Source organism: Coturnix japonica, chromosome 15 (genome assembly GCF_054131305.1).
Source record: "Coturnix japonica strain WE chromosome 15, WE-NBRP24, whole genome shotgun sequence".
NCBI classification, from domain to species: domain Eukaryota; kingdom Metazoa; phylum Chordata; class Aves; order Galliformes; family Phasianidae; genus Coturnix; species Coturnix japonica.
This window is the reverse complement of record NC_140677.1, coordinates 4,788,791-4,932,617: the sequence shown is the minus strand read 5'-3', so window position 1 is coordinate 4,932,617 and position 143,827 is coordinate 4,788,791. Positions and strand designations below refer to the sequence as shown.

The following is a 143,827-nucleotide window of genomic DNA, read 5'->3' as shown; positions in this document are numbered from 1 at the left end:
AGTCTGTGCTTTAAAAGACAGCACATCCAAAAGAGATGAACAAAAATAATCTAGTCTAATTCTTGCAAAGCGCTTCTTTTTCCTCCTAATTTCAAGGTAGATTCATATCTCTGAAATCTTAAATTAGGGTGACAAGCAGGCAAGCTGACATGGGGATATTGCTGAAACGCTCGTTTGATTACTTTTGTTTTGTTCATGGGCTACGTGAAAAGAACTAAGAAAAATGTATTTCTGAAACACCAGTTTAGCTTTTATAAATTATTCTTTCACTCTCTTAACATCATAAAACAAATGCATGATTCCTGTCATAACCTATTTGCATCCTAGATCATTTGCTTTGATGCTGACTGATCGCTGATGAAACACATGAAACCTGGTTATGCTTCCTCGAGAGGTGAGGGCTCACTTCTACTCCAGATGAATAGTCTAGCAGTTTATTTCACATCTTTGCCACTTCCAAACAAAAAGTTGAATAATTTTTATTCAATTTCCATATTACATTAATCTCTGTTAAACATAGCCCACTATAAAAGGTGAGAAGAAGACTGAGGGCATTTGCAGAGACATCTGGACAGGATCCTAGTGGTAAGCTAGCTGCATCTACTGAGATCGCATTCAGAACCAACAAGACCTGCTGGGAGGCCTGGCTACCACATTACACAGCTCTGTACTGTGCTGCTGTGAGCATGGATGCACTGACATAAGAACTTGCCTGCACTTGGACATGTGAACCTGCTTTCATATTTATAGTGTTACCTTGAAGATGTAAGTTCAGCTTCAGACACTGAAGACAACCTCTCTTTCTGCTGACCCTTCAGGTGCCTAGAATCCCTGGTGTCTCAGATATTGTGATAACTCCTCAAATCCAACCTCTTTCAGATTGGCTTGAGCACTGTTTCTTCTAAGACAGCAGAAAGTGCCCCAAACGCTGCAGGTTTTATTAACCAGTACAACTTACATTAACCTGCTTCTAACAATTTATTTCAAAAGGCATGCACTGACTGCCCAGAACTGCAACACAAGAATGGGTTCACACAGCATGCTGAACCACTATCACCAGATAGCTTCCTGGTCCATGAAATGTGAGCCATGTACAAAAGGCAGTGAATCAGCCCCATCACTTCCAGCAGTACCATCTTCCACTAAAATAAGCAGAGACATGAAAAGGAAACACTGTGGAGTCAATCTAACTCAAACAAGCTCTCCAATAACCTGCCTAGTTCACCTTCTCCTCATCTCTTGTTTAGACACTTTCAGATAAAATGACTCTTACCCTTCTCCTATTTGATTTCTATTCTGTGCAGACATCTTTCTTCTAAGTAATGGAAACACTCTGAAATACCTAATGCAGGTCTCATTCTATTAACTTTCAGCAAATCCCTTGTCCTTTGCTGTAGCACTGCACTAATTCTTATATCCATTTTATGTCCGGTCTCTTAGTAGATCTAATGTCCACTCTGCTGTCTATATATCGTAAATGGCTGTGCCTGTTTGTGTCAAACACGCTCCTGAGATTAGTCTATTAAAATTCTCCATCAGGCACTTAGGCTTATCTTCAGAGAGTTCTTTAACTACTGCTGTCCTTATAACCGTGTGACACTGCAGGACTCAGAAGTTTCCACTTTCCAGATTGAGGCACTCTTGGAGAGGTTTCAGCAGATGACTTTTCTAAGAAATGAGAGTAGCTATGTCACACTCATACACAACCACCCTAATGAAGGAAAAGGAGACTGCTTTAGCTTGACATTTGCCAGTCAATTTGCTGGTGGTTACCCTACCAGAAATAAATCTTCTGCTGACATTGCTCCCTAGATGATGCAACTCCATGGAAACAGTAGATTCATAGAGATTAAGGCCAAAAGGTGCCAATACATCATCTTGTCTTGCCTCATGCAATTCACTGTGTTGTGCCCTCAGTTGTGTTCGGTTACATTGTCTTCTAGGCCATTCTGGCACAGGTGAAGAAAGTAACTTCTCCCATTGACATTTTTCACAACAATTAAACAATCTCAGCATGAAACACACAGCTTTAGGGTAATATTTTTTTTTCTCTCCTTAAACCTCTTCTGCACTTTCTTCTCCTACTTCACAGTGCCTGTTAGTAATCATCATTTTCTCCCTGTGAAGGTATCGAACGTGCTGCAATCAAGTCACTTTTCAATCTTCTGCCTGATAAGCTGAGCTGATTCAACTTCTTCAGTTTCTCGATGCGATGCATTTGTCTTTATTAACACAGGTTTTTTTTTAAACAGGTTCAACTCCCAGCAACACAGGACTATGCCACGTGACTGCCTTGGGCTCATCATTAGTTACTCCTTTGATCCACCACCTGAAATCCATACATTATTTTTTGTCAGGAGAGTCTATATTTGCTTTCAGGTCACTGCTGAAGATGCTGCAGAGGGACAGATCTGTGGCACCATGAATTCCCAGTTGGTACGTGACATTTCACTGCTACCTCCTACTGATGACTGCATGGAGATGTGTGTTTCTGGGGTATGATATGCCACTGACACTAAGCAGTGCGCTTATGAAATAAAATGTTTTATGGTTTAAAGTTGAAGGGATTACAAAAAGTTTATTTAATGATTACTCTGTATTCTGCTTAAACAAATCCACGTTATCTGTGGTCATGACAAACACAGATGTCTTTCCTACCTCACCAGATTAAGCTTTCCCCATAAATTTTCAGCAGATTATTCATTCTATTGTATGTTTCCTTTTCTTCTTTGAATACTGACACAGCATTAGCATCCTTTTGAGTTATCAAGTATCCTGAAATACATCCAAACACAGTGGGAAGGGAATCTTCTCAGCCATTTGTACTTTTGCTTGCTACGCATTGATGGACTACTTTAAATGTAACTGTTGATCATAGACAGAGAATGAGTTGACCTTTGTCAAGCAAAATTTTCTATAGCTGCTACCAAGTAGTATAGCTACATCTCAAGGCAGGGTAGATAGGTTGTATGGTATGTTTTCTCTGTATATCTAATTACTTCCTGTCATACGTTCTGTTTTTTTTCCTGAGATTAGTGGCACAGTTCATTGACAGTAACATTTCCCAAAGCAGTAAGTTAGCCTGTGTCTGGAAGGTGGGAAAAAAAGAAGACAAAATATGTACAAATGAGGTGTGCCGGCATACAGAAGCAGTAGCCTTGCTTTTCTTGTTAGCCAATACTTGCCAATAGCTTTCAGAACTAAGTTCAAATACACAAATTAGAGCTTCTTGTTAGCTGCATCCAAAATACAATTATCTGAGAGTGAAGAAAGTTAATGAGTATGTCATTGTGGACAAGGGGTTACAGAAATATCCTGACCCAAAGACTTCTGGCTCTACACTCTTTTAGGCTACCACAAGCAATCTTACTATACTATTTAATATCCCAAACTATAACACTGACTTTAGCCTTCATATTCTTCTTTTTAGACAAGCTAATCTGACTTTTGCTGCTATCAGTGTTTAAAGTTTCTAGGATGAATGACACGGCCCCTCAATGCTGTAGGTATTACCACACCACACTGAAAAGGAATGGCTCATAGCACTCAAGGCACTTAAAAGTTTCACTTGATGTATTTATAAGATTTAAATATTTTTACATTTCTTCCTGTACAATTTTAATACATTTTCCTTGAAAATTATCCAGATATTTACATTTTTTCTATAACTCTATGTACTTCAGTCTCCTCCTTATATCATGAGAACAAAATATGTCACTTGTGTAGGTCTCTATGTCTGAATGTAATCATACAAACATCCAGACTGACTTCTGTCAAATAAAAGGCTTTCTCAGATTCTTATAGCTCTGAGTATTGATACACTATTCTCTATTTCTCTTAGCCTTAACTACAGTACTGCTTTAATAAAGTGCTGCTTTAATCTGACCTTGTGTAAAGTTCTTCATCATCTGTCAAGCTATTTCAAGATGTAAATATCCAGCTGGCCTATGACTGCATCCTAAAAACAATCATGACAGGCTTTATAAACCTATTTTACGGCCTGTTTATGCAAAAGGGCACAGTGCCCAATACCTATCAAAAAGGAGATGCATCTGATGAACTAGATTCTACCTACACCCAAATTAATCAAAAATCTGTCACTTAAATCCTGTGGGAGTTGGGCCTGAAAACCCATATGCTGAAAGAGTAAGGAAATCAAGGGGAAAGAAAAATAACATCTATAAAATACCAAAACCACAGATACAGATTTCAGATGAGGAAAGCTTATTTTAATTGTTACAGTTTTCTGGGGGGAAAATATATATATATATAAAAATATAGCTGAAGGCTACTCAAATGTGGTTTCATTTCAGAACAGAACAGTGAGTACAGTTTGTCTAGACAATGCTGAAGTCCCATATCTTTACTATCTTCCATATTCTGCGAGAATCTATTTGCTGCAGTAGTCTTAATTTCTCATGGATGAGCTACAATCAGTGATTTGCCAGCCTGGCTGAAATGAATGTTAGAGCCAGCTTACCATGCTTCCTGGATCATAAACACTAGAACAGAAACCAGACCTTCATTTAAGAAGAGCAAGAAGCAACAGACTTCTTTAAAATCATCACGTTGACATCAAAATAATTAATTGTAATTATGTAATAATTTGTTTGGTCAAGAAAGAAAAGTATTATTTCATTGCTATGGCTATATTTTAGGCTGCCACTCAGTGCTGAACATAAAACATGAGCTCATTTACCCTCTTCCAGTAATCTCTTCAATGCTGCTAACAGCTAAAATATACAAAACCTGGAGAGTTCAGTCAGTGTTGACATTTGGTTGATTTCACCCTGCTTATTTTGTTTGCCACCATGACTTTCTCAGTTATTTCCTTTCTGAACATACACTCTGGAGAGGCTAAAGTCCAAATAGAACATGTTTATAGTTATATACATGGATTTAGAAAACATTTTCTATAAACATTACTAAGCACTAGTTGTTTTTATAATCAAGATTTCAATCTGTAAAAGCATCTGTGTGTACGACCAAAAATCACATTGTCTGACACAACCAGTGGGTGGCACCTGATGGACTCACATTCAGAGAACATTACATGCCATACTTCCTCTTTTTATCTGAACACAATCTAACACATATGTAATGTGAGGAAGGAACTGCAGGCAGCAGCCACTATGTGCACACCATGCATGTTCTAAAGCACAGAGATAATTGCTACTCTAATGCAAATAATGATTATTGCTGGATAAGGTCTGAAGCTCTAAGAAAATACTTTGTAATACTACTATAAGACAGTTGCTCTATAAAATATTCTCTTTTGTTTAGAAAAGTTATAATTCAAGCATGTCCTTCCCTTTAAATTCAGAGCAAAATGTAGGCAAATCAGATATCCTTCTGTTTGGCAAAAAGATGTTAGAAAACAAAATGTCTGTATCAGTCTAAAATATGATAATTCAAGAGGTGGAGGTTTTATTCAGAAAAGATTTCTGGTTTCCACAGCATAGAAGCCAACTGAAGGCTGTGTACAGAGTGCGGAAAAACGTATTTAATCCTGAGGCTGAGTAAAAATAGTTATAGTTTCTGTGCTACAGCAACAGAAAGAACACTGAGTGTAGGCTCAGATTCTTGCAGGGAAAAGGAACCAAAAAGAGAAGCACTACCCAAAGAAACGAGGAGGAATCAAAGACTTCCACTTTAGAAACCAAAACCTCACATTCATAATATTCTGTCTTATTTAATTTCAACTGTACTTGAAGGTAAAAAAAACAGCCACTAAATTCTTTCAGCAAGTATTTGCACTGACAGACTGAATTAAGCTTCTACCATATCATACATTTATGTCTTTCTATCACAGAATGTAGTGTCACCTTTGCAATCCTTAGGCAAGTTTAGAACACTGACTGACTTTTATTATCCATCATACTGAAAAATATTTCTGATGCTTGCTGTATCACCTGAAAACAGGGCATTTCTCCCTTAAAGAGAAAAACACTTGAATTCTACAGTTAAAGCTTATTATGCTCCCAAATTACAAGAAAAGAAGAAGACATTCTGCATGTATCCAGTTTTGTTTCTAGAACTAAATAGCTCTGAAAGTTTAAGAAAAATGTTTTTGAAGCTTTTGTTTTGTATTTAATTCATAAAGGTTGTATTTCACACAGAAAAGCTTGCACTGCTCTGGTCTACCAACTCCAACTCATTTGGAGTTCTATGTACACAATTGAGTAGACATGGGACCCTAAGAGACTATTCAACACATAAAATGATGAATCACCCATCTGGAAAACAGCTTTCAAGATCAGATGTCCCAACACTATCTGCATGCTCGCTCTTAGGGCTGCATTTATTATCCAGTGACTTTCCAGTCAAGTTATTAGGTCTAAAGGTAACTGGAAGGGTTAATATCATTAATTTAAGTATTTGATTTCTGCTGTTTCCAGACCAGTCTTAAAGTAGAATTCTTATGTGAAGAAGAAAAAGAAGTTTTATTGGCACAGACATGAAATGGACGAGTACATATATTAAGAGGATTAATTACACCCGGATTTATGCACAGACTCATTATAATCAATGCACAGCGATGTTTTCAAAATTAACAAAAGGAAGGATTATGCTTTAGAGGCAGCGGGGAGTCAAACAATCAAGGAGAATAAACTTCTCAGACAATCCTTATGAGCTGTGGGTGAGCACGAGGGCTGCTTACCTTCCACGCATGAGGGCTGAGCCCGCGTTGTCCCAGCCACCTGCCCCGGGAAGCAGGAGCACTTGACTGTTTGCGATCGTTCCTCAATCCGGTTCTTATTGCAGCAACGATGCACTGCCACAACCTCGCATGTCCCTTGCTTGACTTGGTGCTGGCCTAATAATTGCAAGGATAAGTGGATGGAGAGCAAAATAAAACATCAATGCATAAAGAAAGAGCCAACGCTCTTCAAATAGATGGAAAGGATTGGCAATCATGTTTCCTCAGGACACTGGGCTCCTTATACTAGACTGCTTTCCCCCACCCACCCTTGCTCAGAAACCCCACTTCATAATACTCTTCTCTTTGCAAAACTCATTTCCATATCCTCCCTTTCCTGAACTGCCTTCAAGTGCTTCATCTTGCATTTGTCTGTCTTACAGAGCTACTCTCTGAGTGGCTCTTATCTATGTTTGCAAAGCACCTTGTCAGTAAACACTACTATGGAAAAGGGTGCCAGTTTTTGTTTGATTTTAACTTTAGTAAGCAAGTTAGACAGAGAGACAATGACAAAAATATTCACCACCTAACTATGAGAAGGGACTAAAGTACAGATATTTGTGTAGATGTATGCAGTATCGAAGCTAACGAGATGTAGCAAAACAAGTGAAAACATTACAGTGGCAAGCTTGTAGAACTGTCCAGCTTGCCCACTCAGTATCTGTAATTAATTAGAGAGTACCTTGCTCTGATTCAATACAGACAAGTTTACATGGTTACATCCTTATAGGAAAGATGTTACTGAAGTGGGAAACCTTCAACAAAGTTAGCAATAGAATTTAGGCCTCCAAACAGATCTTCCATGACAGCAAGCAAGAAGAGGATAGCAAACAAATATATACATAATTTTTAAGAGGTTGGCTTTGCTGCTTGTGTTTTTGTTCCACAAGTGCTTCAAACACAGCTGGAGAACTGCCTGACTTTTCTTGCCAAATTTGTATTCACAACCACCTCATTGGGCAGAAAACTATGTGTACAAAATCCTGGAAAGGAAATTTAGTCTTTATTTGAGCATTATAAATGTAAAAAGAAATTCTGTGTACAGAGGTGTTTGGATGCTTTTCTTTTTTCCTCGGGAAAAGCCACACTGTACTTCTAAGCAAAATATGCTAGAGCAGGAAAATGCATTATGCATTTAAGGAAAGTAGGAAAAATGTTGAAGACAGCATAAAAGTATCTCACACGGCTACTGTATTAAGTTTACTGGCAGACGGAATTTCCATGCAAGTACCCACCACCTGTTCCATAGTAAACATGAAAAAAAGGTGAAAACAGCTATGAGCTTGTAGGACAGCAGCTTCTCTGTAAGTCAGTAAGAAAACTAAAAGCACAAACAGACAAATTGAATTGGCTGTGCCACTTCATTCCAGAGTATGATTCTACAAACACCTCCAAACAGTGTTTGGAGATAATGAGTAGACGGACAGAGATTCTGACAGAAAAGATTTTGTAAATTGAGGCTGTTAGTCTGAGAGCATTTCTCTATTTATTTATTTATTGGATCAAAGTCGTGAGCCAAAGCACTTTGGAGTAAACAGGGGAAGTTTCCACTGGCTTAGAGTAGTGGTCCTGCACTCTCTGGAGTCAATGGCAAAATTCCTCTTGACTACAAGAAAGCAAGGTCACTGGGCCATCCCTTGAGAAGGACATTTTATAACAGAGTGAGGAAAGAAAAAAAAAATGGAACTGCTCAAGCCAAATAGTTGGGTTTACTATGTATCTCACCTGAAAGACCGAGTGGTCAGGTCTTGTTTAATTAAAGTCATTATTCACCTCGCATTAGATGCCAAGATAAGAGAAGAAGCCATTTTGTCAGAGACTACATCATAAGGATGGACTGGAGCCAGCTCCAGGGATCAATATGCAGCTGAAAGAATATCTCCTTTCAAACCCAAATCCTGCTTCCTTGAGGTGAATAGTCCTGAGAAGTCAATACCAAAATAAATCAAACAGGATTTGACCCTGAGCACACAGAAAACAAACAAACAAACAAAAAAACACACACAAAAAAAAAATATCCAAGGGCTTACTTTCAATTATATTATTTGAATTTTGAAGCACTGGCATTGCTCCTGTAAAGTGCCAGGAGTCAACAGGAGCACAGATACTTGTATAAGGCAAAACTACATTACATCGCAGATGTGTCCTGTGGCTCAATAGCTGTTTTGCTATACGTTCATTCATGCACAAGTAAGTAAAAGAAGGTGTTCCCTCTTTGCTGGCAGGGGTAGGATTTTAAGGTTCGAGAGTGCTGCTGTCATGCAAAGGAAGACAGAGCTCCTATCTTTTGTTCCTAGCATGCAGATCCTATGGAGTAAAACAGTGAAAGGTACTAAAAAGCCAAAGACATCTGCATGCATCATTTGCATTAATTGGATTGCCCTTGTAATAGTCTTTTCCCTCCTACATACTCACATCTGTATTTCCTCCTGCTTGTTCACGCACATCTTAACAACCCTTCATTCTGTTGAACACCCGTATGCATTTCCTCTTAATGTTCAGGCGCATTTGTGAACAGGTGCTGAACAATTGCTAAGCATTAACAAGCTAGCTCTGTGCACCATTCTTCTCAGCATTCAGCAATCTAGAGGACAAGCACTCAGTGTGCAGAGCGGCTTTCAGAGTTCACAAAACTCAACGAGTACTTAAAAAATAACCATCAACTCAAACAGGCTATTCGCTGCCTAAATCTCTTGAAACCTATCTTATCTACATTCAGGTGCCCAAAGGCAGAGAAAAGAAAGAACACAAGAATGGAATATTTTTCTGCACATTTTAACCTTAGTTTTGCACTAGATAAACCTTCAGCTCAGGTTTAGAGTACATTTAAGTTATGGCTGAGAGTAGAAGAATCAAAATACTCAAGAACATTCTTAAAACATTTTATAATGAATGGATTCTCAGGAAGACAATGTACTAGACAAGTGGGAACTAAGAATTTTTTTTAAGCGTGAAGATCACAGTAAGCAAATTCTATGCTAGACACTCCAGGAAAGCCATTCCAGGGAGAACTGCAATGAGAGACGGGTAGAAAACCAGAGTTGGGAGAGCAAAGCCCCTTTGGGCTCACTTAAAAAAAGCCTATAAATTCACAACTCTTCACCTGTAAACCTATTCAGATCTGCAACCTAAGGGCTGTCAATATTTGCAGTTGAAATTCAGTTACATCTTCACATTTAAATAAGAGAACTCTCCAAGGAGAGATGCGTTTTATCAGCAACAGTACTAGAGAGAGGTTCTTGTTGTTGAACACCTTCTGCATACTGAAAGAGGAGATGTCTGCCAGTCAAGCACTGTGGAGAACCAAGGACAAATCCTGAGAACTGTAGGACACTGGGCTGTCTCTGGTAGGAGTTTGGCACAGGTGATGTTCTACATATCCCTCATCTCTTAGCGTCCTCAGTATTACTAATGCTAACTAACGACACCCTCTATCTCCCTCCATATAGGACTCAGAATGTTACTAGCTAATCCTGTCCACATCCATTTCACCTCTGACTAATTCTAGCCATTCCCAAAGAGCACTCTTCCAATGCAACAAAAGCACACGGGCCGCATGCCTTTATCAGAAAGGCTTAATCCTGGATAACCTCGCCTTCTTCTAATTTCTTAGCTCAGAAACATATGGAAACAACACATAAAGAGAGTTTTTCTTTTTTGTAAGTTGTTCCTTTTGATGAGGTAAGCAACTAACTCTGAGAAGAATGTATCTGGGATAACACAACCTTATCTCAGCACATTCTTCACTGAGCCTCCAAACCAGCAAGCTTGGTCTGCACACAAAAACCTTGCATCATTTATTTAAAAGGTAAGGGGATGTCTGTCAATAAAAAGATGAGTGGCTATGGAAGCTAATATTACACCAACAGTATTAGAAACAATTAAGTTTAAAAGTCAGCAATGCAGTATGGAAGAGAAAAAGCACTCTAAGAATCTTGGTACCAGTTCATCTGTTCAGCCTTCATTTCATGTTAGTTTTTGCTTATGTAAGTGCTCACCGGGAGGTGAACATTCCTCCAGAAACAAATAAATAAGTAAAGGAAATAGAATTTGTTGTTTTTCTCATTTTGTTACCCAACATACATTTGAGAACATTGAGATCATTGCTGCACTGTTTGTGCGCGAGTGTGCGTGTGCTTGTGAGAAGAGGGAAGGGGAAATGGAGAGGGGGCATTTCTAAGGACAACAGATGTTTCTACAAGAAAAAGCTGCAAGCCGCTTGGAATATAGAACTAAGACACCCTCTTCTAAGATGAAATGAAAGCAGACGGCTTCTCTGCTAACATTCCACCCATCACTGAGTTTTTTCACAATCATTTCACGTTCACATCAAGGTCCTGACCCAGATGCTCTCTTTTAAGGATGCACAATACTTACACAAACACTTTCTCATAAATGGTCTCTGAATACACAGTTTGGTCCAATTTTGCTTGTAAAGCTGTATCTTTTCACTTTTGGGCAGTTAAGAGATGACTGTTCAGAGGCAGTCCAGATCTGCCACAAAAGGACTGCTTGCCAGATAAATAGACAAGAGATATCTTCCCATAATCACCTGACCATGAAAACAGGCAAAATAAGATGTAGCACAAAACCAAGAAGAGAGAAAAGGTATTCAGCTTGCTATCTGTCCATTACTTTCATGTTCCTCAAATACACAGCAGTATTGTGGTTACTGAAGCTAACATCTGTAACAATGCAAGTAAGAGGAGAAGCAGAATCTCCTACATTAAGAAATTGACACAAATGCTCACACAGTATTCATGTCTCCAACCAAAGAGTTCCCATAAGGTTGCATCCTGTCTTCCAGTCAAACATTTCTGCATCTGCTGTTGCAACAGCCAGAAGCATGGCATGTCCAAAATCCCAATCAGTATTTTAACAAGTGAACCAGCACCGAACACCTTTAACTTGTCTGGGGCAAGATGTGACAATGACTCTCCACAACCACAACCAATTTGAGAGGAACCACAGGAAAAACAGAACTAAGTACATATTCCAAAAGAAGATGAGTGACTTCAAACCCTGATAATGAAACTGAAAACAGCTGAAATCAAAAGCATAACCTTTCATATGTGCAGGTAAAGGAACATGCTGACACAGTTGGAGTGAATCATGTAACACAGTGAATTCTTTGTCAAGCAACAGAGGTCACATCCATATGGAGATTAAGGTCCTCTGGAATAACTAGTGTAAGTAACCTTAAATCAGACACAAACACTGAGACTTCTCCATGGAACAAAACATTAAATCTGAGCAGTCGATAAATCAAAACAGCTGAGACCAAAGTAAGTGCTGCACGTGAAGGAAGGAAGAGGGAAAAGTTGCTGCAGATGAAAAGAAAGGTGGAAGAAGAATGACCTGGAAACAAAAACAAAGCATGAAGCTCTCTACCTGCTGGAGTGATATGCTGAAGCTAATCAATAAGGATTGCCTTTCACTCAGCCAGTGATATTCATCCCAGTTCAAGCACACATACTGCTTGTACAAATTCAACCTAACAGTGTAAACTTCATTAAGTACCTTGGTGTAGAGTGGTGCTTATACTTCCTGCAGGAAACTTCCCAGCGTGTTCCCATTTTAGGTGAGGCATGAAAAAATATGTAAGAGAAAGATGTGTTTTCCATCACATCTTGTAGCAAAAGAGCAATGCTGTGTGCTGCAACATGAGCATATTTCCTGCATGTCCCATTAACATGCACTCATGCTATTACATGCGGACAACCCTCTTCCTTGTTTGTTTCTTCCTTCACAAGTTTATCATGGGAGAATGGGAAAAAGAATGGAAATACTTTTAATATTATCATAAACAAGAAAGAAAGAAATGAAAGAAAGAAAAAGTTTGTCTCGTGCTTGCAACAAAATAAATGTGGGGGATTAGGCCTTGTGCCCTTCAGAGCATTCCTTCACCATCTGAAATATCAAATGACTGCTTGTGGGCTTAGCTGCATAAAACAAATGTTTGTAATCTACTTAATACCAGAGGTATTTCTGACTCAGTTCAAGGTCATTCATCAGACAAGAATGATATTTGTTTAGAGAACACAAAAGAGTAATTCTCAGCTAAGACACGAGCCTCTGCAGATTAAGAAAATAGCAGTTGCCAGAAAACAGAGCAGATGTTGGAGAGAAAAGCATTTTTTTCATCTCAAGAAAAATTAAATTTTTATAGTCATGCCCAAGAATAACAAGTAAAATGGAAGAGAGCAAGTAAGGGAACCTGAACTCTTTTGCATTTCAGTGCAGTACAATTCAAATACACAATGTACGAAGAGCTCACCCTTTTTACCTTTTCTAAATGTAAAGCTGAGTCTCCCTTCTTTAATTACCTTTTCTGTGACTGCGAAGGAACAGGACTGTGCCTGAATTTGGCAGTCAAAGGTAAACAAATAAGTAATTACTCATTAGTGAACCCTCATTTGATAATCTGCTCAAGAAAGATCCAAGAAAAACTGGCCATTAAACACCACGGTTTATGAAAGTTTTTCTGGTGCCATTTCCTGGTCAACAGCCTTAATTTAAAAGTCTGAATTTGGCAGTGAAACCCTTCCATTAATTGCTCTGTGTTTATTACAACCACGTAGCAATATTTGCTGCTACTAGAAGAATCTTCTCTTTCAAAAACAAGGCCAGTGAATAACACAGAGAATTTGAGTGATACATTTCATTGCTGAAGTGGAATGAAATTTTCATGTGATAGGCAAACCAGTAAATGGAATTTCGAGGCACACTGAAAGCAATCAGATCGGTTAATGCACTGGGCACAGGGCCATCAGCTCCTCAGCTGGTCTTTAATCCCTGGAAAAGCCTCTATGCCTTGATCACCACTGATTAATTATTTTCAGAGTTTGCTTCATTTTAGATCAGGTTTTGTATAGCTGTAATGGTTACCTTGGGTTTATTCTGATGGAGTGGACAAGAAAAGCATTGCAGCAGTCCAACTGTAAGATCCAGCTGCCAGTTAAGCAATAACAGGTCATAAAACTAAATTGCACAAATGCATTTTTAATTCTGAGTGACGTGAGGACTTATAAATGGCTTCAGCAAGTGCAGACTATCCAACCTGGCTGGAACAGCTAATTGAACTTAAGCTGTTTTAACTATTATATCCATAAAGGCAACATTTAAGTGAGCTTTCCAGAATGCTGACAGACTTTTTCAGCCAATACTATAGAATATTTTTCCCCCTATGGAAAAACTGCACAGTACCCACCATTTAGTGCCAAATTGTAACAGGAAGAACAAAACAAAACAAAAATAACACATAAAATATAGTCACAGTCCTCCTTCACACTGTAACTCGTGATCCTCAATTATTTAGTATTATCCTGAATTAATGGTAAAAGAATAATTTAAAAGAAGGGCAGGATTCAGAAGTTGTAAAGGTCCATAGATTTCTTATGTCATGCTGGTGGCTCTATTTCCAAGTTTTAACCTGACAACATGGCCTTCATGGCCAAAAAGGCCAATGGCATACTGGGGTGCATTAAAAAGAGCATGGCCAGCAGGTTGAGGGAGGTGATCCTCCCCCTCTATTCTGCCCTGGTAATGCCTCATCTGGAATACTGTGTCCGGTTCTGGGATCCCCAGTACAAAAAAGACAGGAATCTCTTGCAAAGAGTCCAGTGGAAGGCCACAAAGATGGTGAAGGGCCTGGAGCATCTCCCCTATGAAGAAAGGCTAAGTGAACTGGGTCTGTTCAGCCTTGAGAAAAGAAGACTGAGAGGGGACCTGATCCAGGTCTATAAATATCTAAGATGTGGGGTTAACAGGAACATTTGTCATAACAGGGCAGGTTGCAGAAATAATGTAGTGAAATTATCTTTTCAGAGTATCCCAGGTAGTTTGTCAGAGTTGACAAACTTATATTCTAACTAGAAAACAACAGACTGCCTCACCTGGTGAATTTTCCCTCGACCTTAATGAGACTATCAGCAAATGCAGAGATGAATTAGATTAGTCATTAAGGAGGCAAAGCATAAAAAACAAGCCATGGGAAAGGTCAGAGCAATGAGGGTGAATGAAGAAGAGCACGTGCCCTGTCACAGCCACTGCAGATGTGAAGGAAATAACCAGGGGAGAGAAGCAGATGTTTCTGTTAAAACAGTGCAAATTTGACGGCTGCTTTCAAGGATAATGGAGCAAGCATAGGTGGCAGGAGAGAGCATGCCATTAACTCACACAGCGCTACATAGTCTCCCCCAAGAGCCATTGACTTTAGCAGAAATGTTGCACCATCTCCCCAGCCAGAAAAGGACTAAAGGTGACCTGGTACAGTTGTCATTAGTTCCACAATTCTTCCACAAGGGTGGTCCTCAGATCATTTTAATGAGGCTTCTCCTCTTGTAGCGTGCTCATTACAAAGGGGAAACTTCTCAAATGTTTATCCTGATCACAATCTCAATAGTAAAATCAGCTGTTAGATGCCTTATTTCTCTTAAATCTGTGTTGACTTTAACTCATTAGAAAACAAAAAAAAAAGTTACTGCTTATGTGATTGATTTTTCTTAATCTTAAAACACACAGTGCCTCACATGCAGAATAAATTAGCAGATTTGTAGCTATCTCCACAAATTCACAAACACAGACAACATACCTTCTGGTACTTCTTATAATTCAGCATCCCACAGGAGACAGAGTGGGAAGGACCAAGAGGCACCACTTGTGAAAGTTTTTCTACAGAGCAGTGGCAGCTCCATGAAAGCAGGTATTTCTGCAAGACCAGGGTTCTGGGAATCCACACAAAGGTCAGTTTAATCACTCGTGAATCACAACAGCAGCAGTCAGTGACAATTGCATTAGCACCACTGTCAATGATGATCTGTGATGCCCTCCACAGTCAACACAACTCACTTGCACAGTGGGTCATGGAAAAAGACCTCTCCTCCACTAACACCTTTTCATCTGTTATTTCCAGAGTTCCATAGGACAGTGAGTGTGGTTGCAGCATCCTGCTCTCACTGGTTTTCCACTACCCTTTAAACATGAACAACTTTACTACCTCTTCCTGCTAATGCATCCCCAGTGCCCATAGCAGAAGACTCATGTCTGACAGCATCATTGATGCCCAGCAGGTAGTTCTCAGCAGCAGTGAAACTGGCCAAAATCCATTATTTTTACCCAATCAGCTCAATACAAGAAAACTGCAGAAATTCTGTCCCCCATCCAGATAAGAAGGAAGGAGACAGTCAGAAAGAAAACCACAGTACAGCAATTTTTCTCAGGTAGACATGTACTTAGTAATAACACCATAATCTTCAACTAATTTCACACTAACCAGCTATCTGAAGGCACTACCAATCACTACCCAGCAGATCTGGATTAAAAACGATGACTTTGAGGTGAAAGGCTGTGTATCTCATTACTAATCCATTGAGGCCTCCTGTTCTCTTGTGATTGCATCTTGTAATTATTTACAAGTGCTTCTTTTGAGCACAGGAATTTACGAGTCTTTCTTTGTAGCCACTTTATGCCTTCGGAGTATGTAAAACTGGCCATTCGAGATCAAGCAATATAATTATCTTATTTGTTTCTTCTCTACCATTTCAGAGAAGAGAACCCTCAATTGTCAGCACACTGACAGGCCTGGCCAGACACGTTTAAATTCTACCTTGACAAGCAGAACATCCAAGGAAAATAATTCAGACACACAGACTGCCAAGCTGTAACTTCTTTAATGAAACAGTCTGGCTTTTTTTTTTTTTTTTTTTTTTTTACTATAAGAACACTTCCATTCCTCTGTTAATAAAAAAAAACCCTCAGTTTTTGCCTGAAAAAAAAAAGACCACAAAATTTTATTCTTAGGCAGAAAGCATGGCAACATTCAGCATAAAATTGCTGAGAAATAAATGGATTTTCAAGTCCTCTTGTCACTTTGTATATAATCTATTGCCTGCAAGTTTCTTGTTTGAATACTTCTAACAGTCATTCAGTTTATACTCATGCATTACCTAAGAAATAAGAAGAAATTTTAACTGAGTTCTCCAACTTGCTTCTGAGAATGTAAATGAGGCAGCACAGAATTTAAAGAACAAATTTCCTTTCTGGACAAAGGCTGAGCAAGAATCAAAAGAGGAAAAAGATTTAAGAGATTCTAGAATGACTACAAAATACTCATGGTTTTAAAACAATAAAATACAGCAAAAGATACACTTTGCTGGCTGTGATAAGGAAGGATGCATCTAGGATGAATATTTTTCTTCCTTGTGAAATTGGTGGCAGATCATCAGATGGCCTGAGGTTAACATAAATACGTACGCTTTGGAAGTCACCCTTAGCTGCAAAGGTATCTGTCTTCTACAATGTAACCAAAAATAGTTCACTTCCAAACATGGAAGCAGTTTTCCGGTATCAATGGTGTTCCAAGCAACCTGTGCTCCAAAAATCTAGAAAAATAACAATGCATCTTGAATCACAACAATATGTGAGGTGGCTAAATGACATTTCAGCTTCACCATTTCCCCAGGATCTTGTTTTCTTTCTAACACCTTCTAAAGACAAGATCTGAATGAGACAAACCTCACAGAGATGTAAGCAAAAGCAATACCTCCAAGTATTAAGAGCACAACAGTAAGGAAGATAATATCCACAAAGATGGACTCAGAGCCACGTGTTATGCACTACCCAGGGATGGGATGCTCAAAGCAAAGTGTCGAAGTGACTTCTCTGTTGCCTCTATGTAGAGCCCAGCTGGGCCACTGCAGTGTTTTGGTGATCTCAGTTAGAAGATGACTCCTGGCAAAAAAGCTTGGAAGAGATTTCACGTATTGCTTCCAAATTGATCACAACAGTCAGGCACCTGAAGGACTTTAATTTAGTGTAAACTTAAATCCCTTTCTGAGATTTAAGTACAAGAAACTCAAAGATGAACAGTAAAAATCTCAGACCCACAACTCCTCATGAGCTACGAAGCATAACTCTTCCTCCTCCCCTTGAAATCCATTCAGAGAGTGAGCTGGGGGGTACTTTTGTTTCCTAGGTGCCCCAGCTTCACATTTGCTCTTTAACATGAAGCATTCAGAGCACTGAATGGCTGCCTACAGGTAACTTTTACAATAAAATGAACAACAGGGTGTGTCAAGGAAGAACTCAGGTACCTCCCTACTGAGAACCATCCCATTTTTTCAGCTTATACTAATTAAATTTTGCTAACTATTGGACATGAAACAGAACACGTTATTTGGCAACAAACTTGACAGTTACTTTCAATGGACTAGAAAATACAGAATCATTTATCTCCTGCAGGAATGTGCTCTGTACACTACAATTAAAAGGTACAGTCTCTTGAAAATCGTAACTCAATTTTCCTTTCTTTTTTAACTTAAGAGTAGACACATTCTATCCAAAACTTTGGTAATACATATATATGAAAAACACTGAAGTTGGGTAAGAAAGATTTCTTTTTTTTTTTTTCAATGTTCCCATCAGCTTAAACATAAGGATATATATATATATATATTTTTTTTTTTTTCCATGTCCATCAAATTACAATACAAGTCCCAGTAGAGGAGAGGAAAATTCTTTATCAAGACCATCTAAGGATGAAAATGCTATGAAAAATGACATATTTGTGCACAAGACACACAGGCCATTGATGCAGGCCTACTGTTAGAAGTGGAAAACATCTTTGCAAGACCACGGAACACTGAAAGACTTGAATTATAAATGTTGAAGAAAAGTCTTTAGCACAGAATGATCAGTTTCTAGTAATAGGCAGACAGAAAAAGTACTCTAGATTCCCTCAGCAAGCAATCACAACTTGGGTGTAAAAGCAAATACAACATGGTTTACATCTTACCTTTACCGGTACTGAACCAAGACAGGCAATTAGGCAAAACAACACTGGACTCTGTGAGACCATTTGTTTTTTGTTTACTATACAGTACGATCTAATAGAGACTCTGCAGAAACTAAATCCCTTCCTGGAGGTCTTGGCTTTGCTCATAACTCATTACCCTAGAGACAAGAGATATCACTGATGTTATTTTAATCCACTAAGCTGCCTTTGCTCAGCTATATGGTAAGTCTTACAAAACTGTCGAGTAAAAAGAAAAAAAATCTCTCCCCTGGCAAGACGACCTTGAACTTGAAAGTTTGATTCTACAGCAAGTCAGTCTACTGCAAAATGATCAGTCACAATATACAGCACAATAATGCCTTATATTTTCAAATTCTAACTTTTGATGAACAGTGTTGCTGCACAGGCAATAATCCTTGTCACCAGTAATTACTGTTTCACAGCAGCTAACCAAAAATTCTCACCAATTAACTAATTTCATTTCAAGAATTTTGGAAACAAAAGAGAAATAGCGATGTCTCCAAAGCACAGCCAGTAGTTGACACATATCTTTGTTCTATCTGAAGGAGCTGCTGTCAAATGGATTGCTTAAAAGTGTATTTGAAGTGGTTCTATAGAATTCTTCAAGGGTGTACTGCAGAAACTTCTGCAAGTATTAATTCTTGGGGTACTGTTAAGATCTGTGCAGATGAGAAGTACTCCTCCACGGCCAGAAGTGCCAATCTGATGTAAGTGCTATTTCTAGGTGGCCAATATTTTAAGGGCTAAAAGAATGTTGAGAATTGCAATTGCAACTAAAAATAAAAATAAAATAAAGCAATTCTTGACTTTTTCAGCAATACACGCTAAATATTTAATAAGGGATCCTGGAGCTCAGAAAGGTTTAAGACAGTATCTTAGAATATTGAACTAATAAGCTCCTTCAGTAAGTCTCTAAATACGTATAGTTAAACACTACCTAGTTTATTTTAATTATTTAACACAGAGACTGAAGGAGGTTAATGTGACCCAGTGGACTTGTTTATGTTGAAAACTATTGCCTCTCCTTACTCAAAAATCTGCATGCTGAGCTGCATCATAGCACAGAGCTACAAGGGAGCAATACAGGATAGAGGTTTACAGCTGCTTGCTAATGTCCAAATGATAGCATTTATACCAAGGCAGTGACTGCATGAAGGCACAGGTAATAGGCAAGTCAGGCCCATTGACTTTGTTGACATCACTAGAAAAGATAACACGCGTACATTAAGTGAATACTTCAGAATAGCCTGGATGATGGAGGATTTTCTTGTTAAAATTTAGTTTTATATATCTATGAATCCCCACTTAACATGCAGCTTACAGATCATAATCACTGACTAGCTGACTCTCTTTAGACCATGGATGGTGCATCACTTTGATCTTCAACATTCCCTTCCAGTTAAGATAGTGGAGAAAGCAGCCTTCAGTGAGTCACTGAAAATCAGGAGGAAAGCAAAAAGAAAAGAATACTTGCATTCAAAAAGCCCAAAGGATAAACATTCAACAAAAGGAAAGCAGAAGCAAAAAAAAAGGCCTCACTAGAGACGAAATAAAGGCCAGTTCTAAGCACAACCAGCTAATGTCCAGTGTATTCACTGTAAAAAGCAAAAACATTAATAGCTTGAATAAGTGATGAAGGACTTGAGTTTCATTTTTAACTGGGCAACAAGTTTAATAAAAGAAACCTTGTTCAAGAGCATCCATTTCCACTTGTCCTCAGAAATGCAAACACATGTTTGTTATGTCCCTTCTCATACATGAACTGCAAAACTGTAAGCTTCATCCTCAGCACAATGTCTCAAGGAAAAATGTGGCTGTTTTAGAGTACAGAGTCATCATTTTTTATTCTTCAAACCAATACTTCTGCAGCAAACATTAAAGATAAAGGAATAAGCCATGGAAAGCAGAAGTCATGGGATTCTTAGAAAATCAGCTGGTAAAAGGAACAGTTTGAAGCTACCTGCAATAAGGGTGTTTAGATGCATTCAGAAGGGAATAAATAATGGACATTTTGCACTCAGTTTCACAGAAACACCCTGCTGTGCTAGTGCAATCCTGTTAGCAAATCAATGCTGAGCTGCAGCTTTGTGTCATTCTAGACTCCAAGATCAAGTGACTTAAACTGCCCAAACGCTGGGTAAGCACTGTCATTGCAGCACTGGGGTCTGCACCCTTTGCCCTCAGGCTCTCCCACCACCACTGTCACCATCACCTTCCCTATGGATCTAAGAAACGAGGGCAGAGACTCTGCTTTGTTTCCACCACAACACTGACTCCTTCAGTAAAAGGAGCAGCAACTTTAAAACCTTTCTCAGATTAAAGTGCCCAAATTCTAAAGCTGCTGCATTTCAAGCATTTAAACAAGCTGGTTTTGGTACCTTGGACAAAAATTACCACTCTCCCTGAAAACAAGATTTTTAAACACTAAGGTAAACTGATCCAAAAGCCTCCAGACAAAATCAGCACTATCTTTAATCACCTAAAATGTTAGTAATGGAGGAATCAGTGGGGCAGAAACAAAGAGAGACGCTTATCCATACAAGAAGAACACTTACAAGTGATTATCGATTCACATGTTTTATCTGAGAATAAACCCAGAGGTACCAGAGTCTTTTTGCTCCCAGTCCCGGATAAAAATAGCACACTTAAGTTTTAATTTTGTTGGCTTATTTTTCCTTTTCTGCAGGATTTTCATTACTGCTTTCCTTTAAAGCTCTCCCAAGACTCAGTTATGTGCCCGGAGAGCTTTTAAAGGAAAAGAGCTTACTTGCCTGGCATCTCTTTCCAGCCTATCTCAGCTCTAATTACAAGGTGAAGATTAAAAAGACAAATTAGTTTTATCATCGTATCCTTGGCTTTTTGGAAGGGAAAAAACAAAACAAAACAAAAATCAGTGGAGCTTTCCAAGCTCAGATGAACTGTTGAAGTCAGCAGCTTGTATGGGGGGAGGGGAAGGGGTGAAAGAAAAGATGAAATCTGATTTATTAAAAAAAAAAAAAAACCACCCAAAAAATAAAAACTCACTACAAAGCTTACATGCCTTGTGGCAGTCTTGCTGGAGTACAAAGCTGTACAGCATGCAGGTGACATAATTAGGTCACTGGGGGCAAGGTTTCTTAGAACTATCACATAAATAAATCTATAAAACTTCTCAAATTAGACTTCTTCCAGGTTTCAAAGGTAGATGTTTCCTTTTCGCTGCCATGGCTCAAAACAGTGACTCTGCAAGAAACTTGGTGTAAGTCCTCCCTGGCAGCACACAGCACTGCAGCTACACATTCTGGCTGGCTAAACAGTTGCTTTTCATCACTATTCCACTCTCTGCTTGAAATTACTTAGGGGACACTGCTAAATACATTTTAGAACTTCGGTACCGAACACAAAACAAGATTAAAGAGGTGCAATAGGCAAATTGCCATTGGTGTTTCCCTGTCGCTTCAGGATGAGGAGTGACATTGCTCATGTAATACAAGTGGATAATAAGGGTTAGACTTTGTAGGTAGGAATTTCAGAAGTGACCAAAGGGTGACTCATGAACACTGAAATCAATGACCTTTCCTGCTCCGCATTATAAAGAAAATAAGGGTGGTGCAAATTAGACACTAAACTCAAGTCTGGAAGGGACAGACCTCAGTGCTGAGATGATGGCCCACACTCACACAATAGCTACAGCTCACAACTGTAAGCAGTTGCCCATAAGCACCATTATTGACTATTATAAGCTAATGCAATACTTCTTCCCCCTCCTCTATCACCACAGGCTGGTTGGAATTGCCACAGAGACAGACGACCTTGTAGCTGGCACATCTCTCAGTAGCAGTGGCATAAAAAACAGTATCCAAATCATCACTGTCTTCTCGCATCAGAAGAAACCAAATTTTTGACATTAAGCAAATCAAATCCCATTTCAGAAGGGGCCACCTCTGAGTGGGTGCCATAACCTACCTCACTTCCAGAAACTCTACAACACTGAAGATCACTGTTTGGTTGGGAACTAGCCCAGCAGGTTCAAAAACGTATCAGGGATTCAGTGACATCTGGAGGCACTGTAAAATTACACTCCTTGCCCTTTTTAGGATCTTTTAGTCCTTCTGGGATAAGAGATGTTCAAAATGCAAGATGCGCACACAGTTCTCATTTTGGAAAGCACTGTAAATTGGCTCACTAAACACAGTCAGACTCAGACACCTCTTGTTCTCTTCAACAATCACAATTCCATTTGCTTCATAATTAATTCAAAACACACTGGACTACTGGATTGACAAGTATTGTAATACACAAGAGCAAACTGAAATGGAACAGGCTGAAGAGAAGGAAGAAAGAACTTGCTCAGGACAAAAAACAAAGAATTGTTCTTGTTGCTCATTGCTAATCCCTATACTTGGGAACAAGACACCAACATCAGGATCTATTTAATACCAGTCCTTAAACATAATTATTGTAACTACATTAATAACTTCATGACTGTATTATGTCATTTTCCAATGAATTTATGGGAAAGAATCCTAGTGTTTATCTGCATTGTACCCTTAAAGCTCTCAAATTCCCTTTTAACTGCCCAGCTTCAAAAGGATTATTTCATGGGTTTTCTATCTAGAGCTGCTCTTCTCCCTGCAGATCTTCCATCATCCTTCACCTTGGGCATACACAGCATTATGCCCAAAGGGCCAGTCACAGAGTTAGATTAATAATGCTTTACCAGTTACCTTCTCTTTGTGACACAATTAACCCTAATTAAAAGATCTCCTTATTTTTAAGAAAACATACAAACAAACAAACAAACTTCCTTCAATGAGACTTTTCCCTTGGGCTTTTAAGCTAACCAGATCCACTCAATTGCTCTTCCAAATCCACGCGTCGAATGGATCCAGTTTCCACACCACAACACCAGATAATACATTCAGCCATTGAACATTGCTTGTACTGATAAATTGAGGTTTGTGTCACTATGTTTGCAAGGAAATAGCCAAAATCTCGTTTCAGCCTCAGACTGAAGGCCAAACAAGGTCAAGCCTGTTTCTGCTTTAAGTTTGAGTTTTCTCCCATATTCCTTTCCTGTATTGTCTCCACATGCTTCCCTAGTACCATCACTGCAGAGGGAAATTTACCTATTCAAATCTCTTTTCTCTTACTGTACAGGCTGTGCCCACAAACAGCTAGAAAACAACGAGGTGAACTGCCCACACTTCCATCCCAATGACTGTTAGCGAGCTGGATCTCATTTAAATGCTGGCACAAACATTAAATATTGCAAGTCCAAGCATAAAATCACAGCATTTTCTTCAGAAATGTGTTATTTTACAAAGCGCTACACAAAGTGTTGTCACAAATTTTAAGTGACATAATTTAAATGTTAAATAGCCTCAAAAATTAAGAGACCGCTTCAAGTAGCATGAAAAAATGTGGGATTGCTCAAGGTCAAATCTAATTACAAAGCTTGCTAAGATGAAGACGGTTTTTTAAGTAGTGGGAAATTAAATTATTTGTCCAAACTATCTGGCAGTAAATACCTGCCTGTTTTAATTGCTGTTGATTCAGCCTAATAAATGTTGGAAGGGAAATGCTTATGCTCTGCATCAGTTTCCTTTCCATGTAAAGCTCTGCCCGATGTCCAGTGGGTTGGTGTGGTACCACATCAGGCACACCAGCACATCACTGGTTCACTGGCCAATTCAGTCCCACTAGGGCTAGTACAGAAGAATGCATTGTTAGGCACTGGGAGAAGACTGAAAACCAAGCTGTACCTGTGCTGGGTACAGAAAGGAAAACAACAGAAGATTAAGTAAGAAGAAAGTCACATGAAAGCTGGAGGAATGTTCCTACTTGGATGGTCCCAGGAACCAGTCAAAGAAAAATAAAATTAAAATAAAATATAAAATAAAATAATAATAAAATAAAACAAGAATGAATATATGGGAGCGTTCTGCTGCTGCCACCCGGTGGGAAGGTTGAGTATAAAGCACTTCAGTAGATCAGTGGGTAATGAGGGCTGTGCCTGAGTCACGGTCAGGCTGATATTTATACTGTACCTCTGCTGACAGTGCTTTCCAAGACAGATTTTTTCAGAGAAAGCAAACTAAAACTGAAGGAGAACCACTGCAACTGCCTGTACCTTCCATGCAAGCAAGTCACTCTGCTGCTTCGGCTCATTCCTGGTGTCTCCATGGACCTGATCCACTTCAATCCTACAGCTCTTTATCTCTGGTGTGAGCTGTTGATTTTTGGTGGTCCTCTGTGGAGCCAGGAGTTGAACTCAATGATCCTTGTGGCTCCTTTCTAACTCAGGATATTCCAAGACTCCCTAAGATGCTGGAGCTGACACAGAGTAGGCTGAACACAGCTTTGTCAAATGCAGGATCTCAGCTTACACTATTTCAACATTCAGCTCTTGAAATTTACAGGTTTTACATAGTTAAAATTGAAGTTCACCACATATCTTGTTACACACACCTGAAGAAGCCTACTCACTGCAAATCTGCAGCAATGGGGATCTAAATGCCTTAGTAAATTTGGTCTTAAAAGTCCATACCTGCCTCGTTTCACTACTTGGGAGCTGGCAATACAGATGTTCAGGGTAAAAACAAGAACTCAGATACTCTGTTATTCACTTATCATCTCCTCATAGATAACAGAGGGCCTCTGAACTGGTAAATGATAGCACAACATTTTCATTATCAACATTGTTACTTGTGGATGATAAAGCAGAAGCGATGATGACAATTTAAAGTCAACTCAAGTTGTCAGGGTACAGTCTACAGGGCAATTATTGAAGAAGATACATTTCTGATGTTTAAGGATTCTCCAGCAAAACAACAATAGGCAAGAATTCCTCCAACAAATCAAGCAGAATGGGAGGGAAGTGGGGGAAATGGACTACCTTGTGACAATGAGGGATGAAGAAGATAAGCCTCTCCTCAGCAGCTCAGCTGCACAAGCAACACTGTTTTGTGAAATGCTGCTCAGACTGACTCTCATTCCCCTCTATGTCTATTTTTTCATGTCTATAATATTCCCAATAGAATGACTACAAGCAAAATTATCAGTGAATCTACAGCATCAAACTGCAGTATGTAGAGCCCTGCCAAGCAGCAGTAGTGGCATGAGAGTTAAAGAATGGATGAAGCTTTCCACTTGGTGCCATGAGAGGCAGCAGGTAAAATGCATAACAACAAATACCATCCACCATTGCTGACATCCAAATACAGCATCAGCAGAATGGAAGAACCAAAGTTCACATTTCATCTGAGCAAGACACCAACCCTGGGATCCTCTCAGTGTTTCATTTCAGAGGCATTAATTTAAGACAGTCAAGTTTCACCAGCAAACAGGTGTCCTTGATTTGCCACTGTACCAAAACACAAGAAGCCCATTTACTTTTTTTTTTTTTTTATGAATTTTAATACTAAAGCCCCAGTAATATGCACACTCATACAAACATTACACAGAAAAATACTTGCATAGCATGTAAGATGAAGAATGACCTCTGCCTTTGCACACTGCTGTTAGGTGACTGCTCAACCATTTTAAACTCTAACAGTTGTTTGGATATGGGACAGCAGAATTAACCAAAGATGTCAATATATTATTTGATCTTTGATTCTAGACAAGAGGATGTAATCATTAGCAAAGACCTATTTATCTTCCTCTCATTTTATCATCTTGTAATTTAAATGATTTCTGGATTTCATTTGGCTTATCAAGTTCTCGACAACATCATGAGATCCTGTCTCCATAGAAAATGATTTCTGCCTTTCTTCTTCCTTGAAGACTGTCATGTCCTGCTCACTCCATCAATCAGCCTGACATTATCTTCCTTCCACAGTGCGGCAAGCTTAAGTTATCAGATTTATGCAAAAAATAACAAGTAGTTCTCATTGCCCCAGAGATCACTTTGCAATTGGATGTTGTTCTTTAAACAGAGTTACTCCTATTGAAGCACAGGGTTTATTCCTGTGCCTTTCATCCTCTCTTCTATTTATATTCATCTATTCATTGCTTAATTCTTTATTTACAGCGTATTACAACATCAATGACTGTTTTTAAGAAACTACTACTTACTGAGTTTTGATCAGATACAGAAAAATAGTTACAGAGGAAAAAAATAGGACGACAAGCATTAAAGAAATCCATTAACACAAAACAGAATCAAGATCTGCAACACACACTCACTGCGTGTAAGCTAGTAAAGCCCATCTATCAATACACAGGTTCTAAATACACCACATCACCCAGATAACTCCAAGGACCATCATCTTCCTTTCATGTTTCTCACCCTGTGCCATAAGCCTAATAAAGACAAAAAGCACCCTCTGTTATTGTTGTTTTCTTGTAAGCCTGTGAATTCATTCTCAACTACCAAGCAGCCTCTCTGCTGTTACAAGGCAAATTACGTCTCACCCAAAATAGTTAATTGTTTTGCAGGAAGCAGAATGTTATACATTCTCTCCCAGGACTTGTGCGACCCATTTGGTGTGCAGTGATGTTATGATCTCTTCACTTCAGAGGAAAGGACTCCACTTTTCTCACCCATACCCATGTGCAAGTAGCAAGCCAGTTCTTGGTGAACATGCTAATAAGAGCAGTAACAATTAGCAATATCTCATCACGACCATCTGTTGAGACTGCCACAAAAATGCCATCTTTCCACTGCGTGTCTCCTGACTGAATTCATCATTTCACAACATTCAGTTTTTCTTTGGTCAAGAAATGACCTTGCTATTACTATTTATTACTTAATGGATCTCGGTCTGAAAGCCCACATCATAGACTATAATAAAATATAGCAAGCAGAACTTCACCCACTTTAAAAGTAGAACATTTAGCATTCAAGGCAAAATGTTAATAATAATTCAAAAGTGCCATTTCTTTGCGTGAACTTTTGACCAGCTTAGCTAATGGATTCAGGACTAAGAAGTATTGAAAATAATTCTGGGAGAGAGCTTGCCAGACACTTTGTTGTCGAACGGCGGGAGAAAAGCAAACGACCACACCTGTCATTGACATATGATCAGCTATTCTCGTTTATTCCTTGGCTGCGTGTACCTTTATAATACGGATAATTAGCTCATACATATTGCAAAAGTGGAGCTCATCATTGGTTCCCAATTACATACCATCCCCGAGTATCTTTGCAGCTTGTTGTTATCATCCTGAAAGTTACTCCCTTGCCGAGTTCACAAAACCATGGTTAGTTTCTCACCATCCCAGGGCATCCTGTTGATCTCACTGTCCTTGCAGGTGGCATGGCTGCTTGATTAACTGCACCATGTTTACGACCCTTCTCAGCTAGCTGTAAAAAACACTCTCTACATTTCCCCCGTTTTCTTTTAGGATAAAAAAGGGTTTGATTTAACGACCGATTAATCATATTTAACAAGCAGTTCAGTTCATTTGTTCAGTCAGTTCTCATGTAGTTTTATCCTGCTTCATAGCTGCTGTTCTGTGAACTTCTCATCTGGATCCATGACTGACGCTCTGTAGAATTCTTCTTACAATACTGCCTATAGAATAGCAACACTACTTAAATTAATAACATAACTATTATAACTCAATCAAGGCCTCGATTGACAATACTCTAAAAATGAAAAAGAGACAAGTCAAATACAACATAACAACATAACTATTGAACCCACTAAAAAGAACAAACATGTTTGTACTGCAACCTAAGTTTCTGCAACCTAAAAATAAATCCGTGAGGGTCCCATTGTGCTAATCTGTAACTGATCAGGAAAAGTCTTCAATTTTCATATACTCTAATATACTGATTTTAATGACCACTAAAATTTGTGCAATAAATGCTTTTAGGATGCTCATAACCATGCTCTACCAACTGAGTTATCCGGGCTAATAATTGATTAATGATCGCACAATTTAATGGAATAACATGTCCAATAGAACCAATTTTAGAGGACAAATGTACTAGAGTATCACTAGGGGCATTAATACTTATTGACCCTTGAGAAACAGCAAGCCATGTTGGTGGTGGATGTGACAGGTAGTGCCAGCAGGGCGTCCCCTGCTTCAAGGTGCACGTTTCCTCTCTCACCCATCACAGATTCTCTCCTGCATTCAGGGTCTGAAGGATTTCTTCCAGTTGTACACCATATCCGCATGGCCAGTGCGTGATACAGAGCCCAAGTGGAACACCTGCTTGGAGAACAAAATAAACTATCAAATTTAGTTCTATTAGCGTGCACTTTTGTCTAAAATGATGCATGGTTATATTTTCAGATCCCAATTAGTTGGATGTAAAAGAGGTATCCGTTCTATGATACAGGGTCATCTCTTTACCTGGGATTCCTTTCCAGGTTTTGTCTTAGCAAATTAAGAAAAGCTAACTAATAAGCTAATAACATCATAACCAAACAGTACTAAAACATTAAAAGAGCTATTCCTGTAGATTCTAGCATTGATTAGATCAAATCCTGTTTAATACACATCTGATCTATTACTAAAATAGAAGAAGCACACAACATCCTAGCTAATGCTTTAAAATCTAAATCTTGAGACTGCATTGGTAAAACAGAAAATCACAGAATCACAGAATTATCAAGGTTGGAAAAGACCTAGAAGATCATCTAGTCCAACCATTAACAATACTTCCTGGCTAAATCATATTCCTCAGTGCCACATCCAAGCGTTTCTTGAACACTCCCATGGTCGGTGACTCCACTGCCTCCCTGGACAGTGCATTTCAATGCCTGACTACTCTTTCCGAAAAGTAATACTTCCTAATGTCCGGCCTGAATCTCCCCTGATGCAGCTTAAAACCATTCCCTCTAGTTCTATCACTATCACACACTATGTCAAACTATTACAAATATTATCTATAACACAGCAAGTTACAAAGCAATACCACTAAGTAAGAAACACACAATTACAATTACTATAAAGGCTGGATGCTATTTTCTGCCTTCAGATGAGACCGAAGATATCATGCTGGAACCCACATAGGGCCAGTCCCTGTGGAAATACGAGCATATTCACGACCCCAAATTGTCAGTGGTAGGGAACAGTCCCAAAGTCCTGTGGCCATATTCCAAACATTAACCATAGGCTGTTCCTTTTGCACTGGGGAAGCCTCAAAATTACGATCCACATAAGCTGTATCTGTATGAACACGATTCACAAACTTCAGCACAAGCAAAACAAGCAAAACCTTACATAATATTTTCAAAAAATTCAGCACAAGCAAAACAAGCAAAACCTTGCATAATATTTCTTGTAATGTGTCTCCCATATTCCCCCTTTTTTGTTTAATAATAAGAATGGATTTCAATGTTTGATAAATGTGATCAGTGATAGCTTGTTCAGTGGGAGAATGAGCAATGGCTGTAGTATGTTTAACACACCCTTCTTGGAGGAAAGTTCGAGTGGCCTTAGAGGTATACGCAGGCCCATTATCTGTTTTTGTAGTATGTGGGATTCCCATAGCAGCAGAAGCAGATAACCAGTGTTTACGGGTGTCATGACTGTGTTCACCTGTATGTGCTGTGGCAAATACATAAGAAGAATGAGTATCTATTGTTATATGTGCATATTTTAGACAGCCAAATTCAGGAACATGAGTGACATTTGTCTGACACAGTTGAAGAGGTGCTGTGCCACATGGATGTGTCCCAATTTGAGGCAAAGAGGTATCAGTCAAATTATGTAGCCGGTATTCAATCATAAACACAGCGTATTGCATAGCAGAGAGGATCATTCTTAACACAGTTTTCCAATCGTGAGGGGTCATAGTGCAACTGTCACTGTTTGCAACCAAAAGATTGTATGTAAAGGCTGACTGAACTCCGTATGTTCTCACTGACTCCCTTAGCTCCTTCACTGCCTCACAAGGCAGGGATTCCAAATGGGGGACCTGATTAGGAAAGGTTTGCAACGTGCCAGCATCACCCCTTAATATTGTTTCTTTTCTGCCTTGTTCTAAGACATCACAGTACGCTGTAGGGAAATTTGTCATTCCTGCTCCAAACAAAGTATCAAGAGAAAATGCGTCCGATTCGCTTTCTGGATCTACAGGACCGGGGTCACAACGATCCTCTGGTTTCGGTCCATCCGTGTCTTTAACCACGTTATACACGGGCTGCACAGACGCAGCCGCGCACGACGAGGGGGGGGCAGCATGGCGAGGCGCAGAGAACGACGTGGGCGAAGCAGAGGGCGGGGGGGCCGTAGAGACCGACAACGCGGCGAGAGACGTGTGCGGGGGGGCAGGCGGCCGCTGGCTGGGAACGGCTGCTTGTGTCGGAGCGCGGCCGCTGTTCTTTCTTGCGCTGGGCTGGAGGTTTCTTGACCGGCGACGGCAGGTGACGGTGTTGTGGTTGTCCGAGCAGCAGTTCTGGCACCACACACCGACAGCTTGGCAATTCCGTCGCAAATGTCCTTTAACGCCGCACCGGAAACATTTAAAAGAGGTGCTTGGGCCTGCACTGGTTACCGCAGACGCTTGTAAGGGTGCAAGAGCTGCTAACACCTGATTCTGGGAAGCCTCAGCCTGTGCCTTTAATCCTGCCCCTAGCTCTTTAATAGCCTCAACTATGAAAGCCTGAGCCCCCGTGGGCACACTCGATAGTCTGTCTAACGCCTCCTCTATTGTCCAGTTACTCCTCAAAGTACTTAGAATGCCACGAGCTGTAGCATTACAATTCTGAAGTGCACAATGTTTTAGCATTATTTCCCTCATGTACTCTGGTACTCCAGCCTTCTCTATGGCTCCAGCTACCTTATCTAGAAACGCTCCAAAATCCTCATTTCTTCCCTGCTGGATTCCCATATAAGACGGCAGCCCACCTGGCACCTTGATCTTATCCATAGCCTGCCTGGCCAGATACATTGACTCCCTACATTTAGCTGGTCCTAATAAAGCCTGGGCCTCCGTCCGGATGAAAGGACCCACCCCTAAAAGTTCATCAACAGTGACATTATACAAGGGATCTCCGGGCTGCCTAACTATCGCAACGCTCTGTTGGCACATCTCTTCCCAATAAGCATTAAATAGCAGTTGTTCGTGCTGCGAAAATATCAACCTAGCTATAGCCCGACAATCAGATGGCAACAAAACCTGAGTACTCCAGATATAATCCAGTATCTGTCTCGCTGACTCACTTTTTACTCCAAACTGACTGACCGTAGACCGCAATTGTGACAACAACCTCCAATCTAAAGCACTGATAGCAGCCTGTGTCCCGCCTGCAGCATTAGGCGAATACCCCCCCGGCAGCACCGCCTGTCGCACCGCTTCCAACGCCTCACCGTCTCCCGCCTCTAAACAAGCCCGCGCCAGCGCAGCCCAAGCCCCCCCCCGCTCCCGCGCGACGGCCTCCGCCAGGGCACTCTGTGCCCCAGGGAGCGGCTCATTGCAAAGGGGGGTCGAGGGGGCCGGCTGTAGCGCCATGGTCGATGCAGGCGGCTCGTCTGATACAGACGTACCGGGAGACGGAGACGGGGCACTCGGCTCCACAGCCACCGGCAACGCAGGCTCGGAGGCTGGCGGCAACTTTATGGTGGACAAAGCAGGGGGCACCGGGCAATCTGACCATTCATTATAATTCTTATTCCTCCCCTGCACAGCACTAGCTTGTTCTGCCGCTTCCTTTTCTGCCTGATGTAGCAACAAATCATTATAAACCATACGCCACCATTTCCCGCATTTTTTAGCTGTTTTATCCCCATCTAATATTCCCTGAAAAATTGCATCTCCAAATTTACGCCACTCAGCAAGATCATACACTAAATGCGGATTCTGAAATAACCCTTTAGCATACCCATACGCTAATAACTCAGGGAGTTCCTTTTGCAAGTCTGTCCCCTTAACCTGACACTTTCTTTTCAAAAAGCAAGAAAATACCTGACACCTTTTCTTAAAAAAGCAAGAAAATAATTCATAAACTGCTTGCCTTCCCATACCTATTTGTCAGCACGCTGTTGCAGCCTTAAAGGACGTCGTCGGCCCGTATCGGCTAGGCCCTTCTATAAGGTCACGTAGAGCACCTGCACCTTCTTTTCCTGGCGCATGCTATCCCTGCTGCTTAAGGATCCGAACACCTTCGCCGCTGCAATCCTTCCTGGTAGGCCATGTCGGGGTCACCAATTGTTGTCGAACGGCGGGAGAAAAGCAAACGACCACACCTGTCATTGACATATGATCAGCTATTCTCGTTTATTCCTTGGCTGCGTGTACCTTTATAATACGGATAATTAGCTCATACATATTGCAAAAGTGGAGCTCATCATTGGTTCCCAATTACATACCATCCCCGAGTATCTTTGCAGCTTGTTGTTATCATCCTGAAAGTTACTCCCTTGCCGAGTTCACAAAACCATGGTTAGTTTCTCACCATCCCAGGGCATCCTGTTGATCTCACTGTCCTTGCAGGTGGCATGGCTGCTTGATTAACTGCACCATGTTTACGACCCTTCTCAGCTAGCTGTAAAAAACACTCTCTACAACACTTGTCAGCTTTCAAATGTTTTTCACTGTAGCTGGCCAGAACAGTGCAATGATGTTATTTAAGTGCCATACTCTGTTGTTTGCATAAATAAAACTCTGTAAGTACTAGCCCAGCTGCCAAGTCCCAGGCAAGTCAATCTAAATACAACCCCTGGCACCATTTTGCGACTAAGTCAAATTTGTTCCTAAGACCTGGAAATATTAACCAAGCAAACGTGTGTTTCAGCACCCCATCTGTTAAATGAGAGTGATCACACTTTGCATTCAAAGCGACTCGCGTTCCTCTGACAAACACCTTGCTTCACTTTGATTGCAGTGAGCCGGGCTGAGGAACTCCAGCACACTGCTATTTATTTACACTGAAGAACTCAGGACAAAGACCTTTCTTTTTTTGTTGAAAGGCAATACAAAAGAATGATTGGAATGAATTTGGAAAGAAAAAGGAATATACATATATATATATATATATATATATATATATATATATATATATAACTGTATTCAGGTTACAGCATACTCAGGCCTTAATTCTGATCCAGGGTTCACTTAGCCCAAATCCCTTGATACTGAGGAAGGGCTGAAAAGTTAGGAAGATGCTTTCTGCACTCCCTGTTGGGTTAGATTTGTTCCCTGAAAGAGAACACGTTCACAGCAAGGCCTCTTTTCTCTCCAGCTTGGCAGAAACCACCTGCGATATAGCCTGGATGTTCCTTGACTTTAACATAGCACAATTATTTGCCAGTTGTAGACTAATTATTCCCATTCTGTGTCTGGGGACTGTGGGATCCCTTGTAGAAAATGGCATTTTGCTGAGGACAGCGATTTCACTTCATTTCTAAAAACTGGTGACACAAAGTTGTGGATCAGCACAATTTTAATTCTTTAACTCCAGCAGGATGCACCCAGACAATACTTTGAGGACCTTTTTAGTACATTCCAACTGTTTTAAATGAGAAATTTTATATGATTTCAGTTTGGGGTATTTGTTTGCAGTTGGAAGAACACCAACACCCGCTGAAAGGACTGAATAGACAGAAATCATTAGCATAAACACAGCTTGGGCCTGACACTCAAACTGCTGGCATGATTTATGCCAACAGACATAATTTGCACTCTGTTCAAATTATATCCTGACTTGATTTTCATACTTTCAGTAAATGTTTTTGGGATTTTTTTACAGATAATCTAGAAATACCTAAGAATACAGATATCTTTGGCTTTCAAACACCTCTCCACAACAGTAAGTCATGAGAGTGCAGTCACCATTCCTTCCTCTGGCTGACCAATTATTTATTGTCTCTCATTAAATAACAATAATAATAATAATGTGCCTGTGCAATTATTGCTTATTCATGAAACGAGATAATATGCTTCCTTAATTTTCAGAGTCTCAATACACGTTTTATTCTACCAGGAGCAGACTGTGCAAAGGACATCACTAGGACAAGAGCAGGGAATGTGTCAGAAAGCCTTGATATTCTCAAATTGTTTTGTGCAGGGGATGTTATTACATTTCTGTTTTCCCTGGACATGCATATTTTCATAATCTTTTTCAAGAGATATAATCTTTCATATGAATTTTGGATCAAGAAGAGCACTGGATCCAACCTGGAACTTTACAGTGGTCATAATTACAAATGAGGGGCTTGCATGCTGTTTTTCTTTTCCCTTTGCAGTGTTAGCTGCTGACCACCACTTGTGCTGGAGCCAAGCATGCAGTTGTCAGCCCAGGCCCACTGTACTCTCACCTTTATGATCCATCCAGTGACAAACCAGAGGCACTGTGAAGGAGAAAGGTCAGCATGGTCCTTATTCACATCTATTTCTTGCTACATAGAAAGAAATATCCCAAAGAAAAAGGGAAATAAAGAAAAAGGGATACAGAGAGCAGAAGAAATACTCTTTTCACCCAGCCAGAAAATAGGATGCAGGGGAAAGATGACCTCGATACATTTAAATTCCATTCATTTGCGCTAATAAGGCATCAACAGCCAACATGAAACCCAGTCAGTTACAGACAACACCTTACAAATACCTGTTAAGACAACATGATCTGTTACACACCAATCATGATGTTCCACCCCCGAGGTATAACACTGAGCTACTTTGCAACCATTTGTCACTGCACAAAAATAAATACATTAATTAATTTTTAAAGAGACAGTGAAAGAAAGCTGTTGGTTCTGAAATACACACTACATCTTTAGATGCTCCTTTAAGGAGACTCAGGTGCAAAACTAATGGGACGACTGTAATCAAAAAGATATAAGCAGTAAATAAAAGCTTACAGTAAAAGCCTGCCACGTGCTTATATGATTATCATCAATTAGAACACTCAGATAAGTAAAAAAAAGACAGTGACCATCACTGGACTGTAAGTTACATGGATGATGTCCATCAGAGAAACAAAAGTGGAAATAAAGAAAGGGGAAAAAAATAAAGGCAGGGCAAACAGTAAGAAATAGAAATGTTGATCCTTGAATTTTCTGCTCATAACTTCTGTTATTGTCAGAGTATCATTACCAATTGCCTCCCTGGTAGATAATGAATGCCAGGTGTAGCATCAGTTCGTGTGCTGACATGTAGCATGTTCAGTCTGATGAGGAGAGATCACCCTGCTGAATCCTACAAGGCATCTTTAACCACCTGATTTAGAAGCTGCAGTCCTCCACCAATGGTCATTCTCCTGAAAGAATACTGCCAAGCACTGAACAGACAACTGCAGCAAAGGAATAGAGGCAGCAATTTAATTATTAGGGTTCTTTTAAGAAAATACATTATCAGTTTCTCCCACAATTAAACATTTTTTTGTTTCCAAGATGAGATGTTTGCTCCAGCATGTCCTTGACACCAGACTCAGTCACACCACAAACTTCTAAGTGTAAACCAAGCAGCAGCTCTTTTGCAGGGGAAAATAACCACACCTGGCATGAGAACAGAGCTGAGATCTTTACATGGTCTTTGTGAACAAGGTGCAGGCAAGGCCAAACATGACAACTGATTTCCTGCTTTTAAGTACTTGACTTTTTAAAGCCTGTGCAGTCACTCACTTGGAATGGAACTCTCCAGTAGCACAAGGCCTTACAATTACATTAAAATTGGACTTGAAATCTCAGACAGGCTCTGTGCTGCTATTACAACTAATGTGATTGTAAGGCTGTGACAACACAACCCATGCAGTAAGCACAGGCATGTCGATCAATAGCTGAACAGACCCTAAAGCAATTTCCATCCCTCAAAATGGCAGTGATTTGCAAAACACTGAATGATGAATTCAGTAAGAATTTTATTAACGCTCAAGTGTTAATAAAATCATAAGTACAAAGTCTAACTTTTCTTTTGGGACCAAACACCATATGACGTATCTGGAGCAGGCTGGAAACTAAATCACAGAAGAAACACAAACTCCCCATTCAGTTTGGTCAGGACTTCCATCTTAAACCAGTCTTTCAATCAATTCAGAGAAAGAAATTCAATGCAAGCCCTTTACATTTCCATCTATTGCCTTCATCACTCAAACATCAACATTCCCAAGGACTCAGCATGTTGACCTCCATGTAAATCCATAGCACAGCTTCTGAGTAGAGCATGTCCTACTTTCCACTGCATCACTATACTCAAGTAAACAGTGAGGTCAAGGTGCCTTCCATCCTATTTGCAGATTTCTACTTCTTTCTCCCAACACTCGTACAAGCACACACATATCAAACATAGCACTTTTTCATAATGTAAGTTCTAAGTTTGGGGGAGGTAGGTGGAAAAAAAAAAAAAAAAAAAGAAGGAAGAAAAAGAGCAAACAAAACATGCTTGGTTGGAATGGTGGACAATAGAATGTAAAGATCACATTTTTACACATAGCAACTATATAAAAAGTAATGCTGATAGTATTTTCACAAGCTTTCCCCAGAAGTTATAGAATACAGTAGCCCTGACATTGCTGGAAACAGCTTCGTTTTGGCCTCCTGCTTCACATCGACACAATGGACTTACCATTGTTTGGTGAAGTGAGATTCACCTTCCAAAAAAAAAATCTCTCTTCTTTTTGCTATATATTACTGCCTCTTTCTGGTTTTGTAGCATGATGAAGTACAATACACATAAGTACACATTCTTCACCTCATCAGAAATTTTTCCCATAATTATCTGGGATAAATTTTTTCATATACGATCACATTCTGCTCAGCTAATGCAGACACTCTGGGTACGTTTTACCCTATAGAAGACTAAATTAACACTGAATTTCTCTTTGCTGGTAGCCTCTATGCACACACATGGATTCTGAAAAAGACTGTCATACATACAGCAAGTTCTCAATGTTATTTACAACCCCTTCTTCACCCCTCCCCCCAAAATAAAGGTTCAGTTCTTCCTCTTTTGTTTTCTCCCTCAAAAATACACCAGCAAACATCATGCAGAAAACTCCATCCCATTCTGTCTTAAAGGAATCCTATTGCTCAACTGAATTGCTTTCCCTACCCTATTACTTGAGATTACAGCCAGGGCTGTATATTGTAGCTTACACTATATTTAGAAACTGGATAATAAAACACATAAATAACACACTGAATAAAACATTAAGACATAAAAGGAGTTAAACAGCACAAAAGGCTAAAGCTTATTGTGCACTAACCACATCTGACCCGCTGAAATACAAAAGACACATAACTCTAATTAGTGAAATGCACCGTTGTGACTTAAATCACAAGACACCAAGCGTGCTGTCTGTCTGCAGCTGTGCAATGAAGCCCTTTCCACAGCCTTGCAGGGCCCTCTGGTGGAACTAGGAACCAAGCCCCTAGCAATCCAACAGCACTGTTAGAATGCACGATATCCCAGCCCAAAAATAAGAGGACAATCAGAAGGCTGCTTTTCCCTCTATTCCTTGAAAGCAGCATTATTTCTAACATAAAGTTGCATCTTCCAGATAGCCTTCAAATTAAAGTAGATTAAGCCATAGAACCAATGTAAAAGTTTTCCTATTTGAATCTATCGAGGACACAGTTCTACTCACAAAGTCCTTAAAGCTGTGAAAAGCTGCAACTGACCAAGTAACAAGCAGACTGTGACAAAAGAGTGACTCAGATGGTCCCACTGGTAGGTTAGATCAGAAAGCAATTAAAGACAGGCAGAAAATCAGAAACAGACACATTCTAAAGAGATTCTGCCTTCCCTAACCAACAGCAAGGGAAAAAAAGCAGCATCAGAGAGGAGAGCCTTTGTTTTCTGCATCAAGGCCGCAGCTACAAAACTCAGATGATGAACTGAGTCCCATGCATCAGCGTCACCCAGTTCAAGCATCAGTCAGAAGGGCACAAAGGAAAATGATCACAGAAGCCCAGAAGATTATCTCAGATCCCTGTGCAGACCCTGCACAGCACAATCAACAAATAAGCCCATCTTTTACACACAATGGAAACCCCTGGTCCCCTGAAAACCAGCCAAGACAGCAACCTGGTTGCAAGAGATCGCATCTAAGATGCCAAGCAGCAAATTAGATTTTCTGCTGCATTTCACTAAGCAAAGAGGCAGAGTTTTCAACACTTCAGGCTGCTGTTAATTCCCTTATGAATTCACTTCCCAATCTCCACGGTCTTGCACATTTGACTTGCCATTGCAATTTTCAACAAGACTTCCACTGAACCTCTGATAACCTTGTAAATTAATCCATCCACAGAGCAATGGGAAATAAACTCTGTGAAGTTATTACTCATTCTTCCAGTTGGCAAGAAGACCAAGCTGTCCCAGTGAACTCAAACAGAGTGATATATCCCCATGCTCTTCATCATCCTGTATCTGTGGGAAGCAAGCAGACTATTAGGGCAGAACTCTTCACTTGAAACAACAAAGAAAAAAGAAAGTGAACCAAGTAAGACTGTTCAGTGACAAGTTTGGCCCTACAGATGTGTACTAAGCAAATGGTTTTCAAGAGTATTAATAATGGCCTCTCCAAAAACTGGAACCTTCAGCAAGCATGAGGCTGAAAGTATTTCAGGTAGGAATCATCACATAAAAATAAAATGCAGCATCCTCAAAAAAAGCCAAACTGTACTGAATAAACGTGATAGGAATTGTTCAGCTGGTTATACCAATTAACAGTCTACAAGTCCAACCTCCAAGAGAGGTGACCTGAGGAAGTGTCTGTTCAATGTTTCATCATTTGTGGATCCTGACTTACAGCAGTGAGGAGGAAACAAATCTTCTCTGGTACTAAATGAACATTGCTTCATTCAGCACAGCATGGAATTGATAGTTAGACTGGTCTCAGTTAGGAACTCTGGGAGCTTGAAATACTGCCTCATTTTAAATAGCTGTAGTAAGGTTGGTGCTCAGCCATTGTCAGTGCAAAAGACAAGCTCTTCAAAAGGGCACTTCACAGCAATGAAGACAGATGAATTTTCTGCATTGTCTTTTCTCCACAGATGTAGAGGGAGCCTGCTGAAATAATCTGCATAAGCAGCATCTTCAGTGATCTAATGGTAATGAGAAGGAACAACTCTCCTCTACCTTTTGCCTAGTTAATTCTGTCAGCCAAAACAATTGCACCATTCAAATGAAAAAATAGGTTGAGGCCTTCAAGCTGGGTTCGAGATCCAAACTTCCTCAAAGCAATGGCAGAATTGGCTTGCTAGATTGAACAAGGCTTTTTCTCCACTAAGAATTATTTGATGGCAGCAAATATATTGCAGAACAAAAGAATAGGCCTGCCTTGTCCTACACTTTATTACAGTGATGAGGCCCTTTTTGTCAAAGGGACTGTTCAATGCCCTTGTCTTTCACTTTTCAGCAACAGGATGGTTTCTGGGTCCTTAAAGATATTGTCTCTGTTCCTGTCTGAATATTATGGAGACAGCTGTCAAATGTCATTCTTTCAAGTGCCATCTAAAACAACCAAAGTCAATATGTGTCTTTCCAGGATTAGACTCCTTAAAAACTGCAGTATTTTGAAAAGAAAAAGAAGTCAATCCCACTTTTCAGCTTAAATTCTATTGTCTTCCCTTGGCTAACAAACTTTCTTAGATGTCATGAGTAAGCACTTTTTCTAAAAGAAACCAAAAACACAGACTGAAACACGTGGCTTTTCAGGAGCAAATAACACATTCTTAAAAACAAGCTCCTTTTAAAGTATCACAAGCTACATACCTTGTGTCTCTCAAACAGCAGGTATTTCCCACCTTAATATATACCTACTGGCTTACAGCCGCTTGATCTAAGGAACACAGGACAAAAGCCTTGCCAAACCCAACACTTAAACTCATTCCTCTACCAAAATAACATGCTCCAGCACATTTTACTTTGAAAAACATTGAAGTTGTCTATTAACCAGAAAAAAAAAATAAAAAAATGCACCTCCTGTTAATTTATATTAACAAGATGAGGTTTACTATTTGCTTTCTATGAAATGAGCTGCACTAAAAGAAAATTATTTGCTTTCAGACACAAATCAGGAAGCTGCAAGACACTGTTTTGCTCACATATCTGATTACATCACAGATCTGATCATACCTCAACGCACTGTATTGAACAGCCAAAGAAAGATGATGCTGGGAAACACAGGCCCCATCATGAGGGCCTTCCAAATGCTCTGTGATGCCATGCACCAGATAAGAGAATCAAAAATGGGGTGACTTGCATCTGGAACATAGAATCAATTTGGGATCGGGGGTCACTTCAGTGTATGCATGAGAGAAGCTCATATCTGGGGAAGAATACACACCAAGAGTCTGAAAAGGTGAGAAAAAGCTCCAGCCTCAAGGCAGTCTGTTTGAAGAAGAAAGAGCTCTATAATCTGACCGTACTATTGTGCAGAACCTACCAGAGTAAGCACTGTAAGAAAATTTGCTGAACAGTTGAGAACCTCGATTGTGTTTTACAATCCTTCTTTGATAAAGGGAAAAAAATCTTTAGTGCCAGTTAAAAGAATGCAGTGAAGCATTCCAAAATGTTATGTTAAAAGATTGCCAAAATTTACATGACACATAATGAGCATTCATCATATGAGCCCACAACAGGGGATCACTGCTGCCTTATTACATGTATTTCCCTTAGGTACACATGCAAAGTGCATCTTAACAAGACAAAAAATAACATTTCTTTTTGCAAGACTTCCCTGAATGACAAAAGGAATTTCAATGGTTTAATCAGCTCCAAAATGTGCTGATAAGCAATAGTTCTTTATAGGAAGGGTCAAGATTGCCTAATTAAGTCAGCATTTTACGTAGACCCTTCTCTTCAGCGAAGTGATTTAGTCAGTTACCATAACAGCTACCTGTAAAATGGTAATCCTGTATCCACGGGAAAACCTTACAGGCTTTTGCTGAAACTTCTCTATTTCTCCATGACCCATGACCACATCATATAGCAAACACACAGTACCATGGAACCCAGAAGTTGGTGATGAGGCAAGGTATTCTGTGCAGTTCTTAGATATACACATTGCTAACATGCCGTGGGCACGTAAACAGACACAGCAGCTGTATGCGGGTCAAATTCAGAGGCGTGTGCCAGGATTTTCACATTTTTTGGCATGCACATGAGGGTCCTTCAGCTCTTACCTAGACAATCACCAGCAGCAGCCAGGAAAGAGATCGATAGGTTGTCTCATCTGGAAGATGAGCACTCTAACAAATGTATCCTCTCTTCCTAGCGCTGAGCTGAAGTGTATGTTAAAGTTGCACGCAGACCCAGGAGAACATGACTCAGAGTTATGAACGTTTCATATGGATTAATGGCAATACACCTGATTTAAGAAGGCGACTATATCACAAACAGGAAGCCTTGCAGAAATCCCCAGGCAAGAATGACTCTGACCACAGTTCTCAGTTCACTCTTCTCATCATGAGGGTGCAGCCAGGATTCTGAGCGAAAAGCAGAACTCACTGGTACTACTACATTAACTTTATGTTTCTTGCTTCTGGGATCAAAGGTGATACAGGGCATTGGCATCTATACGTCTTTCTGCAGTGAGGCTGGGGTCTCTGCACAGCCCCAGCACAAACACATTGCTTCCAAGATCCAGTCAAAGATCAATTCACAAAGCCAACCCAATTTGTTCTGAGCTGTTTCTACCATATGTAATGAGATACTTACACTGTTCTTGGTAGATGTATCTCGCTAGAATTTAAATGCATTCCTTTAAATGCAATTATTTTTGCTTTGCTCTGCAGGAAAAAAAATGTATCATGCCACAAGATGAACTAAATCACAGTCCATATCTGTGTTACTCTGTGAAAGAACTGGCTCACACAGTCTCAGAGCTTTGATCTATCACTCACCAAAGCCAAGGATAACACTATAAAGTCTCCTGGTAAGTACTGGATGAGGAGGGAGAAGATAAAGATACATTTCAGAGTTGTTAAACAAACAAACAAGTCCTGGCAGTCATGAAGCTCACCAGAAAATTTTTGGAGGGATTTCACTGCATGAAATTGCTAGAAACTCCATGAAATTTTACAGCAACACGTTTTGTTGCTGCTATATTTTTAACCCATTGCACTGATTGTAAGATGCTGTCAACAACCTCATCAGTTATCTGCAGCTAAGAAGTGGGCTCTAACATTCTGCAAGTGGTATTAATTGGTCTCGGACGCACATAATGAGTTCAAAAACTCCTACCTGTATGTCCCCGGGGATGGTGGCTAGAGGCGGACAGCAATTTACAGCAGACCATTAACACATAGACCAGAAAGAGCCAGTCAGATAGAAGCATTGATTTGGCACAGAATCTCATCCTGGAGGCAGAAAAAGAAGAAGATGAGTGAAAGAACAATGCAAGTAGGGAATAACATAAAAGCAGTGCTGAGAAGGAAACACTGCAGAGATACTAAAGAATAACAAATAAGGCAGCACTGGCAAAAATCATTTTCGCAGTTTGGCTGAAATCAATTCATTTTCTAAGTATGTTTTACCAGCTGAAGAAATGGCTACCACACATCAGGTTACCACATGTATAGTTATAATAACACCACACAACTGCAGTACATCTTGAGCGGTTTTGTTTTTTCATTAAGGTCCATCCACACAGCTTCAATATGTATTTTGATAAGGTGTGCCACTACTTTTAAACTGCACTTGCCTGGAAATCATAGAAACACCAGAGAACAGCGTCATCTGTATTTAATACCTCTTTGGGAGTATTTGTTAAAGGCACCAACACTCAGGTAGGCACGTGTATAAACTGGCTGGATCTCTGAAATACAGATTACCTGCTGGCTTTCCTGGACATCACTAAGGTTTGCTAAGGGTTAAACAGTCACAAAACCATCACCTCAGCCAAGTGTACCAGGACTCATCGTTATGCTGCTGGTGTTAGAAACTAGTTCAGAAAACAGTTGCTCAACAGAAGGCAGATGCTGTTAGTCTTATTTATGCGAGTGATAGAAATACGGCCACAAATCCCCAGTAATTTTGCTGCAAATATCTACAATTAAATCCTTCAATAGCTTATGTTATGCCATTCATCATATAGAAAGTTAATCTGATCATTTTCTTAAACCCAATTACGATGATTTATTACTCGTGCAATACATAAATGTGTGTTATGCACTTGAGCTCCTAGATGTAACATTCCCCACTTCCAGAAGATGCTGTAAGCAGGAATACATCAAATTAATTAAAGGCAAATCATAGATTTGCATAAACTGAACTAAATACTGCTTTCATAGCAGCGATGTTATTCTGCAGTTAATCGGCATGCTGGGATTTGGACAAGCCTATCACAAGCATTTATATTTGCACCAAAAAGTCCTTAGAGAACTTTTCCCTGCAGATTCTAGTTCTGATTCCTCATCGTGCTTTCTGAATACTTTTTTTTACATCTATCCATCCTTTTAATACCTGAAACTGCTCAACCAATCAGATCCTTCAAGTGCTGAACAGCCTGATAATTTCCAAATAAGCAAATACAATTAAAAGAATCCCATGCTTCAGCTCAGTCTATGGCAGGCAGGTGAAGGTCCTGTTTTAAACCCAGCAACCATCTGCCATTGAAACTAAAACAGATCTTATGTTTTCTCATTTGAAAGCGCTTGCCTGATTTTCCCTTTCGCTCACCACAAGACATCCCTATTCTCTCAACACATATGAATGAAAACATCAATAAGGCCCAAGCAATTCAGAATTGCACCTTTTCATATCAAAAGTTAAGGGGCCAGAAACCTGCTGTAAATATATTTTAGCAACAAACCCCATTTGCACCTGCTGGTTCCTTGTTTGTTTTTAATCAAGGAACTGTTCTCCCCCTTCAGCTGTCCTTGTAGGCTTCAGCCCACCATTATATGTGTTCTATTTAAAAAGCTTCACATTTATTGTGAAATAACACAGAATCTCAAAGAAAAAGTAAATAAAGAAGCCATATTTTAAGGATTGATTGGGGGAAAAATATGGATATTAAACTGTGTTAAGAAGATGCTCTGTTTTGAAATCAATATAAGAAGAAACAGATCCTTTATAAACAGCGAGTGAATCTCTTCTACAAGCATGAATCAGCCTCAAAAGAGTTCAGTGCTCCTTACCTTTCCTAGAAATATCCTCTTACAGAGCATCCTAGCTAATTCACAGCAGTTACTCTCCAGCTGATCACCATGGACCTAATTCACCTGCACCCAGATGAACCACATGAGGCCATTGCAGCTAATGGTGCTGAGTAACCATGAAAGGAGCACAAGTGTTGTTATTGCTGTTGATCTTCATCTAACTAAGCTGTGCTGCAGGTACTGAAATCAATCTACCATTTCAGAACTCAGTCCCTAGATTTTCCCCAGGTAACAACAACATCACTTTACTGAGGAGAGAGCTGAATTTAACCATCGTTTTCCTTCTCCTCTTATGACAACAGTAACACGTGGCTTGCGCCTCATACGCCACTACCTCTGAATAGGAAGCCATGATTTACTCATCTTGCTCATTAACTTTGCCACCCTAAAGTCAAACACAGAAATCTGATCCAGTTATCAGCAGACATCCCAGCTCTGGTGTCACTCTGTAGTAACATAAGGAAGATAGGGGCCTTCCTTCAGGTTTCCTGTGGTGTAACTGAAAGCAGGATTTAACCCTTGGAATTAAATACTACAGATAGAAAGAGCATGGCATTTCCAGTGTGACTTAACAGATGGGACAGATATTTGGCCCCAAATCATGCACTGGCTGCTCACCAGCTCCTATTTCAGAGTGTAAGTGAATCCAGGTATTCCCACCATCCCCATTAGAGGAGCAAGCCTGGGTTCAATGGAAATGTGTGCTGACATCATTTCAAAGCTTTCCCATATTATGAAAGCCTGACTGTGTTGAAACCAGGACCCTGATATTAGACAGGTAATGGAAAACAGAGTTTAATTAGTGTAACAGAGCAAGCTTAGTCCTGAGTAAGTACATTTGAGTTCAGAAATAAGTGTATCACTAAAAAACATCCATACAATTACATCCAAACTGAGAGGCTGCTAAAACCATTCAGTGTCATTACAACAATACGACACTTGCAGACTCCAGTCTGTCCTGCAGGTAGTAGACAGGATACAAGTCCTCAGCCCACTGATACAGAGAGATACAGGAGATACAGGGTGATCTTTAACAAGACAAGGGACGAATGAAGTTTGGCAGACAGAAGCAACAAGGGGTGCTGGGCCCTTCAGCGTCAGTAGGCTGCTACTCTCAGAAATGTCAAGCCTTAACTCCCTTGGATTCAAGTGGATAGTGTTGCTAACCACAATAGCAAATCTTCAGTGTCATTTGAAAGCTAAAAAGCGCTCTTACCTTGGGGACTTTGCAAGAATTTTGTTCCAGTCAAACACAATTATTTCAGTGTGTTTTTCATAGTTATTCCAGATTCCCATTTGCGGCTGCAGATAAGCCTTTCTGCATTTCAGAATGTTCTCTTCACTTTGGGGACCTACAAAGAAAGCCATATTACACTGCAATTAATGGCTAGAAAGATGCTGTGAAATAGATCTTTGTTATCAAAATCGTTGCTTCACAGTGCCATCTACAGTCCAACCCGATGCCAAAGGCAGCAGGCACGCTGCTCTTGTTTAAAAGAATACAGGGAGGCTGTGTTGAGACAGCTCTGAAATACCACTACATGAACAAAGGCAGAGTTTGCTCCCCTGGAAATTACACATACAAGGCACACTGCTTACTGTGGTCTATAACCAAGTGTCTTCTCTCTCCACACAAATGCCATGGAAGCTGTTACATTGTGGAAGGACACCACCATGGTGCAAACAGATCTCCACGTGATTGCTTGAAACCTCCAACAAATTGAACAAGAGGTTATTAAGTGTGGAGTGAAACCCTTCACTGTATTCATAAGGATTTGGCCAAGGCCCCTGGAGTCCAGCTACCTCAGGAGCAGAGAGGGTCCGTAGGGATGCATCCATAGGACCACATCTATGTGATCAATATTTTACTGCTCCCACTGATGCTTCTGGTTCTACTTGCATCATATTCAGGTCAAGCCCACCTGCAACCAGAAGCTACATTTCCAAGTCATTATATGAAGATGGTTTTCTAGCAGCAGTGACACACATTCCACAGAATAATGAGCTCAAACACCCCCATTTCATAGGCAGCCAAGTCTCTTTGCTTTTATTGTTAATATTTGTTCTCTCACTTCTATCCCTGGGCTCAACTTGACCTTCTGCTATTGGAAACACAACACGGTGTAATTTGTGAGAGCAATAATAATGTGGTCTTCCCTGATGAAGTGACCACAATAACCTTTTCTCGTGTTCTCCCACCACTCCTTCCATTTCAGTGTTCCTTTGATCAATCGGAAACCCACTTTTTAAGAAACACAAAATTACATTAACACATACTGGGGTCAGAAAAGATGGTAAGCAGACACCTTCTAGGAGCTTAGGACAGGAATGGCCCTGGCTCATCACACTCAGTCTCTTCCTGCTCAAAACACAAGGAGAAAATAGTAATCAATGGAATTAAAGCGGTACCAGGCCAACAATCCATAATTAATCATGTTTTACTCCACCTTCATCTTCAAGTGTGGAGTTTCAGAGTGAGCCAAAGTCACACAGAGCAGCAATTCAAATCAAAACATGGGCAAAAAGATGTCTGAAGGCAAGCATTATATATCCAGCCTTCCTTATTAGTAGTTCTTAAGCACATAAAATATTAATAATAATAAAAAATCAGCATGCTTCCAAAGGCTTACTGAGAAGAAAAGCAGGCAAACAGGCTTTCCAATACAGTACTGAATGACTGAAGTGGCCGCATGGTACATTTTTACCCATTTCATAATAGAACAGATGAATATATCTTCACAGTGCTCTCACAGGAATCAATATCTCAACACACCAAATTAGGTTTTGGCGTTTCTTTGCTCCTTTATTTTTATCAGAGAGAAGGAAGAAGAACTCGTGATGCACCTACAGGTAAATAGTAACTTCAGTGTCACCCATCTGCACAGACACGTTAAACACTGGGTAGAGACAGGGAAGCATTGATTATTCCAACCCATTCTAATTAAAGGAATACAGCAAAAGAGGCAGATAATACTGATATCATGGGGCTTTCTGATGCTTTGCAGGCACTGTGTATCTCTTCTGATAGAATAAGACGGCGTTCTAAAGTAACTACTCTTCCCACCAATATTTACATGTTGCAAAATGCCTCTTACAGCCGCTTTCTGCAAAGGATGAATTACCAAAGCATTTTAAGCCATCTCTTATAATAAGCTATTCAATAATTTAGACAACCTCCATCCATTAAATATTTAGAAAGCCTTAATTCCTCCATTCTCTCTAACTCCTCAGGGTGGGCGGAGAAGGCAGTCAGCTAAAGGGAGACTCTTAAACCGGAGGCTCCCGAAGGCTCCTTGAGGCTCCCGGTGGCCGCCGGCTCTGCCGTGTGGCTCTGCTTCCCCCTGGCGGCGACAAGTCGCCTCAGCCGGCCCCACGAGCTCTACTTCGTGCGGGAATGAGCTGTCCGTGCAAATTAAGTGTTGTCATTAATCATGCTAACACGCTGCTGTCACAGGAATCCTCCTTTCACTCCCCCCCTCTGGGAGCCAGGCGGCTGTGTGAGCAGACACCAGGCTGAGCGCTGCTCCAAACCCTCGAGATCCTCCGAGAGCCCCCAGAAACGGGCCAATAATGCTTCAAATCACAGCCACAGGTTTAAACTGAAGCCTTCAAATTGCAGTAAATTCAGCACGGCAAAGTCATTCCAGCAGTTCATTAACCTCCCTTTAAACACTGAGCCTTATTTCTAATCAGCGTTTGTCCAGCTCCGCTTCCAGGCATCCAATCTCATTAGGCTGTTTCTCCTTTTCCTCTGCTATCACATGCAGCAATTGTGGCCTGCAGTCGAGCCCTTGCTGAGCAACTTCACATACGTTCGTTCGATGGAGGAAGCCTCTCCTTGAGAGGTTTTGCAATATTAAATCCATCACGTTGCTCTTCTCTGTATTGCTGCTGATTTCTCAGCGTCGAGTTTTTTGAAGTGAACACCAAAAGGTAAAGGAACTAGAGATGATCTGTATTAATGCCACAACTAGAGGTAACAAACTTCCCAGGCTGTACTCAGTGTTCTCTCCTGATAGATCCTATGCATGTTCTGAGTGGGGTTATCACAGTTCTGCCCATCCTTATTCACATTAACACCTACATCTAGTAAGAAGGCTCTATGCAAGCTGAGAAAGAACACAAAACCGTGCACGGAGTAACATGAGACCATTCTCCCACTATAAGAAAGCAAAATGTTTACTGGGACCAGTTCCCATGTCCTTTACTCAGAGACCAAACATCAACTTTTCTGCCGCAGTTACCTCCCTGCAGGTAGTACTGAGAAATGCCAGATCACCAATTACTGAACTGCTGTTATATTCACAAAACATGAGGTACTGGCCCCAATAACAGACAGCCTATCCACACTGAGGCAGACGTCCTGTGTGCCATTTGTCTAGGGGCAGATGTGTCTGGGGTATATCTGTCTTTACTGTCCCTGTTAGATATGAGAACAAACTGTCCATACATTGTGGACCTGTTAATAAGATGAGCTGGGAGGGCTGTAGGGAGTGAAAATATGGATCCTATGTTAGAAAGCTGTCTTTAGTAGGACTAAAGGCCTCAAAGTTTAACCCGATGGAGCTCAGGTCACACAGAAGCATGTAGAATAGGAAAACAAATTCAAGGCGAGAACGAACTGAAGGTGAAAACTAGAGGAGTGCCACAAGCTCTCAAGCTCCCATAATGCAAGGACGAACTTGAAATCACAGCAATCAGTGCATCTGCTGAGGTAAAACAAGTCAGGTATCAACTCAATACCTGACACAATGTGAACTGCAGGGCCTAGCTTAGGTCCACTCCAGGCAGGAGAGCACTCACGTCTTCAAACACATTAACTCCAGCACCTGTGATTCCCAGAACTCTCAGTTTTAGAGAGCGTTTACATGGCTGGTAGAACTAGCAGCTGAGTTATGCTGGCACAAGTAACTGATCACTTGCAGTCCAGAAATACAAGAAAAAATATGAGAAGATCATCTAAAAGAAATAGGACATAATTTGGTACTTGAAATATTAGGAAAAGATGTTAGGGTTGTTCTCTCAACTCAAACTGAGCCAGCATCTTTCCTTCAGGAAAAGAATTCTACTAAGACCAACAGGATTACAGCCGTAATCCTGTAAATTATAGCTGTAAAGTGAAGACAGAATGTACCCTTTTCTCCATATAGCATTATTTATTATTCATAATCATCCTACAAAGAACCCTTCTGCCAACGTAAATGCACAGAGAGGTAAGTACTGCTATCAAGGTTTCATTTTGAAGGTTTCACAAACAGGCTTCTCGACTTGGACAGCAAACACAAGATATTTCCTCATTACAGCCTGGCACTTCAACTCTTTCAACTACATTTATCAGAGAGAATTTTACACTGTGATGATCCAGGTTCTTTCAGGCCCTCGCTGTAGCCTGTGAAACAGCTCAAAGTCTTCCCCACCTCCTGGTGTATGGCCTACTTAAGAAATGGGCAGAATTGCAGGCACTGTGTTCAAGGAAGCACAGGAACTGCCTCAGCTCTGCTCAAAGAGGAGGCAGTGTCCAGCTCCACTCCCAGCTGACCTCCCTGAAAGCAAAGCAGTGCTGTTGCAAAGCAGGCAGCGTGCCAAGAGATGTAGGGAAACACATATCTGAAATAAATCTCTTCAGCAGAGTGTTTCAGACAGGGCAAATACGCATTTCCCCTACTGTAAGCTTTTTCTACCAGGCATGCAAGAAGCAGATGATCCCCAACTGTAGGTCTTCATACCTCAGTACCCTGAGCACAGCCATCCAGCATACATCTCTTATAAGTGAGAGCAAATAGTGGCAGAAAGAAACTGGAAACACCTCCTAGGTGTAATGGAGTGGGTTTTTTTCTTCACAAAGATATGGTCAACTACTGGTACATCATGGCTATCATGATGCTTTTCTGCTGGTGCTAGGGGATTTATGCAGACAGATCTAGTTCTTTCCAATCCTACTGCATTAGAACACCACATTCCCTCATTCTCTAAAACATTTCACTCATGGTAAATAGTCACATCACATCTGTTCATTCTTCCCCCTCAGTCCCCATTAGGCCTTGACTCTGACAGGGTCTGTCCATTTCTGCATCATCAGTGTGATCCGATCTCTGCTTTCATTTCATTTAGTGAAACACTTCAAGAGGAAAGCACAGAATAGTTAGATTCACTTTTAGAACACAAATATGCTTTATGAGCAATGGATGCGCGTTGGCCAATGAAGAATCCCAACTGCCTGGGTATAAGGGATAATTGTCCCACTTGGGACTCATTAGCTAATTGTTAAAAGATTCTAATGAAAAGCATCTCATAAATATAGCACTAAATTTCCAAAAGTGTAATTACGGACTGAATGCACACTTTTAGCACCTGTGTTATCAACTACACAAGCCAACAGCAAAATACATTGTGCTGTGCTATTTCTGTTCTTGGTCCCAGTTACACTGTAGTGCATAGGATAAATACTAGCAAATTGAAAGTTTAATATTCCTATTTTTGTACCAAAAAAATAGCACAGTTAGCTTTTGCTTGGCCTCATACCCTGGAGAAGTATCCACTTTTTGGGAGCTAATTGGAACATGACCATCACTGTATAGACACAGCACAGGTAAGTTTAGTTCTCATTGAGTTTGAGAGACTTGAGTGAGGCTTTATATCCTTTATATCGTGCTCTGCAAGTACCAGGAGTCTCATAAGGTTTTCTACATTGTGACAGCATGCCCTGGTGCAAGAGAGTTTCAAAACTCCTATTATTTACATTCTGCTTCCTCCTCTCCAGAAGTGATTTCCTTTGTCCCTTCCTCTTACAGCTTCTTTACACCCCCTTCACTGTCCCTCCTCCTCCCTTTCTTGTTTATATGGCAGCTCTTCCTGCCTCCTCTGGGAATCCCACCTGCTCTGCAGCAGTGTGTGAAAGCATCAGGAGAACAGCTGGCAGACAGAAAGAAACCTCAACTGGAGGTCATGCATTGATCAGTGGTGAAAGGCGGCCTCCTTGCTTAGAGGAGGTTAATCAACTGCTGGCTGCTGTTTGCATCCTTTCACAGTCACAGGAAAGCCAGACAGACCCCTTACCTCTGCTGAGACAGGACAGCAACAGCAGCAAGCTGATACAGTTTGTCAGAAGCAGTAAGAGGTGTTAGTGTGATATTTACCTCTGGAGCACCTAAAGTGTCAGAGGGGAGATGGAAGCAGAGCCTCTTTCTGGCACCTGCCACAGCTAAAGGAGCAGCATGTGAATGTGTTTCCACACAGGGGGCTCAGCCTAGTTATGCTGACTGGAGTAAGAGCATGGCCAGACTTCAAACAAATGCAAAGTAAAACTTCCTTTTTTATTTGCTTAAGAAAAGGGGGGGAAAAAGGCACTTTCAGAAACCTTATGCTTTCTGTTCCCAATCTGCCTATAATAAGTTCTGGTTTTGTATGGCCCCTTTGCTCATACACAAGCCACTTCATGATCACATGAGTGATGGGAGGAGCTGGAAGAGACTAAGTGGCATAGTTTCCATTATGCTTTGAAATGCTCAGGGCTGGAAATGAAGTATGAGATCCGCTCACTTTCCCATGATTATGATTGCCTTAAAAAATGTGAGATCTCTTGAAAGTAATAAATTGTTGATCATTTGTTTGGTTTCCTGGTAGACAACAATCAGCTCCTAATCAGCTTTTCATCACCTCTGGAGAGCTATTAACTATCTTAAAAATAATTACAAAGCAGAAAAGACAAATTTCTTCTAATTATTTTCATCCAGGAACTCGAAACTTTATGAATAAAATCAAGATTCACGGGGAAAGAAAAAAAAAAAAAAAAAAAGGAAAAAGAAAACAAGCTGGACTTGGTGGCACATTTAGTTCACTTATTTAACATGAGTTGCTGTTTGCCAGAGTGCTGGGGGAGCAAACATGCACAGAATGTTAGTTATGTTTTTCACTATGCATGCTGCCCAAAGCTTTATCTCAGCCTGTGCTGAGCTCTGACTGACTCATATACCTCGTCACTGCCAGCAGTGCCCTGCCCTCCTCCTCTCAAATCTCTTTGAGGTTTTTCTCCACCTTTTGTCTCCCGGAGCTCTGTCCTTTTGCCACAGCCTCCAGATTTACTATCAGATTGGCAGCTGTTTCCCCTTGCTTCCCCCAGATACAATTTGTCTGAGGTCATGCTCACAATGGCAGAGCTAAAGAAAATAACCGCCTTTTCTGTTCCTGGATGTTGTGCTTTCTGAGCACGTTATGGGTACTCACATCTGAATAAGAACCAGTATTTCCAGCCACCTTGGATAGACAGTTAATTTGGTTGACAGTTTGGTTTGTTTTTTGGTTGTGATTAAAGAGATTGCAGGAACCTTTCGTTTCTCTGATCTCTGACAGAATCCCATTTTTCAGGTCCTCACAATACATATTTCTGCACTTTTTGGTAAATGAAATGCAAATATTGTCAACAATCTTCAACAAATCCTACAAAAAAGAGAACAGCCTCCAAATTTCCATCCTATCCTAATTAGCAGCAGATGGAAATGTCTCAGCACGTCACCTTTCTGTCACTTCAGATAGGTAATATGAACTAAACAGAGCACCTCCATCCCACACACAGCTTTTCAGTCATTGACCCCACCAATAATCCCATGAAAATAGGACAAGGGGGAATGGTTTTAAACTGAGACAGGAGAGGTTTGGGTTGGATATTAGGAGGAAGTTTTTCACCCAGAGGGTGGTGACGCACTGGAACAGGTTGCCCAAGGAGGCTGTGGATGCCCCATCCCTGAAGGCATTCAAGGCCAGGCTGGATGTGGCTCTGGGCAGCCTGGTCTGGTGGTTAGTAATGCTGCACATAGCAGGGGGGATTGAAACTACATAATCATTGTGGTCCTTTTCAACCCAGGCCATTCTATGACTCTGTGAAAATAAACCCTCAGCATACATCATTTACCTCCATCCTAATGCCAGCTATTGCTCAAATGCAGCTGTCCTTCCAGAAAACAAGATTATGAGAACTCCACTAGATCCTGAGTCAAGTTTTCAACAGATCTTTCCCTTCCAGAATGATGACAATGTCCTACATGTTCCTAAATTGCAGTTAAGCAGCAAGCATCCCTTTGTAGGAAGACTGTGAGACAGACATGTTTGATTGTTACATACCATGAAATGTGTCCCCAGACTCAAGAAAAGATGCCCTTCTTGGAGGTAGGCACGAATCAAATATATTCCTCAAACCCAGCCAGAGCTAACGGAACAAAAATGTAATGGACTGTGAAAAACAGATCAGACTGGATTATGGATTTTAAGGGACAACTAACTAGAGTGTGTGAGGGGCTGAGCTAATTAAATACTCCCCCATCAGGACCACAGCTGCATTTTATTTAATTTTTCAATTTCCCATTGGAGATGAATTGTGATTCACTTTAAAAAGAGATTCTTCTTGTAAATCGATCAGTGTTAGACCCATTTGACCTACCAGTGTCTCTTTAAAGATTGATGAACTGAAACACAAAAGTGAAATTCTCTCACTTTAACCATTCCCATCAGAATTTCCTTCACCGTGAGATACATTTTTAAAGAGTCCTATGGAGTGGTCACATCATTGATTCAAATCCAAGTTTCAGGTTAATGCACAAAGCACTTTCATAGCCTGGCAATAGGCAAAACAACCACACAGAATGAAAGACAGTCACAGGACTATTGCAGTTGGAATCTTGCAACAGCAAGAATTTCTCAGGCCTTTTAGTTTTAACAATGGTAAATAACACAATGGAAAACAGAAAAAGCTAATGGAATTGGAGAAAAAAAAAACCACAAGAAATCATACATAAAATATATAAAATCTTATACTAGATTTACATTTTCCACTCTCCAGGTGAAACTCCTTCCCTGCAAACAGCAACCTCCATGATGAGCAAAAGAGTCTGTAGGTAACCAAACCTCTGCTCACCAGAGGCTGCCACTGCATCCAAAATGAAAGGTGGAGTTTTGCACTGTTTGGGGCAAATCCTTCTCATTTTCCTGCAGTCATTTGCTGTCTTTCTGGTCTGACTGTTTTTAAACCATCTCTACCCTCACCTAAAGCTCACAAAGAATGATCAGAATTGCCTCCTCTGCTCACAGCTTCTGACTGATGAGTACCAAAAGGATGTTTTAGAAAGAGCCCCATGGAGAGAACTGTCCATGTGTAAGATGGAAATAAGCAACATTTCTGCTCCTGAAATATTCTTTTTATTTGTGTTACCACCCTCTTGGTCCTTTTCCCAGTTTTGATGGCTTTAAACAAATAGGAGAAGTACTCGGGTAGTTATCTACTCAGCTTCCTTCAAACTGTTTAATTCTGAGGAGGTATTTGTGAGTATGAGGTGTTTTATAGCATCTTTCTGGCAGAAAGGTACCATAACTTACTTGGTACACAGACAGTACTGCTTAAAACAGAATAAATGGCCAGTGGGGGTGTGGTTCATCATTTTAAATTATTTTTGTGCTCAAGCCAGAGACAGCTGATCATGTCTATTTAATTTGACTCAATTGAACAGGACTTCCTCATTATTTTTCTGCTTGCAGTACCACTATGCAACTTATTACCTGAGAATAGCAATATCACATGAATAAACTACTGCCTTTTGAACCTGAAGATCTCAACATCTGATCTTGGAGAGCATGAAAAATTTCTAACTTAATACAGGAATATTCCTATAATGGTCACTCTAACAGGAAAGCGATAGGTTCCGAAGCTCACTGTTTTCCATTCTGAAGTATTTAAGGTCAAAATACTTCCGCACAGCAGATGACAGTGCAGAGATGCATAAGCATGGAGTTCAAGAGCAGGCTGCCTATACCACTGAGAGCCAGGATCTATGTGCTGTTTGTCAGCATTCAGGCTACAAGTGTGAGTGTTGCACCAAGGAGATAGCAGACTAGCATCATTTGCTATTGCTCTGCTTGGGTCTGTGTTAAGTTAGCAGAGCAACAACCAGAGCAGGTCACTGGGGACCACCTGAAGCTCTCCCACACCCATTATTATTTGGGACACAAGTGTAGAGCCACAGCCACACCCTGCTTGTATGTTGTGCAGTGCTGAACAAAATGATTTCAGGATGAAAGAACTAATCCCACTATTGCTCCCCCGGCACTGAAAAGCCAGTAACAGTATCTTGTTGTGACTGGGTTTCTTTCAGCTGAATTCGCACAAGTAGAAGGATTTGTTTTTTCTTTTTCTAACATCTCTAAGTAAGATCTGCTGAGCACCATGTAATAACAATAAAGACAGACCAGACTTGACAGGTTTGCAATTAATTTTCCTTGGCTCTTATTTACATCTTTGGTCCTGGCAGCCTTCCTCTTCTGAATGAAAAACACTGGCTCCACTCATAGCTCCTAACGTAACAAAATCCATAATGTGGCAGGTGTTTGCTACTCATTTCATTGACACAAGTATTATCTTTAATCAAAAGCCAAAGCAAGACAAAATGAATAAAACAAGATAAACCCACACAAAGCCTGAAGCAGCAGTCTGTGCTCAGCTCTTCCCAGTTTGTCAGGGAGCTGCTAAGTAACAATCTCAGGGTGAAGTCTGTCAGTCTAGGACAAAAATCACACTCCATATTGTCAAATCATCCCATGTAAGCTCAATAAAGTCATCCTATCAGAGTTCTCATCTCCTATCCTATGTGCTGATACCACACCCAGGGAGTTCACAAAGACACTGCCCAATCTACTCCCAGTGGAAGCATGGCATACCCACACCATAGCCTCTCTCTTTTGCATCACCCAGCTGAGATTCCTCAAAGAGGGCAGCCACAATAGTAGGAGAAGGCAAAAGCTGAAGTCTTTGTAATCCAGCTCATGCTTTACCCTTGGAAGCTAACAGCTGTCACGAAACTATAGGAATAACCAAACTTCAGAACAACTAATTGTCTCGCTCCAATTTAGGAGTGAGGCAAAGGTTCTTTTAATAATGTTATGCCCGGCGTGAGATTAAGAAGAAGAAGCATTCAAATGTTGATCCGACCAGTTTATTGGAAATAATAGACAATTGAGGGGATGGGGAAGGGAGAGTGACGAATGCCAAAATTAGGGTGATGGGGAAGGGAAAGTAGGCGATAGAAAAAGGTGGAAAAGAGCAAGAATTACGTTAAAGCGGGGAATAGTCACCTCCTGGATGCAGCAGCGTCCCGTAGCACGTTGTTAACGTTGGTCCGGGGCAGGGGAGAGCAGCAACGGAGTAGCAGGCTGCAAGCAGCAGATCGGTGAATCGCAGAAAAGACGGTCAGAGTACCGTGGTCTCTAGAAGCAGAGTCTCGGGCAGCGAGGTCCCTCGGAGCAGAGTCTCGAGCGGCAATCCCAGAAGAGATAATAGGCAGCAGTAGGACAACAGTGGAGGAATATGAGATCGGATACCTAGATGCCCACAAAGGTTCTTCAGCATGCAGCCATCTTCTTCAGCATGCAGGCGCTCGCGTAGAGAGGCATCTGGTGTCAGAAAACCTCTCCCCAAAATTCGGGGTTTGTCCGTGCCCTTTTTATCCTTCTTTCCAGCCTTCGAGACATTTCGGGACGGCTCGGGTCAGAGTCTTGTGACTTCCTCAGAGCTGTCAATCTTCCTTGAGATGGGCCAACAGGAAAGACCACTTAAGGGCCATTGATCAGTATCTTATCTCCCTTTCGTAGCTCCCGGACTTGTCCATCTCCTGTGTGTCTCAGACAAAGGCAGTCCTGGAACCTTGGCCAGGACTTGCCTGAACTTGTCCATTTCAGCAAACTTTGAGACAGTAATGTAAAAAGCATGGCTTCTTACACTAATGGACAATGCAATTGCAAAAGAAAGTCAGTGACCCAAGGACCCAAAGCAGCAGCTCAGCCATGCTTGTCAAATGATATATTTGTAGCTGCACTGAGATTTGAGAAAATATATCCTGAAAAAAAATACAGGGTCTTCAAGCTTGAAAACCAGCATGACTCGGGAGTCACTTAGAATTTAAGCATAAGAATAGTGAAAGCTTTATTCCAGGCACAGTACTGTGCACATAAATATTCTGCTGGGGAATCCAACAGTGGAACTCGTGAGGAGAAAAAAATAAGAAGAAAAAAAGTTTGTAACGGGGCAGCCTTTCCAGTAGAAGGCGATTTATCTCCTCATTTAATGAGATCAGCTACCATGTCGTCACACAGCAGCTCCTTCTACCTCCTCCTCCCCTGGGAGCAACGGCCAGAAGAGCAGCCGACCAGCCTGGCACTCACACAGAGCTCTCCTCCTTCACAGCACAGCCAGGTGCCTGTTTGCAGTTAGCTGGGCTCTGCCCTGACAGGAGGTGCACGATATCAAAAGCTACATGGGCTGAAAGATGGAGGCTCTGAGATTTCCCTTTTCTATTATGTGCAATTTGTAAAGCCAGTCCAAACAACAACAACAACAACAAAAACCAGCAAGATTTGAGCCTGGGATTTTGCCAGCTACGATATTCATAGCACAAGTGATCAAAGAGAAGAACTTGCCAGTCACTGAAAAAAGCAACCTGGCCTCTACTACGTAAAGCCTGTAAATATTACTATTGATCAGAACAGGACTATTTTCATCTGGCTGCATTGCACTGGACATTAAGCATCTGCAGAATCAAGACCTCTGTAAGCTAAAGCTGGGACAGGCAGTCCCAGGCAATATCCAAAAGAACAGTACACCAAAAACACAATGAAACCACATTAAAAATTAAAGAAAGACATCAGAAGTTGATTTTATGTAACACTCCAGGTTATGTTGCAGTATATTGACATATACAACAAATTAGAACTGCTAATTCATCTCACCACCTTCCACTGATAATTTGTAATTAAGTCACTTATCTTTATCTGCATATTTAAGAATTCAGATCTTTCATTATTCATCTCTTAAAGAAAATCAATGTCGGCCTGATTTTGCCACAGCTCAAACAAGGGAGCAGTATTAGTTAAGATGAGACAGTCTAATAGGAAAATCATTCATTAACTTTATTAACAAACCCTAAGAAAATGTTGTGAGGCAAATTTTCCTACTTCTAAAAGTCTGAACTATGAACCAAAACTTAAAGGTGTTCGGTGTGATTAAAATACTCATAAAGGATCTTAAAAAAATAAAGTAAAACAAGACGTGAACAGAAAAGGCAGGTGAAAAAACCAATTGAGTTAGAGTTCAGTGAAACATTACAGACGCTTCATCCCTAATACTTAGACACGTTATGAAAACCTCTGTCAAAAAGCATAACAGTCTGAAACGAGTGGAGAGACTGGGAGTTAACGTGCAGCACTGGTGAGAAGTCAGTGCCTTCCTGCCTACCCACTGTGCAGTTCTAAATATTTGCACATCAAAACAGCCCCTGGTTTCACACTTGGGATCCTCACGCTTTGTAAAAGGCACCGTGCAATGAGTAAACTTTGAATCTGTGTTTCTTGAGGAAGCAGAGCTTTCTAGTCATCTTAAGTGTCCTTTTCTTCTCAGGGTGACCTTAACTTTCAGGTTTGTAAAATGGTTTGCTCTCGTACTCAATCCTACTGTGTAATAAATTCTAAAAATGACTATTTATCTTCTTTAATATATTAGTCATATGTAGCAGGAGAAACCTCTGTGGGATTTTTTTGCTATTGAGTTTGCTCCAGCTTAAGTCAATGCTGATTTAGAAAAAATAACTTATGCTTAGCGACAAACAATCATGAATATATTTATTGGAATAACATCTTTCCATTCCCCTCCAGCAGCGTGTTTGGTTTATCGTTTGCCACCCTATAGATCGGCATATATTTACAGTGACCAAGGCAATTTAAAAGCAATGCTTTTTATGTTGCCCATCTTATTACACTTCTGCAAACCCGGTCCACTGGCATTTGGAAAACAAATAGATCTGATCTGCTAAAGAAATGTAAACGAAATGCAAATTAACCAGGCAGGTATAAGTTTTATTTAGCTGAGAAAAGTGAGAATCGGTGCAATGTTGCAAAAGTTCCATTTAAGCAAGTCGAAATGTTTCTAGATGTTGCCTCACTAATCACGACCTCAGCTGCCTGCACCATGTAATGACAATAATGAATAAACATGCTGTGCTTATGAAGAACTAGAACCTAACAAGCTGATCAATTGTTAATTCTATAAAGTGACTAAAACGTGTCTCTACTATCAATAAGTAAATCAGCTTCTATTTGTGGGACTAATGCACCTTGCACATATCCTCCAGCTATTCTGCCCTTCTCTGCAATAATGTAATTATCAGTTTGGTCCTATTAAAATCCAACCTGAATTAGATTTATTTTATTTTATTTTTGTCTTGAGTGTGGAAAAATAGAAGGAGAAATTAGCAGGCTATTTAAAGAGAGACACTGCATTCATCTGGAGGTTACGGATCTTCCGTTCGCCTGCCAATTAGTAATGCACAATCATTCATTTGAAAACCAATTATTTTTAAACATTATTCTTAAATGTTATGGATTGTTATCAGATAGCCACTGCAGAGAAGGTGTCCCTTTCGTTATTAAAGCTCTCTTGTTCTAAGCCTCTATAATAAAGAGTTCAAACAAAAGACAACAATACTCATTAACTGTAATGGATTGTATTACTTCAGTGCAATATATATATATATATTTAAAACAAAATCAGTCTGGCTTTATTCAAGCTGTGGCTTTCATTTTAGATGAGGAAAAAAACAGAAGATAGATCATTTTTGTAGCCATGATACAATTACTTATATTCCAAATATACCTATTACAAATAACTACCACTCCCAACTACCCTTCCAAGCAAGACTTAACAGCAATCATTTACACATTACTGAAGCTTCTGCTCAAGAAGAACATGGAACATACACAAAAGAAAACCACAAGCTTTGCTTAAAATACCCCATATTCCTCTAATTTTTCGAGCCATCTGCAAAGACACTGGGTGCAGGCAGCTACCTTTGCATCCATGCAACAGCACGGCTTCGCTCAGCTGGGGAGTGACCAGGCAGTGTGTGGTTGGTGACTGATGCACACCAGCATAGTAAGTAATTGTGTTTTATGCTGCTGCACCTCACACAGAGCTATAACCAGTAATTAGTCTTAAAGGTTTAGAGCTTATATGTTTATTATGTTGTTAAATTTAAGGATAGGCCACCAAAATAAAACAAAAAAAAAACAACAACAACAAAAAAAAAAAACAAAAAAAAACCAACAAACCACATTGGGAACATCTACAGGAAGGAAATGTTCTGGAGGGAAATGGTATTAAGTGTGTGGATAAGCTCAATACCAATTAATTTCTAACAGTTAACAAACCGAATGAGCCAATTCATTTCTCAGGTGGAATGTTTCACTGATTCTGCCAGAAATTGCCCTGCTTCACCTCATATCCATCCCTCTGTGTCAATTTGGTGTAGAAACAGAGGGACAATCCTTCTTATCTGATGCACTCATAAATTAAAAGAATCAGCGCAGCTTCTTAAAGGTAAATTTCCTAACATAATTTTGGTCTCTTAATGGGCCCTAAACAGAAACCAATCTCTAATTAAACAGAAGCAGAACAGACCATTTTAGCAGCACACAAAAAAACATGGGGTAATTCAGTACTAAAGTGATTATTTTGCTTTTTCCCCCCCATTCAGCTCATTAAGCCTATAACAGGTAAATACTTCCATAGTCAAGCTGCTACTCCTGTAGCACATTTCAGCTAAACAAGCCAGCACCAAAAACGCTTTTGTGCTCTTACAGGTAATGGATATCAATGCAAGGGTTGCAAGTGCAACAGGAATACACACATATAACAAACATGCTATATTCCACAGAACTGCTCATCATTTTTCAGACTCAGTGGCCTATTTTATGTGCAGGTCCACTTGCTGCTGTGGACACATGCTTGGGGAAGTTTTTATAGCACTTGACTTCTAACCACCGTGCTTCACAGCCATTACATTACATTGGTAGTGCTCAGTACAAATAGTGATGCAGCCAACACGAGCCTACTGGAAAGTCAGTCTCTCACAGCTACCTGTATTCATGCTGGGGGCATCCCAGTAAAATCAATGAAAATCCCATGGAGTGAGACAAAGCTGCCTATGTGCAAAGAGGAAAAGTTTTGCTTCCTAACAGCAATGCCAGCTGATCAACATTAAGTTCACCAGCTCGCTGCATCCTAATGATTCTTGTAGAAGGAGCAGTGCTGAGCCCCACCACCAGGTTTCAGCAACCTCTTCTCTGCACAAATATGGCCAATGAGAGGGCCCTTCCCTGCATGCTTGGCAAGGCAGAACCCAGGGGCCATCTCTGAGTAACATGGAGGCTCAGCCAGTTCCCTCAGAGCTGATAAAGATGTTATGCAGGTGGCAGTGGGAGAGCATTCCCAGTCATCACCAAGATTCCCTTTGCACTCTATCACGTGTTCTAGGAACAGGGCATCTGGATGCCCCAAACACAACCCTGGAATTGACATGTCCCTGGCAACAGCCAGAAGAAGAGACAACAGTGAAGATGACTCCTCTTGCCTTCAGGCAACTGTATCTGCTGGGCATTTGTCAGGAAACTGGAAGGAAGCAAGGAGTCAAATGCTCACAGGCTGCTGAAATGGCCAGCATAGGGATCATCGCCATCGCTTTTGCATTCTTGGAATACTAATGAAGAAAGAGCCCCAAAGGTTAATTTAAGTGGAGCATACTAACCCTATGACTTGTGTCCAAAATCGTGCTTCTGTTAAAGATGCCATCCACATCTGTTTTATAGTTTAAACAGAACAATAATTTCCATTTAGGAATCTAACTTAAATGAATCTTACTGAGAAATTATAATATCAATGCATTATATTCATTTCGGAAGACATTCCTCTTCCTATCTCCAACATTATTAGCATGTTACAGTGGCTTAAATTAAAAAAGAAGAAACATCTTATCACTCTCTGATATCAGCTCACTGCAATATAACATTTTTGAAACAGGAAAATATCACAGCTTGGCATCATAAATTCAGTGCTGCAACGGGATAAATCCTTCCTATTAATGTAAACCGCTGTATTTCACAATATCTCTTTATCTGCAATGCAATTCTATTTGCTGATCAGACTATCATAAACACACATAATTCTCATTGAATAATGGAAGCAGCAAAGAAAACCAAGCATAACTGTGCTCTCTTAGCTAAAGCAGCCATAGCCTGGTCCTTCAAACAGATCCACTCACACAGGGATGCTTCTGCTCACCAGTGACAATATGAAATACCACAGCCTCCATAATTGGAATCTGGATGACACAGCAAATGACATCAAAGTACAGTCACTCCTTAATTACACATGCACAGAATGTACGCGGGAAGCTTTAATAACTCTCAGTATATATAAATCCCAGATGCACCTGTGTAAGGCTAGGGACCCTATCAACTAATCATTGCCAAATTTTTTAATTGAATATCTGAAATGACTCAGGAAAAAAAGGAAACTTGTTTAATTTTGTTGAGAAGAAGAATCACTGCCCATCCAGTGCTGCCTACAACAACTGAGTTTCCTCCTCTTCAGAAACTTAGACCAGCTGTGGATTTGGCACACAAGGAATTAAGGAATGCAAACACTTCGATGAGAAACCTGCATTATGCAGATGGTAACCTGAGATCTGCCCAAAGATTTTGTGTCAGCTGGTTTGCTTGCTCATGCCTGGGCGCTATTCAGATGGTTCTGGTTGAAGCAGCAGTATCTTGCTGACTAGACAAAAGCCTGGGAACATTTTAAGAGCTAAAACACCAGTGTCCTGCTTTCTCCTATTACATGGTTAGTCACTTCCAGACTCAAAGTCAGGCTGGTGCCAGCTATACTGCATCCCTCAGCTGACCAGGATGCAATGCACAGCCAGGTGCTACGAGTGGCAGGATGGAGAACAGAAAGGGGCAGGAGCTCTGCAATGGGGACTGAGGCCTTTAACCAGAATGTTGCTGTCATGTAACAGTGAGGCTGGAAGTAGTGCCACTTAATCCTTTATCCTCATGGCACTCGACTTGTTATTTTAAAGGAAGGAGGGGGGAAGCTTGTGCTGATGCTGCACAGAGGGAAATATCCTCCAAGGAGAAAGGCCTGACCCCACCAGAGTTTTTATTCCACAGATGTTCTCTGTTAAGTGTAATTGAAATTGAAACACAACAGAAGGGCAATAAAAACAACGGGTCACCTTCAGAGTCACAGAGATACCTGATACTACTTTCCTTCATTTAAGCTTTGCTCTGGCATAGTTCTACTGACTCGGAGGAAATCAGTCTTTCAGCTCACGGTCTTTCCAAAATAATCACTGAAGAAAAAAAAAAAAAAAAGAAAGAAAGAAAAAAAAGCAAACCTGGTGAAATCTACCATTCTTTGTTCCTCCGTATAGGACTCTTCAGAATAGCAAAGGAGCCTGACTTCTGTGACACAACCCAATAGAAATCCCCATAGCTTGCAAGTATTCCGGATGCTTTGCCACTGTGAAGCAGCTCACGTTGCACTGCCTAACCTCAGGTGAAAGTGTGCTGTGATCTTCTGATCTACAGGGTTGGCACTGGCTTCAAAACAACTGCCTGCATGATGGTTATCAAATTTTTAAAAGGGAAAAAGAGATGCTGAGAGAGTTATGCCGAGTAGACTTTGAGAGGGGGCAAGAAGTCCCAGGGCCATAAACTGTAAGAGTGAGTCAAGGAAAATCCAATATATTGGATGAAACACATACATAGAGGAGAGTTCTTTATTCTGAAAACTCTTCCAAAAACTAAGACAAAGCAATATCCTCCACACCTTCCTCAAGACACTGCAATGAAGCTTAGCACACAAAGGCATCATTGCTGCTCCTTATTCACGTTGTTAGTGAGTTAAAGATTTGTCTTAGAGTGTTATTAAATATTGATGTTCCAAACAAAACAATTACTTGCACTCACAAATTCAAGTTTCGCTCTAGATTAAGGAATTGATGTTTCATTGGCCAACAGAGCTATGCAGTATTGAAAGAGCATATCAATTTCAAGACTTCACAAGAAGTCCTATTCTAGATGAACCTGAGTATTTTAGTGTTTACCTCTTCAATATACATTTTTTTCTACCACTTAAGTAGTGCTGGCCAAATTCTGCCCTTTCCATTCAAAGCCCAGTCTGGTCATCTTGCCTGAGCAAGGGCAGCAGGTGTTGTCTCATGGGGAGACCAAGAGCTGCCCCTCACAAGTACCTCCAACTGGTTGCCAGTTCACAGTTAACCCAGACCTGTCATATCTGGGAGGTAATATCAGGGAATGCTTCCTTGGTCAGACATATGACCTGGAGAACTGCTGGATTTAATTCTTAGGAGCAGATATCAATCTGTTTCCATGCAATTTCAGCCATAACCCAGAATTACCAGAACTGGGACAGCCTTCTAGATAGTTGGTAGAAGTGCCACAAAATACACGGGCATGGACCAGACCATATCTACACCCTGGTGAGGCAGAAAAGCTGTTCAGGACTGGACTGAAATCTACCATTAAGCTTCTTGTATCATTCTGCATGTGTTTTTCTTATGCAATTAAGAGCATTTAGCTACTGGGATACATCAAACCTTTACCTTGTGCCAGCACTGAAGTCATTCCAAAAAATAATAGTAAGCATAGGTGTGAAATTAGGAGAAAGAAAAGAATTCTGCTACAGCATCATCTAAACATGAGATAGTAAGTAACAGCATTTAGAAAAATCTATTTCACACAGATGAAAATCATTACAGTTCTCTAGAGACCTTTTCTCTCTGCAGTAGCCCATGTTATTTCCTAGCTGGTAAAAATGTGCCACAGGATACCAAAAGGCACTAACATTCTTCTCATTTTAATACTCCCCTAATCCAGGTATGGCCTGTTTACTGCTTTCTGATTAAAAGGTAATTCATTAGATGTATCCTGTCACGTTTTATTGGCATCAGAGGTGTAAGAATCACGTGTACCTCTGAGAAACGTCTGCTTTATTGCTAATCTTCTGCGTGGTTCCCTCAATACAAATGGCTATCTATGCAAAGGCACAGATAAGAGAGTTTCTGTGTGCACACATAACTACATACAAAAAGAAATATTTTAAAACTTCTGGACCGAAATGTTATGTTTGAGAGTAAGAACTCTAGAAGAAAATAGTTAATAAACTGATAATCACATGATTTGTGTGCAAGTATCTGTGATACTGACACACGTCTCATGCAGCCAGTGCTGAAGACCCCCACTGACCTGCAGGGAACTTGAACGAATCTGCTGCAGAATGATGAAGGTTAACAGAAGCAGAAATGCCCATTCCAGGGGGCAGGCTGTGATTGGTAACATGTGCTGTGATTCTGCAAAAGCTACCCTAGACAGCTGAGCTTAAGCCACCACAAACAGCACAGCAGGATCAGAGGCTGAGAGCTTCACCCATGCTGGACCTTGGTGGCACATGGACATCCAGGTCTTGGGGTGAAGGCAAAAGCACAGCAGAACCTGCCAACATGGCATGGGGACACAGGCTGCCCTGCCCCCACAATCTCCAGCAGCACCCACCTGGCTGCATGGTTTCCCTCCTTACTCCTCCAGCGCTGTGTCTATGCCCACCTCCACATGAGCAGCTCTGCTCCAAGTGATAAGGTGCGATTTGTACAGGTACAGACTCTGTGCTCTCACACATTTACCCATGCAGTCTTCCTGCCACAAAGCCTGAGAACTCTTTGGTTGTTTGTATTCTGCCAACAAGCAGCTCATCCACATTGTATCTGTTAACATCAGGAAATTAATATTTCCAACTCTTCCCAAACCTTTGATCCATTCGACTAACCATACACGTGTGCCTGCTTAATGAACCGTGCCTATCTCAAAGAGCACAAGACAGAGCAGAACAATGAAACCTTGCCCAGGGTACATCCATACAATCCTGTATGTCTAAACTTGTGTTACACCATCAGGGCAGAGCAGGATCACCACATGAGTTTGGAAGGCAGTTTGGGTCAGTACCTGATCAAAACCATCCCCTCATTGGCTGTCAATGATGTCATGCCCATGCCCCAGTGACTGCAGGTTTAACATCACACATATCACCACATCATCTACCTAACGATGACAAACTCGAGTTTGAGAGAACATTACCGGATCAGAGAACAAAGCAACTTGTTGAAACAAGGAAAGTAGCATCCTCAAAATGATAATTTTCAGCTTTTCCTTTTTGTCAAACAGAAGTTGGTGGGGTCAGGAAATAACACACACCTCACTGAAAGGAGTGGGAGCTCTATTAGAGCTCCATTTTAAAGAAAGTAAATCTTCAAGCCCTCCCGCTTGTAAAGATAAAAGTACAGCGATGAGAAACCACCTGATCTGGGAAACGAAAGTATTTCAGAAGCTATAAAACTGGTAGTGAAATTAAAATTCCCTAAAAAGGGAAACAGAACACAACCCCAAAGTAAGAGTGATAACTGCAAAGCAAGCTGCCCGACAGCCAGTGCCATCCGAGTCACTGGATTCACCGGAGTAACTATGGCTGTAAATGAGTTTCACACACAGCAATACGCCTTTATATTTCAGTATAATAGGAATACTTTCAGCGTGATTCCCACAGCCGTTCTCTCGCTGCCAGAGCGTGCCCAGCCCGCAGCGACCCTTTCTAAAGCGCTAACATCCCATCCCAGCCTCTCCAAGCCGGGAGGCTGCCCGCTGCCTGGCACTGAGCCTGCGGGCCGGGGGAGCCCGATCCCAACAAGTCTCTGTGGGTGAAGCCGAGCTCTCCAGCGTTACCCCATTGCCTCCCGTGCGGGACGCGCTGTGCCGGTGCTCTAACCCCCCAGCTCCCTCCGCCGCCTACCTGGCTCCGAGCCTCCGGAGGGCAGCGGGCAGCGCACCGCCCTCCAGCTGCCGGCAGGATGATGCTCCGCACCGGATCAGCGGCGGCTCTGAGTGTTTTCGGAACAACCCTCCCACTCCTCTTCAGAGGCGGGCGGGGAGGAAGCGCGGTATCACGGCTCTCCTTTCTCTGCCTCCCTCCCTCCACTTCTCCCCCGGTGCCGGGGTTCCCCCCGCTCTCCAGGCGGCTCTCGCAGTGCGTCTCCGCGCAGGGCGGCCGGCACGCTGCCGGAAAGGTTGCGCTGCTCGGAGATGGAGCTGCCCGCCCCGCTGGGCTCGGGCGTGGAGCTGTAGCGCAGCCCGGACCTCAGCTGAGCCCCACCGCGGTCCAGCAGAGAGAGGAAGAGGAGAAAGGAGACGTTTCTTCAACCCGCAGCATCTTCCGGAGACAGCCGCAACTTGAGAAGGGAGAGGAGGGTCAGGGCCATCAACCTCCCTCTCCTCTTATCACGGATCTGGTCACTGCGGCTCCGGACACCACAGTCTTGCGAGTTATCAATAAATCATCACGCTCGGGAATTTAGTTCAAATGGAAAAAGTGAAAGAGCGATTGCGAAGCCAGGGTCAATGCTTTCCAGCACGCTGGGAAACGGAGCCTGCCCCCTGCTCTGCCACTGACTTTCTGTGCAGCCTTCACCAACTCACTTTGCAGCCTCCGCTCCTCCCGCAGCCCCGTTGCGTGCTTCGCCAGCGATATCCCAATACGCGCTACAGCGGGAGGCAGGTGCTTAAATATGAGGGAGGACACCGTCTCGCAATAAGTGGTTGTAGAGCTTAATGCGATGGCAGGGAACACAGCCAGGATCAGACTAAGTGCTGCTGTAATGCAAATCATCATCTAGAACAAACATTCTTTAAATAGGAAGAACCACTGAATATATGCTTTGTGGAACAGGGCAGGCTACTTTTATTATCAGAAATCACTCATCTGCTATAGATTTGGAATTGCATATTTGCCTTCCAAGTTGGCCACTTGCAACTTTTTTAAGCATGCTTTTGAAAACCTGTAAAAATCTCTGTAGCTTTTACACCACAGCTCATTATGAATCAATAACCCAGCAGCAGATTCTCATACCTTGGATACATTTATTCAGCCTGAAACAAAGGGTCCAAAAAACCCATTTTAGCTCTCCCTCATCCCATATTAGCACAACCCATTTTAGCTCTCCTAAGTCAACAGGGCTTACAAACGAGCCAAAATAACAGGGAAGAGCCCACAGCATCAGGTCAGTTCTCTCAGTCTCAGTCCTTACCCACAGAGCTACCATCCCTTTGCCTACTGCTCCTGACGCAGTTACTCCCAGCCTTTACCCCAGACCCCTTTGCCTCAAAAAGGAGGCAGAAATTGGTAGAGAAGGAACTTCAAGCTTGCACAAAGGATTGTGAGAAGTAGGTTGGTGGAGAGGTGGGGGGGGGGGGGGGAGGGAAGGAAGGAAGAGAGTATTGGCAGCAGAGAGAAGGATTTAGGGGGCAGGAGATACAAATCAGAAGAAAAAGGTCAGGTCTTGCTCCATGGGGAATAATTTGTTGAAAAGAGCCTGGCCAGGTCGTCAGGTGGGGATTACATGGGATCAACACCCCCAGCATGTGTGGATAGAGCAGGCTGCCGGCCACAGGTGCTTTTATAACTGAGCTGCTGAAGACAGGAGCTCACTGCTCCCCTGTCCTGGTGCCCCCAGCAATCAGCTCTCCTCCCCATCTGCCTCGGGCTGGTTGTGGACTCAGTTATCCCATCCAGACAATGGAGACGGCCACATTTCTTGTGCAGGGCTGCTGTCAAAATGAATTAAGTGATGTCCAAAGAGTACTTTGAAATGCAGATATTATGCTCGCTAGTTTTAATGCCTCCAAAGCGGTCTCCAGATATCTCTAAATCCTCAAGATATCCCTGATCAATTCCTGTTTTACAGATGAGGACGCTGAGCAGAGGGATGAGAGCTTTAGTCCATCTCTTTTATGTCAGGCTCTGCGGATCCCCCTGACCTTGCCATGGCTCAGGCTCCCTGCTCCAGCCCATAATGACTGAGCCATATTTTGCTGATGACATAGAAAAAGCATCACACACCCAGCGCATCCCCACTGGATTTCTACCCCACCGCCTTTCTCCCCATATTTTCCTTTGTAGGTACAGGATGCAGGAGCTCCCAGTCCCCAGGCCTGTGATCAAATTATCTCCCCCTCTGTCACACATCCTAATCATCGCAGCTGGCGGTCATGCCAACAATATTAACGCTGCTGAGTAGCTTTCAGTTTTGCAATTAGCAAGGTTTTCTGCTTCCTGCAAATATAAAATAGGCTTGTACTGCTTAACACTGCATAAATGATACAGATACATCCAGGCCCACGGTACCGTCTCATTGAAATGAACCGACGTGATAAGTGCTGTAGATATTTTAAGTCTTTTGAAGATTACAATAGTTACAAAGCTCATTATTCCTAAATGTGTTTATCCTTCCTCTCCTTTTTGTTTGCAAAATTAGGCAATCCGCAGTTTAAATAAACAGCTATTGTAGTATTAAACATTGATTAAAGAAAAGAGCTCCATTTAAATTATTAAGTGGTAAGATAAAAAGCATCCTTTCTCTTTCGTATGCTACTTTATTCAGAAGTCAAACTTCTGTAGTCTCACTGAATGCTAATGAACAGCATAATAATGCACAAGGGCAAGAGGGGGCTGAGTAATTAAAAACAGAGGCCAGAAATCAAAGGGCTTGAAATATACTTACCAAAATAATTCAATTATACATTAGAAACTTGGGATAATCAAGGCACGTCCCTCAGTTTCATTCATCATTACGCCCCAGTTTAATATCTCCACCAGTTTGCAGCACGCAGGGAGCAACAACTGGGAATGCCACGTGTGGTGCTCCAGCTGAACAAAGGCAATGCGTGCTCAGGTCCTGCTCTCCACATTCTGCAGGCTGGAAATGGCTTCACTTGGCTGGGTAGGATCTCAGTTACTCTCATTTGTGGGACTATTTTTAGGCACAAGACAATTCTATTTCGGTTGTATATTCCTTTTCTCCACAGCTTTGCAATTCATTAATAAAAATCTTCACACCCACCATTTTAGCTTCCCTACGAGTTCATTTCTTTCCTTAGCTTTGCTTCTTATAGCTTCAAGCCTTCCTGGTTAACTACAAAAGCCTCTGCCCTACAGTGCAGTGTGTAGGTTTATTCAGTAAACCGTGCATTTAGCCAGGATGGCACCTCAAGCCTCTGAGGTTTTCACACAACAAAAACTGGGTCAGAATATCCTGATGTAGTTTCACAACATCACCTCTTTCATGGGTCAAGGAGTCCCTGCGCCACTTCTGGTCAATGGCAAATGGGGACCGTGCATTTCAAGGAAGCTCCAGTGCCACATGATAAAACAGGGAATAAAGAGCCAGTCTGACCTTGCTCAGTGATTTTGGAGATCAGCACTGGGTTGGTGTTGTTTTGTGCAGTTTTGATGTAATAAGCAATGATGAAACATTGTCCCATTGGCTCTGGTGAGAGCGCTTCATGGAGTAGCTCCAGGTGGGGCATTATTGGGAAGCATGGAAAAAACAAAACCAGGAGAACAGAAGAAGTATTCAGCTGACAAAGGACAGTGCTCTTGTTCACCAAGCTGACAGATGAATGAGTTATCTCATCCCTTCTGGTATATAAGGCAAAACCAGGCAAAAATGGTTGGAAACAACCCATGGCAGGAATTTCAGCAAAACCAACACTCAGTGGTTTAGCAGCTTCCTAAGGAATCAGAGTCTGATTGTCTTATTAGGATTTTTAAAGGTTTAAGCACAGAGACTGCTAGTTGTCTCTAACGAGTGCAGAAGTCAAACAAAATACTGCTGTACTTCACAAGGCGCCAGGGGCCTGTAGGCCAGCACAGGTCGGAGAATTAGATGATGGAAAAGAGAAAGCAGAATCTCAGGTCAAGCTTTCCAAAACAAGAGGTCTTAATTAAAATGAAGGTTATGACTTCAGCAGATGGGTGCCATTTAGCAGAGTCCCAGCTATTACTCAGATTTGCTGCATCTTCAATTTAGAACAAAACAAAATACTGTATGGGGAGGAGTGAGAAGGGTTCAGACACTCAGTGACAGCAGCAAACATGGCTGCCTCCAGCTTTCTTCGGTCCTACCAGCTTCGTTTTCCTCAATTGGAGATAAAACTCCTTTTGAGGTGTGTCAGCTTCCCAAAAAGATGTCCATGCAGCTGATAAAAATGAGATCATTAAGACCAACCAGCTCATAATGTGAGCCAGTGTGTGCCAAAGGGAAAGAGGAAAATCTACAAGTTAAGATAGACACAGTTGCAACATACAGCAGAACAGAGAGCAAAGTACCTATTTTCCCTCTATTTTTCAAATGAAGATTTCATTTTCAGAAGAGAAAATGCCATTGTAAGCTTTGCATGATTTTGCAGGGGGATGGCCTGGAAGGGAAGACCACAGCAGAGCCTGGGCTATGCTGGAACCCAACTGCTCAATATTCAGTTCCCAAGTTCAGCAGTGAAATACTCTAATAGATATCTTAGTGACATCTTTTTCTTGAGAAACAGTCTGGGGCAGTAATTCTAACAGGACAAGTCAGCTGTAATGAATATCTTTCCTCAGCGCAGATGGGGCCTTGCCTTACTTGCATGCATAGCTCCTTCAACTTCCAAAGACGGCACAGAGACAAGAGCAAGGAGCTCTGGCCTCTTATGTTTACCTGCCTTAAACAATACAGTGGCAATCAATAAATGAACTTCATTTCTTTTAAATATGCAATTACATGGAATAGATTATAGAAGTGACAGAAACCAGAGCGACTCCACAAACACAGAGCCAGGCTCTGATTTCTATCAGTACAAGATCAAAGTAGCGTAGTTGCTCATTTACAGCTCAAAGCTGCATTATTTTTCCTAACTCAGGCTCTATTGCCAGCCAACTGAATGCTGTAATGCAGAAATACCAAGCCATCTTGATGTTCCTCCCACAGTAAATAACGATTTACAAAGGAGGGGGAAGATTTCCCTTCCCCTCCCTCTTTTAATTCATTAAGTTCAACTGTGATAACCAGTGAGGCATACAGGGACGGGTTAGGTATCTCTGCCTCTGAATATTTAATTCAGGTCTAAATGTAATGCACAGCATCTTTATACCCTGGGGAGTTCAGCAGCCAATATGCCAATGAATATATCCTGACAATAGTGATATTTTCTGCACTTTGGAGGCATGAGTGACATTTGCTCACCACATATGTTACATTGGATGCTGAGGTCTACACTAGTGAGAAATTAATCAGAATCCATCTGTTTCCTTCTCATCCTGGACAATTTCATTACAACTTAACCAAAGATTATAGGATTCTCATGACTGGGCCCCCAACCCCCAGCCCAGTCTTGGTGTTTCCATACCCGATGATTAAAGCTGCTTAGTTTAACTAAGGTCACAAACAATCTTCCTTCCCGCAGGAAAAGACATAATGCTTGTGAGCAGGGTCCAAAATCTGCTCTAAATTACATGTAAGCAAATCCAGCATATCCCCACTGAACCAAACAGGGTTTAGATTCATCGCAGAGCAGAACCTGGGCCTGGATCTTCCCATGCACATTTCTGGTGGTTGGTTTTGATTGGCATTAGGCTCGAGATGGCAAAAAGCCACTCACTCTGCAGTCCCCTGTTACATGTTCATTGACCTGACCAGGTGGTGCACAAAGGGATTGTTCAAAGCTAGCAGATATTATGCTGATGTTGAGAAGAGAAAGTGCTCTTTCTTAAGAAAAATGAAAGAAACAAAGAAAAACTGCCTCCCTACAAGGAAGCTTCACAAAAACTTTGCTTGTTCCTTATTTAATTACAGCTCCTTACTCACCAGTGCTGTTGACCAGCCTTGGTGAAGGCAAGCTTTGAGACACGAGGTTTCACACCAGCTTCGGCTCAGCCCTTCCAGCAGGGAGGTGGAAACCAGATGCAGAAGAGATCTGCAAAGCAAAACACCACTGGGGCAGTGTGAGATGGGGAATGGCACGAAAGCTCCCTGACCCCGCTCGGAGCCGTGCTGCCTTCTCCGCTTCTCACTGCTATTATTCCAGCTGACTTGCAGATACCCGATAGTTATTTTTGAAATGAAGGTGCATTCGGATCAGGCTGTCACTGCCTGTCTTTTCAATCATGAGTCACTTGATCAGATGCTTTTTTGCTGTAACGTAATCACGAGATAGCAGAGGTTTAGACAGGACCAGCATTCTAGCTCCAGAGCTGGTACTTCCTCGCCAGAAAGATATCGACACACTGGGAGATGGCTATAAAAGAAAAGAAAGATCTTGCATAAATTAACTTGTGCTATTTATAGACATGGAGAGCAGTCTATCCATGGGACCATCTGCTGATCTGTGTCCCATGGCAATTAGAGTCAACATTTCACCATATCTTCTCCATCAAGGGCTGAGATTATGCACTGTACTCTTTTTTTCTCCCCCGTACGAGACCGACCTTACATCTGTGCTGCTTCGTGTTTCTCTCCAACTTCTCATGACACTTCCTATATCTTCTCCCTGAGCACCTGCCACAAGAAGGAGAAAACTGGAACATTTTGTTTTATTATTGTGAGGCTAAAGGGCCAGCGGGCGACAAAAGCTTAGTTTAATTCACTGATTCTCAATAACTCCTCCATTTCATTAAGAATAGACATTATGCACATTATGAACATATAGATCAGGTGCAGAGCCAACTGTAGCCAGTTAAATTTCTTCCTTGCATCTTTGTTATAAACATCCCACGTCACACATTCATATTCAGAAGTGACTTGTAATTTTGGACGCTTTTTGAGCATCCAACCCCAGATGCTTTCCAAAATTACAACAAAACCCCAAACCATTAGCAGACCCTTTTCATCAAGGTACATGGGAAGCCTAAAAATTGAGGCATCCAAATATGTTACTTTGGAAAACACATGAAGACAAACAAAATGACTGTATTTGGGGCATAGCTTGTCTGTATCCTAAATACTAGAGAATGTTCTGAAGTAACTTAAAAGCTCCAGTCATGCTGCCTCGTTCTGTATCTTTTTATGCTCAATGCATTTTTATGATTCTATGTAATTTTAATAATTTACATTGGCACCATCGTTTCAGCAACTGTACTCACTACTTATAGCAACTGGAATTACTATAAAAGCAAGAAAATACAAGCAATTCAATTAGCAGGAAGACTTGCTAGAGAGTCAGCCTTACTGCAAGAACTAACCCTGATAGACTCCTGTTCACGCAGAGGACTCCAACTTATGTAAATAGGACTGAGAGATAGGAGAGGGGGAGGACACGGAAATGTTAAGCTGTGACACAACAAAACATCCACTTCAGCCTGAAACTTGTTGCAGTCTCAAGATACTTTGTAGCCACATGAGAGAAGAGGTCCCTACAACAGGTGCTGCCTGTACAGGAACCTTTGGCCCTCCTGCATGCAGCATTCCCAGGACTCCCCTATCTCCAATTTCCACTTCCAGGCACAGGATTCAAAAGCTCTGAATTACTGAGTGCCACAGCCTTGAGACCAAAGGTGCTGAGGATGAACATCTGCAACCATGACCAATGGTCTGAACTCTCGGCTCAATACCTAAAGGTTATTATGCAAAGTGCTGGAGGAGAAAAATTGTTTTAATACCCTCTCTCAGCATCCAAAAAGACATAACAGACCATTACTGCTGCGGATATAACGTACACAAAGTGTACTATGGCATAGACCTAAGTACGGCGGAAAGTTTTACAGCCATTGTTGTCCATTCTTGCACATTAAAAGCCACAAAGAGATTTATTTAGAGCACTAAATCATTTTGTTTCTCTCTGGCTAGAGATTTAACTATTAAAATATTCATCACACACTCAAAGAGTCTCCATGCCAAGTATTTATTTTATTGTATGGCTTTCTAAAGAAACAGCTTCTTCAAAATACCTACAGGTAGAGATATGACTCTTAAAAACACTGAAAATAACAGCCCATCTAGAGTCTCCAATGAGTAAGGGATGTGCCTGTATAGAGTTACTGTACCTGTTCTGTTTTCTCTCCCAGACACAGAGATTAATGCAGAAGGCAAGTAAGACTGCATATGTAGACACTGACTGCATCATTACCTAACACAGAACTTAACACCAAGCGTCTGGGTCATGTAAAAGGTGAAATGTATTGGTGAGAAAATGCATTTGGCTTATTTATGGACAACAGAGATTTGCAAGCTCACAAGTGAAGTGCCCCAGCCAAGGTAAAGCAAGAGAAGATGTCTTGCAGCTGGGGAGGAAGGCTGGTCTTCTTCAACACACTGCTTGTATATGGTGTATTGGATATCATTAATGGACTTCAGAATCTTTCCTGAAACATGACCCGCTGTTTCCACAAACAGGGCCCTTACCTTTACCACATTTACTTCCTCCAAACTCTTTGATTTTTCATTTCATGTTCATCTAAAGACCCAGGCACTCCACTCAGCTGCATTGACGTTGTCTTTTAATTAGCAGAGGTCACTTAATGCTTTTAGTACAATCAGCGGCTGCTTTCTTTCCATGATCAACTGCAAGAGCATCACCGTTAATGCCAACTGATTAAAACTTGAAAATCCTTTAGCACAGAAGTACGTAATCAAGCCTCTGCATGTAGATCATTTTCATTGACAGCTTTGATTGCCACTCCATTAGTGTGTGACCGATGGCCACCAAGCAGTATCATTTTACAGAATGCACCCATTTCTACAGCATTGACAGGTCACGGGAAGGATAGCTCAGGATTGCTGATATTTGCATCAGGGGTTTGTCCAAAATGAATGAGTTTTGGGGGATAGGAACCATGCCCAATTCAGAACAACAGCAAAGCTTTCCACGCCAGCGTCATTTCCTCTTTTAGGAGAGGGATTTTAAGAGCTAAAGGTAAGCAGGCTGGTCTTCTGCCTCTGATTACCAACAGTTTTGTTAATCCCTGCCCTTCTGACCCACACACAAAGACTATTATTCCAGGAAACCATTGGTAAGAACTCCTTCATAATCCCTGTATTATATTATATCTGCTGCCAAGTCCCCAAAATTAGTACAATGAGAGGAGCTCTTACTCAGCCTGCTACAAATTAACGAAGGCTTCTTAGTCTCGGTAGCTTTGTATTGCTAGACAAGGAGCATATGTCAGAAAACATATGGCAGCCGACAAAACCAGGATGAACCAGACTGAAAAAAAAAAAATACAAACAGAGCAAGCATTTCTGTTTAAAAAACAATTACATAAAGCTCCCTTGGAATGGCCACATACATCCACAAACCAGCCATTCTCATCTCCTGTGCTGCATTTAGGTTATGAAAGGATTTTGTTTCCCAGAAAAAGAATTTGAGACATAAGGAATGCAGGACAGTTTTAAATTAAACAGCATGGCTATGGTAACATCTGCAATAGATTGGTTGCCTGAAACACAATACAGGAGATAACAGTCGTCTTATCTATGGTTTGGTAAATAATTTCTCCTACCTCAAGAGTCATTACATCTTCAGCTCGTTCTGTCATTTGTGATTCAGCTGAGGGGCTGAGGAATAAAGTCTCTACAGGTGCTTCTGGTGGTGGTGAATGGCTCTAAATCACGGCTCTAAATCACAGCCCCGAGTTCAGCTGTGTAGGACAGGGAACCTCATTCCCGTCCCAACATCAACTCCACAGCATCTCCCTACACCAAATCGGGCAGGAAGTCAGCAACAGGAGCCATTAGGGAAAGCCTTTCTGCTACAACCCTAAGCTCCATAACGAGGAGCTTGTAAGGGGGAGAAAAATGAAAAATCCCACCCAAGGGCAGGTCTCCAAACTGGTGAATCAGCAGGAAACCCTTCCTCTGCAGTCTTCAGGTTTGAACTCATTGGGTGGGGATTAACAGCAGCCAAAACCTGATCTCCAGTGCTTGGGTAATGAATGCGCACTGCTCGTCAGGGGCAAGTGGAGGATGGGCAGCTGCTGCTGATTGCCTGGCGAGCAGTGCTGATGGCAAAACAACCCCACAGGCCTGCAGCTGCAGGCTCTCTCTGCCCTGGGAAAAAGATGCAAGAAGAGGGTCACCTTAGCTTAGGAGAGGGAAGGCTGGAAAACAGCAAGACTGAGTGCATTAAAACTAAAAGCTGCGGAGAAGGTGAGGAGCAGAGCTGAAGCGATGCATGTGGATGTCCTGGGTAAAGGTAAGGAGAGAAGCGACAGCTGGCCCGAAGAAACAGAACTGAGATCCACTGCCCTGCCAGGAAAGCCCAACAGCATGGACAATGAGGAAGTCCAATAAAAATGGGCAGACAGAAAAAGGGCACAAGGTACATAAATACATGTGGAATGAATAAAGCAAGAAATAGAAACTGAGCAAAAAAGGCTGATCAGTGATGGGAGACGTCCCGAGTTATTTGCCTTGCTGAAACATGGGAGCGTGGCAAACACAGCAGGGAAAGTGTGTTGTCTCAGTAGGAATTACTCAGCTACGGAGGGTGAGGTCATGGTGAGAGCATGAGACAGAGCCTCTGGAAGCCATCTACAAAGGAGGAACAGTCACACAGACAGCACCTGATGGATGTGGATGCATGAGGAGCATTGTGCTGCTGGCTTGGACTATAGAGAGGAAGGTATTAAATTTAATATATACTTTTTAAATCAACAAAGGGTTAATGATGAAGCAGTTGTGGCTTTAATTACCTGCATGCAGCTGATTACTGCCCTGCACAGTGACAAGCTGTCTCTTAGCAACTCGCAGCAGCTTTCGGCAGGGCTCAGCCCAGGGACAGAGGCTCCATTCCCAAGGGACCAAAGTTTAGCTGTGAACTCTGCCCAGTCCAATGGGTCCCAGGGGCTGAGCGCATGGCATAGGAAGGGAACATTGAATCATTAAGGTTAGAAATAACAACTATGATCACCAAGTCCAAACCCAGCCCATGCCCACCAACCATGTCCCTCAGTGCCACATCTCCACAGTTCCTGAACACCTCCAGGTATGGTCAGATCCAAGTGGAGATGAGTAACAGAACAGAGATGCACAGACACCTGTCCTGAGCAGGAGAAAGCCAAGTCCTGCTGCTGAGATCGAGCTTCTGCCACAGACAGGGTCTGCATTTCCAGCTATTGCTCCCAAAGTGATAGCAGCATCCTCAGTTGATGTCATTGCATGAAACTAATATTAAATGCTTTCAAATCTGATCAATAAAACAGTTTAACATTAAATGAGCTGAAAGCTGTCAATTATTTTTCTTAAATCCTCATCTTACTCACGAGGTCCCGACTCGAAAGGCAAACATTATGGTTATTAAGCAATGATTGATTTATTACATACCATACAAAGTGTTTTCTTTGAAGCATGCATTAAGAGATCTGATACTCCCAAATTTTCCTTTAGGTCGAACATTAAAAACACTGAACAGCTAATGTCTGGGAAAGCCTTGCAACCAAGGGCATTAGAAGGAGGTCTGTGTTCCTCTTAATTTAATTAACTTACTTTTTTTTTTCTTTTTAATGAAATGTTTTAATAGTCTTCACTGAACTAAACACACAGCTCTCCTTCACCAGGGAAGGCAGCGCTGAGAACAAACAGCAAATAGATTGCTTGTGAGAACTCAAACCCAAACACCGCTCAGCTTTCAAAGGCACAAATGTATTTTTCAGCTGCAGTTCTCCCTGTTGACAATTATCCAGCTTTGGAATTAATGACAACGTGGAGAATTCTTGGTGCTCCACACAAACCTCCACCAGGGCAGCCCTCTGCATTTCAGACGGAGGAACTGGGGGTGCTGGGAGGAAGTTTTGTAAAGGAGAACCCAGACTGCTTAAATTATGAATTAAGAGGCATCAGAGAGTGCACAGGTAGAAGGACAGAAGCAGGAGGACTGATAGTTTAGACCAAGTCAGACCACAATAAATAAATGATAAGAGATGCTGAATACTTTACTAGGTATAAGAGTGTCCAGCAAAAGAAAAGTCCCTATGCTTCTCATCTTCTGCTGGGTCCCCAAGGCAGAACTGAGGCCTCAGCTGCTCCATGAGGGCTTTTCCCCCTGCACGTGTTCCCATCCAAACTCAGCTGCCCTTATCTAATAGCACCCATGCTGTCTCTGAGGCTCACATCCTTTTACATGGGAGACAAGCTTGCTTATTTTTCTGACACTGTTAAAGTTCGTGCAGTCATAACACACTAAGAGCAGCCAGTCAGTTTGACAAAGATGAAGTGATAGGTAGGAGGCATATTTCATTACACTATCAAGGCTTTGGCGTGGTAATTGGTGAAGAAACAATTGGGAGCTGTCAGCTCAATGCACACGCCTGTTCACTGAGTGACGCACCGAGTCCTTGATGGGGTAATGAATGATGTCCGACCGCCATCACTGCTGCACTCGCACCCTCCTACCTGGCATACTACAAAGCCTGAGCTGCACATTGAGGGCAGGGCAGCTCTGGCACAAAGCCCTCACAGTAACTGTTATTTTAAATAAAATAAAAACTATTGGCAATTTATTACAGTCTTCTGAGCGTCAGCGGTCTGCATTTCCAATGGTGCCAGATGTGTGCATGCACACACACACACTCACTGGGCTCAGTGGGAGAAGTAATGAGGTGGCAGAAGATGCACAACGCATGGCATGAGTGGGTTGTGCCAATGCAAACATGAAACCCAAGGCTACATCAGAGCAGGGATTGTGTCCACTGCTAAAAAGCACTGTTTGGGGCACAAAGCCTACTTTAAAAGGAAAATGAGATATAATTATTCTTCCAACACCAAGTTGGCTTCTAGAAAATTTGAAGGAAAAATATTTGGCTACCAGAACATCTGAGCAATCCACTGCTAACACCTAAAATCTCCCTAGATTATTTTCTCCAGGCATTCCCATCCACAAACAGGAGGGAAAAACAAAATCATCACCTGCGGGAGCAATTGCTTCATTGTGTTCCTCTGCGAGCTGATTCTTTGCATCTGAAATTCCAATCCCTTCACAGAGCCAGGAGAACTTTGAAAGGGCTCTGGTGCCATCTACTGCTGAAGTATGTAGGAAACACCTGGAAATCACACCCACAGCCTAAAAACAAATATAAGAACCCAAACCATTAGACGCGCTCAGAGGAATGGAAGTGAGAGCATAACTTCACTGCAAACACTGGAAATGGAAACAGTTCTTCAGTATTGAAACCAAAGAAAAATTTCCCCTTGTGTTCTGCCATTTCATGTAGACAAAAAGCTCTCAAGAATGTTTCCTTTAATTTTCCTCTGTTTTTTTTAAGCAGGAGAGATCATAAACCCAGAGCAATCCCATTAATGGTAGAACCAGATATATTAACAGCAAGAATGAAACTGCATTTATAAATGCATTCCTAACAGCCCTGATTTACCACCTCCCCATTGTAAATCACCCTCACACTTACTCAACTTCTGCAGAACATAAGAAAAATAAATAAGCACATCTTAAAGACTTCTGAGGTAAGACAAAGACACCATGTGTGTCTCTAAGTTATTCTGTGCATCCAAACCAGCACCAGATTACACTGCAGTGCTGGAAGTATTCAGGATTGGCAGCATTCACTGAGTGCCAAATCTGAATTCAGCACGCCGATGCCAATGTGAAAGTTAAACACAATTTCAATTCTTCAGTAATCCTAAGACAAAAATCAAGAGTAGCAAAGAGCAAAATTCCTATAGTCTGTTAGGAATGTATAGCCAAAACTGCACCCTGCCTAAAGAACAAACAGCCCAGAAAGTCCCAAAGATTCCCACCAGTTCCAATTTCCTGGTAGGCCAGGATGGCCCAGACCCTCTTTTAGACCCTCAGTCCTCATAAATGAGGATTTATTGGCAAAATCCCATCAACTCACCAGAACTCCTTTCGACTGCCAAGATAATTTAGAGACTATTCATAAAGCTTTTAAACCAAATTACTGTTTTCATCCCTATAATACTAAGCCATAAAGACTGAAGAATATGTTGGTTAATGTCAATATCAACCACTGACACTGCGCTCGAATTTGCAGAAAGCAGTGAATGCTGGCAGGACATTTTACCCTTGGATGAAGTCCCCGCAGCCTCTCACCACGCATTCAGGCATATGGTTGACCGCTTGATTTAGTGAGTCCTAGCACAGCATGAAAGAGAAGCTCCTCATTAGCTGCTTCTGTAAGGATTCAAGAACATTTGCCTTCACACAATTAGTTCAGCAGCCAAAGAAACAAGTACCAGCTTGGATCTCCAGACATCAGTTTAGCATGGCGGGAGAAGACAAGAGATAACACTATGCATGACCCGTATCTACAAAACTGGCCTCCAACACCAGACAAACAATGACCAAAAATTAGTTTTAATTTTTTATTAAAAGTCTTTTTATAAAAAGTTATCAAATACATCTGTGCACAGCTCATAGTCAAATGTCTTTTTTATAGTTTCAGTTCTTCACACTCACATGTTTTACTGACTTAAGTTTTTATGCTTTACTTTAAAAATCCTACAAGGTTTAAAAACAAACAAAACCAAACCCAACCCAAAACACAAGTATGGGACATTGTATTCTCAGAGGTTCTTCTTTCTCCCCATATAAATAAGTGCAATTTTGCTTCCATGGTTCTTTAAAGTAAAACAGCTTTATGCATCAACGCAATACACCACATCAAAAATTGCACCAAATACCTTAATATAGCTCATGGATCAGCTTTTCCTATGCACTGCTTAAGGTCACAAGAGATCTATACGAAAATTATGCTTACCGTAAGTCATTTTTACCAGGATAGGCAGGTCAGTGAGTGTAGCTACTCTCTGTGAAATTACCTATGACTGTTGGTGAATGGAAGTCAATAATATCTACGATTATACCAGTGGAGTGTTTACATTTACTGTAACTGCCTTCCTTTCGCATACAAATGTATGCTTTGCTTCAAGCCACTGAAACTGTTTGATTATACTGCAAATGTATCGCGGGAATATATTATCAGAAAATCCATAGTGTAAAAGGGAACACCTTTTATTTTTCCCCTTTGAAATCTCACTGAACTCAGTTCTTCCACACCCCCTTCTGGATCCCCTTCAAGACAACACAACTACTCTCTGTTTCCTTCTTTCCCTCCTCCCCTCTTTAGCACCAACCTGTATCAGCCCATAAATTGTGGGGGGGGGGAGGGAGTTATAAACAACTCAATTTTGGCTTCAGTGAGAACAGCGAGTGATGCTATTGGCTTTGGGAAGACTTCCCTAAGTTTTTGAGATTGACTCTTCAACATTTCAAGAAAACAAAACCAGAAATAGACGAGGCTTTTAATGATTCTACAAAGTTCCTCATGATTTCATTTCCTTCCAGCTGCAGCTGAAAGATGCCCTTTATTCCTTATCATTTGTCTTAAAATTAACAACCCTGAACTCCAATCCCTTCAGCATCCTCAAAAAGATGAAGGTTTTTGCTTGTGCTTTTCTTCCAATTTGCATAGGTTTTCCATTGCAGAAGTGCAGTGTTAAGTGAAAAAGTAGGATGATCTGAAGTCTGTAAGTATTCATTCAGAAAAAGATTCACTTGCATTGAGAGGGAAGACTGACTAAACTTACTGAGCAGATATGTTACATTTTAGCACTAAAACTAGAGGGAGAAGAGTCAAAGTTAAATTTAAACGCAAAAACGTAAGGAACCTCTAATGTGAATGAAATGGATGGACATATCTTTTTACAAAGTATTTCAGAACATGGAATGCAGAAATATAGGTGGAAAGGGAGGAAAGAGTTCTATAAATATTTCTTATTTAAGAAAAGCACCCAGAATTACAGAGATGGATGACACAGATAAGGTGTGGTGCCCTGAAGTGCTCTGACAAGCTAATTAAGAGTTATTTCCCTCGTAGAGGTTTGCTTATTTCACACCAGCATTTGGCTTCACGTTGTTACAGTATTTTATGGAGCATTATTCAAAAATAATACATCAGTCAGAAGTCTGATTTAGAATTCATCGTGCTTTACCCTAAATGGCCACTTGGAATGCTGTGAGACATGATTTGCAGCCAAAAGCACCAAGTACATAAATTCTTCCACATCAAAAGAGTAGTTTGTAAATTTTGGATGCTCTCCCAGCGTTGGGTGGTGTCCCTAAAAAATGAAATAAAGCCTTTTAGACAGCAAAAGTTCCCATACATCTTCCATTCATAAGCAAGGGAAAAAAAATGAGCATGTGCTATTAATACATTATTTCTGATCCACTGATCTGCTCTGAGGCAAGAGATTCAGCAAAGCAACTGCAAAACAGCAATGCAATGGATGGCTTAATGGATTAATTTCTCTTCTTCCCTCATCTGTTCATACCAAATGATTTCTTAATCACAACATGGAATTTATTTGGTCTAAAGAATGAAAATCGTATTTCAGATCTCAGAACACAGACAAGTAAAACAAACTGGCCTTTAAATCCATTCAGTAGAGCATGAACGGAGCAAAAAAAAAACATCCCCACCCTTCCCCCAGTGTCCATCATTACCTGATCTTGAGGGAACACTTTATTTCTTTTTCGCCAAGTGATATAGTGAATGCCCCTCAGCCTTGCCAAATCCAGGTAACAACGTTCATCCTCGCAATTGTACCTAGGAAAAGGCAGAAGGACCTACTCACCTACAGAGTTTGTGCCAAGTTGATCAGGATAGAACGGGGAAAAAAGGGTCTAAGTCTACACCTTTGTTGGCCAATTGCATGGTAACAAAACCATGGACAAATTCTGCTGCACTGCAGAGAAGAACGAAGGCTGCCCATATGTTCTTAGCATGTGCTCAAGGAAACTGACTGAGACACATCTGCATGTCAGACACCTTACAGCCCGACTGCAACAGCTCTTGGGCATGTAAGAAAAACTAAGTTTCCTAATGTTCTCAAGCCAAGATTATAACACATCAGCAGCTCCCAGCCTTCCCTGCTGCAAGGAATTAGGTGGGATTTCCCAGTATAGGGAATTCAGTGCTCCTTGGACAAGCATGCTGCATTTTTCTTTAGTTCCACAGAACTGGAATGTCTATTAACAGCCAGCTTCATGACAAAACATATTTCAAATGGATCTGGAGAACTTTGGATAAGATAGAACAACACCCAGCTGAGCTTGGCTAGCAAGCGGGTGCTTGTGTCCCAGGTATGGAAAGGAAAGCAGCGATATCCTCCAGAGGAACCTGTAACAGGCTGGATGCGCACTGTTATATAATCAGACAGATCACCAAAATACCACTGTACCTCTGACCCACAGACAGAATCTGATCTGTGAGATTTGTTGTATAAAATGCTGCATTGTATTGATAACATGACATCTTAAGAAATCACTCACTAAGCCTTCATGATGGCTGCACCACCATCACTTGTTAATGAAGGCTTCCTCACTTTATGTTTCCAGGAAAGACTATCAGAAACGAAGTCCAGAAGACAACACAAGTGAAACGTTTGTAGTCAAATACTAGAAGGGGAAAGTGCTTCATTAACGGATATGAAGATTTTAGCAGTTGTATGTATAATAGAAAGGGAAAGAGGAGAGAAACACTTACAGTTCAAAAACAACAGCCCAGTCTGGTAGAAAGAGCAAATGGGTAAGTCCAGCTCCATGCATCCCAATGAATATATCAGAGTTATGTGTAATTCTCAATTGCTCTGAAAATTCAAGTTCCCTGCAGACAACACAACCAAAATAGTGATGTGGCATGCCTATCCATCTCAGTAAGAATTAGTTACAAGTAGAAAGCACTAAATTAACTTATGGGAATACTGAAAGAGAGAATTGATTTTTCAAGGAACAGTACTAAGAATCATAAATGCGGCAGCGAGCAATAACTCAGCATGGAATTAGAAGAAATTCAGACAGGTTTCAAAGCTCTACATTAATAAAAGCCTATTCCAAAAGCGTGATTTCATTGGTAAGTTTAAACTTGTCAAAGTTTGGAGGTTTTTTGCTTTCTTTTTTAAACTATCTCATCATCTTTTATAAGAATAATATAACAGACCTGAGTTGTTCATAAGGCATCAAGCATACATTCTTTGAATGTAACCTCCACATACAATATTTTAAATAACCACGTGTTCCCTGAGCACGCAAGTAAATAATGGGCTTATGAAGATAACAGAAAGAAGATGGCTTAAACTGCAACAGGAAAAAGTCAACTGCTTAAGCTACTGTAAGTGCAGACATCAGGGAAACCCTTAACTGTGAAGCTGCAGGATAGCTGCAGAAATCTCTAATGGTGAATTGTACTACAGTTTCAACAAGTACAGGAATTCTGGTAGCATCACTCAGTTACGCTTTCAAACACAGGGACTGGCTAGAAGCCTGTGCCCTCTTCTGTATTATTCACTCCCTCAAATGCTGTCATTGACAAAGGAAACAGAATCAAGTTTTGACTTCCTTGCTTTGCTTCTGCTTAGGTGAAAAACTCATCTGCTTTAGTTCCTCACTATTCCTGTGCGATCCATGACAGCACCATTCACCACAAAGGAGCTGCTGTCATTTGGTGCAGAAATACACCACTTGGGAACATCTTTTTCTTACTGGCGCAGTGCCCAGCATATCTGGGCACCACAAAATGACCTCAAGTGGAATCTTCAGGGCCCAACAGAGCAGCAAATAAGTCGAGTTATCATTCATTACTAAATTAGGAATCATATAAAATAAGACACCAGAATACTGCAGGATAGATCCATTCCTAGGCATTGCATCATAGGATGGGAATGCTTAACTAACTCACCCACCACTCCCTCAGTAACATTAATCTCTTCTGAACAGTTCCTGGATTTTGCAAAGCTTAGAAACTGGGACATGGATACTTTTGCATGACAACAGCTTGCACCAGCCACAGAAAGCAGGTAGCCATACTAGTATCCTCTAGCAACATACATACTTGTATTTGTAGTCTACCACTTTGACCTCCAGCGTTGATACTGTTTTCAAAGCATTCACCAGCTAAGGGAGGAGAGAAAAAAAACAAACAGTGATTTGGTGGTTCTGCTTGAATTAATTCCTCCCCTCCACTTCTCACCAGGGAATTACAATGAGGAAGACACAACATACTGTCACTACCATATAAAGGAGATGTTCTATTCTTCTTCATTCTCATTTAGGATACATATGTCATTCCTAGTAAATCAGCCATTGCAAAGGGGACTTGAATCTCAAAGACTGCTCCTGACTTTCACATAAATTAAAGGGCCAAGTGCCAAGCCAATCTAACTTCTATCAGTTTTGCTGAAGGTGGGAATTGAAGAAGATGTGACACTTTAGACTGGATTTTCAAAAGATATTCCAATACCTACAGAAGCAAACTGGTAACTAGAAGGGTTTTCACAAATATACGACCAGGCCAGATTCCTACTCATACAAGAAATAAAGCCAATAGAGCCCAGGCTTCTAACTTAAAAATGACTTTTTCCAAGTCTTCAATTAAAAACTAGCCGGACAGGGAGAGAGATAAAAGTACTTTTCTTAACAAAAGATCAGTAAAGATTAATTTCTCATTTTCCATTATATGCTCATTATACACAGCACAGGTGGTGTAAGCAGGCGCTGTGGTCAGTGCAGCAGACAGGTCTGGTAATCTGAGCCCTGCCTGCTCTGACAGCAAGCTATTGCATGAAATAAGACTCAGTTTCTCCCTTACATTGGGAATAATGACGCCCATCTATTTTTGTCAGGCACTAGTAGATAAGAATGAAGAGAACTATAAAAAAAAGCAATGCTATCATTTTATCACAAGAGAAGTTTCACCATAAAGCCACTAACTGCACGATTTGAAACAGCGATTCAATGGGAAAACTCAGAGTTTTAAATGCATACACTCACATACAACTACTTACATATTTTGATCTGCAACTGTAACAAAGCTTTTGTTAGAGTCCTTAACACTGGGAGCGTTAGAAACTAAAGAGAATTATCTGAAAGCAAAATAATGTCATCAGAAGCTCTGCAGCATCTGTTTGTTAAGAGGAAATACTTTCAGTATTACATCTGCAGTCTTCCACTGGAATTTTAAAAAGGGCAACAAGGTTCAGCATCTGGAGTACAGAAGCAGAGACAGGATAAGCAGCATATTAGAAGCAATTAATATTAGCACTAAATGCATTTGCCCAAGATTTGTCAGCAGACGTCTCGGCTGTGCCTGAAAAAAAAAATCAACCCAATGAGCAAAAAATATAAATTCCAATAAATTGGTTTTAAAAATAAAAAGGGCCACACCTCATTTTGGTTTAATATTTTCCGGTAGTCTGTGCTGCGTGCGAGGATCGTGACTCGGATTTTCCCATCCTAAAAATAAAGAAGAAGCAGAGTATCAGCACCGAGGCAGATCTCACAAACACAACCACAACTCCCATATTTAGTGTTGGCGATTATTTGAGCAATATGTTCCTTCCTTGTATAGTAGATGATGTAACCACCTTAAAATCCACACTGTATTTTCCAACAGATTCAAAGTGTCGAAAATGTTGTGAAAGTCTGACTATTAACAAGTAATAAAACATTTTCTGAGAGATTTAGTTTATTCCTTACAAAAGAGTCTTTTGTGCTACACATTATACAGCAGCTTTTGAAAGCAGCTTTCAGGATGGTTTGTGCACAAGATCCTTAAAAGAAAAAGAAGTGTTTTTCTTCTGTAATAGTTCTTCATTTTACCTCTTTAAATTAATTGGTCTCATGCAGGTGAATGTTCCAAGTGAAATAAAGAGATTTAACTGCGTGACTCCCATTAGCGTCAGCAGGAGAAGCATAACTAAATGTCTGTGCTGTGCTTTGATTGTGTGCCCCTCAATGATAATACATAGGCTACTCTCTAGCAAACACTTCAAGAAGCCCAGCACATACAACAGAGAAGCCCACAGCCAAACAGGTGGTTCTGGGCAGGAATAGAAGGACCAGACTTAGCCATCACCATCACTGATCTGAGCTCAGCAGTACCTATGAGGATGGATAAAGAGCATGCTTGCAGAGAACAAGCTGGCTGTGTTGCTTTGTAGGATCCTCTCTATTGGGCCCAAGGGCAGGCTCTTGTCAGCATGCTCCAGAAGAGTTCGTGTACCACATACTGCTTGGCTGGGGAGAACACAAAGACCTCAGGAACAGAGGAAGGGAGGAGACACTAGGGTTGAAAGGAAGATGTTCTAAAGGCCTGGCATATGGAAATAAGACAGGAGGGCAATTGTCCTTAAGTCTGCCTAAAGCCTTTACAGAACAAACTGACTTATTGGAAGAAAATGCTGAGCATCTCCAAAAAGTGCACTGTGTGCTCCTATTCCACACTGAAATTGCCCCACACCAGCTAGATGATGTTGTTTCTCTGCTAAGATATGTCAGCTCCATATTACAGTTTCAGTGTTCAGTTATCATACCTTGGGTCCTTCTTGTGTGATATTCAACCTGTGTAACACATGCTGAGAAAATGCTCTGAACAGCCCTGTACCGTGGCAGCCAGATATCTGAAAGTAGAAAAGCAATCGTTACTATGAAAGGTTATTCCATACAGAGAAAAAAAAATCTCTCTGGTATCAGTCCTGTGCCATTCTCATGGAACAAGAGCCACGTGGCACACACTGCAATAAGCACATCACTATTTGCTGCAATGCAAGCAGCACTTTCATTTAGAAGCAATATGGCTTTCTATAGAATTATAGCTTAAAGATAAGAGCTAATAACCCTAAAAAAGTTGGTCAGAGAAGAAGCACCCGTGCTCTGCCAAAAGTTCATGGTGTCTTCTCAGTAAGGAGGTACAGTGTATCTCAAGAACAGTGGGAAAGAGGATTGCATATAACCAATCACTGTCGACTAGCTGAAGTAACTTTAAAGTCATTTGGAGTTAAACAGAGCTTCAGTGCAGTACACTTCATGACAACTCAGCTGGATGACTGAGAAATCCATTAGCTCAGACCTCTCAGTGTCGTATAAATGCGTAGTTAACACGAGGATGGATAAGGAGGACTCACCAATGGTGTGTTATAAAACAAGCCATACCGCATTCGAGGCAGTAATGAGAAGACTGCTTCTTTAAAGCACACCTGCAAAAGATCACAAGAAGTTACACTGAGCTGTTACCTTCTGCTGCTTCAACCCATGCTCATTCACTGGGATCACTGCTTATAACGAGCCTGAAATTACACGCTCCTGTTAGAACATCCTCACTTCCTCGACTGTGAAAAAGAGTAGAACAAAGAGCATTCGGATCCCAAAGGAGATCTCAGCTCAAAAGCTACAGATCTACATATGAAAAAATATATAAAAACAAACAAATGGGAAAAAACACACCAAAAACCAGAACAAATCTGAATTAAATAGAAGAAAACCAGGTGAAGTGTACAGTTTAAGACTGAGTTTAAGGGCTTTAAGAGACTGATACGAGCTCTGAATGTGCTGCAGAAGTGAAATGAATACACAAATATCACTTCTCAAAGGCAGAGAAGTTCAGTCCATCTAGGTAAATGCAGACATGCCACAGAATTAGGTTACAACTATGACTCCTGTTTGCAACACACTCATATTACGCTAATTAAACATGCATGTAAAGCATCAGTGCTCCCCTCTGAAAAACATATACCTAGAAGCAGCTCCAGAAGCAGTCATTCTTACTACACAGTCGCTACAAATTAAGATAAAACATGAAATTCCATACCCTTTTAGAGTCAAAAGTTTTCAAGTGTATTATGTCATAGTCAGTAAATGCCTTCCATGTCTCGCTGAACAGGTCGCCATAGCCATAGGAACTCTGTGTCAGGAAGGAAGGACAGAAAGGCACAATGATGATACAAATGCATTAAAAAAATCCCTTTGTGACTTAAAAGTTCTAGACAACAAACTTAAACACATTTTTAACATGCACATCACCACCACAGGACTTAAGACATTCCAGCATAGGAAGCGCACATTACTGAACACCTAGAATTGCAGCTACGAAGGTAGTTGTATTACCTGGCAGGTAGTAAATTTTTTATTAAAACAGGTCTGTAACTTAGCAATCCAGACAAATTCTTCAGCAGAAGATTAGAATCTAAGTTAGGAGCAAGGTGTAAGGTGTTTCCTCAGAGACAAAGGAATACAAGAGGAACAGAAGCAACAGAAATTGAAGGAGAGAAGATAGAAATGCGGACTCCTGAGACTAAAAACCACCCAGGAACCCAAGTGCAGCAGTAGCATTTGAAGTAAAATGTCATAGCAAGTTTGTTCCATATTTGCTTCTGCTCTGGGATGCTCACTTGCAAACTGCACACGCATCTCAAACTGAAAGCAATGATCTGATTTGGTGGAAGGAGGAATTGGGAAACGTGCTGAAAGGACTTCTCTCTAACTGTATCTGCTCACCTTAAAAGGGCTTTAGTAACATTGCTTTCCTGCAGTTGCAAAGACAGTCTGCAGATCAACACCCAGTGGAATTCCTACTCATTTTCTGTTCTGTTTAACCTACATCAGAGGGCATTACTGTTTAATAAGAGTAGTGCACTAACTCTACAGTAGCTAGAAAGTATGCCCAGATCTAATTACATCAAGAAAAGAAAAAAAAGAAAAAAAAAAGAAAAAAAAAAAGAGAGAATGAATAATAAGATCAAGTCCAACATTTGATAGGTATGAATAGCTCATCAGCAGTTAGTTGGTGCCATCATCTGGCTGTACATGGCAATGAACTCAGCAGATCAAGCAGTTAAAGACTCATTTAAAATGATGGTGCTGTTACAGTACATACTTTGAACGGTACATTTGAAAGAGTTATTTGATTCAACAATACAAGAAATAGAGTGTCTTTTCAAAGTAGTTTACAGTTCTGACACAGATGAACTTTTCAGAAGGCCATTGGAGCTGGATTAACAACAGCTCTCTCTGTAAAGCCAGCTTGCTTATCTGGCAGGAACACTTATTTTAGCTTTCAAAATGTAAGAGAACTAAGGAAAGGAAAAAAGAGCCAAGAAAGAGACTTCTCATTAAACAGCAAACATGCAGTATTTGCAGTTCTTTACCAAATATTTGTCTTAGCAGTCAATTCAAAGGAAGAAAACACAGTATTATAGGAGAACAAGGCAACAGATGAGGGACAATGTTATATCATCAAAAGCTTTGTTCCTTCTGAACCTGACATACATGTTATCTGGCATATTACACGTTGTTTACTTGTAATACGCTCCCTTGCAACTTAAATACATGTCAGTGAAATGAATGTTACACTTAAAAGGTCATGGCTTCCATCCAGCAGTACAGCAGAAACAGTTCCACTTCAGAATATTTATTCTAAGGGGTGATGTATCTGTATTAAGATGACCCAAAAAACTTAGCAGTTCCATGTGATTCAGGTAACCATCCACAGGAAAGCTAAACTGTGGCTACTAAGAGTTTCAGAGTCTCTATGAGTCAGAAATATAAGGCATCACAAGTATATTAAAAGCACCATGGACTTACAGTGTCCCACATGACTATGTTGACATCAGTACTGAAGGAATTATTAATGTGCTGTGTAATATAAAGATTGACGAAGTCACAGAAGTGATGGTACATATTAACACCTGAGGGAAAGAAATACATGTTAGCAAATGTTTCACTACTCACTCCGTTTTTCAGTGGTTTATATGTTTTTCTCTACTAGCATCTCACATTTTATACCGGTTTTCTCCTAATTCTGACTGAATGCTTCTTATACAAACCCTACAGAAACAAACCTTCAAAGGGAAGGAATAGAGGCAAGAAATCTGAAGCAAAACACATGTTAAGAAAGGCTCAAATGAATCAGAACAGCAGCAAAAAGACGGCAAAAGAAAAAGATAAGTTCCACGTACTACTTCTCTCCCTGCAAATGCTTTCTGAAATACATGAAAGTAACTGCTCCTCTAATAAGAACTAGTTAGACATACAGGAAACATGAGAAAAAAGGCCTTTGGCACTACTCTTAGTTCCTCTTTATTAAGGTTAACTGAAGCTCTGTCTGGAAGCCTACAAGACAGAACTTGTACTTGCACAGGAGCCAAAGCCCAAGAAATTCCTCAGGTTCTTTCCCAGAGCATTCTTGTTCCATTTGGCTCCTTAAGCTAATACCTGAAGACCACAATGCATAAAAAGCTGCCATGAAACAAAGTGTTAACATAGTCCAGCCTGCTTGGTAGCCAAGACCAGACATCAGCTTTGAGACCATATACACACAGCTCTTGTTTCAAAGCTTCTGCCCAAGAAGAGCTGCTGTGGTAGGAACCAGCTCCTGGGCTTCCCACACTGCTCAAAAAGCAGTTCTCCTCTGTCCTCACTGAAACAGAGAAGCCAGACAGCATCACCTTTTTAACACATACAGACAACCCTGCTCAAAGGTAAAGGCTGACAGTGCTGCAGTTCTTCCAGTTACAGTTTAGAGGAATACAACGACTTTGTTTAAAAGATAAAATACTCATGTCCAGGGATTAGAGCCTCACCTGCATCCAATTTCATGAAGTATGTTGGCTTTTCAATAACAACATCACACTTGCCATCATCCAGGGGCCTGAAGTTTAATGAAGTAAACGTCTGGAGTTCTGCAAACCTACAAGATTCAATCACAGAGAACATGCTTTGTCATTAACATATTAGAACACGTCCATTTCATATACCTAAGGTTCAGTATCTGTGCCTTCAGTCCACTTGATTTAACAGGACAGCTGATATCTGATAGAGTCTGACAATTAAAATTATTTCAAATCCTAATGGAAGGTTCTTCAGGTTATGATCTCCAAGAGGTTAAACACTGCCTTTGATCTCGGGAGTGAACAGCATCTTTGATGTACAAATCAAGGCAGGAGAGATGTAACAAGGAGCCTCAGAGCAAACATCTGTGGGTCTATCCAACTTGATCTGCATTGCCAGAGACACTTCAGCATGATCTTCATGCTTTGCTCAGAATAATGAATTCAGATGCAATATTTATTACCCCTGGATCTAAAAAGGGTGAGCAGCTGAAATGGCAACAGCATGTACAGAAGAAAAGCCTTTTCTTCCTCTAGAGCTCTTCTTAACTGAAATTGACCACTGGTCTAAAACGTGGGGGAAAAAAAAATGACTGAAAACATGACAAAAAGAGCATAAAAACTCAATTCCTACAGGCATTTTAGTAGTACCCTTCCTTCATACTTCATCAGTTAACTGTCAGCTCAGCTTTGAAGTGCTAACATGTAACCCCATGATACTAAGCCACCTACTACCAAAGCATCCTTGCACTTCCTACTCAGCCCCTAGAGTGCTGCCCATTTCACATTCCAAATACAGACTCCCTGGGAACAGTAGATGAATTTATATCCAGACCAGGCCTGACATCACCAGGACTACATGAACTAAGGCACAAATGCCAACTTTAAAGTATTTCTCAACAAAATAACTGGCTCCTTCCATAGGCAGACTAAGCACAGAGCAAATATTGATAGAAAACACTTAAGCATTAGAAATCTGATTACAAAATGCTTCCACGCCCATTGCTGCTGTGAATTAGGCAGAAAAGGTACGACTGCAGAGTAACATAGCTCAGAGCAGCACTCTGCATAGACATAGCTACAGAAATATCCAATATGAACAAAACACCTCACACACAGCTGCTAATGCCAAGGGAAAAATAAACTGATAAGTGAACTTGGAATCAGCCCTGACAAGTGATTCTTACCAAGACTGCAGAGGGCTCTTGCGTTGACCTTCAGCTAAAAATGCTTTAACGTCAAGGGTGCAATGACCTCCAATTTCCCCCTTCTGGAAAAAGTCTTCTTTGAATCTAATGCAAATGAGTAAAAGTCTATCAGCCTTTGTGCAACACTGCCACAAGTGCTCTGCAGCCAAGATTATATACTCAAGGTGATGTTATTTAGCCTCAGGTCAGCAAATCACTTCATACTCTTTTAAAACCTGAGTACTTTCTTCTCAGTGCCTCATACAAAAACAACTCTACCTTGCACACCACCTGAACATGAAAGGATGTGTCTGAATAAGCAGAAAGAACGTCTCAAGATACAGAAACACTATCCTCTGCTCGGTCAGGAGGAGGAAGCATCTTAAACACCCATTATTACTCCAAAAAACCACAAGTTTCATAGTAATCCATTCTGCCAGCAGCAGCAGCAGCAGACAGCAGTTGAGCATTAGCAATATAGACCTCACGGCTTAAGCAATATGCCTCTGAACACAGGCTCTGCAAAGCTCAACAAGCACATCAGCTATACACACAGCTCCATTCAACAAACTCTTTGAGCCCTTCTCCCCGCCACCCCTTAAGTTTTAACTCCAGCAACACAGAATCAGACCTCTCGTGGTTTCTCTTTGCAGTTCTTAAATCGACGTACAAGTTCGTTGCTCTGCAATGCTGAAGGAACTGAGAACAGGTCAGAGATGAGTCTCCCTGTTAAGAAAAATAAATACATCTTATTGATAATCACAATTCTGTTTAAAACAAAAAAGTGAGAAGCAAAATATCTATTGAAAATACCTACTGTTGCTGTAGGCTTACAATGGGTTTTCATTTCATTCAGCCTCTCCCGAATGTAACCAAAGTCAGCTTGTTTCCAGAATATCTGCTGGGCCGTCTCGATGTCATTTGCCCTGATGAGAGGAAAATAAAATGCCATTGCTCAATTCTAGTAATGGCTTTAACAGATAACTTCTCTTTTTTAATCCTCAGTAAAAGGGAACAAAAAAGTCAGCCAGGTATTATATTGGCATTCAAGATGCAAAGCAGGAAGCAGCCAATCAGCTACACCTCAGTGAAAACATCAATGACAATTTAAAGCAATTCTGCTGTAAAAGGCTCTGATTCTTTTAAACATTTTTTCATCTGTTTTTAAAGCTAAGGAAAGGAACTGCGGAGTTATTTTAGGAATCCAAATGCAAAGCTAAATCAGGATCATGAAAACATTGTGGTAGGAAGGGTTTCAAATTGGATTTTCTTATTTAAAAAGCTGAAAGTCACATTGAGATACATATGTTATGTATACATACATGTGCATATGTGCGCCTGTACAAAGATGGACAGCCTTCCATCTAATGGCTCCAATGACCACGATAATGCTAACTTCACAGCTGATACAAAAGCGAGCACTATATTTTTTGGTTCTTTTTCCTTTATAAAGTATAAACTTAAAACGTTTAAGATGAAACTTACCATCCAGATTCGACGTAATCACACACCGGGTAACTGAACCTGTGATCCGACTTGCAAGATTTCTCATAGCCCCAGCAGGATTTTAATTTCTTCAAGTATTTCTGTCACACAAAACAACCAAATATAGCAAACAATCAAAGCTGTCAGCTTATACACCATCCCTCCATAACGGAGCTTGTATTTCAAATCCTGCATAAAGGACTTTGCCTGAAAACAGACCTCAGTTTCAGAAGGAACACTCCTGTTTACACACAGCAGAGGGCCCATAGAAGATACGTGCACAGCAGCGCTATTCCTGCCATTAACATCTCTTTTCAGGACAACCAATTTTCCTGAATCAGTGAGTAGGATCCCAAAGTTCTCATGATGCTGACAGCTATCAACAACAAAGCTGAGCTCATGTAAAGCACAGTTGCTCTGGGCTGAGAGTACCACCACGCTGGCGCTGCAGTGCTATGGAAAGGCAGAGAAGAAGGAGCACAGCTCCATCCAAGGAGATGCTGGAATTGCCCTGAGCCACACACAGCCCTGATCCCCAGGTCCACCCCTGCAGCTCCTATTCACAGCATCATAGACTGGCCTGGGTTGAAAAGGACCACAATGATGATCTAATTCCAACCCCCCTGCTATGTGCAGGGTTGCCAACCACCAGACCAGGCTGCCCAGAGCCACATCCAGCCCGGCCTTGAATGCCTGCAGGGATGGGGCATCCACATCCACATTAGGCAACCAGTTCCAATGCATCACCACCCTCTGTGTGAAAAATTCCCTCCTAGCATCTAACCTAAACCTCACCTGTCTCAGTTTAAAACCACTCCCCCTTGTCCTATCACTATTCCTAACGAAACCAACTCACCAGCAAGGAAACCAACTTTAAACCACCCAAATTCCACCAACAAACTGCTCCAAAACAACAAGAACAACATCAAATCAAACCTACTTTATACGGGCAACGAGGGTCCTGCTTGCAGATGTCAGCGACGTGCCTATTGTTGTGCAGGAAGTATGGAATATGCTCGTCTGGTAGGTTGATAGTCCTGTAGCTGTACATGGGCTCATCATTTTTGAGCTCAGTGAGATTTTCATCTCGGGAATTAGCCAGGATTTCTTGCAGCAGCAATGCAAACATCAGCAGGATGAACATGGCAACTTACAGCTTCTGCATGAGGGGAAAAAAAGACATGACTGCAACAGAGCACATTTCAAGCATTCCAGTTAACAGCGCCATATACTCCCAAGTGTTTTCATTTGCGTTGCTGGGACGGCCTTTTTGTCTGACAGAAAGTAAACTCTCACGGAGAGAGCAGACTGTGCAGCCTCGGGATTATCTGGGGATCATTAATCACCGGGTAATTACGCACTGCCGCAGTCGGACTAAAACGGGCGTGTTTACTTTAGCTGGAGCCCGAGGGATCCTCCGAGTGCGGCCGTGGGAGCCGAGCACAGAGCAGGCAGTATGGGGGGGAGGTGGGAGAGCAGCGCCAGAAAAGGAGGAATTATAGCACAGAATACAGCCTCTAGCTTGGAAGAAATGAAGCACAAGAGGAAGGGAAGCTACGCAGCCACCACCAAGCGGCCCAACTTCAATAGGGCTCATGAGCAGCAGCAGCTGCCGTCGTGTTAAGGAGGTGGGACCCACGGGCCACGCGGCTCTGCGCTCCGCTACATGTCACCTTCTGCTTCCACATCCCCATCCCACTCAGCTTCCTAAAGGGGGGGGAACACCACACCCGTATCTATAAACCCTTTTATGCGTTGTAATTCGCCAAAGCCCGGCAGCACGGCCAGCGTTACCTGCCGGCTTTGGGGAGAAGCGCTCCAGACGCCGCGGGCGCACGGACCTATCGGGGCGGCGGGGGAGCGGAGCGAGGCTGCACATCCCGAGACAGACACCGGTAGGGGAAAGGATAGAAGGGAAGGAGAGAGGAGGGAAGGGGTGAGGATGGAAGGGGAGAGGAGGGAAGGAGCGCCCACCCCGCACCGCCCTCCACCCGCCGCGTGCTCACCGCGCAGCGCCCCGCGGCCCATGAGAGCTGCCGCACGCTCCGAGCCGCTCCAGCCGCCGCAGCTCCGTCCTCATCCGCCGCAGCGCCGCCCCTCCTTCACACCCGAGGGCAGCACCGCGGCTTTAGCCCGCCCCACCTGGAGGCGGCGGGCGGGGAAGGAGGAGTGTGCGGATGGAGAGGGCCTTTTCCTGCCGCCGAGCAGCAGGAAGCGCGGCCTCTTAGCGCCGCATTGTTCCATTTCCTCCCCGGGGAGCTGCGGGGCACGGGAGGCGCTGCCCCTTCCTGCCGCCAATAGAGGAAATTCGTCCGTATTTCACATCATCCCTAATCCCATTATCGCCGTGCGGTTATAAATACACCAGGCCCTTGTGCCCAAATAGCCGTGACTCGTTTCACGTGTAGCTGAAGTGTATTTCCGAATGCACGGAGCCCCCGGGCAGCCCTACATTGACAGACAATCAGAGCCCACTCTTAGCATAAAGTTTTATTTCACCCCGACCCATGCTCTGTACAGTCTATACACATTGTACAATTAGAAACCAAAGGTTCCGTTTTCACCGTGGGGTAACCCATGTTGTTCCTTATTTCAGATCTTCATAGCCCTTAGTGAAACGTGCATTGTAACAAACACGTTAACGGCACAAAAACGGACAGAACCAACCCTTTTTCCAATGGATGGATACACATTAACGGCACAAAAATGGACAGAACTGACCCTTTTTCCAATGGTTGGATACACGTGGCTCTTAATGTTCGATTCTTTGCTCCTGGAGGAGGCAATACCAACTCAACGCCATGTCAGCTCCCCCTGTACTCACCCAAACCATGTCCCTTAGCAGAGGTCTTGCTCTGGCTTGCCAGAGGCATGAAATAAGACCACTCTGAACAGCACACTTTGCATGAGCCCTTAAACCCCCCTCCACACTTGCCTGTGTGGTGAGAATGAGTTGTAGATTAGTTGCTTCCAGGAGGGTTACTTAAAAAATAACAAATGTAAATGCAAGAGAATGGCAGATAACCTTCTGAAACACTGGCAGTACTAAGTCCAAAGAAAAGCCATAAGATGATCTATGAAGCACCTTTGAAGTGCTCCCATTTGACTTCCAAGACTGTAAATAGAGCAATCTACCGATTCTCTGCAAAGAATAACAGCTGTTTTTCAACATGAATCTTCATGAAACAAGGCGTACTGACTGTTTTGGGGTTTGACCGGTCCTTTGTTTTGCTCTTTAAGAAATGGATGAGCTGACAGTCGCACCATCATAATTCCAGCTGACTTAACATGCTGCAAATCAGTAAGTTCTAAGTGCTTTCATTTTGGGTTGGTTCTTTGTTGTGGGCTTTTACTTTTTAACTTAAAGCAATAGAGAACAATTCACTTTGTTGGCAAAGTGATACATTCTGAGAGGCTTTTCACCAAAAGCAGCTCTTCATTTGTACCCTTTGCCTCCTGTCTACTGAATACAGAAGCAGAAATGGTTCTCCAACACAAACACAAAAGAAACCCTTCACAGTGGAGGCAACTGTATGATAGGCCAAGAATTTTAACAGTGGAGTATTTCACATCAGTGTCTATCACAGCTCCGAGACAGAGAAATATTTGCTGGCTGGAATGTAAAGAAGAGGAGGGAAACTTCTTCCCTCGATTCTCAGCATTCCCAAGGGTCCGATTCCAAAGTTTCCTCTGCCATGACCCATAGCATGGCTAAGCATCAAGCCACGTGGATGCTGTCTGACCAATACCTCGCTCAAGGAATGGCATGAGAAATACTTTGCAGCCACTGGAGACTTGCTTGAAAACTATATTAAGCGGCAATCCAGTTCTGTAGAAGTCTAAACCTTGCTATTTATATACCAGGAATGGTTACATGAGAGCAGCAGCAATTCTTTTATTTCAAAAAATATGTTGTGTTTTTTTTTCCTGCATTCTTCTGAACCATTTTAGCTACCATTATAAAAGTCAGCATCCAATCCTAGAGCAAATATTGAATGTTCCATAGTTCTGGTCTTACAGGTTAAGCACACTAAGAACAAGCAGATCAGCTGCCTATAGACAGCTCACGAGACACAACATGAGCAATATAAGATGAAGCTGTAGTTCATACAGTTTCATCTGTGTCTCACACTCTGCTTTACAGGACTCAGATCAGGCTGACTATTCTACACAGATAACTGTTGTCCAACCGTGTCCTAACCTAAGATCTTCCTTTCATGAAAATACCCCATTACCCTTCAGACAGCCAACCACTGCTATTTCATTACTAAAAATGACCTGGTCTAATTTTAGCAAACCTCTTCTAAAGAACAATTTTAAAAGACTTCTGATTTGCCATGGGTATATGAGTATTTGAAGAGCCACTTGAGTGAATCTCATGCCTTCCAGTGCTGTCTCATGAGGTAACAACCATCTTTCCTGCTAGTGTTTTTGTTAGTAAAATGGTCCTTATTTAGTAAAAACAGAAATACAGAGATGACTTTTTTTTTCCTTAAAATATTGCACAAATAATTTAACTGCAAACATTAGGAGACATTTAAAGCATTGAATTTTGTCAACATATGAACTCTATTGTATAGACACACTTTCTATTATACATTTAATTCTTCTTTTAAACAAGACATTTTAATCCAGCATTTACATAAACAAATATCTATACAATCTGTTACCATATCCCACTCGGAGTTCCAACAGGAGTTAGTTTTGTCTTTGTTTTAAAAGTTCATCTATCTGAGTCTTATACATGTTCTTCACATCCTCGAGATCTAGCCGGAGTTCTTCAGCTTCCTCTGCTTTCTCCCCATACATCTGAAGAATGGTGTTGTACCTTTGATCCAAGTCCTGCAATAACACATAGTTTGCTATCAGACCGTCACTCAAAGATTTGCAGCTAGAACAGCGTTCTTACACTACTAGGGAAAACGAGCAGAGTGTCATTTTATCAAATTATATCAATATCAAACTATTCTACAGTGGTGCACAACGCAAACTCTTCATGCTTCAACTCTCTGAGTACAGCTGGATTCATCTAAATATGAGAAGGAGGAACTGCAAAGTTAAAAGTTCTTGAGTACAAAGAGTTGGTGCTGGTACAGAGGAATCACTGAAGCATCCTGAAGTTTAACTGCCACATGCATTAAAAAAAACCAGCAAATCACACCGCAATTTTACTATGGAAATGTTTTGATGTTCTGAATTAACAGAACAAGAGTAATTTCCAAAACTATTCCTAATATTAAAGTTCTGAGTTGTTTAGAGGACTACAATATTCATCCTATTAACTATACCACCGCCACACACAAATTCAGCCTCTAAATCAGTCTCATAAATCCATGCTGTTTATCAAAACATCTCCTCTACTACAAAGATCTGCCTTTATGAGGCAGAAATGACCTCTCATTAACTGAGCATGCAATGCTATGTAAAGCACAAGTCTTAACACAGACATTTTGAAAGTGGCTGTCAGTCATGAAGTAGGGATCATCGGATTTTCTAATAAGCAAAGAAATCATTTACGATTACAGGCATATTGAATTGAGGTATTAAAAAGAGCCCAGTACATCAGATTTACAACACAAATGCACTTACCTTTAACTGTGAACGCAGTTTTGGTATTTCCTTCACTTTTTCTTCAAGTTCATCATTTTGATTTGTTAATTTAACCAGTTCTTCTGCCATTATCGATCTAGTTTTTTCAAGGTTTCCAATTTCCACCTAAAGGAAATGTTTCACAATTAAGAGATAATTACCTTTTTCATAGTAAATGTTTTGAAACAGTAAAGATTTGTCATGAACTGGACAAAGAAATAGCATCTCCTGGAAGCACTCTTGCTTTCTTCTCAGATCTGATCAGTGCTTTTTGCTTCATTTTGTTTCAGACAGGCAAGCTCGGTTTTTATGATAAGTCATTGCCAAAACGTAAAAAGGAAGCAACAAATGTTTCTCTTGCTCACCCCTATCTACTTGGCCACTCATGCAGTGGCTTTCTGAATTAACAGAACTGACAGTCTGCAGTGAGGAGAAGCAACAAGCTTTTTGAGTATGAAACCAGTAAAACACAGCAGACTGCATTAATATTTAACCGTAAAAGTGCTGCATTTCTTCTATATAAGAGTAACTACAGTACCTGTAGATGTGAGATCTCGCCTTCTCTTAGTTTTAACTGTGACTGAAGGTTTTCAATTATACTTGAACCTGATCCCATCCTTATAGCATCATAAAGATTGCTCCCACTGGTTGCTGTTGGTCCAAATGAGTGATCATGAGGATCATCCTACAAACAGAAAAGTTAGACAAGCTTAAAATCTCACAAGTACCTGCTTTTAAATCCCCTCTCTCCTGAAGTATTACTTCATTTAAAAACTATAATTATACCGTTAATAAGCAAGCACTCCAATATTTAATATTCATTTTTTTAAACAAAAACTTAAGGTAAATATTTACAATTTGAGATAGCTCCTTGCTGGCAAGTATTTATGTCATACAACCACCATTTAACTCAGACATCGACAACTGTATCCATATGAAAGCAGCAGACTTTACAAAGAGCACAACAATCAATGATACACAGCCTATAGAGTGGGCTTGTCACCTACACCAGGATTCCTTGTGAATATTGAAATCAGTTGGTTTGACTTCTACCAATGTTATTCAAATCTTCTGGCTGAAATTGGCCTCATGAACTCAGCACTGATACACATGTATATCTATCTGCAGTAAAAACCGTAGTCCTGTTGTCTTCCACAGATGCTTTATAGTCATAGACATCTCATAAGCAAGCTCTCAATAGTCATTTTCAACATTAATAAAGCTTCCTGAGGAGAAACAAGTACATCAAAAAAGCCAATATTACTGATATACAATACCTGTGACAGAAAAGAGGTCTGAAGACCTGCCATATCAACTCCACTTATGGAACTAGAGCGTGATATAGTTGGAGTGCTTGAAACAGTCTCAATTGTAAATGATTTCCGATCCTTAAATAAAAAAGAAAAAGAAGCAGTTTTAAATGCCCAAATGCATCACAGGAAGAATAACAAAACCCAGAAGTACATCACTTTTTGGAATGCATGTTAATTCTCTTTTTGCTTTTTCTTTCCTTTTCATGTTTTGAAGATTAACTCTGAGATTTCTTATCTTACTGACATACCTTCCAAACAGACCGATCTCATTTACAGTCAGCATCTGAAAGTTTAGGACCCTCTGAAAGATAAAGCTGTTACATTTTGGAACTAGAGAGAGGAAGTAACCAGCAACAGAAACAGTTTCACTTGAATATCAACTGCTAATTAGAAGTTACTGATGCTGCAAGACTATTTTGTGACTTAAGTGGAAGGTATGCAGTACACAACACACAACTATGAGAAACTCAGAATAAGAACTCAGTGGAAGCAATGCCAGCAGTCTAAGCAAAGGAGACAAGTCACTTCAGAAGAAGATTCAGAAGATTAGAATAACCAATATTTGGTTTTTATCTATTCTCAGATTGAATGAATTACTATTCAAGACTTTCTTCATCAAGTTCTACAAAAGCACATACTTTACTCAAAATAAAAGGCAGGCACAGTAAAGAAAAAGCCAAATACCTAACGTGTACACTCAGAATATACTGTACTGCCCTAAGGCTGCTTTGCTGCTTGCCACAGTTCTAGTTTTTAGATAGCTAATAATGATAGCCTCAATAAAACTAAATGGAAATGTTAGGCTTTGGTACCTTTTCCTTTGCTGCTTCTTGTGCAAAAATTGCCTTCTTTCTTTCCTGTTCAATCTTCATTTTCTCCATTTCTAACTGAGTAGTCAGCAATGCCTACAAAAGTAAACACAGGTTGTTAACCCCCTGTTGGCACAGGTGTCAATAACAGCTTGAAGCTGAAGTTGACTTGAGGTAGACAATACCTTTTCTTTCTTTGCATCTTCCAAAGTTCTTGCATACTCATCTTTGAGTTCTTCTAGTTCAACCTCATACCTGCCATTGAAGAGGAAGAAAAAGTCAAGAAATAAGAATTCTGTATTTACTTCTTTTCTGACGTTGGCTGGAATAGAGTTACTTTCTTTCATACAGGCTTGCATGATACTGTGGTTTGGATTTTTGATTAAAATAGAGGTGACAACACAAGAATGTTTTAGTTAATGTTGAGCAGTGCCTGCACAAAGACATTTCAGCTTCTCATGCTGCCCATCCAGCAGGGAGGCTGGGGGAGCACAAAAAGCTGGGAAGGGACACAGCCAGGTCAGCTGATTCAAACTGGCCAAAGTGATATTCTGTACCATATATCATGCTCAGCAATGTCTTTATCAGCACAATCGCTTCATAAAAGTATGGCTTCAAGATGTTAAAGCATTATGAAGTGCCATATTTCAGACAATCTGTAGCATGAAACAAAGTATCCTCAAGAAGTTGGCTGCTTTCTTAAGAACTGGGCTTTTTGTTTGTTTGTTCTTAAACAGTACTATCAACACTCCAGGGATTGAAATCAACACTCAAGGATCCAGCTTGAAGTCAAAGAGCTCCTGCAGATGTTTCTACAATAGATGGTATGGTTTACTTCACTCTACTCACCTACTGTTTTCAACTTCCATTTTCTTCAGTTTATTTCTCTCCATTTCTACCTGAGCCTGGAGGCGACTATTCTCTTGCCTTAAGCGACTGTTCTGAGACTCAGTAGAAGACATCTGAACTTTATTAGACAGAAGCTCTTCTGTAGCGGCTCGTTCTCTCTCAGCAGCTGCTGCTAGAAGAGTCTGAGACTCACCTAATGTTAAAGGCAAAAAACAAACAAACCAACACAGAATTTACCTTTTCTGCTCACACACTTATAACATGGGTCAATTGTTTATGCATCAAAATTGAAGCTGAGGTATTTTTATCAATATTCTTGAAGCAACCATTTTTTTCTTTCTAAATGCCAGCCTACCTTCAGTGTCTCAGAGTTCATGCCCCTTTTAAATGCTGTAAGTACATGCATACTATCTTACAGCCATATTATCCCTTGTGTTCTCAAGAAAATCAGAGTTGTGTATCTGAAAACCTTGGCAATACAACCAATATATCAGTTCCTTACAGGAACACATTTTGTGCTCACCAATTCCAGTTCACTCACATGAGCCTTTGGCAAACATTAAGCCCTTTTAAATTTACCTTCTGTCGCTTTACATCTTCCAACGAGAGTCATACAGCTCAGCATAAGCTACAAATGTCTTACCAAGTCTGTCAGAAAGGTTCTTCTCCAATTTTTCCCAAGCAGAGGTTTGTGCTCCCAGTGTGGCTTGCAAATTCTCTATCTGCCGGAGAAGAGGGCGTGTAGCAGAAGTAACACTTTGACTTAGTTCCTGGTTCCGGCTCTCTGCTTCCTGGAGTCTCTGAAATCACAAGTTTAACATAGTAAAGCATTATAATCATAAAGCAGATTTAAATGATGTCACACAACTCATCCAAATACATCACATTCTAAAATCCTTTTGACTAAACTAACAGTGAAGTCTGAAATCCCAGCAGAGAAATGCACCATTTTTAGATACGTGACAAAGCAACAGCCCACACATTTACACTTTCAAGAGCAGAAAGCAACTCATCCAATACCAGCATTCATTTCTGATGCCTGAAGCTTCCTGAATTAATCTGCTTTGCAAATTATCAGTTTATAACTGGCAGCACACTAAACACTCCAGCAAAAGGCAAAGAATGCCCATTATTTAGGTGACCTCTCTCCTCCTTATCCTCCACTTACACAACACTTATAATGCATGATTCTGCTCAGTTCCAGCCCCATACAAACAAATCCTTTTGTGCTCCAATATCATCTGTTATTAAGTTTCCTTTCCCTGGGGACACCACTTGAAGAACTTTGACAACAAAATATCTGAACTTTAACATCAAGAAAAATACTCTTAAGAAGCAGATAAGAGTCATTCAAGACGTATTTGCTAGCAATTTTAGAACACAAGCTTAATGGCTGTGCATTGTCTCAGAACAACAGAATTACATTTAAAACGCTTTAAAATTACGATTTTGTTTTCAATATTAAAGGCAACATCTTTTGATCACACATTTCTATTGTTCTTCTACATGGGAAAAAATATACCACAGGAAACTGGGGATATAAAACCTCTCTTTCAGGATATTCATGCAATGTAAATGTTTTGTTCAGTTTTTAGAGCCCTCCTTACAGTTCTGCCCTGGTATTGCTTATTTGCCAGAATACCTGCTGTAGTTCACTGATTTCCTGACGTAAATAGTCTTCTTTTCTTGCTGCCTGCTGTTCTGCACGCTGCAGAGCTACCCTCAGGTCTGCCACCTAGGTAAATAAGGTGTTGTCATTAATCTCTTACCAAACATTACAGTGCCATCTACAAATTGCTACAGTCCTCTACTGCTCTTAAACACGCTCAAACAGGATGTGTCTGCTTACAAGTTTAACACTTGAGTTCTACCTATGAACAAATAGACAGAATTATTTATCCCCAAGAGTTGTGTCCACTTAAAATTCCTCGACCTTTGCATCACGATACGAATACCACATTCTTAGAATACAGACTGTCAAAGTCATTTTATTTAGACAGCTAGAATTAAAAGTATTAGAAATCAGTTCCATCTTCTTTTGTGCCTGGTATGTTATGGAAGATGTACTTGGCACCATCCATATGCAATGGTTTGTTCAATTAGGAAGCTTTATTCACCAAGTTTAAGACACACCTGAATTGCCAAAGCTTCTTGCTGCTGCCGTGCCTCATCCTTGGCCTTCTCCAGAGCTAATCCAAGCTCTTCCTTTGCCTTCATTTCCCGACTCAGGGCAGCTTCTTGTGCCTCACTGTCCTTTGTAGCATTAGCTTTATGAAGATCTGCAAGTTCTCTGTGGGAAAGAGAAAAGAAACAGTGACTTCACAAATAGTTTTGTTATATATCATTGTAACATCTTGGAAGCACTGCATAAGAAGTAGACACCAAAACTGATTGTAAAGTGGAATACTCTGCCTACTTGTATGCACTGTCAAGTGCTGCCTGGACACTTCTGTTCCGTTCTTCAAGGTCTTCTACTTCTGCCTGAAGCTTAGCAAGATCCTTTTCTTGCCGCTCCACAACAATGTTCAGTTGTTTAATGCTGTCTCGATGCTGCTTCTCAAGGTCTTCCTTGCCATCAAGTACCTATCAGGGTGCCAACAAGAAGCATCAGACTAATCCCAGTGCACAGGGTAGATCAAATCATCTGAGTGAGGACAATGACAACTGTGGTAATTGAAAAACAATTACTTTACACAAAATGACTGAAGTGACCTAATAATATCATGCCAAAATAGAAAGGGAAGAGAAAAGGTCACCTCCCCAGAATGTTCTTCACCACCGCAGTTTCACATACTTCCTTATGTTACATCTTCAGCTTTTAAGATCTTGATTTGAGTAACAAATCAGCAGTGCAAGTGCAAACAAGCAGCTGGAAAGAGATGTGACTGCAATTTGAAAGGACTGAAATTGCATCCCAGCGTTCCACTCATAAGAATTAGGAAAGTTTATCAGCAAAACAACAACAGAGTCCACCTACAGTTTCCCCAAAAGGCTGAACTAAAAAGCTCCTGAGAAAAAAGCAAATCTTACCTGTTTCAAATGCTGCAACTCTTCTTCCATTTCCCTAATCTTTTTGTTCTGTTTTGCATTCACATTTTCTCTTTCTTTCTCCTTTGCTCGTAATTTCTTAATAGTGTTGGAATTCTGAAGCTGTTGCTTGGAAAGTTTTTCTCCTGTGAAGAAAACATATTAAATTTAGCATCTATTGCCTGCTATTCTATGAACAGTCTTCAAACAATGCATTTTCTTTGCCAAGTAACAAAGGCTTTAAGTTAAATACAGTACATTTCAAATTACTCTACAGATTTTATTATTATTATTCATACCTTCCTCCATCAATCCTTTGATTTGCTCTTCTTTTTCTTTCAGCAATTCAGCAGTTTCGTTGGTATTAAGTCTAGTAGCCAACTCTTCTTTAACAGTCTTTACCTCCTAAATAACAGAACACAATACTTAGGATCTTTTAGTAGGATGTATTTATGGATAAATGCATGGTTATTCTGATCACCTTTTGATTTTCCCCTCACTCTCAAAACATTCATCAAGAACAACATAGGCTGGAAGGGACCTCTGCAGGTTACCTGATCCAACATTGTATTTAAAGTAAAGCTAACTTCACAGTCAAATGAGATTGCTCAGAGCCGTATTCCATCAAATTTTAACACCTCCAAGGATTTATTTCATTAAAAAGCTGATTACCTTTTTAGCTGCATCTCTTTCTTTGCATGCTACCTGGAGCTTCTTTTCAGCATCTGCTATTCGCTGTGCAAACTCCTCCTTAAGAGATGAAATGCTGTTGGTCTCTTCTTTCATTCTAAACATTTCACTGCATTCAAAATTAACATTTCAGAACAGTTTGTGACATTCCAAACACTTTGCAACAGTTTAAATGCCTTTAAAACATGCTTATGATTTTCACACACATCCATAAGAAGTACGAATTAAAGATCTTTATTAATCCACAAAGTTACCAGTGAAAGCAACAAGATGATAAATGGACCTTATAAGTTTTGCCCCTTAATCAAGTTATTTCCAAATAACCTCTTAATCTGTAGCATATACAGGGGAAATGAATACATAAATTTTTAAGTTAAGATCAATTTATTCATTAGGTAATACCTTCACATATTACCTGTAAATGTCTAGAATTCATATTTGATAAGTAAACTGGCAAACTCAACTATTCATTTTGCATTTTAACTTGAGTTAAATAATTAATTCATACTTTAATTACAACCAGCCCTCCTACCCTGCTTTCACTGCCTGTTTTAGTCAAAAAATGACACAGTAAATCAAGTTTATCTCTTTGTACTACAGAAGTCGGTTTCCTTTAACAGCAGATCTCAGCCTTATAATAAAGATCTTTGTTAATATCAAAATCTGACTGCACGTCTGATTCCCATTCCTTATTGAAGCCCCTTTCATTAGCCCTCCCAAAAGAAGCTGTAGCCACAAGAAATAACAACTTTAGGAAATACCATCACAGCACATGCAAGCATTACTTCCACCTGCCCCAAATACTGCATATCCCTTTGTTCTAGTGATAACTGGTATGTGTTTTACCAATTTGTCTACTGTGTGCATTACAGTAAAGTTATAGCCAGACCAATGACCATGTATACATCCATACTTACTCCTTTAAGTTATCATAAGCTTCTTCCAGCCGTGCCTTCTCTTTACTCGTACTCAGTAACTGCGTTTCCCTCTTCTCCAGTTTCTCAGTTAATGAATCAATCATCTGGACATTTTACAGAACAAGATTGGATAGATGGGACAATTAAAACTCAAAAGGAGCGGCTTCCCCTTTCCCCTCTCACCATTCCCTCCCCATATAGTTCAACATTAAACTTCTCAAGGTCTCACGTGTCTGCTACACTTACTTGGAACTGAGTCATTTCTAAACACAAGATCTCTATTCTAGAGCTCAAACAAAAACTCTTCTAAACAAGCACATACGACTCAGCTGAGCTCCTCAACAAAATGAACAGCAGTTATATTTAATTACAAAGGTTTTAAACAGAGCTGATAGCCTATAGAACTATAGCTGATGTTAAACACTCCGATTTAATACTGAGCTCCTCATATCACTCTTTACAAAGTCACAGATTTATTCACATTTAAGAGGTCTCTTCTGTGAAATGTTAATATTGGATGAGGAAAACTAACTTTCAGACAGGTTGTGGAGCTGATAAAAATCATCTAATATCAGATTTTTGTCGGCCAAATAGAGGGAAATAACACAAATGTATAAAAATATAAAGAAATCAAACAGATTCTATTAATGGGTGGCATCATGTGGTCAAGAAAGACAAAAGTTGCTGTGGTCCATTAACTACTATTCAGTACATTAGTTACACAGACTTAGGTAAACTTAAGGAGATTCCATGACTGTAGAGTTTCCCCAGCACTGATATTCTCTACAATTTAAAGAAATAAAAAAAGCTTTATTTAAAATACAAATCATACTGCGGCTTCACGAGCCCTGTAAGTAATTATTTTTTCCTTATTAGGATTAGAAACAGCACTGGAATGGCAAAAATGCCTACAGGACACAGACAAGAGCAAGGCCTACCTATGTCACACACCATGCAAAAACATGATGTCTGAAACAAAATGCAGAATATAGAGTGAAATATGCCAAGGCATGTCAGAATTTAAAGAGAGAACAGAGTGGCAGGAAGGTGTCAGGAAATGGGACAAATAAAACAGTGCACACAAAGCTCAAGCTCAGCCTTCCACAGAGGAACTAGAAATGTGGAGAAGGATCTATTTAAACTAGCCATGCAAATTCCTCCTGTTCACTATCAATACATATGCCTTCCTTTGCCATTTAATGCCTAATACACCTCGTTTTTAGAAGTAGACTAAAACCTGCTAAAAACACACATGGATTTATCTAGAACAAAGGACATTTACACTACTACTGTCCTCAAAGATCACAAGTAACGCTCCTGCAATGTAATCAGACTTTGACAGCTTGCAAACCTGGGGCAAAAATGCTTGCAAAAAATGACCCAGATTACTGATGAGGTACTAAAGGTTCACAGGTTCACAAATCAAATCAAAATACCTCAAGAAATCTCTTCCTTTCACAGAAAAAAGGAGTTTGTATCAAACAATTAAATTAATACATTTGCCTTTTCAGTACTTCCTGCTTGCCTGCATCAGCCACAATTCTCAACACCGATAACTGAACATAAGTGAAACCCAAAATGTTAACACAAGAATTTAGCTCAGAATCAGGTGTGCTTCAAAACTTCTACACTTACCTTTTTAAGCTTTTCCATTTCAGAGTCCTCTTCCAGCCCCTTTCCTTCAGCATCAGGCTGAGGCTCAGCCTCCTCTTTCCCAACCTGTTCCTCAGTTTGCACAGCAGACACCAAAACATCCGGCTGCTCCGAATTAACAGGTGTTGCACTTCTCCCACTCTCTTCCATCTCAGCTTCCTCAGTGTGTACCACAGGACTGTCATTCACATCTTCAGATTTACTTTTCAGGGTGTCCGCCATTTCTGCCTTTGGTGCAGAAGGACTGATAGCGACAGATGCTGAAGCACAAGCCTTGCCTGATAATTCATCATCTGAATTTATTTCACTTACACTTCGGCTATCTAAAGACTGTACACTAAACGAATCTATTCTTTCAAAGGCATCAGAGGAGCAGCCGCTTTCGGTCATTTTTTGAAAGTCATCCAAACGATTATAGTCTGCACAGGCAGATGTAGATAAAAGCTGAAACGATGTTTGCATGAGATGAAGACTGGATTTTGAATCTGCAGCTTCTTGTCTTGAACTTACTGAGCTTTCACTTATTACACTTTCATGGTCCAAAACTTCTATATCACTAGTTGTGGACGTCCCTGAGGAGAAAGTGCTTATTGGGGGTGATGGTGTATTGCTTTGTCTGTCCTCGGTTTTTTGTTCCTTAGTTTCCAAGCCTGCATCTTTTGTACCTGTATTAAGAGGCTGCGAGTTGCTATCCAGCGCACCTCCAGCTCTATCTGTCCCCACACTGGATTTTTCATTAAGAGCACCCTCAGGTTCTTTCAAATTTAGAGCAGATGCCTTTTCGCCAGTGACTTCATTTGTGCTTTCTTCATGCTCAGCGTTAGATTTAAGCACTGAATTCTCTTCTTCCCTTGGACTATCGAGGTTTTTCAAGTCCACTAGGCCACCTACAGAGGAATCTTTCACTTCTGCCTCTGTGGTCACCAGTACTTCCCGCTGACTGAAGTGCTGAGGTTCCTTTAAAGTGCTTTTCACCTCCTCCTTGGGTCGCTGTGATTTGGCCGGAGGTTTGGACACCACTGGATTTTTCTGTATACTCTGAACGTCTGTTGGAGAGAGAAAGGCACTGAAGAAGTTTTCAGATTCATCTACTACTGCTCTCCTCACTGGTTTGGTGATTGCTGTGGGCGATACTTGCTGATTCTGTGGTTCTGCATTTGAACTTAAACCCCACGAAGAGGTATCCCATCCTCCACTTATGAGAGAATTTGTTCCTGAAACAATTAAAAAGCACAAAGACATAGACCAAGTTAAGATTGAAATTATTAATTTCTTAGTATCTTTCTTATATGAATATGCAACAGGTTCAGAAGAAAAGTTTTCAATATCATATAAAGCAAATAATAACATGACCACAAACAGCATCATTTTTGTTATTACTTCCTACCAAAGCTCGGAATTGACTTTTGGATAAAATAAAGGAAGGAAGACAATGTAATTCAAGGATTTAAGGTGGACAGAGACACCTCTAGCAAGTATCTGAGCAAAGCAAACATATTAAACATATTAAACAGTAACTTGAGCAAGGCATGAAAGAAGCCATACAAAATGATGGCAATAACGCCAAGACAGGATTTCTGAGAGGAGATGGGGAGACGGTGAAGGGGAGAAGAGCCCTTCACAGATGTAATGAAACCCTATTTCAGCCCGTGCAGCGTTCAGGGAGTCCGGGAGGATAAGAGGCCGTGAGAGGAGCCGCCCACCCGCCCCACACACTCAGGCCTTGCAGCCGCCCCGCTCACCGTCGCCGTAGTCGGGGATGACGGCGTCGGGCCAGGGGCTCTCCTCGGCCTGGATGTCCAACACCCTGTCGATAGACTTCTGGGCCTGGGACAGCGCCTGCTTGGCGAAGCTGGACAGCTGCGAGGCGTTGAACCAGCTCATCCTCCGCGCCGCCCGCTCCCGCTCGGAGGCGGCAGCCCGGGGCCACACGAAAGGCCGCGGCCGCGACCCCCGGAGCCCGCGGGGCCCTCACTACGGCAGCGGCGGAGCCGGCGACCTCGGGCTCGGCTCCGCGCCTGCGCACCCACAGGCTCCACGTCGCAAACAGCCCCCGCGCAGCCGCCGACACGTCGCGAAAGGCGGAGCGAGGCCTTCCGCCTCGGTACCTGTCATGGCGGACAGAGCACCGCATCCGCTTCCACTTGTCACAAGGAGGGCTGCCCCTGGTTACCAGAAGCGCCGCGGCCTGGCCGGGCAGTCGCTGCCTCCATCCCCTCCATCCTCCAGACGAAACGCTGGCCACTCATGTGCACTTCCCCCTCCTTACTGCCTCCTTCAGCTGCTGGTTGCAGCAGGAAGCACACCACAAATAGAACAGAGCTTTATAAAGCTCAGTACCTGATCACTCCCACAGCTCCTTTTAACATTCCTCAACACTGACCAACTGTGAAATAAGAAAGATGTCACCAAAGCAGCCAAAAGATGCATTTTTTTTTTCCAACGGTGGCTACACGCACTCTTAAATAAGCCACAAACTCCAGTACCTTTATGGGTTTTTATTAACAAATATGATAACAGCACTGATGATACTTGAACATAATTCTGCAGTACTGCATGCAGCAGCTGATGGGTGACTGCAAACAGACACGTCCCTAAATTCACGTAGTTTTCATTACACCCTTCTATGTTCACTTGCAAACAAAGTAATCTCTTCAATACTTCACACATTTCACACAATTCAGCAAATCTCAGTACCAAATAAGAAAGAGTTTTAATTCTACTGCCCTCTCTTGGATTTACTGTGGCAGCAAGCTTTCAGGAGTGCTGTGATTTGAATCCAGGCGTGGCAGTTCCTTCTTAAAGGTCTCACTTTGCATATACATGTATGCATATTTGTTAAATTAAAAAGACAAAAAGACTTTTGGCCACTCTACAATCTCCATGTGTCTGAAAGCAGATCAACATTAACATTTTGACACAAAAACTGGGAAAAAGTGTCTTCCTATACATCCGAGTTCTGTACATTAATAAGTATTTATACAAATATAATCCACCAAATATTGGCTTCTACTTAAAATTCTGAAATATGGTGATTCATTCGTATTACCTAACCTTCAGCAATGCCAGTGCTAACATGAACTTTCCAGGTTAATTTAAGATCCACAGAGTACATTTGTTTTACAAAGTGGGTATGGATTTCCTTTGCTGTATAACCAGTTAACTTATGCATAAATTAAGTGGTAAAGTGAAGTTTGAACAGCATCGTCTGTGGTGTAGTAACATCAGCAACTGCAAGTTCCTGGCCATCCACAAGTCCCAGCTCTAAAACAGAAAAGAAAGTTTAAATACAGCAAATCCACATTTAAATATATATATATATATATATATATATGAATGTCCTTCATACAAACCATACATATGATGAGATAAAGCTGCAAATTACTCACTAGCTAAACCAATATTCATCTAATTCAGCTGGGAAACTAACAGAACTTATCAAAAACTATACAAACAACAAGTGAAGCACCTTTAATCTACATCAGTTTCCAACTTGCTTTGTTATAGTTTTTTGTAATACCTGTTGACAGGCATCATCTGGTGAAGCAACTCAAAGTTCACCCCAGAACAGTCCAAGAAGAGCAAACTGCACTTGATAACGAAGCAACATGTGCCATATAGAGGGGTGAAACCAAATGAGTATCTTCCTATTTACAAGTGAATCTTGGAAGCCTATATGTGACAACTGTATGTTACCTTTTAGTGTTTTGGAAAGATTTGGCCTTGTTCGTTCTTCAATTGAAGCTACTGTCTGAAATGAGTCAAAACATTTTTCCTGTCAAATTCAGGCAAGTAAATTTAAACAAAATTATGAAACAAAATTAAGCCGGTTTGGTTTACCTGTAAATAAAGAGTTTTATTTCCCCCATACATGGTTGCTGTGATTGCAGGAGATTTCATTTGCCTATATAAAAAGCATTAAAAAAATAAAGAACAGATATAGAAAACCAGGTAAAAATATAAGTACAAATTATCTACAATTATCACATAAGTTGCATACTTACAATGAAGCATTATTTGTCAAGTAATCCAAGATCTCCTGCAATTTAGCTGATGGAGAAATCTCGATGTTCTGGGGAAGTTGGCTACAAGCTGGACAGTTCTCCTACAACAAAGCACCACAGGTTGTATCTTTCCAAACAACTGCTGTCATAATCTTTTGTGAGAAGATTTGCTTCTGAGTGTACTTAAGATTGTATTTTATTCCATAAGCTGTGCTTCACATATAACATGTGAAATCTTCAGTCAAGGACTGTTTTCCTCCAAAGGTCACATCACAAACCTTTCAGATACCCATGTAGTATCAGCACTAACCACAGAGTAGCTGTCTGAAGAATGTCCCTATACCAGAAACTACTTGTCCAAATATTAGGAAACTTTGGCTAAGCAGGCAAAAATTAAGTATGTTAAATACATCGCTATATATACTGTGCAACCTTTTTTGATAAATCAAGAATACAAGGGCATCAAACAGGGTATCTGCTGATCTGGCCATTAAGACTCCAACTTCTCTGTGCTAGACAAGACACTAACCCAAAAGCAAACAAGGTTTAAAAAAATCTACATCCTATACGCTGCAAACAATATCCTAGGAAAGAACTAGACTAACAACATTATAATTGCTGCTTTTAAAACTTTAGAAATACTTGGGTGTAGTGCCAGGGGCCAGCAAAGTTCAGCAGTGAGTTTCAAACACAAACAAACTGCACTAAGTTCAATAAAAATCAAAGAAATAACCCTGCAAGCCTTTAATGGCACTGACCTTTCTTTCAGCTTCAAATGTGTACGTGTATAATCCATCCACGTCATTGAACACCAAGTAGTTGTTGAGAGGAATGTATGCACTGTAATGACAAATGCATTTAATGTTAATCCATGTCCTTGCATTGGAAGCTATGTATGTAATTAATAAGAAATGAAATACCTTGTGGCTATTTTAAAAACTTCAGTGGCACAAACAGCTGGAATCAGAAAAGAAAAACAAAACAGAGTTGTTGGTTTTCTACATCCATTTTACAACATGCAGACATCAGTGCACCAACTTGTAACAAAGAAGTGACAAAAAAAAAAACTTCAGAAAGGGAAAAACAAGCCCCTAAAGGCAGCTGGTAGTTCTATGCACTATCACCAGAGAACTGGCACTAATCTGAGATTGTGTTAAACTTATATATTGTATTCCCAATTAATTTTTTTTCTCAAGTCTGAAATGCTTTTGCTCACTCCCTGTCATATAGGGGCTTAAAATTTATACACAGTAATTCAGTTTCTCCAGGTGGGAAACAAGAAGAAGACTGGAAACATAGTTACACCCAGTTGAAAACTACAGTAGCCCTCCCCCAGGTTCCCTATTCCAAACCTCTACCTTACTAAAAATAAGAAGTTGATAAAGGATGGGTGAAATGAGTAAGTAATGGCATTCTGGTTCTTTCAGCCTACCTGCAATTACTGCATTTGTAGAAGCTACTGCCGGAATAATTCGTTTTACAACCCCTGTAACAACAAAACATACAGCTTTGTCTTTTTCCAGAACTATACAGAAAGATTATTTTTAGCAGGAATAACCATAGAAGGGGTTACTTCAAGCACTTTCCAGGAATTTCTATACCAATAAGGTATAACGGCAGGCTGCTCAAGTACTTTGGCATATTATTTATTTTAGTGAACAAACTCTAAATACAAGTATGCTGTATTTATTTAGCACCAGAAATTAATGTAAAACTCAGTTCTATAGCTGGTTAACGGGTGAAGTTCATGAAGGAAACAATCTTGTATTTGGTATTCTCTGTGCAAGAACAAGTTTGCCAAACTGTATCCATACTTTCATCCAATTCTTAGCCAGTCCATCCAGTCAAAGAGCACAATATGTGGATCACTATCAAGCAAGCTCTCCTAGACTTACAGGTTTGTACTAAAAAGGAAAGAGGTTTCCTTTTTATTCTTCAGGCCTTCCAAAAAAGACAGCAAATTACTAAGTAGTCTGGCTTGCTGCTATTGACTGACTGTATTCCCTTCATAGCCAAGAAAACATCCATAAAAACTCAAAGCTTCAGTTCCTTTCTGTTGTGCACCTGAAACTGAAGCTATCTTCAAAAGCTTCAAAACTGCGCAGCCATTAGCACATATAAAACTATATCTCAGAAGTGGAGTTCACATTTATCTGTGCCAAAAACCTACCTGCTACAGTCTTATGCAGCATAAACTGGCATAAACTGCTGCTGTTGCTAAAAGGGACAAATCACATTCTCCTACTTTCTGATCCAGCAAACGTGGTAACAGTGTAATGGAAATTGTGTAGTTGCTCCAGGTTAAAAATAAGATGTCAAAAAGAATGTTCAGCTTTGTCCCAGATTAAGTTCCTATGATTCATCACAAACATCTAAACGTCTGATTCATCATAAAATATTTGTGCTGGCACAGGAGATGAGTTGCTTGTTTCTGTTGTAAGATGTTAAGGGAAAAAGAGAACTATTTCTTTCCCAGAACAGTTGCCAGCTTAGCTTCAATAAATGCAAAGAATGCCAATCCAGGATACCCGCATTAATTAACAAAGTGTCATATCCTTACCTTGGGTGAGTCTGTATGTAACACCTTTAATATTAAATTGTGATGCTCTTTCCAAAGACTTCTGGTAAATCCACTGTATATGCTCAGGATCATCTCCATCCAAAGCAACACCTTCTGCAGCAATTCACAGACAAGTTACAGTTATAAAACCTCTTCAGAAATGCAGCATTATTTTTTGCCTAAATCCATCCTTTGTTTTAAATTTGTGTAAAAAATAGTACTCCATTTAAATATCAAAGCTTGACACTTTGGCACTTCAAATAATCAAAATATGATTTCTATAGCCATACTTAACACATTTTATGTGCAATCTGTCTTAATTTCACAGGTTTATGGAGTGGTTACGTGCTGCGTTCTGAGTCAGGAAAGATACTGTACAGCAGGAGAAACAGATACCTGTCAATACCTATGAACAAATAATGGACTGGAGGGCGAGTCTGAGAAGAGAAAGATTTATCACCATCTCAGAGAAGTACAGCAATCAATTTCCACAGTACAGCACATCACATTGGTTAGAAGGTCAGACTGTAGGTGTGTACACTGAACTCAAAACAAAACTGCAGAAATTAGAAATATTACCTTAGTGTCAATGCAACATAATAATTACCTCCAAAAGGTTGCTCCTTCGGCCACTGCAATATCCTGACATACTCAATACAATGTTCTGGTAGTCTGGGCATAGATGCAATAGTACACATGGGAAAATTGACCTGAGTGGTCAGGGATGGGGAGAAAAACAGAAAAGAAGGATTTAATCTACTACATATAGTACTTGGAAAAGAAACAATCAAACCAGAAAATGGAATACATATACAAAAAGGAAACATCCACGCTAATTACCTGTGGTGGATAAAGTTCAAGTGTGCATTCAACACATGCTGTCATACCAGGAATAATCACGCGAGCATTTCCTTTGAAACCTTCTGTCCCTCCATCTATTAAAGGTATGATGGAACTTGGATCCAGTACACCATCTTCATAACGTAAAAACGACATCTAACAAACAAAAGTGGACTCTGCTGTGGTTTTGTTTGATTTTACAACTTGCAGGAAAAAATCGGTAATTTTATTCTTAATGGAATGAAATAAGACTTAGTATATGGGCTATTTTAAGTCCATCGAACACTTTATTTGTTGGGGCACAAGACTTTTATCTACCATCTTAACCCACCTCTACATACAAACACACAGCAAGTGCTATTATTTCCCTACTGTAATCCAGAAGAATTGGTTGGTTAGTTTGAAGGATTTGTTTTCTTTTTTCTTCTCTCTCTTTTTTTTTTTAAATTCTTGTTTGGTTTAATAATGGTAAATAGTGACTCCTTTTAAAATGGATTTACAGTGATGAAAATACTTAGTTTAATGCCCAGTGTTTTATAGCAGCGGGGCTACAAAAGACAACTTTTACAAGTTGGAGAAATGCAAGTACTTAACTAACAAAAGACAAAAAATCACAATGGTAGCATCCAGAGAGGCTGTGGAACTTCCATACTTATGATTTTCAAAGCCCAACTAAACAGCATCCCAGTTAAGTGCTGTAATTTTGAAGTAACACCTCCAAGGCATTGCACAAATGTTGACTAACACTCCTCAAGAATAAGGCAGGTGAGAGCACAGACTTTACCCTTTTCACAACAACAGTGAAACAGAAGAGGATACACACAGCTGTGGGTTTCAACAGCCCTTATTTCATTTTAATGATATATTCTATGCTAAGCTCATCAATTTTAGCTTCATATACTCAAGCAACAACCAGGCTTTAAGAAAATGTAATACTTTACCAGCATGCCATTTATCCACCTTCTTGCAATTATAGAGTCCAGCCCACAAACAATAATATGAAACTCTAGGGGGGAAAAAAGTGATATTTAAAGTCCACACTAGTGCATACTTCTTAAGACAACCAAAGTATTCTATTCCAGAGAAACTGACTGTAGTTTAACCACTTTTCCTAGGTCACTAAGGAGACAGATACATTTAAGTTTTATCTGTGTTACCCCTTTAACAGTCAGTCCACACTCAGCACACTGTAGAAGTCTAAAATAATTAGCAATCTAGCTAGCATGAAAACAGCAAAAACCAACCACAGTGTTCCCCTGAAGCACCAGTGGTGTCTGGCATGCAAACAAATGCCACTTACGTCGATAAAAGCTTTCATCCATGTCTTGAATCTTTTTAAAATATCTGAATGTAAGCACAATAAAGGAATATATTTATAATGTAGTTGATTTTATTGTTTTCTATTTGTTGATCTAAAGCCAAAGCGTGATATAATCCATCATTTTATACGAGGCTTTCTTTTAAAACTAAGTGGCCAGAATATTCTAAGTTCTTACAGCTGTAGCAAGTGGTAAAACAAATAAGATACACAATGTCACATTCACACACAGGAGAAAGCTCCGAAGAGAACACTACTCAGGAAGCTCAAAACATGTGCTCTTACAAAGTCCTACCTCAGCTGTGCTGCTCTATGTTTGTAAATGAACAAGTCTTACCACCGTATACTCAAAACCCTCTGGTGAATAAACGCATAATTCTAACATTCCAGTGAAAATAAGAATATCTACTTTGAATAAAAAGACTAAGTGGAAACATGCAGAACAGTTTCTTAAAGATTAGGCTTGTTTCCCCATGCATATTTACTGCATGTCAAAGCCACTCTGGGAAAGAATTCTCAACCATCAGCTGAATGAATCTGTTCTTTATTGTATAGAAAAAAAAAGGACTGCAGCAAAATATTTCAGATACTCTTACCACCTACAGAGCTTTCTAGGCTTTTTGAAGTCTCTGGGGCTACTTCACTCTAAAAGGATACGCTACAACAGCACAGTCGGGGATGCGACTGTTGAGGAATTCTGCTGCAACTTCTGCTTTTGGTCGCCCAACATCTTTCGGTCTGGAAAAAAAAATGAATTACAAATGGATTAATTTGTAACATTCAGTCTTTTAAGAGTTTATTTACAAATACTGAATTAAGTGACTAATTATTACAATGGGACAACTTATTGATACGGATAATATTAAGACATTTCTGTAAAGCATTAGATGTGAGAGCCCCAGAGTTATCACAGTCTATCCCTGAAACAGCTGTTATCAGCACACCCACACAAATCTGACTAAAAAAAGGGGACCAGAAAAACTGCTATCTCTATTTGCATGCATTATACTTTGGTGTCTCTACCTTCTCCAGTCTCTAACAACATAGATCTCAGGAAAAAAAAAATCACGCCTAACATGTAGCTAACTGTAAGTACTATTTTACTGTAGTAAATAGTTATTTACTATAAATCATTACATAAATCATTACATAAATCATTACTATTGTGATGTGGAAGTTCAGAAACCTTCAATGACATTTCGTCCAGCAAAATAGTGATTGTATTCATACGTATTGTTTAGATACAAAGAATGAACAATGACAATAACACTTACCGAAACAGAAACTGTCGGTTAAGGTTGGACACATCTATAGTATCCATGTCAATTACATGGATCTGCCTAAAACCGGACAGTGCCTGTGAAAAGAGATAGGCAACCTCACTACATAAGCAATGAAAAGCTTACAGTGCTGCAAGATTCATTCTGAATGCCAAAAAGGCAACCTTTGGAGGAACAAATGTAGGTGTTCTTTGTTCCCTGTGCAGATCAGCATGTCAGCTCTCTTTGTTGAAATGCTGGGTTGCTAACGCTGGTATTTGGACAGATGGAATTAGCAACATTTCAGTTGTCAAAGCACTGGCTTTAGAGAAGGGAAACGCTTTGCAGTGTTCTGAAGTGACATAAAAAATTGAGTCCCATGCTCTACTCCCCCCCTACCCCTTTTTTTTTTTATTTCTATAAAGACTCAATCTTGTCACATAAAAAACTTCAAACTTCTTGTTTGATGCTTTTTCTACATCCCATGTGTAATAACTGCATTAAATGCTGCACTGTGAAACTGATTAAACAAATGAACAGAAAGTAACCTCTGGAAGAAAAGCAGTAAGAATTTCTGTATGTCATATTGCGTATCTTTAGTGCTGAACACTCATTTAGTTCACAAATCACAGTTCAGCTTTTGCCCAGTATTATCAAAGCAGATCAGAAGAGCCTAACAAAGAGAAGAGTGGGCCCAAAACATGAGGAACAGACACACTGGAGCCCTTAAGATATTTTTACTGGTGTTTCAAAGACACTGAATACACGTGAACATCATCTAGACTTAAGTATGAGCATTTCTTTCTGAAAATTATAAAAGTAAATCACAATAACTTAAAATCTTTTGGAAAGGTGGGGACTGGGCATACATGGCAGATTTATGAAAACCCTTAACACAAGTCCTTCCTCATAATTAGCAACAGAGTGAATTTGTTCTTCTCCAATAAGCCTACAATACAGCAGCTCTAGTCAGAAGTTTAGTTTACCAGCACTACATTTTCAAAGAAAGAAAACTGCTATGTAGTTTTCAGTCTCTTCAAGCAAAATCCTGCTTAAGTAGAACGGTAACAAAGCGGTGCCAGAATAATATTACTCACAAGTGCTGGAACTCAAAACCCTAAGTTAACTTATCTGGAATGCCTGACTTCACATGAGGTGAATGATTTATCCAGCACCTCAAGCTTGCAGGTAATCTGTAGTGTAGTGAAATAGCAGTAAATAAAAACCATACTAAAATGAATCAACTCATAATTGCTCATATAGAAACTGTACTTTGTAACAATTTGCTATATCAAACCACACATTTTCCATGTAAACAAACTGTAAGGACAGAAGTTTTTACTGTTGAAGGAAGCAGGTGAACTACAGAAACTTAGTCCAAACTAAGTGATGGTAAGCGATACATTACAACAAATAAGAAAGGCCATGAGGAAGAAAATAGAGTAATAGAAAAATTAAACTCATACATACTTATTGGGTAAATGTCAGATAGCACACTATCCCATGGCTGCATTTTTAAACACTTAAAAACTGCTTCTCAGAGCACGTAGAGAATCCATTACAAGCTAGCACTGCTGTCAAGAAGAGTACAGTAACTCTGCAGTGTATTTTCTTTGGTCTCACACCTATTCCTCCTTAGCCACTTCCATATAGGATAGCGCATGTTGGTCTGATGGAATAAAGAAGCTTTTTACACAGGCTGAATTCAGCAGCACTGATGCAATCCTGAAAGAGTCCTAAAGATTCTTGTTGCGTCTCTGGAGAGAAGCTCATGTTTACTGAGAGCCACTACTCTCTGGATTCCAACAATGGATTCCAACAATGAGGAGGAGGTCACCACAGGCACAGTAAGACTGGCTCTATTACTTTCATTTTTAAAGATCATAGGTCCAGCATTTCCAGCCTCTCTTTGCATTAATCCAAACACATAAAAAATTAAGTTAATCTTTGGCTGCTAATGATAAACTCTCTATTAGCCACTCTTTGTATAGTTCATTTCCCAGGATCTCATAATTGGGGGAAGGCTGAGGGAGTTGGGTTTGTTCAGCCTAGAGAAGAGAAGGTTGCGGGGTGACCTCATTGCAGCCTTTCAATACCTGAAGGGAACTTACTCCCAGGAGGGGAGTAAACTCTTCGAAAGGGCTGACAATAGCAGGACTAGGGGAAATGGTTTTAAGTTAAAAGAGGGAAGATTTAGGTTGGATGTTAGGGGGAAGTTCTTCACTAGGAGAGTGGTTAGGCCCTGGAACAGGCTGCCCAGGGAGGTTGTGGATGCCCCGTCCTTGGAGGTGTTCAAGACCAGGTTGGATGGGGCCCTGGGCAACCTGATCTAGTAAATGTGTATGTTTGGTGGCCCTGCTAGGCAGGGGGGTTGGAACTACATGATCCTTGAGGTCCCCTCCAACCTGGGTCATTCTGTGATTCTGTGTGATTCTGTGGGGAAAATACCCAATATTAGGCCCTACCTAAGGCTGTAAATAAACATTTTCCTGCACTTCATACACAGCAGCACACTGCTCCTCAGGAGAAACACTGAGAGAGCTAAAAGAAAACAAGTACACCTTACACTACCACCCTTCAAGCTCATTTCAAGGAATAACTAAGATCACAAGAAAAGGATGAAAACTGAGTAATTACCAGGTTCTTCAGGAGTTCACATCCTAACCCTCCTGCTCCAATAACTAGTACTTTACACGTGCTTAAAAGAAATTCAAGAGCCTGTGGAAAATATAAAACAAACAAACAAACAATTAATACATCATATAGGAAAAGGTACCATTTGTCCTTTGTTTCATACACCTTACAATTGTGTCAACATAAATTTTCAGTGCACAATAAGCTTCATATAAAATAAGTTAGATCAATAACATAGTTTAAGCTTGCAGGAATAATTATACTTGGACTTTAATCAGTTGTTAAGTTCATGTAATTCCTCTATCTCTACTTAAAGGAAAGCGAGTCTGATTGCTATCAGTATTCTCTTTGAATTAATTTGGCTGTGAAAAAAAGAAAAGCAAGCTCCATTTTATTATTACTCAGTTTAAGGACACATTTCAGTTTAGTGTTTTTCCCCCAAGCAGCTTGCTTACATATAATACAAAATAAACATAAACAGATAGAAAGCATTGCTGGCCACATAGTTTTTTTTCTATTAACTACATTATTAGACTCTATAGTCAAAGTAGCATATAATGGAATGGTACATTTAAAAGGTTAAACACATTCAACTGTAAGCTTTGAAACAAAAGGTACCAAAGCAATGAAAGGAGAAGAAAATTCAGAGAGGCAAAATTTTGCTTTTCCCTATGGAATATCTTTCCCAATTCTCCAAGTACTCATATTAAGTTTAATTTCTTAAGTACAAGGAATTCTTTACTGTGCCTAATTGTTTAAAAATCAATAGACAAACACTATTTTTCATGTGAAACTCAAAGATGGAGAATAATTATTACTGTGTATCATAGAATACATTTCTACATGTGCCAGCAAGTTGACAGTTTACAATCTAGAAATAAAAGTATATGAAAAGAATATGACACACTCTTCTAATATAACAACATTCACCAATTGAAATACATGGTCTTCACACAGGTTTACTATTCATATACTGCTGGTAGTCAATTAATGAAACCACTGACATTAGTTTCCAACACACAATACAGTTGTTTCTTAATTTAAAGTAATTGTTTCTCACTTGAGTGCCTGGCTCGAAATCAGGATGTGTGAACGGTCCAGATCGCTCGAGGAACTTCTTTACATGGTTCCAGCGACCTTCCCAGTCTCCAGAGTCCCCATACCCACCATCAACAGCCATTCTGCACAGAACACAGTAAATTCAGCTGCAAAACCATACAGAAATAGCCACACTTCTAAAACGTGCTCTTTTTTTTTCTTGTATAGGTTAAAAGTAAAACACTGATCAGCCATGCAAACGGATCCACATGTTTATGTTGATCACAAACGTGTGTAAGCCCACATCTGCAGGAGTGGGCTTCATCAGTGGCCCCAGTAAGCAGTAATACAAACATGCAGCAGACAAAAACTGGCATTTCAATAAATCCCACTGATTTTGCTGCTACTAGTAAAAGTTGACCTGAAGAGAAACGAAAAGGGTGAGCTCTTTTCCCTTTTATTTCCCTTTTATTAATACATATAGCATGTATAAAGGGGCTGCCCTTTAGAATTTGAGGGTGCTGTTTCCTCATCAAAGTGAACAATCTTTGCCTGCCATGAATTCCATGTATTTAAGACACTCTTGTTTTCCACCTGTCTCCTGAGCCTGTTAGTAGTTACTATCTAACTTGAAAAATAAACTTGCCGTTTTCTTCTTCTAAATTACAGAAACAGAATTTTACATGAAGTATTCCCACTACCTTTTGCAGGTCACTTTTAGTAGTACACAACTATAAAATTAAACTGTTAAAAGACTTACTAGAAAAGCTCAAAATCAACTCAAATAATTTCCTAATGTAACAGCACCTACAAGGAACAAGCCTTTCCTTAACACAGCACACCTCCCTTTTTAAGTATGAGCTCCACACATGAACACAAATGACTGTTTGCTCTATGTTAATACAAAACTAAGCTGGTTATAAATGAGCTTTGAAAGGTTGGATCATCATCGATAAGAAGCATTATTTGCTTCCTCCCATGAAGAAATATGAAGAAAGTCTATATCGATAATTGTTGACCAATGTTTAGAATGTATTACTTCCTTGGGTCACATCTAGACAGTGAATCTCTTGATCCTCACAGAATTCAGAAGATGGAGACAGAACAGTGTCTGTGATGGCATTAACTTATAGGTCATAGTTTTGCAAAAGGTTTTCAGTAATGGGAGAAAAAACTTAACTGAAAAACAACAATAAACATATCGGATTCTGCCTGTACTTTGACTGCTGATTGAACTCCATCCTGGTCAACTGTTGGCTTTACATAGGTTAACCTAGCAGTTAAATAAATTCTTCATAAGGAGCTTAAGTTCATAGAGGATCTTTTGATCCATGTTCTGCATTTCCCAGTTTGCATCAAAGATTTTTAAGAAGGCAGGACAACATAAAACTCTTCCTCCACTGAATCACGGTTGGTCTCAGCTGTTTTAAAATAGGATGTTTATGAAACAATAACTTCTGCAAATGTAACATGGGTGATTATAAAGCACAATAATTGCTTGCATGGATTTTATCTTGTTCTGGAAAGAAGTGCAGAAGTTAAGTCTGGTGATACTACAAAGGATTCTTTAATCCTTCTTTTCAGGCCATATAAACAGCCACCAAGCAGCTGTAGTTGTCTGTTTAGATGTTTATTTTTCTTTTTAGTGGTAAGATGGCAAGACCTCGTCTCAATTTTGCGAATATATTAGCTTGGTTTTTACAGAGTTGGACATTGTGGAGACCTGAAAAACACCAGCAACTCAACATGAGGTGTTACGTTTAGCTTCAGAGACACGTTTATTCTTGTGTTGTTACAGCACAACCAGGCATTCACATTATTAGAATTCAACAAAACTTGCGTGTGTTTCAGTGAATTTTAGATCTTGTTCAAAACATCAGAGCACCACAACCCTTCTAGGCCCACACTTTTCCCTGCCACCTTCGCACACCCAAATGCTCCATGCTTGTGCAGGATGTGGCATGCACCCCACAACCCACATGCCTTGGGGTTTCTGTGACCCTCACCCCAGCACGGCTCTGGGAGCTTTGGGAAGAGGGCCACAAGGAGATGGAGGGGAACAGTCAAGGGATGGAAGCATATGAGGTCAGAGATTTCTGCATGTTAGTTTTTAAGGCTGAGCAGAATTTAGAGCTTTAAGAAGCAGAAGCAGCTGCTCTGTAGACTAAAATATTCACTTTGGGCTAGTTTTGAATCACCTGCTCCTAGCCTAGCAGCTCTGCCAGGTCCTGGCCAGCAGCAGCTCTCCCACTCCTGCCACAAAGCTCTCAGCACACCAGCCTTCGTCATGCCAAGCTTCAAGCCCGCAACCCACCCCCTGCTGCGGGTGAGCCCCTCGGTCCTCTCCCCAGGAGATTCCTCTCCCCCAGTCCTTGCTGCTCAAGCGCCCTTTCACCTTCCCCTGGCTCTCTCTCACCCCCTCAATCTTTCTGCTCCCAGGACCCATCTCTGCGGCCTTCACAGCACAGCCCAACCTCTCTGCGGGGCTGCGGCTACCCTCACTGCCAGCCGCCCTTCCACAAGCGCTGCCTGCTTCTATCTCTGTCCCTGTCTCTACCCTGGGCCGGGAGCCCACTCGCCCGCAGCCCCGCACTAACCCATCCGCCAGCAGCTCCTCTAGCCTCCTTCTTTTCTTCTCCCTAAAAGAGAGAGAATAAAAGAAGGGTCAGTATCGCGCTACACAGACCGGGGAGGAAGGAGAGGGGACCCCAGGGCCCACCCGTCCCCGGGAAGCGTGGGGAAGGGGCTGCCGAGCACGCACATACAAGGCACTTACGGTTCCTCACCATCCGCCATATTTTTTCCCTCTGCTTCCCACAGTGCCCCGCTCGCCGCCGGGCTCCTGCCATGCGCGGCGCCATCATGGGCGGTGCTATGGGGGCAGGGGGGGATGATTCCTTAGGGCTTCTGTGTGTGATACACAACATAGGGTAAAGGCAAACATAGAGATAGCTTTAGACATGCCTCCATCAGCCAGCTCTGTCGTGTCAGCTCCTCTCTCAAGTATTTTCTGTTGTCTTCCCATGGGAGCGCATAGAGCACTGCATACAGGGGTCTGTCTATATGCAGAGCGAGGAGCGCTGCTGGAGCTGGGAGGTGGGAAACAGACCGTGCAGCGCTCATAGAGATCGTGATCATGGCCTCAGGCTCCTGAATGCACCCTGAGGAACGCGAATACTTCGTAGATTGAGAAGCTGCCACAAACCGCAGGCGTTACAGCCACACCTGCATCAGGCATGTGTGCTCAAGCCGCGAGAAATGAAGCGTAAAAGCACTGAAAATGTCCTAAAGTGAGAAGTTAGAATCATCACAGACACTGCGGTTGGAGGATGGAGGATTCGGGGTGCATCCACCTCAGTGTGACCCGAGGCTGTAGAAGCCCCACCAGCCTCATTGCCGGGGATGCAATCCGGATTCGGCGTGACATTTGTGTAGAACGAGCGAACAGAACGTACAACCGCCGGTGACGAAAGCACCGTACAGTGCCGGGTACGCGGAGATCTACGTGCCGGCCTCTCCTTTCCCATTTCCCCGCTGCCCGGAGCCGCCCCGGGGCGGTACCACGAAGCCCGAGGCCTGCGCGGCGGTGGGGCGGGGGCAGCAGCCATGGAGGTGCAGGTGGCTCCTCTGCGCTCCTGGGAGGATTTCTTCCCTGGTTCCGATCGTTTCGCCCGGCCCGATTTCAAGGACATCTCGAAATGGAACAACCGGGTTGTCAACAACCTGCTCTACTACCAGACCAACTACCTGATGGTGGCCGCTGCCGTCGTCGCCATCGTAGGGTCAGTGTGCGGAGGGGGGGGGGGGCTGATGTTCCCAAACGTACAGCCGCTCTTGCTTTGTGTTGGGTGGGGGCTGGCTTATTTAGAAAGCTTGACGTGGTTTTTAATTCCTCTTGTGGCTGGGTGGCAAATCTGGGAGCTGCCTTTTGTTTCTCGGTGTGCCTGGCAGAAAGCAGCGGTGGGTGTGGGTGCCGGATGTCACTGTCTGCTCTGCGGCGATCGCTGCTTCCTGCCTTAGTCTGCCCAGCGTGGCTGTCAAGGGGAGATAAACTTCACTCTGAATTCCAACAAATGAGGAGATAAATTCTGCTCTCTGTTACAGCTTTAAGCCTACGCTGAGGGGACAGAACAAGCCTTTCTTATTTCTGACCTAGTGCAGATTGAAAAGCCTTCAATATAAAATAAGCACGGTACCCATCCATCTTTGTGAGACCGAGACCTTCATGTCTCATGTCAGCTGTAGATTCCCTAGGGAGAATTGGGAAAGAACCTAATCATTATTAGAATTAAAGCCTGTTTGACTCTTCTGTAAGTGCTGCTTTAAGATCAAGAAGCTCTTTGTCGGGAGTTGCAGCAGAGGCTGTGATGATTAAGCTTTTAAAATGGAAAATGAAATACGTTTCCTACGCTCGTCACCAAACAATGTGCAAATGCTTAAACTGGAGGATTGCCTGGCCACTAGGCCAAAGTGGTTATGGCAGAAGTATATTTTATCATATATGTTGCAGAGGCTTAAGTTCTTCACCCTATCCTTTTGTGTATGTGTGTGTGTGTGTGTGTGAAGCAATCTGTAACTTTTTAGGGCTGCTGACGTTATTGACCCAGTGTCTGAGTCAGTGGAGAATCTTTGGGATCAGGGAGTTTTGTCCCGTGCTTTGTGAAAGGAGAAGCTGAGAACCCTGCTTTTGCCCTGTTTTTTGCTGCATATCAGCTAAGGGGCATGGGAGATTTTCTTCTGAATTTTGGTGGAGATCCTTACCCTCTACTCAACCCAGCAGCAGATCATTAGACAAGTAAAAAGAGACTTCCAGGCTCTTACTCACTTTAGAGGGAGTCTAATCTTCTCTCTTTATCTACCTTCATTTAGTAGTGCGATTACCATAACCAGTTCTAAATAAGCAGGTAAATTAAAGCAACACTTGAAGGCAGGAGAACAACTCATCTGCCCCAAAAAGCTGGGAGGAAAAAAAAAATGAACAATTTAGTTATCCTCAATTGGAAAATTGGAATGGTAGCAGCTTTTACTCCTACATTCCTTCCCCCTTTTATTCTCTGATCTCACATCAGATCAAGGGTGGTGATACATTTCCATTTATTTCCCACCGTTTTGCTGAGGTGGTGGTAGGGAGGAGAGCCACAAAAGGCAGAGATTAATACCAGAATTGTAATTCTAATGTATTTATATTAAATAGTAACCCGCTATGTTGAAAATATACAGGCAAGAAAAACCTGGAGTGAATTTGTTTTATTGCACATTTTAGAGCCTTTTGTATATGGCAGACCTGCTTCTTCAACACTGAAGAAGAAGAATGGGAAAAGAACTCTAAAGGAAACAGGCTAGCACTTCAATAAAGAAAAGCTATCCATTTCTTTTTAATAAAAGATTTTTCTGTTGGCCGGGCTGTAGCTTTGGGAGAAAGGCCATGAAAGGCGTCCCAATTAAATTTACATTGATGTCTAAGATGCAATCTTGCACTTCACGCTCTAGTGGGCAGGAATCCTTGGGTGATAAGTGATGAATCATGGCTTTTTAGGAACTCCAGGACTGCATGTTGGCCTACAGGCAGGATTACTGAAACCAATAATGCAGTGGTCTCTGTGATCAAAACTAAACTTTGCCCATGACCAACTCTACCTGTTCTTAAGCCACCTTAATTATGCAGACAGGCATTAGATGCAGAGATGATATTTTGACTACTATAATAGCGTGGTAGCTGTGGTAATGCTGGGCTGAGATGGAAATTGTACTTACAGTATCAAGAAATCTCTGGGCAATGGTGCTTTATTGCTGTGGCATAATTTACTGCCTCCTGGACAACAGAGTTGACCTTTTCAACATATCACCATCTCCACATCTCTGTATGGCATGGAGTACCTTACTGTGAGTGCAGCATTCTTACTCTGAGCTAGGGCCTGTCACTGTGGGAGGCACATGCTTTGGCACAGTGTCTTCTCTGCGGCCTGAAGTTCAGTGTTGCTTTCCTTTTGCACCCTGCTTATTTAAACATCTACTGGCCATCTGCACAGCACCTGCAATGAAGTGCATGGGTGTCTTTTTCTTTTGTTTTTCTTTTAATTCTTTATTTTCTTTCCTCCCCAGACCACTGTCTTGGCTGACTTGCTTGTAGTTAATTCCCTTGAGAGAGCAAGGATCGCAGAGCAGCAAAATACTCATTAGTAGTTTCTGTAATGCCTGATGAAATATTCAGAAGCATGCAACACACTGCTCCAAAACTCACTGCTGCAACGTAATGCTACATAACTTCATGAAGTGGATAAAAACTTCAGTTTAAAAACAAACATACAAAAACCTTCATAAAGGCCCAGCCATTCTATGGAAAGAACTCCCAACTCCTGTTCTGAAAGCAGCCTGAGTGAGAATCAGTATGTAAAGGAGCCTTGCTAAATCTGTGGCTGCTGTGCTCTGTTGCCTGGCTGTGCACAGATTTGTTAGTGACAAATCAGAGGACAACATGCCATTCATAGGTTTACACTTTACCTTCAGGTTTGCTGTATAACCTCACTGAACCCAGAAGTATGGGGAGTGGAGAAGCCGAACTTGGTCTCCACGTTGTTTCAATTAAAACAAATGAGGAAGGCAGCAGGTATCTGCTCTCGCCTGCTTACTGCTTCCAACGTGTGTTGATTTCTGGGCTCACACTGCTGGAGGTTTTCTGCCTTGAGCAAAAGACGAGTCTTGCTTAGTTCTTTCTCCCTATGCTGTAGCTGTGAATTCTCCAGGCCGGTGGTTGTGGTTCTCTCTCCTGCTAGAAGGCTGAATGCGGGAAACTAAAGAAATATCTGCTTTTGCTGTCAGAGTTACATAGTTACCAGTACTCCTCCCACACCATTGTAACCCCAGCCCCTCTGCTATCTTCTGCTACAGCTTCCAACTGATACAGTATCCCAAGGCGCCCTCCTTGACACAGCGCAGTGTTTGTGTCCCTGCAGCCTGCAGCCAGAAAGAATGTTTCTTCTAATTGTTCTTATTTTTACCCCTCTTTTTTCTCTGTATAAAAGCAATTACAGTAGCAGACAAGTAACTGAAGGTGCTTACTGTTGCCCTGAGACACCGGTAGCACTAAATCCGGGTGACATTTTTCATTGCCAGTTGGTCACTGCTGCTTTGGAGGCTGCAGCATCCAACCAGGGCTGCATCTTGTCTTCCAGAGGGAGCAATAAAGTAGAGCATCCCTTTAGAGGGCTCTGAGCTCGAGGTTGTTTGCACACCAAATGTTGCTCAGCCCTGCCATACTGACTCCATTCAATGTAGTGAGAGAGAGCAGTTTTCTTCCTCAGCACCCAAAGAGTATTTCTTCCCTTAAGATATCTGAGCAGCCCAAAATCAAGTTACCACAACTCTGCCATGCTAATAGTTCCATGCATTACATTTTTAAGTATTTGAGAGGTCTTACAAATCCCTCCTGAAGAGAATTATTTTTAGAAAGTATCTTATTACATACTTAATGGCTGGCCACTTACCTTGTCTCAGCAGCTTTGAAAGACTCCCAGCCTATTTCCCAACCATTAATTCTTTATGTTGTGTTCTGTTCTGTCTATAAACGTGGCTAATATCAGTGCTGATGGCTCAGCTATAAAAGGACTTTCAGTGTTGCTATACAGCTCTCATTTTCCCCCAGATATGTGTTCTAAAAACTGTGCCTGTGTTTTTTGTTCCTGTTTAGTCTCTAGCTGTCGTGCTGCTGAGAGAAGTGTGCCAGCAGCTCTGAATGAAACTGCATAATGGAGAGCTTACCTGCTGAAAAAAAAAAAATGCCATTGCTGGAGAATAGATATCTATATATAAATATCTAGGAGAACTTTGCTCTTGTGGTGATTCAAACAGTGGAGGGAGCTTGGCATGTGACACCCTATCCAGTACTGTAATCAACGATACTGAAGCCTGTGGACACATGGCTGATAATCTGAATACCAGTTTTTAGTGGCAACTGCTATCCCCCATCTGTTTTCATGTGGCTCTGAATGACTTCATTTGATACTTATGTTCACTGTTTCCTTGTAAGCATTGGAATGCAGCCCACTTGAGAAAACATGTAATTCAATTAACTCTCCCCAAGAAAAAGGGATCTTTTGAATGTATTTTTTTTTTCCCTCACATCCCTGACAGCAAGTCAGTAAAACAGATCCCACATAATAACAGAAAAAGCATAAAGCAGAAGGGTCTGTCTTTTCCTTACAAGCACAGGGTTTTCACCAGCAGTTTCAGCAGCTGTAATGAGAATGAGAGGGAGGATGGGGAAGATAAAGCCTTGGGAGTATTTACCTGACACCTGGAAAATGTAACATGGAGCTCTGCCTGGCTCTTTGTTCCTTCCAGGATTATTTTTTCAGTGACTTTTTGGGAATAAAACCAAGGATTGCTGTAAGTAAGTCTGGCCATTTCTACTCCAAGCTAACAGTGATGCCGAGATGATTTCTTCTTTAAGAATCTCATATGTCCAGTTGTATGTATATAAACAGGATACTAGCGTGGTGCAGTCACGAGTCACCCTCCTTTGGCTACAATAGAACACAGATGAAGCTGATTTCTTTCCAGAGCAGTACTGTTCACTTTTTCCAGCCTGGAAACTTAGGATTGACAATTCAGAGCTAAATATAATCTGGCTGGCTGCAGGGAGTGACTCAGATGCAACAAGCGAGTCTGCCCTATCGCCATTTCCAAATAGCCATGCTGGCTCTTCAGCATGAGTAGCAGAAGCAGGTGGGGAGCTAGTTTGGATTCTAATCTCTTTTTATCCAGTTGTCCTGTCTCCTGTTGGCGCAACTGACTTACAGAGTCTAGAGCCAGGCTCTGAAATCATTCTGGGGGTTCTTTGTTCTCTAGGGAAATGCTCTCTGGCATTGCAGGTACAGTGTTGACATGCCAGTCCAGAAAGAGATTTCTTCAGCTTGTGCCGGATATGAAGCACAGACCACAAACCATAGCATCCTCCTCAGCACTGGAGTAGAGTGGTGAGTCATTGTGCCATGACTTTAGAACAGTAAGTCTGACTGCAAGGTCTATGGCAGAAAATCTTTCCTGCTTTACAAGAACTGCTGTCATAGTGGTAGCAGCTCAGAGCACTCAGCTGCTGTATAATTAGGGCTGTGCAAAGATAAGCAAGTAAATCAGAATGCAGAGGATGCACAGAGCTTATTTCGATAGAAGTGAAATATAGTTGAGCCTGGCTTTTGTACAAATACAGAAACAAGCTAAGCAGAGTCATCAGTGAAAACTGAGGACAAAGCAACCTCTTAAATACTTGGAAGCAGGTGATGTTCTCATCCTGGTCCCAAAAAGGGACTTGCTGTTTATAGTCCAGAGCTGATCCACTCGGTGGCTTGGTTTGCTTGGTAACTCCAATAACAATAATAGAATACAAACCTCAGCAGCCGCCCCTTTGCCAGGCCTGGCTCTTCTTCCTGCAAGACCTTTACCCCACGTGTCCAGTTCCATCTGACTCTCAGACACATTTGCTTGGGTCTGGGCTTCTGTGTGTAGCACTGATGGTGGTAAGCTCCTGCAAGTTCATAAAGTTACCTTAGTCAGGTTAAGAGGGATAATTCAGAGATAAAGGGCTATGCAGAAGAGCAAAATATTAACACATTTAAAAGAAGAAATCATGGGGTGAAAGTCTTGGCTCTAACAGTTGTTTCAATTTTGTATTCTCAGGAGTAATGCCTGCTGGGGAAAACCTTCCTTTCCTGTCACCTACCCACACAATGTATCTTAACTTTAACTTAAGTTACTTCAGAATCTAATGTTTGTTTGGCAAGGGAGTTAGTGTAGTAGTTTGTATCAGTATCATGGTATTTTCTAAGATCTGCTGTAGTTTTTCTTTAACTGTAGGCAATTTAGGTAGCTGGGCATAATGAACATTGCCTTCTTAGCGTAGCAAATTGCCAGTAAGTTGCTTCCACATGCTGGTTTTGACATAAACACCATATGCCAAATTCGGTAAGTATCAAAGGCATGAACAACAGTGAACTTTCTATACTCAACATTTCCCATGTGTTTTGCCCTTTGTAAGTCTAGACAAGATAATAAAATCTAGTTGGTCTGAACATCTAGGCTGAGCTGCTTTTGGTAATGTGCAGGGGAAAGATTCACCGACTTGGAGCATGATACCAAGCAAAAGCATTGATAGCCTAAGTGGGAGTCAGCCTGGTGCTAAGTGTGTCTATTAACAATGCGATGCAGAAATTCTCATTATCCTCAGCTATGTTCCAGAAGAGAACATAAAGACAAAGATTATCTAAATGCGCTAATTCATGGCTAATTCATGTTGCTTGTTCAGTTGCTTTGGGGTAATAATGAAAAGTCAATAAAGACTTTTGCAACAGCAGCTGACTTCTTAATGACTTAGCTAGCTATCTACCTACCTAGCAGCAAGCTGGATGTTTGCTGCATGGACACTATTGACAAAAGCTCAATAACAAACTTCATTTTCTCTATTCTTTTTTTGTTTGTTTGTTTGTTTGTTTCTCTTGCCTCTTTACTCCAGATTTCTCAGTCCCCTGAATATGCTCATTGGTGGTACCGTGGTGGTCCTGGTGTTCCTGGGGTTCGTGTGGGTATCACACAATAAGGATATACTGCGCAGGATGAAGAAGCAGTACCCAACCACATTTGTGATAGTCATCATGCTGTCTAGCTACTTCTTGATCTCCTACTTGGGAGATGTCATGGTGTTCATGTTTGGGATCACTCTTCCTCTCCTCTGTAAGTATTTCTGCTCTTCTCTGAGGGCTGAACTGAGCTTTCTCAAAGAAGTCTTGGGAGACTAAATTGGCTAATAGCTGTACTCTGTCTTTAGTTGTCTCAAAGCAAAATCAAGTCTGGGGGAAGGGTACATGTAAAACATCACAAGTCATCTTCAGCATTATTATTATTGAATAGATACTTGCTGTTACTGAAGCCATCATTCTGAGATCTTCTGCAAGCCAATGCATTCACTGGGAGTTACTGATTAATAACCGTGTTTTTGTTATGCAGTGATGTTTATCCATGCTTCTCTGAGGCTCCGGAGCATAAAGAACAAGCTGGAGAACAAAAAGGAAGAAATGGGTTTGAAGAAGACCCCAATGGGTATCATACTGGATGCTCTAGAACAGCAGGAAGAGGGTATCAACAAACTGGCTGACTACATAGCTAAAGTCAAGGAGTAGGCAACTGCAACGTGGTGTTTTTACCTGTTGCAAAAGTGTAATTGCTATTTACTATTGTTCAAGCTTGCTTTCAGTTTGTGTACAAAAAACAAGAAATGCACACGTGGTACAGATTAATTATTGCAGGATACAGTATTCCAAGGAATTCAGGGCTCCTCTAAGACTATTAAAAGAGTAACTTTTTTGTTGTTGTATAATTAAATGTTCTGGTGTTTACACAAATACCGACCTAAACATATTTCCTTGTCTCTTCTTCTTGGTGGGGACAAAGGGAGAAGAGATGGAAACCTATGGAATGCAGTCTCTTAAAATGTCTTGCAGCAAATTTGTCTGTTAGTAAGAGTAACACTCCTTTCATCTCAGTTCTCCAAGAGGGCAGTTTAGCCAGTTTGTTATGCTGTGTAGCACCTTCATGCTGGCAGTCTTCAAAGTGAGCTGGAACGTATGGAAAGTATGTATCTCTTGCATCTTCTAAACCCCTAACTCCTTTGGTCTTGTATTGAGACCATGTTGCTAGCTTAACTGGCAAGTGGTCAAACTGTGCAAAACCTGTAACCAGTATGGGTTCTGTCCTCACCTCACATTCCTCCTTTGGTAGCTGGGAAACAGTCTAAGTAGATCTGAGCATGAAGAGTATATATGGCACCGTGCTTCTCGGTTCCAATAAAACATAACTTTGTGCTCCTTGAAATCTTCATTCTGTTGATCTCTAGAAGCTGCTCTTCTCTGCAGGAGAGGCAGAACTTCTTCATGTAACTAAAGCCAAGCATGGGAGGAAAAAATGTTTTTGGATAAGCTAGATGAATTAGGTTTCTACCCTATTGCTGTTTTTAAACACTGCTACTTTAGGACTTACCTTGTTCTGCTTTATTCTGTATCAGCTGTTTTGTAGATGAAAGTGTATGTATGTTTGCGTGGTTTGTTTGGGTTTCTTCTTAAGCAGAATGCAAAGATTGAAGTAAAACATTACTGACTCTAGTGCTGACAGTCTTCAAAAGAATAAACTGGGTCCCAGGTTTATGAGTAAAAGCAATAAATGTCAAGATACAGTTATTGAATACCCATTCCAAATTCATACAGACGCTTGCCTGTAACAACTCCTGACAGTGCTGTGTGGGATTCTTTTATATATATTTTAACTTAATTACCAGCTCTGATGGAATTGTCTTGCTAATAGCAGCTTGCAAAATATAATGGGGAAAAAAAAATGATGTCCAGGTGACACGCCATTTCAAATTTTCTTGCATTTCTCTTTTTCTAACCAAGTAAATAATATAACAATAAAGCAAACATCCTTACAGTTGAAGCTTTTCTGTAACTTACCATGCTGTTTTCATAGTGAGCTGTGTAGAAATCTGAACACGTCATTCCATTTGAGTGTTAAAGTGATCAGTATTTATTGAACATAATTCCAGCTGGAGAGCCAATGGCCTGTTCCTCACCTGTAACGCATGGTCTTTGTTTCTGAGAACTGTTTCCACACTTCAAGATAGTAGCCTATGGCTTCATCATTACTGTAGAATTTTAAAGAACTGCACAGTTATGAAGAAAAATAAACTCTAATGGTGACTACTGAGTGTATTTCTTTCAGGATGGGAAACATGATGCTTAACCTCAGCTGGTGGATGCTGGTGACCTCAGCAGGGCAGTCGTGGGAGAGCTGTGGTCACCCTACCATTCATGCCATGAAACAGTGCTTGTGGGGAATTCTGGTTTTGGTTGCTGTCTCTATTCATGCTGCTGAGGCATGAGCTTCTTGTGAGCTGAAGGAATGATGCAGCCTTGCTCTTGCATCCTTGCAAAAGCCTGTCTGCAGAAGCACAGATATATAAGTATTTGTTCATGTTGTTTCAGTCTCTTACATAACTCTGCTTAACTGCGATTTTACATTTCTTCTAATTACCTGGGAGGGATTTCTGCCTGCTTCTAAGGTTACTAGGAGCCATGCCCTGAGCAGCACTAGGATTTAGCTGCCAGAGAACCATTGCAAACAGTCGTAGGCAGCAAGGAGAGACTGACCTGCAGGAAGGCCTGCCACAAGCTGCAAAGTGGGCGTTCGGAGTGAGTGGATCAGCCACAGGAAGGCAGAGGAGGTGAATGTTAGCAAAGGGGAAGGCTTGGCTGGGAGGAGGGGAGTGGATCAAATGTGACTTTGCAGAAATAAGCTTTGTAGCTTCCAGTAACTCAGGGAAAAGAAGAGAAAAAGCTGATCTCACATGGCTGCGATCCACAGGAGAATGAGTTGTAGCTGCTGTAGAAAAGTCTTGCAGCAAAACCATCTGATGCAATTAAAATGGAGGGGGATAAAAGATTTCACAATTTTAAAGTAAAAACAAGCCGTGCATATTCAGGTTACAAAGAGAGGGTTAGGGCTCATCCCCCAGGTGCTTGAAAGCAGTATGAGAGAGGTTGGCAGCGGCGTTTTGGTGCATCCCAAGGTGGTGGTGGTGTGGAGCCTGATCCAAGGGTGAAGTACATGAGATTAAGATTAAGCTCTCGAAACAGCGTGGCATCATCTTTTACATGCTGGCCAGGTATGAGACCAACTGGGCTGCTATGAAATACACTGGCTAGAAATCTGGATGCACCAGAGTGCATTCTGTTCTGCAAGCTTCTTACAAGCCATGGATGTGCTGCACACTTCTTATGGAGAGAGCTTTTATTTCATTCATTTCCTTAGCCTAAAAAATAAAGCTGTTTACATAGAGAACAAATGCTTTTCTCATAGACAAGAGAATAATCAAGGAGCATGTGTGTGAAAAGAAAGATAAGCTAAAGCACAGCGTGTTCCTGCAGAATTGGACAGCAGAAGGACAACATGGAAGCAAAATAGTTTACTAGAAAGACTTAAGGTTATTGATGTCTCTGAGGAAATCCTCCCACAACAAACTGGAGCTTCGAATCCATTTGGCAGACAGATGGCACTGGGATTTTGATACCTGATGGAAACTCTTAGAGCTGATTTTTCCTGTGCCAGCCTTTTTCATCACACTGAGAGAAGTGCATATTGCAAGCTTTGTTCCCAAAGAGTCACATACACCACCTGGGTTCTGCAGAAAACTTCTGCTGAAACAACCGTAAGCAGAACTTGAACAGTCTTTGCTCCGAGTTGTTTTCTTTGGGTCTTTCACTCCAGCTGCTTTGGTAATGGCACCTGGACAAGGACAAAGAAACACTGTAAGGAAAGGAAAGTTCTCAGGGCAGTTTAGTTCCATGTAAACATTCAAGCCTTCAGAAACTATAAAAGGATCAGAAACATAATGGCAAGGAGCATCAAGGAGTTCAGTCAAGAATACAGGTTTGTCTGCAGCTCCACACTTGCAGACTGTGATGCTTAATGCCCAGTAAATCACTTTGTGAGCAATGTGCCTCCCCCACAAAGAGAGCAAGGACACCAGGTTGGCTCAGGCAGTAAAACATAACAAAGCGATATGAAGCAGAGGATATGAAGGCAGAAAAGCAGATACCAAAATCACATGAGCAGATAAGAATAAAACCCTAATGCCCTAGATCCAAGCCATTCAGCCTGATACTAAGTGGATCAACAAAAAATCAGTGCAAATATCCTTTGTTCCATCTTTCCGGCTCACCCAAGCATCCGGACATGGCTCCCAGCTCAGCCAACAAGCAGATCTGGGAGAGCAAACAGCAACAAATCCCACAGCCCTTGGCTGTTAAGGCCTGCCTGTGATTTTAGGTGGAGAGAGCGTGGATTAGGACTGTGCCAGTAGAAAACCACTGCCCAACTGGGGGCAGACCAGTAGCTTTAACTCCAGATAAGGGTTCAAGGTCACTGTAGGGCTGATCCCTTCTGATATTTCAGGACAAGACACTGTCTGAAATTACTGAGGGAATAGTTACTTCTGTACAGACAAATGAAAGCAAAGTGTCCCCCACTGTATAAAAGGGACAATATTAAGCAACATATTAATTACAAAATACTATTGACCATTTCTATTTGCAAGGGATTTCCTGCCCTCTGCCTCAGACCTTAGCAACACAAACAGAAGCAACAACAGCACTAGCTACACACATCCTGAACAGCTTTCAATTTGCCTTGAATAAAGATACAGTGCAAAGTAATGTGGTGTGACAGGGAAGCCAAACAATGAGCATCAGAAGCTTCTCAGGGCAATGGCCACCAGGCTCTGTGCACCAGTGCAGACACACCTCCAGGTGCCTTGGGTGAATTTGGCCCCTGATTCTCCTTCCAGCACCTTAGCAGCTTCTTAAAGCAGAATAAGAATGAGCAACAAAACCCACATCCATAATTTGTACATTTCTGCAGAAAATCAGTAGAGCACAGGAACAACTATTTTACCTGAGATGCTTTTATGCAGCTCTAAAATTGTACGCAGGCAACCAAGGAAAAGCGTCTTTTACCCATCCTGCTGTTATAATTCAAAACATCAGGTGCAGGCTCAGACCCTTGGAAAATAGATTGCAGAGGGGTCTTTGCACCATCACTACTATAGAAAGTAAAAGTAATAATAAGGCTACAGAATGTTTTTTTAATGGGGACCTAAGGACAGATTAAATGAATTCTGTGGAAAAAAAACTGTTGTATCCCCGATCTTATAAGAGCATTTGCAAATGATAGCAATTAATATATTATTACCAGCACATTAGCACTGATTTCCTCTGAGTTTGTTTGTCCCCAACTGAGTTTTCTTTTATTTACCTTTACGACTATGGAACAAGAAGTTAAAAATCCCACACCTATCACTGGGATTTCACTTATTACTTTTGCCTTGTGATGGGACAAATAAAATCCAAGAAGACAGAGGGGCTCTGGGGATGCTGGGGCATCCTCCCAGTGGATGCCATAGAATAACTGCACACAGCTTGGGATGTGCTTGGAAATCCCACTGTTGGGCTGAGTAAAGCCTAGAATGAGAGGCAATGGTGTTAAGATGGACCAAGGAAGGTTCAGGTTGAATATTAGCAAAAATCTCGGAAAGAGAGGTGATGCAGTGGCACAGCTGCCCAGGGAGGTGGGGGGTGGGAGGGAAGGGCTCACCATCCCTGGAGGTGTTCAAGAGCCTTGGAGATGTGGCACTGAGGGACATGGGCAGTGGGCATGGTGGGGATGGGTTGGGGTTGGACTTGACGATCTTAGAGGTCTTTTCCAAGCTTAATGATTCCATGAAAATAGCAGCTCTGGAGCACGATCCCCTCCACCGCTAAACACTCACCGGTTTCAGGTACGCAACATTGCTCTGACGAATGTCATTCAGCAGTTGATCTCGTGGTGTTATCTCGACAAGAGGAGGGGGCCTTCTCCTGGGGATTGGCTTCAGGGTCTTGATCACGTCCTTGAGGTTGGTTTTCTCGGTGGGCTCCACATACTTGGGCACAGCAGGTTTGCGTTGGATCTTCTTCAGCTTGATCACCCTGAAGCTGGGCTCAGCCCCACGTGGCTGATCAGGGGCTGCGGGCTGCATGCTTTCCTTCCCCCATCCCTGAGGTGCTGAGGTGGGGGTGGGTGGTTTGGGTGCTGGGGGAGCTTCCTGAGGCCTGGGCTGAGGCAGTGCCCCCCCCAGCATCTCCCACATCCCAGGTGGCAAGCCCAGTCCGTTCTCCAGCATGGTGATCAGCTCTCTCTGCTCTTTCATTTGCTGCTGCCTTTGCCCCTCCTGCCTCTTCTGCCTCTGCTTATCCAGGTTCCTGCTCAGCAGGTTGGTCACCACCATCCTGGGCCCCGGCAGCTCAAAGTGGTAGCCCATTTTCAGCAGGGTGTTGTTGGCCTTCAGTAGCCTGGCAATCTCCATCTCAGCCTGGTGGCCCAGCATGTTCCTCTGGTTGTGAAAGCGGAACTCTGTAAGCACCTCGTTGTACTGCAGGCACCTCATGATGGCCACAACACCCTTCCCAGAGATGAAGTTGGAGTCAATGTTGAGCGTGGTGATGCTTCTGTTCTCACGCAGCATATTGGCCAGTGCAAATGCAACATTGTCATCGGCTCCCACGTTGGCCAAACTGAACGTTTTTATGTTCTTATTCTTCTTCATTGCATTGACAAAGTCTATCAGCATTTCTTTGGGGATGTTCTCTATGTTGTTCAGGTTGAGCTCCTTCATCTCCGGATTGTTTTTTCGGACTTTCTCCAAGCTCTCTTCTAAGTTGGTTTGATTTCCTGATGGTCTGGCACTGAGCTTCATGAAGCTGGTATCCAATGCTAACTTTTTGGGGATGTTCAATTTTGAGATTTTCTTTTCATTTTCATCTGACTTTTCTGTGGTTTCCCCTGATTCCGTACCTGGTTGCTTGCTTGTTTGATCATTGTGATGGTTTTCATTAACACAGGTTTCCTTCGTTTCTGACTCACTCTCATCTTCTTCCTCTTCACCTTCCTCCTCTTCCTCCTCCTCATCCTCTCCCTCCTCACTGCTTCCATCTCTGTTCATCTCCCCAGGCTGTGTTACTGCATGTGACACACTCTCATTTTTGTACTGCCGCTCTTTCCCATCAGTTTCTGGCCCTCTCCTGGTACCTGCGTCACCGGGGCCACCACCATCTCCCATCTCCTCTGCAGTCATTCTCTACAGGAGACAGAAACAGCCAAAATGACATTAACCTTATATTAAAACAGTGGGATGGCAGTATTTTCATACCCCTATGTCCACAATAGAATAATAACACTTAAACGTGCCATTGCCTGAAAGTCACAGTGTGCTGGATTGGTATGGAATGAAAGGACAATTGCTCTGAAAGTGGCTGTAGGCAAATTTATCATCTTTGCCCCTTAAGAACATTGACCAATAAATCCTGGATGGATTTAATGCTACATTAAGGTGGTCCTGAAACCCTTCTGGGGATTAAGGAACTCTGATCCTAACCTACTTCTGGACTTGGCATAATTTTTACCATCTCCTCATCAAATGCCACAAAACATTGTGAGCCCACATGAAGTTTGGCTGTGTGCTGAGCCTAAGGGAGGGAGAAAATACACATCATGATGGCAGAGGGGTCAGCTGGCACACAGACAATGAGGCCTGTGTGCTGACACCCGTGTTATAGGAGCAACCATGAAAAAAAGCACAATAAAAACTCCGTTTGATTCTGAGTCCAGAGGTAGGAAACGGGCTCTGCACACCGCTGCTGAGAGGCAGTGGTGCTTTTGGCATCAAAATACAACCACCTGCAAGCTTCCCCCCCTGCCAAGTCACTCTCCCGGATGAGATTTTTAAGAATTTCCCCCCTTTCTCAGGGCAGCCCCAGCACTTTGAAGGTAGAGGGGCTTCTCTGGGCCAGAAGTGCCACAGCTGCCAAGGCAGATCCCCCCAAACAACAAGGATAATGACCCACAGGTTGGGCTGGTCCCATCCTGACAAATATCTGAGTGTGACTTTAACCTCTATTCAAATCATACAGATAGTACAACAAATTTAAGGACTGCATTGAAAAGGATGGGACCAGTTCATGGAGTTTGCATGCCTGCTCATTTATGTATGTTCACATCATAACAATGGTCTGTAGGATTTTTCCCCCAACGTGACATTAAATTCTGCCAATGATTACATGAAACATACTCATTAAAATAAGTGCTCCGTGGAAAAGCAAGACAATGTCAATCAATGTGCAAAGCCAAACCAATATCCTCCAGATTGATTTTCTGAGAGTTTCTCAGTGGTTTGCTTATTGAAACAGCATTAGGATGTTCTTCTGTTGAAAACCACTAATAAAGATTTAGGAAAACACCTACATATAAACTTTTATACCAGTCCAAGCTGGATCCTGACTTTACTGAGACTTTTAAACTATTGAAACTCATGGTTTGTTCAATGAATACCAAAGAATGGAAGCAGGGATAGATCAAGGTATTACAACAAAACTGATCCCATAGCAGACACACAGTATTGCAACTACAAAACAGATCCCATAGCAGACACACAACTGATAAGTGTGATTTTTTACTGCTTACCTCAGATGGCAGGAGGGTGACGGGAACTCTCTCATCTTCAAGCATGCGCCGGGACGCCTTTTGCCAGTACAGGTAGTCCACCAGGGAGCGGTGGTCAAAGCTGCCTGTTGGGGGCTTCTCTGTCTGATCCCTCTGTATCATCCCTGTGGGGAGCTCAGGGTCAGGGGCCATCACCTCCATCTCGCTCTGCAGCTCCTTCAGCTCCTCAGGGGAGAGGTTGGCCAGGATTTCATCTTCATTGATGTCTTCAGGGGACACGTCTTCGTCAGACGTTTGGCTGAGTTCAGACATGTTTGCTTGTTCCCCTGTTACTTTATAAAACTAAATAGAAAGATAAATTTGATATTTTCCCCCCTAGCACTAGCTCATTTGATTGAATCCACGACTTTGTGTTTTGATCATGAGCGGTGGTAGCTCTCAGTCGCAGTGCAGCAGACGGGCAGCACCTCTAAGTCTATATTAAGCTGCACTTGGCTGGGTAAAGAGAATTTATGGAGATGCTGCCATGCTCCATTTTCAGCAACGTGTCAGCTGTGCAAACCCTTCTGACATTTCAGTGCAGCTGGTGCGTCCCCCATTGAGATTCAGAGGGGATGGTCATTTTCTAGGGGAATTTAGTGTGACTTTCAGAGCATGGATTGCCCCCAGCCCATGGATGGAGTTGATGTTGCCTCTGGGGCACCTGGGGGAGCTCTGTATTGAATATATATTTTCTTTAGAATTTCATGAGGTGTCTGTATTCATCATATCTCAGATGTCTTAAAACCAGGACTGTGGACAGCAGCGGGATTTCACCACCTGAAGTCCTAAAACCTGAATATTGCAGGGGAAGTGGTGCAAGGTCACCTGCTACATGACCTAAAAGCTCCCCCAGCTGCCAGATCCTGGTAAGACAAAGCCCAGGAGATGG

General features: G+C 41.3%; 6 protein-coding genes across 15 annotated transcripts in view; 1 reads left to right on the top strand and 5 right to left on the bottom strand.

The window, feature by feature from the left end:
• The window catches only part of TAFA4 (TAFA chemokine like family member 4), a 74,252-nt gene extending 6,282 nt beyond the window's left edge, over positions 1-67,970 (bottom strand). The window contains exons 1-4 of one of the 2 annotated variants that reach the window (XM_015874840.3): positions 67,228-67,970; positions 45,715-45,850; positions 42,580-42,695; positions 6,662-6,817 (exon numbers count right to left, since the gene is read on the bottom strand). In XM_015874840.3, the coding sequence (XP_015730326.2) occupies positions 6,662-6,817; positions 42,580-42,695; positions 45,715-45,794 (352 nt within the window). In that variant the 5' untranslated portion in view covers positions 45,795-45,850; positions 67,228-67,970. The remainder of the gene's footprint in view (positions 1-6,661; positions 6,818-42,579; positions 42,696-45,714; positions 45,851-67,227) is intronic. The other variant, XM_085516240.1, reaches the window with a different exon arrangement.
• Positions 67,971-81,560: 13,590 nt separating this feature from the next.
• EOGT (EGF domain specific O-linked N-acetylglucosamine transferase) lies at positions 81,561-97,426 on the bottom strand. Of its 2 annotated transcripts, XM_015875420.3 has the most exons (16): positions 97,329-97,426; positions 96,263-96,481; positions 95,323-95,423; positions 94,655-94,763; positions 94,469-94,563; positions 93,838-93,942; positions 92,624-92,730; positions 91,626-91,729; positions 89,854-89,946; positions 89,171-89,242; positions 88,580-88,666; positions 87,432-87,500; positions 86,101-86,162; positions 84,757-84,876; positions 83,715-83,817; positions 81,561-83,329 (listed from the first exon to the last, which is right to left on the bottom strand). In XM_015875420.3, exons 2-16 carry the CDS (start codon positions 96,464-96,466, stop codon positions 83,183-83,185), a joined length of 1,578 nt encoding a protein of 525 aa, XP_015730906.2. In that variant the 5' UTR covers positions 96,467-96,481; positions 97,329-97,426; the 3' UTR covers positions 81,561-83,182. The 2 variants fall into 2 exon arrangements, with proteins under 2 accessions (XP_015730906.2, XP_015730907.2); XM_015875421.3 differs by lacking the exon at positions 93,838-93,942.
• A 371-nt stretch (positions 97,427-97,797) lies between these two features.
• Positions 97,798-112,191, bottom strand: TMF1 (TATA element modulatory factor 1). Its single transcript, XM_015875103.2, has 17 exons — positions 111,912-112,191; positions 110,152-111,383; positions 108,517-108,620; positions 107,582-107,708; positions 107,209-107,314; positions 106,913-107,055; positions 106,299-106,465; positions 106,016-106,172; positions 105,525-105,617; positions 104,526-104,682; positions 103,883-104,075; positions 103,219-103,288; positions 103,037-103,129; positions 102,189-102,299; positions 101,450-101,596; positions 100,912-101,037; positions 97,798-100,164 (listed from the first exon to the last, which is right to left on the bottom strand). The coding sequence occupies exons 1-17, from the start codon at positions 112,051-112,053 to the stop codon at positions 100,021-100,023; spliced, it is 3,312 nt and encodes a 1,103-aa protein (XP_015730589.2). The 5' UTR covers positions 112,054-112,191; the 3' UTR covers positions 97,798-100,020.
• A 461-nt stretch (positions 112,192-112,652) lies between these two features.
• On the bottom strand, positions 112,653-126,640 carry UBA3 (ubiquitin like modifier activating enzyme 3). Of its 7 annotated transcripts, none has more exons than XM_085516236.1 (18): positions 126,609-126,640; positions 126,420-126,461; positions 123,845-123,965; positions 122,788-122,868; positions 120,166-120,248; positions 119,549-119,629; positions 118,874-118,917; positions 118,515-118,579; positions 117,574-117,729; positions 117,341-117,443; positions 116,734-116,847; positions 115,606-115,659; positions 115,094-115,130; positions 114,932-115,013; positions 114,174-114,274; positions 114,010-114,073; positions 113,866-113,920; positions 112,653-113,433 (listed from the first exon to the last, which is right to left on the bottom strand). In XM_085516236.1, the coding sequence occupies exons 3-18, from the start codon at positions 123,962-123,964 to the stop codon at positions 113,345-113,347; spliced, it is 1,329 nt and encodes a 442-aa protein (XP_085372362.1). In that variant the 5' UTR covers position 123,965; positions 126,420-126,461; positions 126,609-126,640; the 3' UTR covers positions 112,653-113,344. The 7 variants fall into 7 exon arrangements, with proteins under 7 accessions (XP_085372362.1, XP_015730593.1, XP_015730595.1 ...); XM_015875107.2 differs by having other exon boundaries at positions 126,584-126,638; XM_015875109.2 differs by having other exon boundaries at positions 126,588-126,638.
• A 770-nt stretch (positions 126,641-127,410) lies between these two features.
• Positions 127,411-136,562, top strand: ARL6IP5 (ARF like GTPase 6 interacting protein 5). 2 transcript variants are annotated; one of them, XM_085516238.1, is made up of 4 exons: positions 127,411-127,604; positions 132,693-132,797; positions 134,330-134,547; positions 134,821-136,562. In XM_085516238.1, exons 3-4 carry the CDS (start codon positions 134,349-134,351, stop codon positions 134,991-134,993), a joined length of 372 nt encoding a protein of 123 aa, XP_085372364.1. In that variant the 5' UTR covers positions 127,411-127,604; positions 132,693-132,797; positions 134,330-134,348; the 3' UTR covers positions 134,994-136,562. The 2 variants fall into 2 exon arrangements, with proteins under 2 accessions (XP_085372364.1, XP_015730596.1); XM_015875110.2 differs by lacking the exon at positions 132,693-132,797.
• Positions 136,563-137,637: 1,075 nt separating this feature from the next.
• Positions 137,638-143,446, bottom strand: LMOD3 (leiomodin 3). The gene is made up of 3 exons (XM_015875105.3): positions 142,918-143,446; positions 140,189-141,535; positions 137,638-138,147 (listed from the first exon to the last, which is right to left on the bottom strand). Exons 1-3 carry the CDS (start codon positions 143,206-143,208, stop codon positions 138,121-138,123), a joined length of 1,665 nt encoding a protein of 554 aa, XP_015730591.2. The 5' UTR covers positions 143,209-143,446; the 3' UTR covers positions 137,638-138,120.
• Positions 143,447-143,827: the final 381 nt, after the last annotated feature.

What these genes read in the sequence shown, in the direction of transcription:
- UBA3 (XM_015875106.3), bottom strand. Translation starts at nt 126,618, where the DNA reads ATGGCGGATGGTGAGGAACC. An exon ending in GAAGGAGCAACCTTTTGGAG is followed by an intron (nt 116,848 to 117,340) that starts GTAATTATTATG and finishes GAATTGCTGCAG; the next exon opens with AAGGTGTTGCTTTGGATGGA. An exon ending in TCTTTCCAAAACACTAAAAG is followed by an intron (nt 113,434 to 113,865) that starts GTAACATACAGT and finishes TTTCTGTTTTAG; the next exon opens with AGCTGGGACTTGTGGATGGC.
- LMOD3 (XM_015875105.3), bottom strand. Translation starts at nt 143,208, where the DNA reads ATGTCTGAACTCAGCCAAACGTCTGACGAAGACGTGTCCCCTGAAGAC. An exon ending in TCACCCTCCTGCCATCTGAG is followed by an intron (nt 141,536 to 142,917) that starts GTAAGCAGTAAA and finishes TGTCTCCTGTAG; the next exon opens with AGAATGACTGCAGAGGAGAT. An exon ending in ATGTTGCGTACCTGAAACCG is followed by an intron (nt 138,148 to 140,188) that starts GTGAGTGTTTAG and finishes GTCCTTGTCCAG; the next exon opens with GTGCCATTACCAAAGCAGCT.
- EOGT (XM_015875420.3), bottom strand. Translation starts at nt 96,466, where the DNA reads ATGTTCATCCTGCTGATGTTTGCATTGCTGCTGCAAGAAATCCTGGCT. An exon ending in AAGAGCCCTCTGCAGTCTTG is followed by an intron (nt 92,731 to 93,837) that starts GTAAGAATCACT and finishes TGAATCTTGTAG; the next exon opens with GTTTGCAGAACTCCAGACGT. An exon ending in CTTCATGAAATTGGATGCAG is followed by an intron (nt 91,730 to 92,623) that starts GTGAGGCTCTAA and finishes TCTTTCCCTCAG; the next exon opens with GTGTTAATATGTACCATCAC.
- ARL6IP5 (XM_015875110.2), top strand. Translation starts at nt 127,429, where the DNA reads ATGGAGGTGCAGGTGGCTCCTCTGCGCTCCTGGGAGGATTTCTTCCCT. An exon ending in GCCGTCGTCGCCATCGTAGG is followed by an intron (nt 127,605 to 134,329) that starts GTCAGTGTGCGG and finishes TCTTTACTCCAG; the next exon opens with ATTTCTCAGTCCCCTGAATA. An exon ending in GATCACTCTTCCTCTCCTCT is followed by an intron (nt 134,548 to 134,820) that starts GTAAGTATTTCT and finishes TTTGTTATGCAG; the next exon opens with TGATGTTTATCCATGCTTCT.
- TMF1 (XM_015875103.2), bottom strand. Translation starts at nt 112,053, where the DNA reads ATGAGCTGGTTCAACGCCTCGCAGCTGTCCAGCTTCGCCAAGCAGGCG. An exon ending in GAACCTTTCTGACAGACTTG is followed by an intron (nt 104,076 to 104,525) that starts GTAAGACATTTG and finishes CTTTAACATTAG; the next exon opens with GTGAGTCTCAGACTCTTCTA. An exon ending in AAGATGCAAAGAAAGAAAAG is followed by an intron (nt 103,130 to 103,218) that starts GTATTGTCTACC and finishes TTACTTTTGTAG; the next exon opens with GCATTGCTGACTACTCAGTT.